The sequence below is a fragment of the Chenopodium album genome, chromosome 22 (genome assembly GCF_948465745.1).
Source record: "Chenopodium album chromosome 22, dcCheAlbu1.1, whole genome shotgun sequence".
Taxonomy (NCBI): Eukaryota; Viridiplantae; Streptophyta; class Magnoliopsida; order Caryophyllales; family Amaranthaceae; genus Chenopodium; species Chenopodium album.
In genome coordinates this window covers 33,477,211-33,621,389 of record NC_137855.1, presented here as the reverse complement: position 1 = coordinate 33,621,389, position 144,179 = coordinate 33,477,211, and the positions used below count along the sequence as shown (strand labels likewise).

At 34.6% G+C, this 144,179-nt stretch overlaps 5 protein-coding genes, 1 long non-coding RNA gene and 1 other non-coding gene across 9 annotated transcripts; 2 read left to right on the top strand and 5 right to left on the bottom strand.

Moving 5' to 3' along the window:
• Nucleotides 1-12,608: 12,608 nt before the first annotated feature.
• On the top strand, nucleotides 12,609-34,104 carry LOC145604946 (uncharacterized). 3 transcript variants are annotated; one of them, XM_081660941.1, is made up of 7 exons: nucleotides 12,609-14,752; nucleotides 15,497-15,871; nucleotides 17,713-17,906; nucleotides 18,921-19,898; nucleotides 21,200-21,225; nucleotides 21,704-21,807; nucleotides 33,458-34,104. In XM_081660941.1, exon 1 carries the CDS (start codon nucleotides 12,792-12,794, stop codon nucleotides 14,583-14,585), a length of 1,794 nt encoding a protein of 597 aa, XP_081517067.1. In that variant the 5' UTR covers nucleotides 12,609-12,791; the 3' UTR covers nucleotides 14,586-14,752; nucleotides 15,497-15,871; nucleotides 17,713-17,906; nucleotides 18,921-19,898; nucleotides 21,200-21,225; nucleotides 21,704-21,807; nucleotides 33,458-34,104. The 3 variants fall into 3 exon arrangements, with proteins under 3 accessions (XP_081517067.1, XP_081517066.1, XP_081517068.1); XM_081660940.1 differs by lacking the exon at nucleotides 33,458-34,104 and adding an exon at nucleotides 21,914-21,959; XM_081660942.1 differs by lacking the exons at nucleotides 18,921-19,898; nucleotides 33,458-34,104 and adding an exon at nucleotides 21,914-21,959.
• A 9,093-nt stretch (nucleotides 34,105-43,197) lies between these two features.
• On the bottom strand, nucleotides 43,198-48,300 carry LOC145606322 (uncharacterized). Its single transcript, XR_014105244.1, has 3 exons — nucleotides 48,001-48,300; nucleotides 43,656-43,824; nucleotides 43,198-43,539 (listed from the first exon to the last, which is right to left on the bottom strand). It is a non-coding gene; the product is annotated as an uncharacterized LOC145606322 (long non-coding RNA).
• Nucleotides 48,301-50,899: 2,599 nt separating this feature from the next.
• Nucleotides 50,900-62,629, bottom strand: LOC145604699 (F-box/FBD/LRR-repeat protein At1g13570-like). Its single transcript, XM_081660615.1, has 4 exons — nucleotides 62,479-62,629; nucleotides 55,672-56,523; nucleotides 54,140-54,295; nucleotides 50,900-51,422 (listed from the first exon to the last, which is right to left on the bottom strand). Exons 1-4 carry the CDS (start codon nucleotides 62,512-62,514, stop codon nucleotides 51,051-51,053), a joined length of 1,416 nt encoding a protein of 471 aa, XP_081516741.1. The 5' UTR covers nucleotides 62,515-62,629; the 3' UTR covers nucleotides 50,900-51,050.
• Nucleotides 62,630-75,077: 12,448 nt separating this feature from the next.
• Nucleotides 75,078-75,184, top strand: LOC145606426 (small nucleolar RNA R71). Its single transcript, XR_014105305.1, has one exon. It is a non-coding gene; the product is annotated as a small nucleolar RNA R71 (small nucleolar RNA).
• An 18,529-nt stretch (nucleotides 75,185-93,713) lies between these two features.
• LOC145603807 (F-box/FBD/LRR-repeat protein At1g13570-like) lies at nucleotides 93,714-105,063 on the bottom strand. The gene is made up of 4 exons (XM_081659795.1): nucleotides 104,917-105,063; nucleotides 97,851-98,702; nucleotides 96,984-97,139; nucleotides 93,714-94,233 (listed from the first exon to the last, which is right to left on the bottom strand). Exons 1-4 carry the CDS (start codon nucleotides 104,950-104,952, stop codon nucleotides 93,862-93,864), a joined length of 1,416 nt encoding a protein of 471 aa, XP_081515921.1. The 5' UTR covers nucleotides 104,953-105,063; the 3' UTR covers nucleotides 93,714-93,861.
• A 1,877-nt stretch (nucleotides 105,064-106,940) lies between these two features.
• Nucleotides 106,941-116,181, bottom strand: LOC145605292 (uncharacterized). Its single transcript, XM_081661336.1, has 7 exons — nucleotides 115,709-116,181; nucleotides 112,771-112,998; nucleotides 112,398-112,471; nucleotides 111,979-112,138; nucleotides 111,752-111,871; nucleotides 111,553-111,661; nucleotides 106,941-107,367 (listed from the first exon to the last, which is right to left on the bottom strand). Exons 1-7 carry the CDS (start codon nucleotides 115,991-115,993, stop codon nucleotides 107,186-107,188), a joined length of 1,158 nt encoding a protein of 385 aa, XP_081517462.1. The 5' UTR covers nucleotides 115,994-116,181; the 3' UTR covers nucleotides 106,941-107,185.
• A 911-nt stretch (nucleotides 116,182-117,092) lies between these two features.
• On the bottom strand, nucleotides 117,093-130,854 carry LOC145604845 (uncharacterized). Its single transcript, XM_081660820.1, has 9 exons — nucleotides 130,579-130,854; nucleotides 129,307-129,392; nucleotides 129,174-129,219; nucleotides 128,910-129,066; nucleotides 122,407-122,482; nucleotides 122,230-122,281; nucleotides 119,819-119,962; nucleotides 119,617-119,736; nucleotides 117,093-118,567 (listed from the first exon to the last, which is right to left on the bottom strand). The coding sequence occupies exons 1-9, from the start codon at nucleotides 130,630-130,632 to the stop codon at nucleotides 117,398-117,400; spliced, it is 1,905 nt and encodes a 634-aa protein (XP_081516946.1). The 5' UTR covers nucleotides 130,633-130,854; the 3' UTR covers nucleotides 117,093-117,397.
• Between the last annotated feature and the right edge of the window lie 13,325 nt (nucleotides 130,855-144,179).

The window sequence follows — 144,179 nt, the reverse complement described above, 5'->3', positions numbered from 1 at the left end:
CAGATTTCAAGAAAAGATTTGTAGATTAATATGATCACGACATAAGATGCAATCATATTATCAAATCGATACACATTGACTTAAGGAATTTGAATATTGCGCCCTTGTCTCAGACAAGTGGGAGATTGAAGGAGTTATGTCTTCGATAAGTGAAATTACTAGATATATCAAAGATCACTATTATGGAGATAATAAGTTCGTTCTTTTGGGGCGTCATCCTCTGTTGCTAGACTATGAGAGATGATCTTTGGGCTAGTCAAATAGCCCAAAGCCCTTTAGAATGGATCCTATATTGGTCACACAACAAGGGTAATGGGTTAAGCAAGTTAGAGGCCCATTAATGGGCCTCATGAGCAATTAACTAATCATGAATTGGATTGGGCTAGCATAGTTAGATTGGAATTAGGTTTTGGGCTTTTGACATGGGCTCTTATTTAGAGATGAGATCTATAAATAAGATCCATGCCTAGGGTTTGTAGTAAGCAGTCATAATTCACACACAGTGAATTTTGACATCAAGGCAACCAATCCCAAAACCCTAATTCTCTCTCTAACTCACGACTCTCCCTCTCCCCTCACGTATGTACGGCCGCCGCCCATAGGTGGTGGTTCGTGGTGGTTATTGGTTAGTTTGTCGCTCTTCTCCGTAGAAGGTCAATTGAAGGGTTCAATTGCAACTAACCAGCATTAGTGGAGGTCTTAATCTGTGCCCGTGGACCAAGTAGAGGAATCACGCTTGAGGTTCTTTATCTCCCCTTTGTTCTTGCTCGATTGCACGTGGAATCACGCTTCAAAGGTATGATTATGTGTTCTTTATGTGTTATGCAAAGATCCTTGGATTAGGTACTGTATGAATATGATTCATGTTTATTTCCGCTGCGTAGTACCTACAATCCCCTAGATAAATCCAAATGATTTTCCTAAATAATACGGAGTATTAAGAAGAGCTACAATTCAATAATTATGGTTACTTTTTTTTTTTTTTTTTTTTATGAATTCTCAATCTACCCATATCATTAGTTCAATTGAATTATTATTATTATTTTTTTTTGGCAAAATCACTTTTTCAAATAGCAATTTCGACAAATAAACACTATTTCAAATAGCAATTTAAATAATCTCTATTTGAACTTTTGAAGTAGTTGTCTTATTAGAAGGAAACGATTTCCCACCTAATACAATAATAATAAAAAATGTCTTTCTTATTTTTTTCTCTTCTTTTCCTTAGCTTTTCTCAATATTGTCTTTCACATCGAAGTTCCCTTCCTCCGTTGCTAATTCACACCCAATTGTATTTTTTAGCTTCAACGATCAAGCTAGTACCTAAAGATTTTTGAAAATTGCAAGCAAATCCCTAGCTACAACCATTGAAGTTGCTCTTATTAGAGCATCTTCAATGTAAGCTAATCGTTAAATTAGCTTGCATGCCACATATGATTTTAAGCTAATCATCTTTGTAGCTATTTTGTGCCTCAATTAGCTACTAGCTTGCTAATTAAATAAGCTTGACTTTCTCAATTAACTTATAAATTTAATTATTTTAATACATTAATCTTTAAAAATTTTGGAAACTTTTTTCTCAAGGAAATTAGCTTGCCCAAGCTAATTGTATTTTTTAGCTTCAATGGTCAAGCTAGTAGCTAATGATTTTTGAAAATTGCAAGCAAGTACCTAGCTACAACCATTGTAGTCAGTGGCGGATTCAAGATTTCCGAGCCTGTGAGTCACCCTGAATTATTGATTCAACGCCATCGATGCCTGCTTCACTGCCCAAGAGCCTCCTTAACATAATAAAGTGATTCCTACCCAATGACGTTTTCCGATTCACCTAATGATAGGCCCGCCCACGGGTGACGGGGGAGACCCAGCCCTAAATTAAGTCCAAATTAATCAAATCTTCCACTCGATCAACCATCACATCTAAAATAAACACTAATTGGGGAAAATTATAAACCCTGCTCTAACTCCCTAATGGTACCTAAAATTCAATCAAAAATCACAATTAATTTCAACAATATAGCATGTAAAATCTCCTACCAATTCAGGTGGAAACCAAAATTCGATACAAACCTTAATTTTTTTTCCATCAATCAAGAAAAATTTCGACAACCACTTGTAATTTCCACTACCTAATTCAACAAATTAAAAGTGAAATTCATGGAATCTTAAGATATCATATAGAATGAAACCTAAAAAGTGATAAATTAATTTCAACAGAGCTTGGTGTGAGAAAAAAAGATTGAATTTTTTTGCATTGGTATGAAGTTAGGGTTAATGTGAAGTGAATAAATCTTCACTGGCTAGCCAATATAATTGAGCATGATAATAATTAATAAAAGAGCCAATAAAGTTGAGCATAAAATCGACAACAATCCCAACAATAGTACCCCCTCCGTCCCTTAATTACATTCCTGCTTTCTTTTTTTAGTGTTTCAAAATTACATCCCTACTTTCTCTTTTTGGTAAATTTTTTAACCAAATGTCCCCAATTAAATTATCCCTAATTTAGTTGTGATGTGACATTACTTTTATTTTTCTGTTTTGCAATTAATGGTTGCACAGAAACCATCACTCATATTTTTTCACTCATAACATTCGGAATCCAAGTGCAACACTATAATTAAATATGATTGGTCCTTTTATTTTTCATAAACAAATGTGATTGGTCCTTTTTCTTTGCAAAGGATTGATAACATGTGCTTCATTTAATATCATTCGATCTTTGTTTTATTCAATGACAACAATAAAATATCTTGTAATTCCCATTGTACTTTCTAATTATGGGTTTTAAGGTTCTCCAAATTCCTTAATTCCCGTGTAAATTTAGAAATAGGAATGTAATCAAGGGACGGAGGGAGTAGTATTCTGGTTGGATATATGTTTGGAGCATAAAGAGAAAATGGAGAGAAAATTAGCCAACAACCTCAACAAGCAAATGAGACCACAACCTACGAAAAACACTACATCTAAGCTGCTACTACTAATAATCAACTTAGTAGAGAGAAGGGAGGAGAGAAAATCAGAAAAAAAGAAAAGGAGGAGAGAGAAAAGAGAATCAGAAAAGGAGGGGAGAGAAAAGAGAAAAGGTAGAGAGAGAAAAGAGAATCAGAGGAGAGTTAGTGAGTGTTTTCCTTCCTTTTTAATTTTTTTTTTCTATACTGGTGAGTCATGTGACTCAAGCTGACCCAATATAGGTCCGCCACTGATTGAAATTGCTCTTAGAAGCCAAAAATATCAATTTGGACACAAAATAGAGGCACCATTTGAGCTCAAAATACACAATTTAAATTACAAACCTGTGTCACAAATGTGGGCTAGATTGATAGCAATGTTGTGTAATAAGAGCCAACAATTGTAACTAAAGATTTACTTACAAATCAGAAAATTTCCTAGCTATTAGCGGATGGCAATCTTAAATGGATATCCAACAACCCGATCCACCCGATATATTTAAATGGATGAAAGCCCGCTTTAAATGGATGAAAGGCGGGTGATGGATGAAACGGGTGACGGATCGGGTCGGATTCGGGTCGAGCTCCACTTCATCCGTCACCCGATCCGTCATCCACCCGTTCAATATATATGCTACACTCATATAAAAAGGCCCATTTCTTTGAAAAAAGGCCCATTTCCTATAAACCCTAACCATTATACGCCTCCTTTCCCATCTCTTCTAAATTGATTCACACACTCACACTCTCACAACACACTAGTCAGAGTAGTCACTACTCACTATTCACTGGCTTCACTCTTCACCGACGACTATTCCTCACCCACTACCACACCAACGAGTAGGGGTGTTCAAAAAAACCCGACCCGATTGTCCCGACCCGATTTCCCGATGACCCGGTAAATACCCGACGGGAAATTTGGGGAAAAAATCTGTTTTCCCGGGACGGGTACCCGACCCGGGAAAATTGCTTATTATCCGGGTCGGGACATGGGCCGCAATTTTTAATTCGCGGGGAACCGATTACCCATATCTTAAAAAAAAACCCTCCCTCAAATAAGCCCAGCCCATTTATACTTTAGACATTCAGAAATCAAAACACTCTAGTTAGGGTTTTCACTCTCAATTCTCAAACGCATCTCTCTTCTCTTCTTGCCTCTCTCTTCTCGCATCTCTCTCATTCCCTACCTCCTCTCTCTCTCTCTCTTCTTCCCTTTGACAAAATATGAACAATCATCATAATTCAAGCGAAGATTTGTAATTCAGCAGAGCACCATATGCGTAATTCATCAGAATTCAAGTGTTGAATGGACATGCATAATTGTCGACGAGAACATCTTGAGTAGCTCTGCTGTAATTCATTACCCTCATAAGAAAAAGAATAACTCATTACCCTCATGAACTTAAGCATCGAACTGTAATTCAGCGTCGTCGTCGGATTCTATTTCTAATTCCTTTTCTCCTCTTTATTTTCCAATTTCATTAAATTTTGTCAATCCCTTTTATTTGTTTATTTTTCGCATCAAAGATTCAATCTTTAAACTATTAATTCCATGGATATTTTTTCTACATTTTTCCCAGAAATTGTAAATTTAATTTTATATTCTGCATTGTGATTTTGTTATTTTTAATGATGATATGCTTGACTGCTTGTGAATTGGGAAATCAATGGTTATAATTTGTGTTATCTAACAAAAAAAATTAAATTACAGCAAGTATAAATACCTAAAATTAATACTTGTACAAGTATAATATTATTTTTTTTTTAAAAAAATGAAATCCGGGTATCCCATGAATTCACAAGTACCCGAAACTCCGGGTACTCGAGTTTTTGGGTACCCGAAAAGTACCCGAAAACCCGGGTACCCGGATTTGAACACCCCTACCAACGAGCGGCCGCTACTCCTCATCGAGTACAGACTATCTCAACGGCTCTTCTATAAGTTTTTTTTTTCCAATCATTTCAGTAGATTTAGTAATGGGTCACACAGTTTGATTTTGTACTACTCGTATCTTAATATATATAGATATTTATTTTGATCTTTGAAAAAGTTGATGTATTAGTTCTAAGATTTACTTTTGAAATTGATTCTAAATAGGTGATTTGATATTGATTTATTTGTTTTTAAAAATACACGATTTTTTAAGAATTATGCAAACCTAGCTAGATTCATTGAAGTTGTATAGTTGGGGTCTGAATGTCTGGTTATGATTTTAATGAGTTGGGGTTTGATTATGATTTAATTGTTTGGATCTGATTATGTATTGAGCCATTGGGGTTTGATTATATATAGATGTAAGCAAGGTTAAACTTTTTACTTTAATTAACTAAGGAAATCATGGATAAATTTAATGTATTAGTTAATTAGTATGTAATTATTACTAGTAATATAAAAAATTAATGACAATAATTTGTTGTATTTGTAAATCAAGAATTTATAACAATCACCCGTTTAGCATCCGATCCATCCGTTTCACCCGCAGATGATGGATGGATCGGATTCGGGTGATGGGTTCTGCAGGTGGCGGGTGGATCGGGTGGAGCGGATGAGGTGAACGGATGGATGCGGGTGAAGCTCCATCCGACCCGAATCCGATCCGTTGCCATTCCTATTGATTATTGGAGTTAAGAAAAAATTAAATTAGCTAGGTTAACCTAGCTAATATGCTTGAGTAAAAACTTGTCAAAAAATGGGTTGATATATAAATAACATTAAATTTAAAAAGCTAATTATGAGCATTTTCAGTGATAAGATATAAGGGAAATAATTAAATAACAAATTGGAACAACTTATCACATTATCAGATCGATCGAGGTGACGTGAGGACAACGAGTTATGACCCTAGGGTTAACACCTCAATCGTCGGTAAAGGTGCACTCCAATGGACGAAGTGAAAAGATTGAGAATCGTCTTTGTTGGTTGAGATCTCGGAATACTTTTAGACAAGATACTAGAAGAGAGAAATAAGTAATTTGGTATTTTAGAAATAAGTAGAAGTTTTTTTTTTTACCACTTGAAAGGAAGAGCTTGGTTTTTATAATCATTAAAGAGAACGTTGAAATTAATTGGAAATAAAGAGTTTTGTAACAGAAGACTAATTTGACAATAAACTCTTAAGTTTCTTTCCTTTTTTTTTTTTTGAAAGATAAACTCTTAAGTTTCTAATAATGTGTATTGTACTATGATTTTATTGTATCAGTTTCTGTAATTAAATAGTGATTTTATATATTTATTTATTTATTTATATAATAATGTATATTGTACTATGATTCTTTTAATGTCGAAACTTTTAATACTGTAATTATATTTAATAAAGATTTCTTTATCTGCAAATAACTAAAAAACCCGAACATTTGCTCGAGGATTATTAGTAAAATAGGACTTTAACACATAATTTATATATATATATATATATATATATATATATATATATATATATATATATATATAGCGGTGGATCCAGGATTCCAGACTAGGGGTAGCACTAAACACTAGAAGAAAAAAAAAAAACAACAACAACAACAACAATATACACCTACTAACTTGAAACTCAAACTAAATTTAAATTGGTAATAACACGTCAAGTTATTAGAGTTTGGTTTGTTATATTTATGTTAATATTGTATATTTGGCAAGTCTATCTTGTTAGGAGTTTTAGGCAAGTTAGGTATTCTATTGTATTGAGTATATATTTGTGATTAATAGAATATAGAAGGCTAAGCCGTTTTCTCCACAATATTCTTGAGTTTATCATGGTATCAGGCCTCTCTAATTGTGTTGTGTTGCGTTGAGGTGCAATGCTCGTGTGTGGTGTCTTCGGTTTGTGGTGGTGCATTCCTACGAGTGTGCTGCGTTGTGTGGTATTATTGCTACTGCACTATTGTGGTAATATTATCTTATTTTTTTTCCCTTAAGGTTGGCATTATTTCTTGAGGTTGGTGTTTGCTTTTTGGTTTATTTAAGGAAACAAAAAGCTACTGTTTTTTTTGGTTTATTGATTTAAGGGGAAGTTCTAGCTACTACGTGGCTTGCCTCTTATTATTTTGGTGTTTGTTGTCATCATATTAGTTTGTGGAGTTTGGTGGTATTTGTGCTTCCACCCGTATCATTTTGTCTTGTGGTTCAATAGCTCGTGGTTTGGTTTGTTGATTGAGCTAGTTTGGTGGTTTATTTTTTTTTATTATTTATTTTGGTGCGTGTGGTTGGTTGGTGCTTGGTTTGGTGTATTTTTTTTGATTGGCCTAGTGTTCTCTTACAATGGGGGCTCAATCTAACCGTATATTTGAGCGTCTTACTGACGCAGATCGTAGGAGTGTTCCTACTATCACTGATGAGCAATGGATAGAACTTTTATCTGTCGTTCAGTGCTCGAGTTCTTCGTCTATTCGCACCTATAATTCTGTCGATTGGCTCATTGATACTGGAGCTTCAAATCACATGTCTGGTAATATTGATTTATTTACAGATTTATCTGATATTTCGTCTCCTGTTGGTTTGCCTAATGGGAAGAGCACTACTGCTACAAAAGAAGGGAGAGTTATTCTGTCTGATAATTTAACTCTTCATCATGTTCTTTATGTTCCTGCTCTTAAATGCAACTTGTTGTCTGTGTCTCAGTTGTTAGAAAAACAATATTATTCTGTTATGTTCACTGACAAGCTATGCATTATTCAGGACCGCAGTTTGAGGAACCTGATTGGAGCGGGGGAGCAGTGTGATGGGGTCTATATTTTTCGTCCGGTTCGTGCTAGGTCTTCTCAGGAAAACAAAGTGGTGATTTCAGATGCGAGTTTGTTATGGCACAAACGTCTTGGTCATCCATCGATGCAAGTGGTTAGTTCCCTTCCGGGAGTTTCTCGTAGTACTCATGCTCATAGTAGTTCCTCTGGTTGTTCGTTTGATTGTGATATTTGTTTTATGGGGAAACAACCCCGCAACTCTTTTCCTTTGAGTACGACTAGAGCATCTGGCATATTTGATTTGATTCATTGTGATATTTGGGGTCCAAATAAGATTTTGTCTAGTTGTGATGCTCGGTATTTTCTTACCATTGTTGATGATTTTTCGCGTTCTACCTGGGTGTTCTTAATGAGTGGTAAATTTGAAGCTTCTCAGTTGGTTCGTGAGTTTTGTGCTATGGCTAAGACTCAATTTGGCCGTAAGGTCAAGGTGGTTCATAGTGATAATGGTCAGGAGTTTCTCAGTTTGGGTTCTTTCTTTGCTAAGAAAGGCATTTTGCATCAAACATCTTGTGTAGACACAGCTCAACAGAATGGTAGAGTTGAGCGTAAACATCGTCACATTTTAAATGTGGCACGAGCTCTTCGATTTCAGGCAAAGTTGCCTAAATATTTTTGGGGTGAGTGTGTTATGACTGCTGTTCATTTGATTAACAGGACTCCGACTCTAGTTCTTCGTGGGAAAACCCCTCATGAGTGTTTGTTTGGTCAAGTGCCGTCTTATGATAGTATTCGGGTTTTTGGTTGCCTTGCTTATGCTGGGAATCGTCCTCGAGTTAAGGATAAGTTTGATTCTCGAAGTCGGAGGTGTATTTTTGTTGGTTATCCTCACGGAAAGAAGCATTGGCGTCTTTATGATTTGGAGATGAATGAATTTTTTGTAAGTCGGGATGTGCAATTTTTTGAAGATCAATTTCCTTATCTTGCATCACTTCCGGATGACCGAAGAATGCAATGGGAAAAATATTTTTCAAACCCACCCGTGTGGGACGAAGATGATGGTGTTCCGGGGGGGGGGGTCACAAGCTGTCCAAGACTCGCAAACACCCCCCGAAACAGATGAGGTCACAACCCACCCGCAGCAGCAACTGCCAGGCCGCAAGCAGGCTGTGGAGCAGCCTGTGGTGCTGCTGCCAGGTCGCGAGACAGAGCAGACCGCAGCCCACCCGCGGCAGCAGCTGCCAGGCCACAGGCAGGCCGCGGAAGGCCCTGTCCAGCAGCGTGTGCAGGCTGCTGCTGGCAGCAGTGCACCATTGGCCACGAAGCAGCAGGGTGCTGCCCAGGCGGTGGTGGTCCCGGTGGGCTCCGGGCAGCCCGCCGGCGGTGGTTCGAGCTCCGGTGATAATTCTAGTGATGTTGCTTGCGATATTTCTCCTTCCGGTAATGGTAATGTGCGATCTTCGACTGTTGTTGAGCGAGAATTAGATGGTGAAATTTTGAGGGGGAGTTCGTCGGATAATTTGGGTCGTGGTCATCGTGAAAAACGTACTCCTTCGTGGCATCGGAATTATGTTACTCATACTATCATTTCTGAAAATATAGACCCATCTACATCAATTGTCGTCCCTCCTCAATCACATTCCTTAGGTAAACCTTTCCCTATAGCTTGTCATGTTGAATATAATCGTTTTTCTAACAGACATAGATGTTTTCTGGCGACGATCACTAAGGGAAAGGAACCGTCTTCATTCAAAGAGGCGGTTAAAGACGTCGGTTGGCGTAAGGCTATGCAAGATGAGATTGATGCTCTAGAACGCAATGGCACATGGACCATTGTGGATCTTCCTCCAGGCAAGAGGGCCATTGGTTGTGGTTGGGTGTACAAAATCAAGTACACCGACAAGTCAAAGGTGGAACGTCTCAAGGCTCGTTTGGTTGTTCGTGGCAACCGTCAGGTTGAAGGTGTTGATTATAATGAGACGTTCGCTCCGGTTGCAAAGATGACTACGGTACGTGTTTTGTTATCTGTTGCAGTTTCTTTTAATTGGGAGTTGCATCAGATGGATGTTCATAATGCCTTTCTTCATGGTGATTTGGAGGAAGAAGTATATATGCAATTACCTCCAGGGTACGGTACTTCGACACCTGGCAAAGTTTGCAGGTTGGACAAATCCTTATACGGCTTGAAACAAGCCCCAAGACAGTGGTTTGCAAAACTGTCCAGTGCTCTACGAGGTTCTGGGTTTAAAAACTCATATGCTGATTACTCTCTATTTAGCTATGTACAGGGCAATGTCTATTTGCATGTTCTTGTTTATGTCGATGACTTGATAATTGCAGGCAACTCTCATGATGCCATAGTTCGTTTTAAAGCCTATTTGAGCAAATGCTTCTATATGAAGGATTTGGGTTTGCTTAAGTATTTCTTGGGCATTGAGGTTGCTCGGAGTCCAGCGGGCATCTTTCTCTCACAACGAAAGTATGCTCTTGATATTTTGACCGAGGCAGGAATGTTGGGTGGTAAACCCATTGATACTCCGATGGAGCAGAATCATCGTCTTGCACATGCCTCCGGTGAGCCGTTTGCTCATCCGGAACAGTATCGTCGTTTGGTTTACTTGTCGGTCACTCGACCGGAGTTGAGTTATTCAGTGCATGTTTTGGCACAGTTTTTGAGTGTTCCACAGATTTCTCATTTGGATGCGGCCATTCGTGTCTTGCGCTATCTTAAGGGTAGCCCGGGACAAGGTATTTTATTGCGACCTACGACAGATTTACGCTTGACGGCGTTTTGTGATAGTGATTGGGCGGCATGCCCGTTGAGTCGCCGTTCATTGTCAGGTTATTTTGTTTTCTTAGGTCGTTCCCCTGTTTCTTGGAAGACTAAGAAACAGCCCACTGTAGCCACATCCTCATCTGAAGCCGGATACAGGTCTATGTCTCTCACTTCTCGTGAGTTGAAATGGTTGAAAATGTTGTTGTTTATTCTTGGTGTTAAGCATTCAAAGCCTATGCAGTTGTTTTGTGATAATCAGTCGCCTTTGCATATAGCCAAGAATCCGGTATTTCATGAGCGTACAAAGCATATCGAGGTAGATTGTCATTTTGTTCGTGATGAGTTGATAAACGGTAATATTTCTACCTCATATGTTTCGACAGGTCATCAGTTGGCAGATATTCTCACCAAGGCTCTTGGACGTCAACAGTTTGGTTTTCTTTTGCGCAAGTTGGGCATTCGTGATTTACATGTTCCAACTTGAGGGGGAGTATTAGAGTTTGGTTTGTTATATTTATGTTATATTGTATATTTGGCAAGTCTATCTTGTTAGGAGTTTTATGCAAGTTAGGTATTCTATTGTATTGAGTATATATTTGTGATTAATAGAATACAGAAGGCTAAGCCGTTTTCTCCACAATATTCTTGAGTTTATCAGTTAAATTTTTGCGTAATGTATTGTCATTTTTTTATAAAACTTTATCATCAAATATTAAACATCTTTAGATTTTGCAATGAGCCGTAATAAATTATGTCAATCATACTAGTTATCGAAATACTTCTATTGTTGCCAATTTTTATGGAAGTTACTTTTGTTTGATGTTTGAACATAAAGTCAAAAAAGTGAAAAGTATGTAATTTGGTGAAGAATCAATTTTTGATGAAGTCATTTTTATCTATTCTATTTGAATATTAATGTCAAGAAACAGAAAATTAATTTGGGGAAAAAAATAATAATAATTGATATTTTTCAGAAAAAAGTAATAATAATTGATATTTTTCAGAAAAAAGTAATAATAACGAAACAAAGACTTAAAAATGAACTTTCCTCAAAAAAAGAAAAAAAAAAGAACTAAAACGAACTAAAAATTCCTCAAAAAAAGGAAAAAAAAAAAAGAAATGAACTAAAAAGAAAGTGTTCTTGTGGAGATTCGAACCGCTGACCCCTCAAGCCTAAGAGAAAATTTTATACACCTGCTTTTTACCGCTGAAGCACCGTTGGTTCTTAAATACTATGCATTGTTTAGGGTATATATTTTATTTTAAAGGAGGCTTTTTTGTAAACAGATTTTTTTTTTTTTTTTTAATTTTTCTGGGGGTAGCACGTGTCCCCCCAGGTCACAACGTAGATCCGCCAGTGTATATATATATATATATATATATATATGTATGTATTTTTTTTTGAAAAGGTAAGAAAAAATTAATATTAGGAAGCTTCACAAGGAAAAAAAAAAGGATGATATTGTATTTTTCTGTATTAAAATTTTCCCCTCACAAATCACCCTAATACCCAAATATTAAAATGACCACTACTCTCTCTATCCCTATTTTTTTGCCCCATTTGACTGTGCATCATTCTCCAAGACGCGTATTAAAACGTCTATATCTTTATTTTTAAACACGTAAAAAAATAAAAACGTGATATTAATAAAATAAAAATGAGACGAATCTAACAAAATCACTCATATTAATTATCTTTTATAAATTAACGGTAATTTATGGTCAAAAGTTCTTAAGATTTGACCCTAGAAATGGCGATGGAGCACAAATAAAGGGACAAAGGGAGTACAATAACGTTATAATGCTACTCAAGACCTCAACCAAATATAGAGGTGGTCATTGGGCGGCCCGGGCCAGGTTTGGGTCGGGCCGAAGCTAAAAAATTATGCCTACATCTCGGGGCGGGATTTTTGTGTCCAAACCCGCCCAAAATGGTCGGGCCATGCGGGTTTTTCAGGCCAATTTCAGACCGGGCTTAAATAATCAACTAAATATGCGTAAAAGCGTATTCCCAAACCCGCCCAATAAAATTAGTTTTTCGGGCTGGACCCGATCAATTTCGGGTCGGAAAAAGCTACCCAAAACCAGCCTAAAACTGAGTCGGGTCGGGCTGGGTCTGCGTTAACCTTGATCACCTCCAGTCCAAATACTTCGTATTCAACGTCGAACCACTTATCACTCTATCAGCCTTCACGCCAAAATCCAAAACAGAAAAAACACTTGCACACCAACTGTTCGACAAAAAGCCTAACAGAAGAAAAAACAGAGCAAGCTTCATAAATTTTCAATACCTCTATTTCATCGAACCAATTTCTTCTCCTTGCATTCAATTAAAAGCAGAGGAACTTTTTTTCAATTGGATACACAGCAATTGTAAGTCTATCATGCCCAATTTAACTTCTTTTGTTTTCGGTCGAGCCATTTCAGAAATCCAGTCTAGTAGGGAAACTAAATCCATTAAAATTCTATGTACAATTGTATTAAAGGGTAATTGGAACCAATTTTTAAAACCCCAAATTGGTTCAAATTTGAGTTCAGTAAAAGTTGAGAAAATATTATCACATCTTTCATTAGATTATTATGATTCATGGGTATTTTATGAATGGGTTGAAAAGATTCCTGGGTATAAACATTCCCTTGAATTTACTTGGTCTATGATTCATTTGCTGACAAAACACAACCACTTTAGAATTGCACAGAATTTGCTTCAAAAAGTTGCTCTTAAGAATTATTTATCATCCCCCACTGTTCTGAATGCCCTTGTGGGTGCCCATCATGACCCGGCTTCGAATTCGCAAATTTTGAGTTGGTTAGTGATATATTATGTTGATTCTAAGAGGACCCAGGATGCTATTCAAGTGTTTGAGTACATGAAAATTAATAGAATTAAACCTCATTTACATGCTTGTTCTGTACTTTTGAGCTCTCTAGTGAAGGTGGGATTGACTGCTACCATGTGGAAAATGTACAATATAATGTTGAAACTTGGGATTGATCCTAATATTCATGTGTATAATGTGTTGCTTCATGGTTGTTGCAAGTCTAAGGATGTGGAAAAGGCGGAACAGTTGTTGAATGAGTTGGAATTGAAGTGTATATTGCCTGATCTTTTCACCTATAATACACTGATTTCTTTGTATGTGAAGAATGGTAAACACTATGAAGCTTTGTCTGTTCAATACAAGATGGAAAATGCTGGTGTGGCACCCGATATTGTGACTTATAATTGCCTATTATTTGGATTTTGTCGGGAAGGTAGGATGAGGGAGGCTTTGAGGCTTTTTAATGATATCAAGGGTGCAAAACCTAACCTTGTGACATATACCACTTTGGTTGATGGATATTGTCGGGCAAATGACCTAGAGGAAGCATTGAGATTGTGCCAAGTTATGGAGGCTAAAGGTGTCTATCCATCGGTTGTTACTTACAATTCGATTCTACGTAAACTTTGTGAACAAGGGAAGTTAAGGGATGCAAATAAGCTTTTGAATGAGATGAGCAAGAAGAAGGTAGAGCCTGATAATGTTACTTGCAATACATTGATAAATGCTTATTGCAAGATAGGAGATCTGGAATCTGCCCTAAAGGTCAGAAACAAGATGTTAGAGGGTGGGTTGAAGGTTGACCAATATACCTTTAAGGCACTTATACATGGTTTCTGCAACGCTAAAGAGATAGATAAAGCAAAAGAGCTGCTTTTTGATATGCTTGATGCGGGTTATTCTCCAAGTTTTTGCACTTATTCGTGGATTGTAGATGTTTACTGTCACCTGGATAATGAAAAGGCAATAGCAATACTGCCAAATGAGCTTGCAAAGAGAGGTCTATTTGTTGATATCTCAGTGTATCGAGCTCTTATTAGAAGTCTGTGTAAAAAAGACAGAACTGAATGGGCTAAAATAATTTTTGATTGCATGGAAGAGAAAGGAATCAAGGGAGACAGTCTTGTATACACTAGCTTGGCATTTGCCTACTTTAAAGAAGGGAAGAGAAGGGAGACCTCAGAGTTATTAGATGAGATGTACAAGAGTAGGTTAAGTGTAACATTGAGAATATATAAATGTTTTAGTGCTTCAAAAGCAAGCGAGAGCAACTTATTAGACGTCTTTTGGAATCACTTGTTGGAAAGAAAGCTTATCTCAAAGAATGTTTACAAGCACATGCAAGACCTGAATTGACCTCCCATTGAGCTAAGTGACTTTTGTATCCTGGCATTTCAATGCAGCATGTCGAAATTGGACAGGGATACGGATACCCTTTTCTGGAAAAGAATGACGGGATATAAGTAATTTTGCTCTGTGTTCATTCAAGCTTTCTAGCTCAACTACCTTCTTTACTGGTGTAGGTAATATAAATTATTGTACTACCTAAATTAGTACAGTTATTAGTCTTACGAAATTATATGAAGTTATGAAGATCTCTTTTATTTATAGAAAATTATTCAAAGTCTAGAGTGAATCTTATAGTGCAGTACCCCGACCACCGCCAAAACGGTCCTGTCCTTGTGTCTTTGTGAGCTTTGCTGTTTTATCTATATCAAACCTAGACGAAGAACAGTTTATTTTATTTCATTTTTAATATTTTATAATAGTCATTTTCTGGGATCTCTACGAACAGTTGGTATGCTAAAAGCTTTTTACTTTGTTTTAAAGCTTACATTCATATAATTTGTCATGGAGTATTTTATGCGCGGTATGGAATTGTTGTTGTGTCATACTCAATTACTCATCTAGCGTCATGGCTAAATTTACGATAAAATCACGAGTCAATATGTGCTACTCGTATTGGTTTTTAGGTAAAATCACGTGTCGGTAGCGTAGTATGTCGATAGTATAAATGACTATGTTAGTATATCTGTCTTAAATGTATATTTCTGTTGAAGCTTATGTACAAATTTGCATGTTCTATTTCGTTTAAGAATTGTTAATTTTTTGTGTCAAAAATGGAATTGTTACCCCTTGTTAGCTTCAATGGCAGCAAGGAGTTGCTGTATTGTTTCCTAGGCTGTTATTTGCTCAAGTTTTATTCTTCAATTGTGGATAGTACTTTCTGTTTTTGGAGTATGTAACTGTAATTCTTTCCTTATCAGGTATTGTGTTGATCAGTGGTTTCTTCTAGGTGACCAAAGCACCAAACTATGTAATAACTTGTGGAGGAAAGCCAATAAACTTTCAAATGGGAATCAAGATAGTAACAGATGATTCAGAAATTAACTCTTACAAGTCTTTTATCTATCAAGGTGTAAAATAGTGTCTTCATGACTGTGTTTACCTATATGGTCAAGGTGCGAAAGATACAGATATAGCTAAACTTGTAAAGATGTGGGAGTAAAAAACAGGAGCAAGAGAAAGAAAGTTATATGGTTTTTCTGCCCAATAGATGTATGCAATTTCTTAAGGAGTACAAGCCATTATAGTATGACCTATTTGTGGCTTCTGGTGAGGGCCATGGAGCTTCCAACATGGTAATTTATCCTACCTTCTTGCTCACTTATTTAATAATTTCCCATGTCTGGCAAGATAACAAATTGTATTTTGGGGAATCACTGTGAATGCTTCACTTATGGTATTAAGGCTTTGATTGATTGACTGTGAATACTTCACTTATCAAATTTATGCACTTTATGTGTCCAATGAATATATATTGGTTGAACAAAATTAGGTAGTTTTGTTCTAACTACTCCAATTTGCTATGCGCGTCTATTTAACATTTCCTTTGTTTTTGTTATTCGTAAGTGAAAATTGTCTTTCCTTTGGAAGAGTTTCTGTATATGTTGTAGTAAGGGCACATATCCAAATGCCCAAATGAATCAGTAGGCACTATAGCCATATTGTACTCAGAACTTTTATGGTTGGATGAAGCTATCAATTGCTGTAAGAAAATGATGTATATCATTAATCAACCTTGTATAGCTGTCCAATCTATGAACTTGGTGAATCAAAGTTTATCGAGACTTTGTTAAGAGCAATGTTTACATTCCCTTTTGGCAAGTCAGGTGTAATTTTGTCTAATACTAGGACGCTCCCTGCAAGAACAGTCTGTGAATGTGGATAGGGTTACATGGTCGAAATGTTTTAAAAGAAGTTAAGAAAATTATCTTAGTTTTCTCCCCTTTTTGTTTATTAAGCTATTGTTGGGAAATGTAATGTTGCATGTACTGCAAAGGATAGAAGGAACACTCTTCTATCTAAATCTGATTTGGCAAAGAATAACTACTATGTTTCCTATATCCTTGATGTTGGAGATCTGAGGATATCAAATAAGTTTCCTGATATCATTGACAAGATAAAAGGTTAGTTGTGAACTGTATGATTTTTATATGTCTTAGTTTGATTACTTGTACTTTAGAGAAATCTTGGTAAAACGTATAGAATTTCTACTTGGCTTCAGCTCTTAAAGTTAGTTGTAGGAGGCCTCCTTTTTTTTTTTTTTTTTTTTTTTTTTTTCTCTTCTCCCTCTCATGGTATATTGACATTGAAGTGAATTTTTTTGATAAAGACCGACTTAGGTTTATTGCAAACAATGCAATAATGGCATCAATGGGAAGTCAAACTTGTTATGGTTGGTTTGTTTAAAATGTGAGTTTTCTTACCTAGGAGGGCAACAATTTTTTGCTGTGTTTGCTTGAGTGCAAGAATATATGAATTAGAGCAGTATGGATTATTACTAGAAGAGCGCTTCTTGCTAATTTATTGCAAGACAATAAATAGCTACCTTCAAAAAAGTGAAATTTCAATGCTCTTATACAAGATTTTACCAAGAAAAAACTATAGTTGGTCTTGCACTCTTGCCTTTGACATTTGTAATATTCCTTCTATTTGAAGTGTTAGGATTTTATGTTGGTTCTTTATATTCTGCTGTCCACAAATCATATTATATATGCTTGTAATGTTAACAACTGTAATCTTTTTCTATTTCGTATTTTAATGAGCAGGCAGTTGGTTATCTTCATTATTGCTTTGCAATGTGTTCGTTATATTCTGTATTTCTGTTATTAATTCATCTTTTGAATTATCTGAATTTATATGTCTATCTTTCTACTATTTCACAACACAACAAACCACACCACATGTACAATTTTTTTTTTCCTTTTTACCTGCTTTACTTTCTAATGACGGTTATAGACAGTTATGTTCTCTCTGGTTATATATAAGCAGGCATTTTATATCTTACCATTGAATTAGCAAACATTTTCTTAAGTCCATGTGTATGCCTAGCTTCTTCTATTGTTCGTTTTGAACAGTTCTGCCCTTGCATCCTTTATCTGATGCTGCAATATTAATATTATCTTGGATGTTGACTAAGATATGGGAAGACGTCCATGTTGTGACGAAGAAGGTGTTAAGAAAGGACCCTGGACTCGTGAAGAAGATCAAAAACTCCATTCGTTATGGTGCTGCGAGAGAGGGAGATTCGAGGTTTGGGGCTCTTGTTTTTTCATCAATTCATCTCGTGCCGCCATCGACATTTCTACTGTGGATGCCACCGCCGCCGTCAAGGTTCTCTTCTTCTTCTTGATTGTTTGTTCATATTGATGATTTCTGGTGATATATTTGATCTATTTGATTTTGGATTACTGAGTGTTTTTGGAAACCCTAGAATTCAACTAAATATAAATTCAAGAAAAATATGACAAAAGTTAAAAATTGGAGAAGTACCCAACATTTTATTAGCACACACAATTTTGGAAATCTTAGACAATAATGTACATAGGTAATTGCTACTTATTGTAAATTTTTTGTTTATTTAGTGAGAAATTCGAAATCAATTAATTCTGATTCATTTAGCTATACTGGGGTAATTTTTAGCTATAAGATTTCTGCTAATGTGAAATATACCAAGGATTAGAAAATGCTAATGGGAATAACCTTCAGCATCAAAATGTTTGGCTGAAGTACAATTACTTGAAAGAACAATTTACATCAACAAGAAAACAAAAGCAACTCCAGAGTATTATACTTTTGGTCACCTATTTTAGTCAGAAAACTACACCAGAACAGCTGCATGCTTTAAAGAATCTATATGAACTCAAATTCAGCATAATGTCTACAGGATTACAAAACATAGCATCGCAGTCTCTCAAAATTAAATAGGAGGTCAAACGATGGACCATTTTTGGCACCTGTGCATTAGCTCTTTGGTTTCCCGAAAGTTACATACAAATACGACAATTTCAGACAAACTTTATTTATTTATTTATTTATTATTATTATTATTATTATTTTATTTTTTTTTTTTTTAATTTTATTATTATTTTTTTATTATTATTATTATTTTCTATAAAGTTTTTACTACCCATGTTTAGGAGACAAAATAAGATGAGCCAAATACAGCCTTAATGATAAGAGATATGATTGTCTATCGGTCTTGTACAATTTTTAGAGGTTAATATTTTGTCATATGAACTTGTAATGTGTCAACTAAAGTCGGAAAGAGATAGTAGTTTGATAATGTAGTGGTCGTGTTTATATGGACAATGTCGAGTTTAATGTGGCATAGTATGTGATTGATAGGCATCAACGATCATTGGTGAAAATGGAAAAGCATGCTAGGAGCAAAAAAAGCCTTATGCCGAAGTTAGGTGAGGATGAAAATGACGAGAGTAGAAATAGGCCATAAGATGATTTTATGATTAATCTCTCTTGTTTTGGTGAGTGTATAATAAAGGGGTGCACGAGAGAGGAGAGAAAGGTGCAATGTGAAGGAAGAAATGAGACAGGGCTGAGCTGAAGCTCATTAGTCATTTTGCCAGCAGTCTTGAGAGTTATTGATAGAGAAGATGAGGGTGAATTGAAGGTGGAAGCTTGAGCAACCTGTTTATGTATGGTATTGCTAAATATTCTCTCTGTTTTTATTAAATTTTTGTAATAAGAGTGAATTTTTCCTTGAGCTACAACAATGGAATATACTTATTTAATATGCTGTTAGTTCAAGTTTAGATGAAGAAATGATATTATCGAGTTACTGAGGGAATATTAACCACTACCTTTTTCTTCTCAAAAGCAAAAAGCATAAAATATTTTCTCATTTCTCGAAATTCATATATGTATATTATAAAGCATGTTTGGAAGATTTTTTTTTTTTTTTTTTTTTCCCATTCAATAGGGTATCTGGATTTGAGTAAAATGATTTCTGAAGCACAATGCATATATCCTATGAACAGATTCAAGTCATTCAACACTATATCACTTAAAGAGAATTAATTGGAGAGTCTATTTATTTATTGAGGGAGCCAGGAAGATTTGACAAGGTTTAGTGATAAAAAAAGTTGAATTTTTGTAAAAATTTCCTCACATCATAATCCTTTGTTGCTACTGAACGCTCTCATGGAAAATCTAGACACTCCGGGGATGTTATGCATATGATTGATACAATTAAACATTTATTGACTGGGATAAGCAATCCTTAATTTTTCTGAATTTGTAGACTGTATGCTGGTGTTTCTGATGCTCTAAGATTTACAAGCTCAAGATATATTCATCACAAAACAGGTAGTTCCTATCCCTGTCAATATATAAACATAAGAGAAAAGGTTAGATGAATCTTTGAAGTACCTCTCAGACCACTAAAATCAATATAATCATATGCGTGGCTTGCCGGTTATTCACAGGTTGCTTGTGTTCATGTTTAACTTTGGCCTGATCTCATTTTGCTGATTTCTTTTGCAATACTACTGTTGTAGCTTTTTTTTTTTTTTTTTTTTTTTTTTTTGAAGAATACTACTGTTGTAGCTGGATGTTGCCATAAACTTGGGAAATTGTGGTGGTCCTGTCTTTAGTGCCAAAGGCAGTTGTGTAAGCATTGCATTTCAATCAATGAAACTGAAAGTATTGGTTATGTTATAAACTTTGCAAGCTTATAAAAAGGAGAGAGAAAGAGATAAAGAGATTACTTTTAAGAGACCATATCAAGAGTGTACTTGGGATATGGAATACAAAACACTTCAAAAGAGTTACTAAAGAAGGTCAATGGGGGGTTTGGGAAAATCATTCAAACCGTAAAATAGAGTTATAGGGAGGGAGGAAGAGGGAACAAGAAGGTTGGGAGGAGGGGGGGGGGGGGGGGAAGAAGGATAAATGAGACAAGGAAAAGGGACAAATAGTAAGGAGCCTTCAGATTTGATGTATTTTTTGACGGGTAATTTGAATGCGTGGAGACCGAATGACATTAATGAGGCTACCAAGATGCCTGAGAAGAGGAAAGAAGAAACTGAGATTAGGTTGTTGCTGCTAGGTTGTTTCAGAAGATGTCTAAGCAGGCAGGAGAGAAGGGAAAGGAGGTGGTGGTTTGATGTAAAGTAGTTTGGTTTCTAATACTAGTGTTAAGAAGGTTGGTTATAGGGGAAAATATGGGATTCTAAAAGGAATTCTAGCTTTTCTGAGAGAGTGGGAGATCTTAAAGGATTTCTAACTTTCTAAGGGTCACATACCATTTTAATTCTTTCAATAAGACTCTAAACTAATCTGTATATTCAATTGTCAGTTTATGTGCATCAATAACTAACATCCTTTTCATTTTCAATTTTAGAGCAGTGGTATATCTTTCTTTTACATTAAGTGTGATTAGAAATATTGTGAGATTTGTATATTTCATCACCAAAAGTTAGTTATTATATATATATATATATATATATATATATATATATATATATATATATATATATATATATATATATATATATATATTGTAATTTCTTTTTATTGGTTAATACAAGTATATAAATTGTTGCTTTCTTCATTTGATTGTTGTATTCTTCATTTGATTGTTCATTGTTGTATTCTTCATTTGACAGGTTTTGGGGATTTCTAATGATGAAAGGTACTGTGGATTATGAATAAATGATTGATAGATTATAGTTGAGAAAATTCTTTAGTTAATTAATTGTACATAGTTGTTCATAGATTTTGTCAAAGATGTCATTGTTTGAGCAGCTTCTTGTATACATTAACGATATTACATTCCTTTTGTGGATTCGAGTTTATATTATTGTGCTATGTATGCTTACATTTGTTTTACTTTATGGGTTGTGGTGTCATGGTGCAGGCTTAGTGCATTATTGGGTCAATCAGGACTCACCTTTGCAGTCACACCTTAGTAATATGAGCTTTTTAAAGCAAATTTAGAGCTCTTTAAAGCAGTTTCTCTTATAGGAATTCGTGAATGTTTGGGTTTGGTTGCACCATTTAGTGTATGAATCATTGTATTTTGGTGCTTGCGCATTATGCTCCTAGGTGCATTATGTTTGACTTTAGTTTTGGTCCGATTATTGAATTGGAGTTCCTTTACTTTTGTGTAGGTTGATACATCTGGTGGTTAAATATCTCTCTTAGTATGACTTTCAGAATGATCCTCTTTCAGAAGTGAAAACTACTTGTGGGTCTCTTTTGTATGAAATTTCAGGTATGATACAAGCTAATTGCACTTCAGCTCTTCAAGGTTAGGATGTTATTTTTATCTTGTTTTCATCAGTCAGTAACTATGTTTTTTTGCCTACTATTTTATATAGATAATATAGGATGAAATGGGCAAGCCTGAAACAACTAGGGATATGATATCTGTTGTTTCAATGAATACTACAAGAAGGGGGGGTTGAATTGTAGTATGAGAGTTTAGCCAAACTTTTTGCGGAATTAAAATTAAGTTAGCTAAAGGAACTGAGAGATTAACTGAAGGAACTAAAGAATGCAAGAGAGATTTTACGTGGAAAACTCCTTGGCCCTAACAAGGAGAAAAACCACGACCACTTGGGATTTTGGGAAAAGAATCTTCACTATAATAGGGCAAATGATCCTATTACAAGCTAAAGACTCAAACTCAAGTTCCTCTACGAACTTGAGACCCTGATGAACAAGTCACCCAACTTGTTACTCTTCTCTTCTCTTTCTCTCTTCTCACTTCTCTGTTCTCTCTTCTCTTTCTCTTCTCTTTCTCTCTTCTCTTTCTCATACACAAATGTTCACTCGAACTTCCCCATTCCCCAATTACAACTCGAAAGAAAAACAAACTCTAGTATAAGAACATTTAGAACACTTTTATGAACTTGTATGGAATTGGACTCTTAACTCGATTAAAAGCTTGAAAACTTATGTGAGCAAGGACGAGTTTTTTCCAACAGAAATTATGAACTATTTATAGAGCAATAAACGCTTTGGAAAACTTCATTGTGCAGCAAACCCATTACGCCACTACTCATGCCCACTAAGAAGATCATGTCCCTTAATTTAAGGAACCATAAACTCCTCAATTTTGCAGAACCACGACTTGAAGAAGAACGTGGGAGAGTAGGCCGCAAGTTTTGGAAAACATGGAAGATTTTATTTTGTTAAAAATATTTTCCGAAAATCAGAAAAAGAAAAGAAAATAAAATCATATTTTCCGAAAATCAGAAAAGGATAAAATCTTTTTGTTTGAAAAGATAATCGTTAGAGAATAACAACTTTCCTAAAAATTAGCTAGCACAATGTTATCTTTTTAGACCAATTCCACACAGTAAATTCGAATGTAACTAACTCTCTTATACTTACATAAATCCTAAAATATGTAAAATATTTAGTCTTCATGTTTCTCTGATGAAGCTTCTACTCCGAGGCTTCTGTTCCTTGGAAGGAACTTCTCTTCTCTGGTGATGCTTCTTCTCTGAAGCTTCTGTTCCCCTTCTGTTCCCCTGAGGGAACCTTCTCTTCTCAAGTCTTCATTTCTGAAGCGCCAGTTCCTGTGAGGGAACTCTTCTTTTTGGATAACTTTGTTTCTGGCTTTCCTGTTCCTCATGGTATCTTTGCTCGACACTTAATTCTCCTAGTCTTTGCACTGATCACATACTCAAACAATCAAGCCTTTATTAGTATGTAAGTAAGTAAGGTTGTGTCATCATCAAAATCATTAAGTCCAACAATATTCCCCCTTTTTGATGATGACAAACAATCCAAACTTACTTACAAGGAAACAAAGATAATCCATCCTAAACTAAAGAAGGAAAATGCAAAAATATAATGCAATGCAAAAAGGGAACTACTTAATAAACATAAAGACAGAAAACAAAAAGAAGAAAAATTGCAAAAATGGAAAAACTTGTATTTACATATACCTGCCTGTAGAGATGTAGGCTTGCTGAGAAGACTTCGAACAGAGACCATAGAATGATTAAGTTTCCTTGGATAGTTTGCATCTTTTCCCCCTTTTGGCATTATCAAAAACCAACATACAAGCATAGTATACCATAACGCAGCACCATCAAGTGGTCTAGTGTTAAGACAAGAAGCATGCATATATAGAGAAAACATTCACAAAGCATATAGGCAAAAGCATTATAGACATTCATCATCCAAAACCGATTTAAAACATCGGCCAAATGTACCAAATTTGCAAGTTCAACAAAAGAAATTAAAGTGCCCAAAATATTACAGACCAAATTTAAAAAATTGTTTCCCAAAAACAAATAAACAGAAGTTTCATCAACATAAAAAGGCTGCAAGGAAAGAGAGGTTAGGAAGCAGTGCTCTGGTCATCACTAACAGCAAGATCCTCAAGCTTCTTGCTGATTTGAGACACGATGTCCTTCACTGTGGACTGTCTCCCCTGTTCTGAGCTTTTGACCAGTTTCTTCAGATCAGCATCAAGAGTGAGCACACTCTTCTCCAGTTCCTCCATCTTCACCGTTGACTGCTCTTGTTCCTTCAGCACCCTCTGGAGCATCTCCTTTAACTCCTTCACATCCTCGCTGGGAACCTTAGGTGGGGAACTAAATGCTGCAAAACCTGAAGTAGATGCATACTTGCCCAAAGTAGGAGAGGTGGTAACTTTCTGCAGTTCCTCCTGTACCCCAGTTATATCTATGCAGATAGGTGCTGGGGCCTCCTTTTTCTTCATCAACCTCAAACTCTTCCTTTTCTTCCTTCCCCCTGTCTCAATAACCTCTTCCACCTGCCTTTCCTCTTCCTCCTCTTGTTCCTGCAACTCCTGAACAACATTCCCTATGGCCTCTCCTGCCTGATCTTCTCCTACTTCCCCCTCAACTGAACCACCTACTTCTTTTGGCCTCCTTTCTTCCTGCACAACGTCAAAACACCCATCTACAACTTTCATCTTATGGTTTTCAAGGAAAATGGGTTGTATGTATTCGGTGTTTTTGAGGGGCAGGGGTTCTTTGTCAGCAAAGGAAATGCCAAACCTTTCAAACACATAAGTAAGTAGGTTACCATATCCAACCTTCCTGCCTTTAGGAACACAATGAGATAGGTGTTGGATCATGATAGAGGGAAAGTTAATTTGGATCTTTTTGGCTAGGCAGTAGATTAGGACAGAATCAAGCTTGTTGGCACTGTCTCTTTTGAGAGCGAGGGATTATGTCATTGAACACAAATTTTAGCAGGATTTTGTTAAGAGGGGTTAGGACATTGTGGTTTATGTAGGTTTCCTCCGGGTCACCTCCTAAATATTCCACTATTTCATCAATATTAGCATCAGGAATCGGGTTCCTTATCACATTATTTTTGAAATAAATATCATACCCAGTATTAGGCACATCAAACAATTCAGCCAGATACATAGCATCAAACTCAATAGCCTTCCCATACACATAGCAGTGAATAGTACCCTTAGAGTACTTAAAGCTTTTGCAAAAATCTTTCATAGCATCAACATACAAACTTCGATTAAAACACTCACCCAACAGATTCACCCAATTTTGAGCTTCAAGCAAATCCAACAATTCATAAAGCTTAACAGATTTACACCAAGGTAAATTAAGTGCCAAACCTGTCACAAAGTGATCGCTGATTTTCTCCTGTTTCTTCATAGAAGCAGGCTTGTCTCGATAGTCGACACCCATCTCCGAAACGCTTTCTTCCTCTTCTTGCATGTCCTCGATTTTTCTTTTTCGGGAAGAATTGGACTCAGTAGGAGATTCCTTCTTTTGAGGCTCAGGATTTCGAGTTTCGGGGATGATTTCCATGGTGATTTCTGGAATAGGGTTTGTGATTTCTTCGGCTTCAGTTTGGGTTTTTGGTGAGACAGACATTGGTGAGAAATTTTGATCGGAGTGATGAGAGAGAAGGTAATTTTTGAGTGGTGTAAATTTTGGTGAGGCTGACATGTTTTTATGGTGGAGGTAACTTGAGGGAGTGAATAAGTGAGGTGTCGTTTGGGAGGTGAGGTGAATTTAGTTGATTTGACACTCCTATTTAATGCTTAGGGAAACATAAACCGTGTTTCAAGAGAGTAATGGATGTGGGCAACTTTTGAACAAAAGATGATGATGAATTTTGATATATTCATCCGAATTTAGTGTTTAGATAAAAAAAAAATTGGAATTTTGAAGATCAGATAAACACAACAATTTTATCTTTTGAATTCAAATAATGAAATCACTTGCAAATACAACTTGATACACGGAACAATTCAACAAGGCTCATGCAATCAATTTTGGACTTCTAATATCTATGGCTTTCAAATTTACATGCCCATTAGTAAATGTTACTCCTGCTCACAACTTGCCTTAACTATGTAATTAAACATATAACACTTGTGCACAGTATACAATAGTTTAAGCACGTCAGTTTGAGTTTTCATACCTGAGGGAACTTGATGCATTTTTCTTAGTATAACTTAATCATCCCAAGTTCCATTCTCATCTTCTCATGCCTTTCTCTATTTAAGGGCTTAGTTAATATATCTGCAATTTGATTGTCAGTTTGGCAGAAATCTAACTTAATTAAACCCTTTTCAACATTATCCTTAAGGAAATGATGCCTTATATGAATATGCTTGACTCTTGAATGATGAACTGGATCTTTAGATATGCAAATTGCACTAGTGTTATCACAATAGATAGTAATGCAATTAAATTTAATACCAAAGTCACGCAACTGTTGTTTAATCCAAAGGACTTGAGAGCAACAAGCAGCTGCTGCTACATACTCAGCCTTTGCAGTAGACAATGCAACAGTATTTTGTTTATTGGAACCCCAAGAAACTAGACAAGAGCCAAGGAACTGAACCATACCTGAGGTGCTTTTCCTGTTGACTAAGTCACCAGCATAGTCAGCATTAGTAAATCCTCTAAGCATAAAGTCATCACTTCTAGGATAGAACAGACACAGGTTATCTGTTCCTTTGAGGTATCTCAAAATTCTCTTAACAGCCGTCAGATGAGATTCCTTAGGGTTAGACTGAAATCTAGCACACAATCCAACACTAAAAGAGATGTCAGGCCCACTGGCTGTTAGATATAGCAATGAACCAATCATACCTCTATAAGTCGTTTGATCCACATTTGTTCCTTGTGGATCATCATCAAGTCTCGTTGCTGTTCCCATAGGTGTGTGATTTGTCTTGGCATTCTCCATGTCGTACTTCTTCAGAAGTTCCTTGATGTACTTCTGCTGGTGAATCATTATTGCTTCTGCTGTTTGCTTTATTTGGAGTCCAAGGAAGAAATTTAATTCACCCATCATGCTCATTTCAAATTCACCACCTATTAGCTCAGCAAAGTACTTGCACAAACCATTGTTAGTAGCACCAAATATAATATCATCAACATAAATCTGTACTACCAACAAATCAGTTCCTCTAGATTTAAGAAAAAGAGTTTTATCAACCTTTCCCCTTTTGAAATCATTTTTCAGGAGGAACTTTGAGAGCCTTTCATACCAGGCTCTTGGTGCTTGCTTAAGCCCATAAAGAGCTTTACCAAGCTTCAAGACATGATTTGGAAATTTAGGATTTTCGAAACCTGGAGGTTGTTCTACAAACACCTCCTCATTTAAGAAACCATTTAGAAAAGCACATTTCACATCCATTTGATAGAGTTTGAAACCCATAAAAGAAGCAAAAGCTACTATAATTCTAATAGCTTCTAATCTAGCTACTGGAGCAAAGGTTTCATCGAAATCAATACCTTCCTGTTGGTTATAGCCTTTCACAACCAACCTTGCCTTGTTTCTTACAATAGTACCATGCTCATCCAGCTTGTTCCTGAACACCCACTTGAGCCCAATGATCTTCTTTTCCTTGGGCTTTGGCTCAAGGTGCCAGACTTTGTTCCTTTCGAACTCATTTAGTTCCTCTTGCATGGCTACTATCCAGTCAGCATCTCCCAAGGCTTCTTGATGATTTCGAGGCTCTAGGATGGACATAAATGCTTGGAACGCACAGAAGTTCCTCATTTGCGATCTGGTTTGAGTTCCTTTCCCAATGTCACTGATTATGAGATCAGTAGGATGGGAACCTTGATACCTGAACGACTTGGGATGAAATTCCCTTGCTGGAACTCCAATTTGAGGAGCTTTTTGTTCTGTTCCCTCTGCTTGTTCCTCTTCAGCTTGTTCCTCATTCACCTGTTCATCTTGGTGAGGAACGTCTTCATTCTCTTGAGGTTCTTCTTCTGCTGCAGGATGCTTTTCTTTGGCTTGCTTTTGATCTTCTTCTTCATCTTTGTCTCTGATCAATCCTATTTCAAAATCATTATCTTCTTCCTGTTCCTGTACACTCACAAACTGGTTAACTTCATCAAATATTATGTGAATGCTTTCCTCAACACACATTGAGTTCTTATTGTAAACTCTATAAGCTTTGCTATCAGAGGCATATCCAAGAAATATAGCCTCTTCACTTCTTTCATCAAATTTGCCTAGATTTTTCTTACCATTATTATGTACAAAGCACTTACAACCAAAGGCCCTAAGATGAGATATGTTTGGTTTCCTTCCCCTGAAAAGTTCATAGGGAGTCTTGTTGATGATGCTTCTGATTGTTACTCTGTTAAGAATGTAACATGCTGTATTCATGGCTTCAGCCCAGAAGTTCCTTGGCGATCCACTTGCAATCAGCATGTTTCTAGGCATTTCCTCAAGGGTTCGCTTCTTCCTTTCCACAACCCCATTCTGTTGGGGAGTTCTTGGAGCTGAGAAGTTATGGTTCATGCCATTTTCCCTGCAAAACTCATCGAATCTTGAGTTCTCAAATTCAGTTCCGTGATCTGATCTGAGATGGACTAGTGAGTGACCACTGATTTTCTGTAATTTCTTAGCAAAAGCAACAAACTCGTCAAAAGTTTCATCTTTTCTTGCAAGAAAAATAACCCAAGTGAATCTGGAATAATCATCAACAATAACCAAAACATATTTCTTGCCACTCCTGCTTTGAATTCTCATGGGACCACACAAGTCCATATGGATTAGTTCCAAAGGCTTTGTAGTGCTTACCATTTTCTTCAATTTAAAAGATGAACGAACATGCTTGCCTTTCACACATGCATCACAAACTTTATTCTGTAGGAACTTGATAATAGGAAGTCCCACAACCAAGTTCCTTGACCTTAGTTTGTCCAGTAATGAAAAGCTAGCATGTCCAAAACATTTATGCCATAGCAGGGGATCATCTTCAACAACACTCAGACATGTAAGGTTGTTCCTTGGGATTAAGTTGAGGTCTACAGTATATGTATTCCCTCTTCTTGTTCCTTCTAGAACAACCTTTCCTGATTTGTTGTTGATGATGTTGCAAGAATCAGAAGTAAAACTTACAGAGTTTCCCTTATCACAAAATTGTGATATACTGAGCAGATTGTGCATTAAGCCCTCGACCAGAACATATTATCAATGGAATGAGATTTTGATCTTCCAATTTTTCCTTTTCCAATGATCTCGCCCTTCTTGTTATCCCCAAAGGTTACTGTTCTTCCAGGGTAGTCTTCTAGTGAGAGGAATTTTGATTTATCACCTGTCATATGCTTTGAACACCCGCTGTCGAGATACCACGAGTTGTTCCCCCTCACTAGAACCTGCAAGAAAACTAAGCATTAGAATCAGGAACCCAGGTTTCCTTGGGTTCCTTTGACGTGGATGCAATATCAGACCCACACTTGTTTTACATTCTTTTTATTAGCTTCTTCTCTATTCCAACATTGACCATAGAGATGTCCAGTCTTACCACAAAAGGTACACATCTTCATGCTAGGAAGCTCAACACATTTCTTTTGTTTACCTTTTCTCTTGGTCATATAACCAAGTCCTTCTGTTCTTTTTCCTTGAGCTTCAGCAATCCATTTGGGTATAACTTTTGGGTCAATACTCCTATCCTTTCTAGCATTCAGTTCATTTTCAAGTTGATCTTTTTTATTCCTTAAAGTCGGAAGTTCATTTTTCAGATTTTCAAAATCAACATTGAATTTAAGCAACTGATCACTCGAGGAACTGCTAGAACTGATATCAGAATTCATGAGCTTATACTGAGTTAATTCAACATTCAGAAGAATACTTTCATTCTTGATTCTATCAGCTATCTCTTTTATGTGTTTATACTTAATATTCAGCTCTTGCAATTTGCTTTGGGACTTGGCATAAGCTGTTTCCAACCAAGTGCCATGTTCCTTGCAAACCTTAAGAGCCTTCTCACACTTATTCAGTTTCACACAAGTTTCTTTAAAGAATTCTTCTTCTTCTAGACACAAATCTATTAAGACATCTTTAGAGAGAGTTTTAAGCTGTTTAGGATCAAGAAATACCTCTTTGTGGAGTTCCTCAAGGTAAGCTTTTTCATCATCTGATTTGGCCATCAGACACAAATTGGCTGTCTCCTCTTCTGGTTGGTCATCCTCATCTTCTTCACTGTCAGAATCACCCCAAGCTGCTATCATGACTTTTCTCATGTCCGACTTTTGAAAGTTTGCTTTGCTGAATTTTTCCTTTCCTTGCTCCTTGCCCTTTCCTTTTCCTTTATCATTTTCCCAGAGGGGACAATCCCTGATAAAGTGATCTGGGGATCCACACTTGTGGCAGCTGTAGTCTTGGCATTGGAGTTCTTTTTCCCGAAGTTCCTTGAGGTGCGGCCTTTCTTGAATATCCTTTTGAACCTTCGAACGATCATGGCAGCTTCATCCTCATCCACTTCAGAGTCTTCCTCCTCTTCTGCTTTCAGAGCCAACCCCTTGTTCCTCATGGTTTCAGTGTTGACTCCAAGGTGTAGCTTATGGGTCATGAGAGAGCCAGCAAGTTGCTCTATGTTGAACTTGGTGAAGTCCTTAGTTTCCTGTAGGGCTGTCACCTTAGCTCTCCATCTCTCGTCCTGTGGAAGACTTCTGAGAACCTTCCTAACCTGCTCATCTGTAGGAATCTGTCTACCAAGGGAAACCAGCTCATTTATGATGTTAGTAAAACGAGTTAGCATCTCCTGGATAGTTTCCTTAGGTTGCATCTCAAATATCTCATACTTAGACATAAGTAGATCAATTTTTGAGCGTTTAACCTCATTAGTTCCTTCATGAGTAATCTGCAGCAAATCCCAGATTTCCTTAGCGTTCTTGCACCCCATAACACGATTGTGCTCATGAGGTCCAAGCCCGCAATGGAGCAATTTCACAGCCATAGCATTGATTTCCATCTTGTCAAAATCCTCTTTCTCATATTCAGACATGGGCTTAGGGATTACCTCATTTTGAGCGTTTGTCTTGGTGACTTCGAAATCACCAACTTCAATGACCCTCCATACTTGGTAGATCTCCGCCTTGATAAAGATCTCCATACGGTTCTTCCAGTAGGTATAGAACTTCCCGTTGAACATAGGAGGTCTTTGAGTTGAGTATCCTTCCTCGAGCTTTTCGTGAGTATTCATTTTCTCCAAGACCTTTCTTCTTCAGGGTTTCCTGATTCTCTTAGAAGTTAGGCCCTGATACCAATTGTTGTTTCAATGAATACTACAAGAAGGGGGGGTTGAATTGTAGTATGAGAGTTTAGCCAAACTTTTTGCGGAATTAAAATTAAGTTAGCTAAAGGAACTGAGAGATTAACTGAAGGAACTAAAGAATGCAAGAGAGATTTTACGTGGAAAACTCCTTGGCCCTAACAAGGAAAAAAACCACGACCACTTGGGATTTTGGGAAAAGAATCTTCACTATAATAGGGCAAATGATCCTATTACAAGCTAAAGACTCAAACTCAAGTTCCTCTACGAACTTGAGACCCTGATGAACAAGTCACCCAACTTGTTACTCTTCTCTTCTCTTTCTCTCTTCTCACTTCTCTGTTCTCTCTTCTCTTTCTCTTCTCTTTCTCTCTTCTCTTTCTCATACACAAATGTTCACTCGAACTTCCCCATTCCCCAATTACAACTCGAAAGAAAAACAAACTCTAGTATAAGAACATTTAGAACACTTTTATGAACTTGTATGGAATTGGACTCTTAACTCGATTAAAAGCTTGAAAACTTATGTGAGCAAGGACGAGTTTTTTCCAACAGAAATTATGAACTATTTATAGAGCAATAAACGCTTTGGAAAACTTCATTGTGCAGCAAACCCATTACGCCACTACTCATGCCCACTAAGAAGATCATGTCCCTTAATTTAAGGAACCATAAACTCCTCAATTTTGCAGAACCACGACTTGAAGAAGAACGTGGGAGAGTAGGCCGCAAGTTTTGGAAAACATGGAAGATTTTATTTTGTTAAAAATATTTTCCGAAAATCAGAAAAAGAAAAGAAAATAAAATCATATTTTCCGAAAATCAGAAAAGGATAAAATCTTTTTGTTTGAAAAGATAATCGTTAGAGAATAACAACTTTCCTAAAAATTAGCTAGCACAATGTTATCTTTTTAGACCAATTCCACACAGTAAATTCGAATGTAACTAACTCTCTTATACTTACATAAATCCTAAAATATGTAAAATATTTAGTCTTCATGTTTCTTTGATGAAGCTTCTACTCCGAGGCTTCTGTTCCTTGGAAGGAACTTCTCTTCTCTGGTGATGCTTCTTCTCTGAAGCTTCTGTTCCCCTTCTGTTCCCTGAGGGAACCTTCTCTTCTCAAGTCTTCATTTCTGAAGCGCCAGTTCCTGTGAGGGAACTCTTCTTTTTGGATAACTTTGTTTCTGGCTTTCCTGTTCCTCATGGTATCTTTGCTCGACACTTAATTCTCCTAGTCTTTGCACTGATCACATACTCAAACAATCAAGCCTTTATTAGTATGTAAGTAAGTAAGGTTGTGTCATCATCAAAATCATTAAGTCCAACAATATCACTTGAGCTTAAACAAGAATGCATAGAAGTATACACGAGAAAAGTTGATGTAGCTAACCACTCTGAGCTCAACTACAACTGGCTATATATTGATGATTCAAAGGTAGAACTTGTAGCCATTTATTCTGCAATTGGAGAACTACCATTACATATCACATATGGTAAAGTTGCTATAATTAATTTGAGAACTTGGTAGGATTAGTAACCTTCACTCCTTTTTAGAATGCTTGATCAGGTGTCTAATTTTTTAATGCTTTGTGTGATTCCGCGGTTGCTATTTCAATAATTCTTGCCAAAATTCTGTTTGAAGAAGCTGGAAGCCTGGTAGTGTTTCAGAAGTCCTTAAAGAAATTTTGTATGTCATTTATGAGATAGATTAAATAATTTTTCTTGTTGAGGTTATGGAATACTTCTGTTCATACACCCATGTTTTTTTTTTTTTTTTTTTTTTTTTTTTTTTTTTTTTTTTTTGATAGAACAACTTATGATTGTGAGCTAGTGGAGGATACTGAACTTTTTAATTGCCAAGCGGTTCATCTTGAATTCTTGACTGCAGGCTCATATTGAAAATTCTTATCTTTATGATTACCCTATAGTAATATGCCACTGAATCTTGCATATACGGGCAGAGAAATATGTTGGTACCATGCAGTTCAGCAGTTGATATTCAGAAAAAATTGAAGCTTAGGCTATGCTACAATTGGGGGTAATGAATTAAGGGAGTAATAAAAGTCAAACTAGAAAAAACATAAGTTATTAGAGGTGATGATATAGGAGATAAAGTTTTTACAAATGAAATATGGTAGTTGTAACTTGACACTTCGAGGAAATAAGAGATGGATGAATTAATACCCTTATAATGAAGGTAATATCGTAATAGTACCCTTTTGTTTACATCCACACCATCACTAGATAATCCTTGTACAATTACTCCATCAATATTTCATCCTTCTTTATATTCACTTTCATTTTTATCCCCTAACTTGTACGTTACCCTCAATCCAAGCACGTCTTTAATTGTTAGTCATCTCTCATCTAGTCATTTGAAGGACTGAAGCATTTAGGACTCCCCTGTAGCTGAATGGTGCAAAGGACATTCCCCGTCAAGCATAGCGCCTGTGTATTGTGTCTTTGGATTTTAAGTGAGGAGTTCTGGAAGAAGCAGGGAATATGCAGTAATTTTTTTATTTTATTTTTTTTTATTTTATTTTTTATTTTATTTATTTTATTTATTTTTTTTTGAAAAAAGAGAATATGTAGTATTTGTGTGCTAATATTAGGTTCTACGATAATGCTAAAGCTTGTTTTCTAATATTAAGATATCAAATAAAGGTGACTTCAACTTAGATTACTCTATTTTTTTCCCCCTCTATTCGTGCTATGAAGTATGAACTTTACTTGAGAATTTAGATATTGATTTAAATCACCACTTGATTAGTGCTTCCAGCTAATTTGTTGCTGGAACACGTATTCGACATCCCATTGTTTCTTTTTTTTTTAGGACAAATACTCCTTTTGTTTTAAATATTTGCTCCATTTTTCTTTTGAGGCCGTTTAAAAATACTTGCTTCATTTCCTTTTTTCGGAAAGGTTTAATAATATAATACTTAATTCATTTTTCACAACTAGTGGGACTTAATTTTATCACTTTTAGATTCTTTTTCCTCCAAATTACGTTCCACTAACCCCACTACCTCTGAAAATAGTATAGTGCACCCGGGTGCACCATGCGCATGGTGCACCCGGAAAGAACATTAGGCTTATTTTAAAGAACATGAGGGAAAAAAAAAAGAAAAAAGAACATACGAGCGTTTGAAAAAGAGCATGCTAGTATTTGAAAAAGAACATGCATAATAGTGTTCAACACAAGAACATGTTTGTGTTTGACAAAGAACATTGCCTCCGAAAAGAACATTAGGCATATTTTAAAGAACATGGAATAAAAAGAACATGTTAGCGTTTGAAAAAGAACAAGCCAGTGTTTGAAAAAGAACATGCTAGTATTTGAAAAAGAACATGCATATAATAGTGTTCAACAAAAGAACATGTTTGTGTTTGACAAAGAACATGACCTCCGAAAAGAACATTAGGCATATTTTAAAGAACATGGAATGAAAAGAACATGTTATTGTTTGAAAAAGAACAAGCTAGTGTTTGAAAAATTAACCTTGCTTGGTTATCTTCTAGTTGGCTTCAATTCATTACTATTCTTCTTTCTCCTCTAATTGTTCTTTTTTGAACAACTTGTACTTTATAGCTTTAATTAATTTTTTTTTTTTAAAAAAAAACCCCAAATTCACAAAATTAAACACTTTGACTTTTAAATTATATTGACGAAAAACAATTTGCATGTACAAAATTTATACTTACATTTTACTTGAGTCCACCATTTGTTTAAGTTTGAAGGTTGAATTGTTGAAATAAGTTCAATTTTTTTCTTGGGTTTCACTTTGAAGATGAACAATTTTGCTATTTTGAATTTTTTTTTGAAAAATAGAAAAAGATAGAGAGAAAAGTTATGGAGAGAGAAAATGAGTACTTTGGAAATGATTTTTACCCAAATTCATTGAAATTCTTAAATGAAAACGATGGTGTAAAGGAGAGTAAAAATTGGCAGCAAGAAGGAGAGTGATAGGAAGGGAAAGAGGAGTGAGAAATTGCAGGAGAATAGAGTGATGGATTTGCAGTTGCAAGAAAATAAAAACATGTTCATTTTTTACCCATGTTCTTTTAAATATACTAAATGTTCTTTTGGGTGCACCATGCGCATGGTGCACCCGGGTGCACCAACCACAAATTACACTACCTCTACATTTTATTATTTTCCCTAATTTCTCCTAAAACTCTGCGCATGGAGAATTGAAACAAGTATTTTAAAATAGAGAAAATATGTTACTTCATTTTTTTTTCGATTTTTTTTAAAATTTTTTTTTTCTAATTTTATATGTAGAGAATTAAGAAGAAATGCACTTTTAAATCGAAATCTCACACAAGTCAACATAGCTTAATTTGGAGAGTAAGATTCCTACCCAAAAGTGCGTCAAATGAGGATAGATCTTACAACCTCAGTTATTACTTATTGGGACTTGATTTGACAATTTAAATTGTTAGAGTCTAGTAGACTTGAGAATCTCCAATCAAAAGTACCTTAAGTATTTTACAACTTTAACAATACAATTGTTGTTGGGAGGACTTTATGTTCAATCTCCCAATTGAACGTAAAGTCCTCCCAACAAGACAACAACAATTGTTTATACTAGTATTTGTATCAGACTATCAACTGTATGAAAGTTGAATTTCTTTTTCCCTTTTTTTTTAAAAAAATTGTACTCTCTCTATTTTTTTTTTTTTTTTAAGTATCTCATTGGGGGTTTTGGCACAATTTACTAAATATACCTTGATTAATGTTTGTGAATTATACATTAAAAGAAAAGTCTTATGGGTATTTGTTAGAATTGTTTTAATGTATAGATAATTAATATTTAATTGTTATAATTTATAGTTTATGATAAATAAAGATATTATTAGTTAAAATTTAGCATCGATATGTGTGACATGTCACTATGTGGCACTTAAAAAAAACGGAGGAAGTACATAGCTCAAACCTCAACCCTTTTAAATTACGAATACACCTCTACAGTTTGCACGATGATACTTGTTTAATAAGTCAAGTCAATGGGAGCCATCATTACATGGAAAGAGCTTACAACGAATTGAAGGCATGAACGTGCAATAACAATAATCTATTTGGAGCCTAGGCTAATGCATGTAGTTTGCTGATATAGTATATATATTGGACGAAGTTTACATTGAATCCATCATTACAACACTAATCACAAATCACTACCTAAGTCTTTTTCTTGTAATATTGTACGTGGTTGTGTCAAATAATACACATGGAAAGGGCTTCGATTATGTACTTCATGGTCCTCCTTATTGGAATTATGTTGCTTCAATCTTCAGGTATATAATTCTTATTTACTTTAACTGCAGCGAATAAAAGCGCTAAACTGATAGTATTTCAATCACCAAAAATAAAGTGTAATCAGAGGGCAATAATGTAGATGAAATTCAATCACATATCTTAAGTACAGTTTTTGAAATTTTAACCGGCAAATGCAATTGACATCTTAAAATCATAAAATTATGTGTAGTTTATAATACGACTGATCAATTTTGTTAATCGATGGCTATAGGTGTGACATGTGCAAGGACTACACTCCAAGGGCCAGTGAGAATGCTATTGGACTTGCCCATGATGAGAGCCTCTAACTCCGTTGAAGCTTCTGAGGATCCTTAAGATTCTTCAATTGTGTAAAATTGTTTACCTTCCAAATATGGTCTTTGACCCGATTTGGAGGAAGTTCAGATTATTAACATGATTTCCTTGTTTGATTTTGAATTTTACAGGACCTATTGATCCAACATATTATATCATTTTATTTCGTATTTGCAATTGGTGTTATTGTTAATTTATTATACTCTATACTGGTCTTAAATAAATCTATATCAATCAATCAATAACTATATACTAAAAGACACACCAGTAATGACATGTGTCATCTCCTAATGTGTCCTTAGTTTTATTTTTATTTATGTTTTTTGAAAATAAAAAATCTATTTAAAAAACAAATCCTTTACATAACTCATATATAACGTGATAATTACTTACAAAGTATAATAGAAGATTTGATGTATCTTTTCAAAAATAACATATTGATAACTATAAAATTAAGCAAAAAAAAAAATTTAAAAATATTCTTAACATTATTTGTGACATATGGTCTTATGGAGTATTTTTTTCTAAGTGTGATTTTTTTTTTTTTCTGCTATTTTTGTTGTTCCATTCAATTGATATGATTATAGTATATGAAAGAAAAAAATATAATAGTATAGTGTTAATTTAAAAGTTAGTTATTGAAAATTACCGTGCGTGGCACGAGACCTTGACTAGTACTTGTATTATGATTCACTGTAGTTCTCTAAAAATTCACTTGTTTGTCATCAATATTTATTCCTTTTTTTTTGGGATACAAATCAATTTTTATTCACTTATACGGTAACTACGGATTGTTACGCGTGCAATGCACGTAGGTGGCTAGCCCTTTAAGGAAAGTTACTACTAATGGTCTTTATGCCTTATGCATATTTGTGTGGTATTTTATTATAGGAAATTTTAGAAAATAATACCAGGAAAACCAAATTTTGATTATAACACCACAAAATTTAAAAGTTTTATTATAACACCACAAAAAAACCAAAAAATTGAATTTCACCACCTCTTACTAACAGTCTAACACCATTCAAAAAACTATTAGTAGGCCCCACATAGTATACGTGTCAAGTATATATTGGATTAAAAAAAACAAAAAAAATGAAAAACCCTAAAATCTTAACCCAACCATCGATCACCTGAACGACCACCACCCTAACTTGAACGACCACCTGAACGAGCACCACCCTAACCCTTAAACGCCTTACCTAGCTTAGCCCAGCCTTGATTCAATTCGATTTTTGAAAACGGATTAGGGTTCAGGTAAGGGCGGTTTTTGGGTAATGTGGCTTGGGATTTTATCTACATCTTTGGGTAGGGGAGAGGATTTCGGCGACGACAATGGCGGTGATGTAGATGAGGTAACTGGTGGTGGCGTGATGTAGGAGTTCGGCGACGTGGGGTGGTTATCAAGTTGGATGTTTGGTGGTAGGAGTTTAGCGGCGTGAGTGGTTTTTGGGGAGGGGGAAGGCAAAATCCGGCACCGTGGGGTGGTTTCACCAGTTTTGGTGGGGAAGATGGGTGCCGGCGGCCTAGATTATGGTGTTGGCGGCTGAGGCAAGGTGGTGCCGGTGATGGGGCCAGCTGGGTTAAGGTATTTTTTCTTTTCTTTTTTTTTTTAATTTTATCTGTTTTTTAATTCAATTTTTTAAACCTATAGGCTATTGACACGTGTCAAATTATGGGCCCCACTAACGGATTCCATCCAAGAATCCGTTAAGTGGTGGTGAAATCAAATTTGCGAGTTTTTTTTTTTTTTTTTTTTTTTTTTTTTTTTTTTTGAGGTGTTGTAATAAAACTTTTATTTTGTGGTGTTACTATCAAAATTTGGGTTTTTTTTTCTTTTTTTTTTTTTGTTTTTCTGGTGTTATTTTCTTAAATTTCCTTTATTATATTTAGGAAATTTTGACTTTTACCACCTCCAAAAAACGACTTATTTGCATTTACCACCTACATAAAAAAAAGTTTTATTTTACCACCATCAAAATTTCCAAAAATTGGATTTTACCACCCATGAATCCGTTAGTAGGGCCCACCCTTTTGACGTTTTCTCTTCATCTTCACCAATCTTCCATGTCAACCAACCGAGAACGGAATCAACTTACCCAGGAAGGTCGGAATTCGTGTGGGGAAATTAAAAGGTGGGGTCGGAATTTGGTGTGGGCTTGGGAGGTGGTGAAAATTAGGTGATGGCTAGGGTTTTAGGAGTGCAAAATTTATTGGTGGCTATGGTTTTAAGAATGGTCGGAATTAGGAGGGGGCTTTATAGGTGGTCGAAATTTGGTGGCTAGGGTTTTGAGGTCGGAAATTGGAGGAAAGGTGGTTGAAATTCGGTGGTGGTGGCTGGAGCGTGGTGCGGTGGCTGCGTTGTGGCGAATTGGTGGTTGGTGGCTGCTGGCGAATTGGTATTGGGCTGGTAGCGGTCTGGCGGTGGGGTTGATAGCCAGTGCGACGACGGGGCTAGTAGCAGGTCCGGCGATCGATGGGCTGGTAGCTGGCGTGGCGGTGGCAACCACCGTTGGTTGATGGCTAGTTTTTTTAAAAAAATTTTAATTTTTTATTCTTATTATTTTTTTAAAAAAAATTACCCAATTATATGGTGACACGTGTACATGGTAGGCCCCACTAACGGATTTATGGACGGAATCCGTTAGTTGGAGGTGATTGGTGGTAAAAGCCAACTTTTATATTTTTATGTGGTGGTTAGTAAAACTTTTTTTTTTTATGTTGATGGTAAAAGCAAATAAGTCGGTTTTTGGAGGTGGTGAAAGTCAAATTTTCTTATATGTATTTGCATAGTAATTTTTAAGTACTTATTGATGAAATAGGTTGAATAAATTAAACAAGTCATCATATAATTATACACTTTGTAAAAAGTGGAGATTGTAAAAAATGCTTTAAATATTGAAATAAACACAAATAATTAATCAATTTTGGTAATTCAAGACACAATTTTACGGTTTTGAATTCAAAGGGGTATATATATGAACATTTTTATGGATATAAATGTCCATGCACTATTTATAAGAGTTTTCTTATAACTTTTATAAGGTAGGGATCAAGATCAATATAATGATACTTCAATATGTATTAAAGTGCATTATTTTTTACTCTTGTACTATTCACATACTAATTTTGAATTGATTTTATGCTATTATACAAGGAATATTTTGTGTTTACTCAAAATTTAGCAATTAAATTTGTATCATAACAATTGAACACTTTCTTTTTATCGATGGTAAAATTATTGCAATCAATTTGTCAATTTACCTAGTCTAACATCTTTTTTAATTGCGGCGTATCAAAGTGATGCGTTGTAAGTAAATATAAATGGATGAAGTGTATTTCATTAATTAATGTAACCTGACATCTACAATTGACGATAATGAAAACAGATTTAACAAAATCAAACAAAAATTAACCGGGGAAGTGCTAAGAATCCAAAGAATTCAGCATATTCTCGTTTCGTTGTCTCTAACTACTTTTTTGAGTGGATCTGTTGACACTTAATCCTTAATCTTGTGAGGAACAAAATTCTTGAGATGATTTTGTAACCCTCGAATCCAAGCAATAATCAATCATAGCTATGTAAAACTGAAAACCCTATCAAATGTAAATAAAATCTTGTCTTTCGAACGAGTTTGAAAAACCTTGTCTTTCAAAAAAGATTGAAATAATATTGCCTTTCGTAGGAGATAACCCTTTATTGTCAGGAAGACATTATTGTTGAATTTCTCCTCCTATAGTTTGAATATTTTAAAATAGTTCCTTAAATTGTGACCAGTTGTAAGATTCTAAACAAAAACTTAAGTAGAATAGTGGTGAAATCATGAAAATGTGTACAGTACATTGATCCAATCTATAGTACTACCAACTAGTTTATCACTAATATAAAATTTGGCCAAAGAGACCATATCAAAATGGCCAAAGAGATGTTCTTCCAAAAAAAAAAAATGGCCAAAGAGACTACCTTAGGGTGGTTTCTAGCTCATAGGTTTCTTTGGCCTAAGAGACCACTTCATCAAAAGTGGTCTCTTGTTTTAGAAACTAAGACCACTCATTTAAGATAGGTGCTCCCAAATCCCAATTTTTGAAAATCTGAGATCACCTATTTGAAATAGATGGTCTCTTTCTTCTTCTTCTTCTTTTTTATTTTTTTTATTTTTATTTTTTTAATTTCAATAAAACAAAAATACAATTTATTAATACGAAAATTATACACGTAGTTTATACAAAATCCAATTAGTCTAAGGTGCACCTTTGTGCACCTTAGATAGGTACAACAACGTAAAAAAAAATCAGCACTACGCTCTACTAAATGAACATGTAGTAAAAACATATGAACATGAAAAAAAAATGAACATTTAATAATAAAAAATGAACACGTAAAAAAAATGAACATTTAATACTTATAATGCATATGATTCATAATAATATTATTTTTATTACTTCAAATTTTTATATTCATAAATAAATGCATTATTTTCATAAAATTTTTTTATATGTTCATATATAATTTCAAATATTCATAATGTAAATATGAAGTGTTGTTCATGAAATATTAATTAAATATGTTTATGCATATGTTGTCTTTTTTAAATATTTATGTTCATATTTTTCTTACGTATATGTTCACCTTTTAAATGCTTATATTCACTTTAAGAAAACCAATGTTTACGTTCATATTTTGAAATGTTATGTTTACTTTCTGAAATGCATAAGTTCATATTTTTTATGCCTATATTCACTTTCTGAAAAGTTAATGTTCACATTTAAGAGAACCTATGCATATGTTCATATTTTGCATGATTATGTTCACTGATAACAAAAATGCAGAAAATCAGATAAAATTCAATTCATTAGAATTAAGAAAATTCTCCGTTAACATTTAGTTGTAACTTTGGAATATTTTATGTCTCTCAAATTAAATAATACCCCAATTCAAAGTTGCAACTAAATGTTGACGGATGTAGTATAACTTAATCAATCGAAGTTAATCACAAAGTCACCACATAAGAAATCGAAAATCACACATTTTTATGCCTATGTTCACTTTCTGAAAAGCTAATATTCATATTTTTTATGCCTATGTTCACTTTCTGAAAAGCTAATATTCATATTTTTTATGCCTATGTTCACTTTCTGAAAAGCTAATGTTCATATTATGTTGTTGTTACACCTATTTCTAGGTGCATGAGTGTGCACCTAAGAATAAATCCCAAAAACTCATTAATACAAAGTATTGAGTACAATCAATATTCTATCAAAATTTACACAAAACTCATACTCCGTACTTAAAAGAAAACTCATTAACGCTATAACCAAGGCCTTCTAATATCTTGTGCAGCAACCTCACGCCAACCAAATAATTCAACAAGCAAATTAATCTTTACTTTTTATCCTGAAAAATTTTCAAAGAGATTAAACGTTAGCACACAATTATTTAAAAAAATATACATACAATCTTGAAACTAAAATTACACTAACCCATAACTAAAATCAAAATTGAACGCCTCATTGTATATGATGCTCGGTTCGATTTTAAGAACAATTGAATTTGAAATTAATCTTAGTTCTCGAAATATATGTAAGCTAGCTCTCCATCTTCTACAACTCCTCTGTTGATCCCACATAAATCAAGTCCTAGCCTGATAATTCTTGCTTATTTTACTGTATTGTATGACTACAAACATAGCTTTCAACAGAATCAAATAGTCCTCAGATTTCTTATACGCTGTGTAGTGCATGTTTGAACTACTGTCCGTTCCTAAGTTCAGTATGTAAGGTGTTTTCTCTTCTTGAATTGTCCCTTTGCACAGCAATCTGTTTCTCTCATTTTCCCTTTCATGCTTTTACAATCTTATCCAACTTACATAAAAACATTACATTATATAGCTTTAATTAATACGACTGAAGTGAAATTCAAGTGTTTTTCCCCAAGGTGTCATGTGAGACGCATGTTCAAGTATGGTGAGGGGGTTTCCCTCTCAGTGTCTCTCCTAGTGATTCCATCCACAACCAAAGAGAAGTTTATAAGCAGCCACAACAGATATACTTCCTCCGTGTTATTAATATTGCAACAATGGATTTTTTGCACTATTCATCACTCTTGTTTGACCATATAATATAGATTTATACGTTAAGCAAAATATAGTCATGTGGGATCTTAATGGATTCGTCTCATAAAATACTTTCACAATATCAAACTTTTTTATAATTTTTACTCTTACACAATTATAGATATTTAGCATATAAAATGTGCTTTGGGATGCGTAATTTTCTCCTTGTTTCAATAATAATAGAACAGAAGAAGTATCAAACATAAAAGCAAGCATTGAAGACAAATCATAATAAGTATAAAAACTGCATTCAGCTACTGATTAACTCATCCATAAGAGACAGACCAACCCAGTAAATCGGAAACCATCACAAGTATCTTGCTCAGTTTGCAAAAAGAAATTTCAGTATCTTGCTTGGTAACAAACTGTACTACATACCTAACCTCTGACAGAAAACTACCTTTACTATTCTAGCAAATGCCTTCTCTGATCTCACTAGTTAGACACACCAACGCAAGTATTATTTACATTTGGTTCAGAATGTACAAAGTTCACTTGGATGTGTACTTTTTCATAGAACTTATAGACATCAAGGTCCGCAGTGTAAAAAATAAAGGAACACTACAAAGCTATAGAAATGACCATGAGCAATCAGTCAAATTCAAGCACTACTTTTCCAGGAACAATCCTTTTATCTTTGGCCTTATGGGCTTCTCTCACTTGTACTATTGGGAGTGTGTTTTCTACAGGCTGTTGGATCTCTTGTAAACCTTCAGAATCAACTAAACCCTGAAAAAAAAAAAAAAAAAAAAAACATATTATTAGAAACCATATACTAATTCAGTAGCTTGCTGCCAGTTGAGTCCTGACTTCAAACTGACAAGACCCTAATGTTTGACACTAACCTTAATCCTCCATAGGATGAGCTGATTTCCCCTTGGCTGTATGATAGCCATGTGTAACATGCTCTGATATCTTACCCTTCCCTTTCCCAGTCTCAGCAGCAAATTCAGTGGAACCTTGTCCAACCTTTTCCACAGTCTCAGCAGAAGATTCAGTGGAACCTTGTCCAACCTTTTCCAGCAACAAAGACAAGTATTATATCAGGATCATATTCCATAAGTTACACTGAATACTTCTTTCCATGAAACAGAACAGTCGTAAAATAAAGGCAACAAATATTTCAGAAGTTCCAGTGTCTGGATGTCGTAATTAAAAGGTTACTGATTATATATTTTCTCTTGAAAAGTATCCATATTCCATTATCTCATGTAAAAGATTATGCAGCCAAAAATGTTATCGATAATTGACCAATTCATTTCGTAATTTAAGTTACACTTGAGTATCATCCATAATGCAACTAACATTCCTGAAAGATTGACCCTGTGGAATAGACTAACTTATCTTGGAAATAGACAGGCCTTCTAAATTCCATTGTTACAATGACCAGTGAAAAGATCAGAAACAGAATCAACAGTGTGCAACTTGGATAACATAAGATCAACATTTAATTTATCCTCATAATAACCATCACTTTATAAGTTTATTAAAGAGTAACAGTAGGTGTGTTACTCTATAACACAACAACATGAAACCACAAATGAGTCTCAGACACCAGAAACAATCGCATGGTCTTGGACCATTGCATTCCTTCCCTGCAATAGGTAACAATATCTATTGAGTGACTACTACTTATGGCGAGGGGGAGAAAGCAACGGTTCAGAACCAAGTTTAGTCAGTGTAGACACATATTGCATGAATCTTTGCATGAATCTTAGGAATGAGCATCCTTTTTCCCTTTACTATGCCACCATTAAATCATTAATCCCATTTCATCACAGCAACAATCATAGTGTTACCAGGATACAGTGTCCATTGTGTTGTAAAATTATGATGTCATCTCTAAATACATGTAAATCAAATGGCATGAAGTTCAATTACACCAGAAATATTCATAGCCACCACACAGACTCACAGAGTAAAGTCAGAAGACCACACAGACTCACAGAGTAAAGTCAGAAGACCACACAGACTCACAGAGTAAAGTCAGAAGTTTTACGCATTCAAATGTAAACTCTCATAGCAGTATCATGTTCAGATTGCACAACTACAAGCAACACCTATGATTTCAAGCCACCCTTGAATAAGCTATATAAGGCGCGCCTTCCCTCTCAATAGGTTACAATTTATCTTTTAAGTGACTACTACTTATGGGCGTTATGGCGAGGGGATAAAACAATGGTTCAGAACCAAGTTTAGTCAGTGTAGACACACATTGCATGAATCTAAGCAAGGAATGAGCATCCATTTTCCCCTTTTATTATGCCACCATTAATCCCTTTTCATCACAGCAACAATCATAGTGTTACCAGGATACGGTGGCCATTGTGTTACAAAATTATATTGTCATCTCTAAATTACGTGTACTGCATGAAAATTGAATGGCATGAAGTTCAATACCTAGGTCAATTGATTAAGACCTCCAATAATAGGTATACAAACGGAAGAAATCAAACAAATACGAAAAATCAAGCCAACTACGGAAAATCAAATAAACTACAGAACATCAAATCAACTACATAAAATCAAAACAACTCTAGAAAATCAAATCACCACGGAACATCAAATCAACTATAGAAAATCAAAACAACTCTAGAAAATCAAAACAACCAAGAAAATCAAGAAAAGAGAAGAAATCAAACCTTGATATTAACCTAGGTTCGATTGTTACAAAATTATATTGAAATCTCTAAATTACGAGTACTACATGTAAATTGAATGTCATGAAGTTCAATAACCTAGGTCAATTAATTAAGACCTCCAAAAATAGGTATACAAACGGAAGAAATTAAACAAATACGGAAAATCACGGAAAATCAAAACAATTCTAGAAAAATAAAGAAAAGAGAAGAAATCCAGCAACCTAATGGGCAAGAGTTGAATGCCCTTGAAAGCAAACTTAAGAGCAATAAACTTCTTCTTGATTTGAGATATCTTGACCTCACTTGCATCCTCTGGATAATAAAGTGTGTTTCCCACCCATTTCCCACTGGATTTCAATTCCCTTGCAACCACAACACAATAAGAATCGGATACAATGATAGGACCATCAAACTCTTCTTCCTTTTCACTCAGAATGTCCCAAATAACTTTCATCTTCTGTCTATGTCCATTATACAGACAGATTTCCGAATCTCCTTCCTTTGATTTGATAACCATCTTCACAGCAAACGGATCCTTCTTCTCTTCCTTCTCGTTTTCCCTGATTTCCTTTTTCAATTACGTATACTGCTTGAACAATTCCATTTGTTTGCGAAGATCCGCCATTGATGAAGGTGGTGGTGGTTGTGGTTGTTTTTGGGGGTTGAATTTGGGAGAGAAAGGTCGGTGAAAAAACTGAAAAGGGTGAAGAGAGAGAAAGGCACAAGTTAAAAAAAGTTTTTTCTAGAAAGAGGGATGCCGAGCATTTAATTATTATTTATTTGTTTTATTTTGGACAACGGTTTAAGTGCCATTGATGCGGATTGCGGAAGACAGGTTAAAACTGTAAAGGCTAGATGTGTCAAAACCGATCCGAATAGAACAAAATCGTGAACTATAACCAATCTGATTTGATATTAGAAACGCAACATCCACACCCGATATGTAACCTAACTAAACTCAATTTGAATCTGAATTTGACCCGATTGGAACTTAACTCAACTTGAACTCAACCCGAATCTGATTTGACCAGAATTGAACTCAAATCGAACCGGTTTGACCCAACCTGAACTCAATCCGAACATACGCATTACGAGTATTAAAAATATGAACATATGCATTGTAGAAAATGAACATATGCATTGGTTCTTTTTTTAAAATGCGTATAAACATAATTAAGCATTTCAGAAGGTGAGCATATACACAAAAAATATGAACATATGGATTTAGAAAGTGAACATATGCATTTTAGAAAGTTTACATAAGCATTTCAGAAAGTTTACAAAAGGATTCAAAATATGAACATAAGCATTTAAGAAAGTGAACAGCATAAAAAATATGAACATATGCATTTCAGAAAGTGAACATAAGGTATCAGTTTGATTTCACTAATTTTTTTTACAGTTCCAATAAAAAATTTCGAACAACAGCGTATCGAACAATGTTTAAACAAATTAGGTCATAATCATATAAATTCAAACAAAATTAAGTGAAATTTACATAATATTGCCTTTTTGGGGGAGAATTCGTTTGATTGTTCATCTCATATAAAATATCCATGGTTGTTTCTGAAGAGAGAGAGTGAATTGTGTTTGATTGTTAGAGAGAGAAAATCAAAGAGAGAAATAATAAATTTCAGAAGTTTAAGTTTAAGAGTGACTTTTTATACAAAAAGTTGTATTTAAAAAATAATAGATGTTGAAAGTGACGGTCAAGTGGGCTTCATTTTTAAAATATGCTCAATTTTTGGGTGGGCTCATTTTGGTTTGGGACTTTTTTTAATGGGTCGCGTTTAAAATTAGGCTTGTGGGTTGGTGTTGTATCTAAAATAGCTACACAAGAGAGCATCTTAGACCAATTAGGGTTTGGGCAAACATAAAAATGCATTTTTAGTTAAAAATCCGAAGTCGGGTCGGAAAAAGTCCGAAAAGCCCATTTTGGCCCAAAAAACTAGTTGTTATTACCTACACCCCCCCTTTTTTTTACACAACTACACCCTCCTTTCCATGTACAATAAGTCAATAACTACTACTTCCTCCGTATTTTAATAAGTGTTACAGACTAACATTTACCAAATCCGGCCATGTTTTAGTAAGTGTTACACTTTTTATTTTGGCAAAAGCCTACATTAAAATATTATATCTCTCTCCTCTCATGGTTAGGGGTGAAAGTTCGGTTTTCGGTTTAGTTTTTTGCCCAAACCGAACCCGAACCACCATATTTCAGTTTCTTAATTTTGCAAACCACACCGCACCACTTTAACTTTGAAACCGAACCAAACCAAACCTCTTAAAATTCGGTTTTCTGAAAAAAAAAAAAAAAACCAAACCGCACCGAATTTGACTATCGAGCATCATAAACTCAAATTTTGCAAAAAATTCGAACCAAATAAACCGAACCAAACCAAACCATACAAACATAATAAAACCATAAGATTTTTACAAAAAAAATGAAATTCACCAAAACAAGTACGAATTTTACCAGAAATCATATCATACAAATGGATTTATTAAAAATTCAAAAAAAAAAAATAAAAACAAGAAAACAAACCTTTTAATCCAAAAATGGCCTTGAATTTCATCTCGAATTTGTTTAAAACGGCCAAATTCGACCATGAGAACTCTAGATCTAGAGTTTTCATGGTCGAATTTGACCACTAAAACCTTTATTTTTTCCAAATTTTGCGAATTATGTTACGAAAACCCCAATTCGCAACTCGCAACTATCAATCGCGAGGGAGATCGTGACTGATGAGGAAGGTCATGACTAGTGACTAGTGAGGGAGGCAGGGAGAATCTAGGGAGGTGGTGACTGGTGATTTGGTGAGGGAGGCATGGAGAATCTCAAATCTTAACAACTAAACTCAGAAGAAAATAAGAAATGAAAGAGGAAAGGGAAAAGAGGCGTAAGAAAAATAGGGTTTAGTTTATATATGAAGGGGAAATGGGCTGGGGTACTTGGGCTTGTATAATTCGGTTTCAAAATTTGGTGTTCGGTTTTTTGAAGGCACAAACTGAATCCAAACCGAAATATTTCGGTTTTGGATTTTTGAAACCGATCCAAACCGAAAACCGAAAAAACTAAACCGAATTGTTAATTTGGTTTGGTTTGGTTCGGTTTTCGGTTTTAAACTGTATTACTTTCACCCCTACTCATGGTCCCCACCCAAATCCATTATTACTTTTTTTACTCCCTCCGGTTTTTTTATATGCATCACTTTGACAATTGCACTATTCACATACCATGTTTGACTTAATTTTTTCACCTCTAAAAAATGAATAAATGTTATTATATTATATATCATTAGATTTGTCATAATGTCTAGTTTCATAATATAATTTTGTTACAATTTTTACTAATACACAATTAAAGATATTTATGGTCAAAGTAGCGTCTCGGCAAATGTGCCGATCAGACTGATGCATATAAAAAAAACAGAGTGAGTATTATATATTGGAAAATTTGATGGGAATAATCCCACCTTTGAGATTCTTTTTAATAATTCCACCTTTGATATCAATCCGCTGAAAGATTTTAGAATATAGGAAAAACTTTTGAACATAAGCAGAAAAAACTTTAGAACATACGAAAAAGTTTAGAACATAAGAAAGGGTTCTTATATAAGAAGGGGTTCTTACCAGATCCCTCCCCTATAAGGAGAGGGATCTAGTGAGAATAGGTTCATATGTGAGATTTCATACTTATATGAGAACTGATTTATAATTTAGAACACGTGAGTAAAAATTTAGAACATGCGACTCAAATTTACATTTAGAACATATAACTAATAATTTAGAACATATGACTAATAATTTTGAACATGTGTGTGAGTAATAATTTAGAACATGTGTGTGAGTAATAATTTAGAACATCTAATTCAAAAATTAGATGATGTGAGTAAAAATTTAAAAAATTTGCTTTATGAAATTTAGAACATCTGATTAAAATTTAGAACATCTGATTTAAAATTTAGAACACCTGGTATAAAATATAGAAAATGGGAATAAAAATATTGAACATATAAGTAAAAATATAGAACATGCGAGTAAAATTGGAACATATGCTTTCGAATTTAGAACATATAACTAAAAATCTTAGAACACACGCACGTTTAAAAATTTAGAATATACTCCATCCGTTTTTAAATACTTGCTTCACTTCTATTTTTTGTACTATTCATTTATCCTACTTTGACAAATGTTTGTGATTTATACATAAGAAAAAATAGTCTTGTGGGGTACTTGTTGGAATCATCTCAATAAATAGATTATTAATTTTCAATTGTTAGAATTTATACTTATTGATAATTAAAGATATTAGTGATCAAATATTAGCATTGACATGCGTGTCCAAGAGAAATGGAGCAAGTATTTAAAAACGGAGGGAGTATAACTGTATAAGTTAAAATTTCGAAATAAGTCATTCGAAATTTGTAACATCTAACTTAACTAATTTATAGTTTAGAACATGTGAGTACTAATTTTGAACATCTGATTAAATTTAGAACACCTGGGGAAAAGTTTAGATCATCAGATTTAATTTATGTAATAGCAGTAGCAAGTATCTGACTGCAACTTTTGTAAACAAGTTTCTGGCTCGTTAGGCCTTTAATATATTTCTTAATTATGTGTTAAAAAATGGACTGTAGCAGCCACCGGGACTGGCAGCGGGAGAAAAAAAAAATATTTATTGGGACTGGCAATGCTCCTGGTGGAAGAAAGAATGTTTTTGTGGATGCTCCATGGTAGTTAGGTGTTGCTGCTGCTCTCTCTACTAGAACAATGCTAGTGCTTCTACTTTGTTGACTGTTTTCTGCTCATATTGTTGTGTTATGTTATCAGTTTTTCTTTTTCTTTTTTTTTCCCTCTATATTTGGATGATAAGTGTAAATTACAAGCTATTAGTGAAAATATCTAGTTTTTATATGTATGTATGAATTATGTCTTTTAATCAATTTGTTTGAAAAAACGATTCAAAACTAAGATTCAAAACTGGTGCCTTTAAGGTCATTTTGAACTAGTGCCTAATTGTTTTTTTCTACTTGTACTAATGTTATTATCCACAGCTCCGTAATATTTATTTGGGCAAACAAGCCAATCAACCATTGTAATATTTGTGGCAACAATGCTTATTAGCCACGGTAGATTGGCAAACAAGCCAATTAGCCATTGTACTATTTGTGACAACAATGCTTATTAGCCACGGTAGATTTTGTGGCAAATAATTTGATAGCTACGTTAATATTTATGGCAAGTGTATTTTTTTGCCACTAAAATTTGCTATGACATCCATTTTCCCATGGCAAATTTCTATCACGGGAGTAAATTTTAAAATTCTCGTGGCTAAATTACATAGCCACAGGAACTTTAAACTTGTGCCATGATTTTACACGTGGCACGAAGGTCAATTTGTTATAGTAATATTATATAAAACGTAAATCAATCAATAATTAAGCAATAACTTTATACTAAATAAACACCGAGAGTGACACATGTTATTTTTTGGTGCTGTTTTTTTCCCTCCAAATCATTCCTCCCTACAGACATGATACAATTTCCTCATCCTCAGCCACATATAAAACTTGGTGTTACAATATGATTCTAGTTGTCCGCAATAACATACTTGTCAACTTTCGATGCAGCAAAACTTTCGAGCTTTGTTGCACGACTTCTACAGACATGATACAACCCCTCATACTCAGAAATTAAAGGGTGACATATAAAAGTATGAAGTTGGACGGCCATATCAAGAATAGTTAGTACCAAATTCACATCATCATCCCCTCCCATGAATCCAACAAGTTCGAACACCCTCAGACTTGGTAATGTCTTGGCCTTGTATTCTATATACTCCTCCGCCCAACTATGTTCATAAAAATAAGTATTGCCCTCTTCCCGTCTCATTGGCAACAAGGTCTGCAATCCCTGCAAAATTCTAGCCTCCTCTGGTACATAAGATTTAGTCCAATCAACCTACCACCATAAACATAAAATCCATAAACAATGAGGTATGGTTAACAATTTAACACTATACATCCATGTACAAATTTAGCATTACTAGCATAACGAACAAGGCTATGGTAGGTAAGAAATTTGGTTTCGAAAGATAAGATGAAATGAATAAATACAACAATCTATCTATAAGTCTATAACAAGTAATAAGATGGATGAAACCTGCGATGTATGGTTTGTTTGTATTTTTTAAAACAAATATTTTTTATATTTATGTGATATAATTTGTTATTTTATTTGTTGTAGTATATCATTTTATATTTTTATTTTAAAATAAACCGTAAATATTCTATCATTTTAAATTTCGATAAACATCTCATAAAAAAATATTTTATATTCAATTAATTTAAACTTTTAAATTTTATTCGCTAATTTTAGTTATGTGACATTTGAATTATTAAATTTTTAAAATATTACAAATCTCTTACCTTATTTAATTGGTTATAATAAAAATTAAAATCATAAATGATAAATGGCATGTATTTAAAACGGAAGGAGTAGTAAATATGTATTGACTATTAATAATATTGGTGAAAATGTTCAAGTAAAAAAATTATTATTTTTCCTTAGAAATTTAAAGTGAGCCAAAAATAAATTTTTTTAAAAAATGCTATAAGCTCGTTCGAAAACCTGAACCCATAAACTTCTATCTAAATTTGATTGAAAATAGAATTCTAAATTAAGTTTTAAATCCTACTAAATCTAAATCTATCCAACATGGCGTGACCCTTTGAAAAAATTGAAACGCCAAGTGTTATTATCTCGTGATCTAACTAAAAGTTTATTATTTGTATTTTATTGATAATAAAAAACTAAACTAACAATTTTATACTAAAAAATGTCATCAATGAATTCGGGTGAGATGTGAGCCGTAGGATGTAGCGTGATTAAAGGCTTGAATCGGTTCTTAATTCCTATTATTCACCTTGGTTCTCACATGATCTCATTTCTATATACACTTCCATAATATACTACCTCTGTTTCTTATTATGTGCACCAAAGGGGTATTATTTGTGAGACATAAAATATTCTTTTGTTGCACATAATTATAAACGGAGGTTGTATATATACTTCCTCTGTTTTTTAATCAATGCAACACACACTTTTTCACGATATTTAAGAAATGTGGAGTTCACATGATATAATATAGTTTAAAATGTGACGAGTGGTTGTTAAGTGTGTAATTTAATGAGGCATGTGCTTTAAATAAAGAAAATAGTAAAACTTTTCCCTAAAATAATTTGCCATTTAGAATGTGTTGCAAATATTATGACAATTCAATTTTATGGAAGTGTTGCAAGAATTAAAAAACAGAAAAAGTATTAAATTGTAATAAGTTTTGATAAATGAAAAAGGAACAAGTAAAAAAAATAAATAATACAACTGTAAAAAAAAAAAAAAGTTCCACTTTTATTTGGTAAGGATCCACCAATATTTTATTATTTCTCTTTTACAACCAATCTCACATACACAATTTTTATTTATTTATTTTTATAATGAATTAACAATTAAATATATCTCTAATAACTGTACATTATCTATAACTATTACTAAAGTAAAAACCGCTGGCATCATCTTTGTACACGTGTCTTTTTTATCATTGAAAATTTTACCTCTAAAATTGCTTATGACATCATATTTTTTATTTTCTTACTAATTTTTTAATCTTTTCAAAATTATTTTCTCTTTTTATGAAAATCTATATTCAAAATTTATAAACATGAATATCCATTAACTAAAACTAAAACAAAACATGTTGTCATCATTAAGGGACATGTCAATTTCATATTAATAATTTTCCCGCCTAAACTATTTTTGACATCATCATTTTTTTTTCCACCTATATTCCAAAACTAAAAAAAAAAACATGGCTTCTTCCAAAATTAATTTATAAGATTATGTTTTTTTTTTATTCAAATATAAAATTGACAACTATTTAAACAAATAATAGGTACTTAATCCATGCAACGCACGAAACTAAACTAGTATTTTATTATAATATTCTCCTTTTGGTCCTAGACCCGATCGACTTAATTTTGAGCTGGTTTTGGGCACATTTTGGACCAAGCTCGACCGGTTTTTTTGTGGGTTTAAGAATGCGTCTTTATCCATTTTTTTTTTCACGGCCTTGCCCTTTTATGACTCAAAAAGCTCACACGGCCTGCCTATTTTGGACAGGTTAGGGCACAAAAAGATCTTGCCTAAAGCTTGGCTAGACCCAGTCCAAAAAATGGGCTGATTTTTTTGCCTCGGCCAGCCGAACACATTCCAGCCCGCCCAATGATCACCTTTAATCCAAACACTATAATTTTCCTTAAACTTAAGGCATGTTCACATTTACTTAATTTCAATTTAGTTCAGTTTAGTTGAATTCAGCTCCAATCAGTTCAGCTTAGTTCAACTCTAATCAGTTCAGTTCAGTTCAGCTTTTGATTTTCCTCTCACATAAAATATTCATTTCAGCTCAATTCAGTTCAGTTCAGTTCAGCTCCAATCAGTTCAGTTCAGTTCAGTTTAGCTCAGTAAATGTGAACAGGCCCTTAGTGACATTGCTAGTGTTGCAATTATTATGAAACCAAGGAAATATGAACCGTTATCATATTAAAGTTGTGTTTTACACGAGACTTAAATTAGTAATAATCAAAACAAAAATAAATTCATAGGATAAAATTATTTACCTCCATCTTAAATTCACACAACATTGGGCTTGCCCCTAATAATCTTGCTATACTAGGTGGGTCAACAACCGTATCATCACAATATATCAACTCCAGAAATTTTAGGTTGCTGAAGTGCGGAAGACCTTTTGCAGGAATGTTACATATAACATCTGTCTGCTAACATCAAGTATATACCGTTAAGGTTTAGAAGCTAAAACAAAATTTTTAAAAAATTCATTAAAAAAAAAAGAAACGAAAAGAAAAAGACCACATTTAAAAATCACTATTTGATTTTAACCATCTTAAATTTTTTTTTGCATTTAATTAAATTTAAAAGGAAAAAAAAAAACTATAAGTAGTTTCTACCACAACATAATGATTTTCGCTCCTGAGTGAAGCCTAACATTAAGGTATTAGAGGCCATTTTTTCCAAAGAATCCAAATTGAGCCCGAAATTACCAAAAAAGTGACAGAATTGTCCCATTTTACTTGCTAAAAATGTCTCGATACATATCATTATTTTTTTTAGTTGAAAATTACTTGCTTTAAGTTTTATCTTACATAAATATTAAAAACTCAAGCTCGAAATAGAAAAAATTAAATAAATAAAAATAAAAATGTCTTTTTTTTTTTACACAAAAACCATTATGTGATAGTAAAAGTTACTTCATCCATTCTTTCATAGGGTAAAAATACAAAATTATCCATGTGATAAAAACATGAATTAAATAATCAAATGTTAAAAATAAGGGTATATTGGGTATTTACAGAGTGAACACCAATATTTTGTTTCCTATAATGAACATGATGTAATATTTGTAAAATTTCCTTAAATGAAGTATATAATTTTTTTTTTTTTTTTGTGGTTAAAAAATTAAGATGATTATTTTCAAATAGTGCTTAGTTAAAGGTGATTATTTTCAAATTTTATAATAATAATAATAAAAATATTATTTTGACAATGCCAAGTTTTGGGTACTTGAGGTGTGCCAAAATGTTAGGTACCTCCAATCTAAAACTGAAAACTTACAATGGCTTGCATTTTGTTGAAAATAACTATAACCGTCATCAAATCTTTTTTTTTTTTCTCAAAAAAAAAAATAAAAAAATAAAAATAAAAAAAAAAAATTCCCAAAAAAAAAATAAAAAAAATAGGGTCATTATTACACTACGAGTAACACTTTGGAAAACAAAGGATGTATTAAGTTGTGAACTTAACAGCGTTAATGTGGAGGTACTAAATTAAATCTAACACCCAAATTGGTATTATTTGAAATTCAAATATATTGTTATATACACTCGAGTGCATCTTACACCCATAAATATTTATTCGCATTTTGATGATTGTTTTCATTTAATCATCAAATGAAAAAATAAAACTAACCTTGGGTTAGATAGATGTACGGTACATCCGAGTGTATATAACAAATTCTATGAAACCTAAGTACCCAAAATGACATTTTGTTTCATCAAACCATTGGTACCCAAAACAACAATTTAAAAAAAAAAAAAAAAAGAAAAGAAAAAACAAAAAAAAAAAACCTACGTACCTCTGGTAAGTGATCCATCTCAAAGAGATCTATCATGATTTCAAGGGTAAATTTGGAAAGTTGATTAGCAAAACCTGCAATTTGCTGACATATTGGAACTGTGGCACCACAACATCCTCCTGCTAAACTTAATTCAACAAGTGATGAGGGAATACTTTTGAACTCAATAGTCGGCTGACCAAAATAATCCAAATAACTAAGATTCACAGCATCAATTATAAGTTCTTCTAATGAACTACCATAGCGTATTGACAATTGTTTCAAGTTGAAAGATGTAACCTTCAACCTCACAAGTGTATCAGAGCTATGCACAAAAAGTCGTTCCAAAAGAGGGCATTCTAACAGCACAAGTTCAAGGAACTCTCCACTAACGTTAACTTCAGTCAAATGCAAAGAAGTAAGAAAACTGATGCCACTTTCAAGCAACGAGGGCTTAAGAGTGTAATAGCACTCTGTAGAGTGATAAAATGGCAACTCCAGCTCCAGGTTCTTAACTTGTTTTGACAAAGCAAATTTAACCCATCTGTCAATATCATGTACCTGGCTTTCATGAAAACCAAATCGAACTCTAAACTTATTAATAGACTGGCCACTGTGCAACCTTATTACCTGATTAACCCAATTAAGATATCTAGTTGTATGTATTGGCTGTGGATATTTATAACAGCCCCTACATTCTGGAATTATTTTATAATGGTCAAAGTCGAGATCAGTCCAGTTAGTCCACAAATACCTCCACCTTTTTGAGAGGACACTGGTTATTGCTGCCTCTTTCATCTCTAGTTGAAACAGAATGATCAGCAATATATCATCTGGCAAATCACTTATTCGATCCTTACTTTCCATATCCTCCTATAAATGATTAAATGTTTACAAAACAGAATGGTCATCAGGAAAGGTGTATTCAACTCAAAACTAACAAGAATACGACAAGATCACAATTATTAAATGTTTTAAATGTTCAACCAATCTATAAATATATAGGAATAGGGGAGAGGAAATAACATTGAGTATTAGTTATTCAGCGCTTATTTTCCTCCCTTGAAGGACCTATAATTTCCAAAACAAGTATTAAACACCCAAGTCTTTTTTTTTTAAAATGTATTTACATTGTTTTAGACACAATTCCATTGTATTTTTTTTTCTCCATCTATTAGGAAGTTACATTTTTGAAATTTCTCATATGAGCAAGGTCAGACCCATAGCACAGGTTCCCAAAATAGGAAGGGCCTCCAATACAAAAAAGCTTTCATTATAATAGGAAATTTTGTCTAACAATATCATTTACATAACCACTTTTGAAAACAACTACCATTTATTTTTATTTTTTTTTTTAAATAAAAATTACCTCAAAATGACCCGATAGTGAACTTAAAAACGTATTGACAATTGTTTCAAGCAAAGAGTGGAAGAGTGGGACCATAAAAGGGTTAAATGAGGGAGAGGGAGAGGGAGAGGGAGAGGGAGACCGAAACCGAAAATGACTTGGTTGAAAAAAGCCAAGAAGGATATGAAGTATATGGATTTGCATGAGAATGAAGTATTGGATTGTAATAGATAGAGGAGGAAGATTTATGTCGATGACTACACGGAATAATTTGGTTCATGTTCCAACTCCACTTATTAGATTAAGACTTTGATTGATTGATACCTCAAACTCACAAAAAGTTTAAGAGGCCATATCAAATTTAGTGTTTTTTTTTTTTTTTTTTTTTTTTTTTTTTTTTTTTTTTTGGCAAGAATCAACTTTTTGAAGACTTTATTTTATAAATTTCTTTTCAAAAAAACCAAATTAAATGATAATATTGTTCTACATCAACTCTGAATAAGATAATACACTTCAATTGCCCAAATCCCTTAATTTTATAAAGCCCAAAATTCATTTTTTTGAACTATATATAAACCCTTATTTTAGGATTAATTGAGAAAATAAATCAACTACAATGCGAAAATATAGACAATTTACCTACAATTATATTCGACTATCCAAATTCTATTATTTTTTTACCACAATTGATTGAAATTTTGTAAAGTAGACCTTTTCCGAAAGTAAGTAGTGCTATTCAAAATTTAAGTGACTTTAGGGTTGTTTTTTAAAGGAAAATTTAATTCTAATAATCCCACTTTTGGCCGATTCGCTATTAATAATCCCACCTTTATAAGGGATTCTCTTCTATTGGTCCCTAACGTGTTGGTAATCTATTTAGATAAGTTAAGATGCCACGTGTAATTGTATAACTGATTTAAAAAACCTGGAAAAAAAACACACCAGCCATCCCCACCGTGAAACCCTAAGCCTCAACCTAGCCCCACCAAAAACCGGCCGGCTGCCACCCTAAACCCCCTAAAACGGCCAATCGAAACCCCCCATTATCGAAAACCACCCCGCCGACCAAAAGCCATCCTCGAAATCACCCCCCAAACCCACATCTCAACCCCAAAACCACCATACCCACCACCTTGAAAACCGCCAAAAACACCCTATCGGGCTATCACCATCGAAAACCAACCAATTTCAAGCTTAACCATCTCTTTTGATTTTGAAGGTTTTTCTCTCTCTCTTTTTTTTTTTTTTTTTTTAATCCATTGAAATCAAGGCGTGGGAAAAGGGGTTTTAACCAGGGGTTTCGAGTCAGATTTCTGAGTCAATTTCAGGTTATGCCTAGAAACTAGCAAAAATAGTGAAAAACTTAATATTATAACGAAATATGAAATTTGAGTCAAATCAGGTCAAATTCGGGTTGCTTGTGTTCAGATCAGGTCGGGTTCGGGTTTCTCTCAGTAACTTTGGGTAGGATTAGGAATTGCCGGGCCTAGTTTCAGCGGTGGAATAGAGATTCCGACTGTGGGAATGGGGGTTCTAGCGGTGAGGATGGGGGAGGAGGGAATGCCCGAGATGGGTGGTCGTTGGGGGTTCGTTGGGTTTTTTTAAAAAAAATCTTTTTTTTTAAAAATATTTTTTACCAAATTTTTTTAATTTTTTTACCAATTAATTAACACATCTCTCAAATTATAAAAAAACAAAAAGTTTACCCGTTGTATAGATTACCGATCATAAGGGACCAATGAAAGAAAATCCCTACAAATGTAGGATTATTAAATAATAATTTAAAGGTAGGATTATTAACAGTGAATCAGGGATTGTTATAATCAATTTTTCCTTTTTTAAAATAAAAAAAAATATAGTACTCACTCCGTGTTTTTTTAACTGTTACACTTACTGAATCCGGCCGTGTTTTAATAAGTGTTACCTTTTCTATTTTGGCAAAAAGCTACATTAAACTATTATATCTTTCTTCTCTCATGGTCCCCACCCAAACTCACAACTACTTTTTTTTTTATTATATCTTTACTCTCAAAAAACATTACTTTTTAATAAACTATTAATCCCATCTTTTCATTACAATTTTTTAATCCTCTAACTACTCCACTTACCTCTTATTTTATTTAAGTCAATTAAATTGCCTAAACTATGTGCCGGTTAAACTGTAACACTTAAAAAAACACAGAGGGAGCAGTAGTTATTCCTAAAAGTAGTCATTTAAATGGTAATTGTTGTTAATTTTTTTTTATTTAATACAAATATATTTAATGCTAAATATCGAAAAAAAAATAATTCTACAAGTTGGTAGCACTCAGAGCAACAATACAATTAGAAGGGAATGGTCAGTGATCAAATCTTAAATTTGAAAAATTTACTAATTTCTTTTTGACATAATAAATGAAATCATCTAACCAAATAAATTGGTTTAACATATAAAAATAATTATTATATTTTATTTTAATCAAATTCATAGACTTAATAATAATTTTAAAAAAAAAAATCAGATTAAGGCCCTTTTTTATTGGGAGGAATAGAAAAGAAAGGGAAATTATGGTTCCCTATGTTTAGTTTTAAAAATTAAAGGAATTTGATTGAAAAGGATGGAAAATGGAAGGAAAAACTCCCTTTATAAAATCTTCCCTTTTCTTTAAAAGAAAATAAATCTATTAAGCTTAAATTTAGTTTTCCCTTCCCTTTCTTTCCTTTACTAATAATATCAAACCAAACATTAGATGATATTGTTTCTTTTATTTCCCTTCTCCTCCTTTCTTTTTCCTTTCCTTCATTTCCCTTTCATTCCTTTACTAATATTGAAACAAATAAAGGCTTGTTTAGCAAATTGTTGTTGGTGGTTCAATGGCGATTAGCTGGTTCACTTGGCTTGTATGATCTGGAATTAAATTGGCTATTTATAAAAGCGTTTGGTAAATTTAATTGTTACATATTAATTAGATAATTTGTGGGCCATAAGCCAACAAAAAAAAAGCTACTCATAACATGTTTTTTATTTTGGCTTAAAACCCAGCTTTTTCATTGAAAAGCCAATTACCAAACACTTTTTTTTTGGTTGTTTGACCACATAGATTCGGTTTGGTGGTAGCGTTTGAGGTAACGGTAAGCGTTTTGACCAGTCAAAACACTACTAGAAAAAATTTGAGAGTGTTTGGTAAGATAGCGATTCTAGTAGCAGTTAGTGATAGATGTAGCATTTAGGTAGCTTTTCTCAAACGTTAAAATGGTAGCGTTTAGAAGTAGCGGGTAGCGTTTGGCAAAAATTTATTACTTTTTAATAATATTTAGGAATAATTATCAAAAATAATACAAACTTTCACCCGTCCGCTAAAAACAAGTCGGACTTTCAGTTTTTTCTAAATAATACAAACTTTGTAAGGTATCCACTTTAAATAAGTTATGATCGATTAGTGACTTGATTAATAGTTACATAAGTCACTTGTCAATATTTCATTGGTTTGACAAACAAATTTGTTTTTTTTTTTTAGGGAATTAATTTGATTTTTTTTATTTAATGTTTATACTTTTTAAAAAATTTAAACTTTATTATTAAAAAAAAAAAATCAACACCAGCCACCCCCCTTTCGTCTTCCTGCTCATCCCCTTCCCAACAGCTCCTGACCCTCCGGTGATCCTCTACATGGGTCTCAACGTCCTCTCTTGCGCCGGCGACCGTATTTCCGACATCCCCATCTCTCCCCTCCCTTTCCCGACTCCTAACCACCACAAAAACATAGCCACGAATCCTCTTCCCATAGTCCCGCCCTATGAAAACCCCGAAATTTAAGTAGTGGAATTAAATCAACCATCACTACTACCAACCATATCACGAAAAACCCAAAGCAAATCGATACAAAAACAATTCTTAACCAACACAAAAATCATAGTATTCCACAAAATCGTATCTCTTTTAGACATTTTATCAAACACCTTATATGCATACCCAATCCTAGAAATTTTAAGATACAATCCAACAACAGCAGACCCAACAAACAAATCAGCGCCAAACCCGTCAATGATCGAGTGAGCATGAAGCAACATACCAACCCTTTGATCCCCAAGTGACCAAAAAGCCAAAACTGCAAAACCGTGGGTAAAATTATTAGGCCTTAGATTCAAGTTTGACGCATCTGGGTATAAACAGAAACATAAGAAGATGGCAAATAATTGAGGGGAAACCCACGAATGAGGACATTTAAGGGGTTGGAGTTGAACAAACAAGAAGATTAGCATTGTAATAACGTAGGAATTGAAAGCGTTGAGAATGATTTGAGCATGGATTTGTTTGAGTTTTATGAGTATTGTTGATTTTGAGATGAGGTTGAGGAAGGGGGAGGGTTGGGGAATAGGGATGCCGAAATTAATGTCAGCCGCCGCCGAGGAAGGGGTTGGATAGGGAGTGGTGGCTGGCTGTGGGAAGAGGAGTGATTTTTATTTTTTAATTGTTAAGTTTAAGTGTTAATTATGAGTTAATTAAATTGTTTAATGAATTAGCCAAAAAAAAAAAAGTTTACCGGTCATTTAGGTTGTAGGTAAAATATCTTATTTAAAACGGATAGCCTTCAAAGTTTGTATTGTTTAAAAAAATTGAAAGTTCGACTTATTTTTAACGGACGGGTAAAAGTTTGTACTTCGTATTATTTTTGACAAATTTTCCTAATATTTATATGAATTTTGATATATTTCAATATTGCAACCGCTACTTTTGTCAAACACTCATACTATCAACCGTTACTTTGACACCTAACCTCTACCCACTACAAATACCATAACAGCTACCCGCTACTCGACCATTAAAAACTACCCGCTACCGCTACTTTTACCAAACAGGACCATAAAAAGACCAAAAACCAAAAGCCAAAAGCTAACCAAAAAGCCACCAAAAGCCATTTACAAAACATAGCCAAAGCATAAGTAGCAAAATGTTAAAAACTATAAAGTTTAAATTCATATCAAGAATTTTGATCTCACAATTATCCGTCTAAATTTAATATGAGGACCGTAAATTGTTTAAGACGACCTACATATGAGGGCAAATGATGATAATAGATTAATCTGATCCCAGTAATCAGGACGGAAGTTCTAATCAATTGAGCAATCGATAAATTATCCTCTTGTTATAACCCAAGGTTTATGTTTGCTAATTAAATCACTAACTGCTCGCTAATCCGCTTACTGCTCACAAATCAAATAAAAAACTGACAAGTTTTAAAAAAAAAAATTTTATCAAAGGTACGCATTGGAAGCAATCTACAGAAGACATTCTAGATTTAATTTCATATTCAATTATCTCGAAAAATTCATAATTTTCGGGATATTTGATTCAATAATCTCATAATCTTGGTTATGATGTTTCATCAATCAAAGAATTTACGAACCCTAAACTTAAAGCATTGGTAATTAAATTAGGTTAGATCAAATATAAACCCTAGATTGTGAAATTAGTATGATGTTAACAACAACAAACTTACCTTAGAAGCTGCTTCAATGGAGGATACTAGATTCATCGGAGAACGTTTAGTGCGCTTTACTGGAGAACGTTGAGTAAAACGTTGAGTCCGTTTTTTTTTTTTGATTTGAGGAAAACGTTGAGTGTGCTTCAATGAAAAAACTGAGAGGGGGCGTTAAGCAGGAGGGACTTTGGGTGGGAATAGGATTTTATATCGCAAAAAATAATACCAGGGGCAGTTATTATGGTAGGAAATTATTTTGTTTTGAAAAAAAAAAAAAAAAAAAAAAAAGGAAATTCTCATTGGTAGCCTCGTATTTTTGCGTATTTTCATTGGTAGCCACTTTTTATATGAATTATCTTTGGTAGCCTCGAACTCTTAACGTTTTCACTGCCGTAACCATATTTGACATACACCGTTAAGTGGGTGTTAAAATTTCACTGAATTAATTATAATTTAATTAGCTTTTTTAAAAAAAAAAAATTAGAACATTCCTCCCACTCATTAGCCCAGCCACCTCCCTCACCTAGTCCCCTCTCCCCCTCTGTCGGCGCCACTGCTCCGACAGCCGCTGCCCTCCCCCACCCTCAGTCGTGTCCCCGTCCACCACAATTACCTGGCCTATACACCACGAATTAAGTTGTTTCCTCGTCTTTTGAAAATGAACGTTGATCACTTCTCCAAGTTGATTTCAATGCTTTTAGCGCCAAAGCTGGAGTCATTAAGGGCTCAAGTAATCAATTGGAAGGTGTTTGAATCCAATCTGACATCAGTTGATGATGAGGAAGCATCTTCTTCTTTGACTACTCTTTTACTTCATTAAAAGAGTTGGATGTTTCTACAATTGAAGATAGACCTATGACAGGCTAAAGTCGTATCACCTAATCAAAAGTATTACCTAAATCCTCTAACTAAAGTAGATAGGGAAATAGGGTCGAATCCACAGGGAAACTGGTCTTTCTACTTCTAATTAATTAATATAACCTAAATTATTAAAGTAACCAATCAATTTGTTGTTTGTAATGTGAAATTATACTACGAAGATTAAGTTTAGGGAGAAAGTCGATAATAAGAAGGCCTAGGGTCATAGGTTCACCAATAATTAATATTCCGGGATAAAACATAACAATCAACAGTTAACATCGTACAAATAACATGATTAACAGGCTCTCGCAATTTATTAACCAACATAGATCTAATAGGCTCTCGCAATTTACTAGATCTAAGTTCCTATTGAAAATAGCCTTTAATATCAAATTAACATCTGCTCGATTCATCAATTCAATATTGCTAAACATTCACAATCAAATTACATCTGCTCGATTCATAATCTAATTGCAAAGAATTAAAACAATTCAATAAGAAATTACCATGCAATATCAATAATCAACAATAACAAATTATCCCTTCATATTAATTATGGATCCCCATAAACCCTAGAATTAAACTACTCAGACATAATTAAAACTAAACAAAACATAATAATTAAACAAGTCATGGAGAAATTGAATGAATAAAATACTGAGATTAATTAAGAGAGAAATCGTACCAAGAAGGCGGAATTACAATGGAGTTTAAGGAACAAGAGAGAAAATAAGTCTAGAGAGAGAAAGTCAAAGTAGTGAGAGAAGGAATTAAAAACTAGAGTAAGAGAAGTGAAAAGAAGGTATCTAATCTTGCCTCATAAAATCACATTAATACTAAGCAAGCTTATTCGCTAAACAAAACTGATCGGAAATAAACAACTCCTAAGCACTACTCGCGCCCGGTCGGGCAGTGGCTCGCCCGACCGGGCCCATCCATTTTCTACTCAGGTGTCTTCTCGCGCCCGGCCGGGCGCGTGCTCCGGGCGCTGGCTTCCTCGTGTGTTGCTTCGCCCCGCCCGGCCGGGCGCGCCTTCGGGCGACCCTCTAGTGGTCTGGGAGAGGCTTTTTAGCCTCGGGCTTCTACCTTTGGGCCTCCGAACTTGGCCCAAGTGCCATCAAACTGAGCCCTTAGTCACCGATTGATACCTTCGATCGGTCTTGGGCTATCGAACGTGGTCGCGGTCTCCCAACACTTGTAGATGCTCCTCGAAAACCCGGGAAAATGCTCCAAGTACGCAAATTCCTACAAAACTCAAGCAAAACTACCAAAGCACTGGAAAACACAAATTAGTAATAAAAGTGGCTCGAAAGAGCCATAAACACTACTAATTACGACCAAGGGACGGGGGTAAAAATATATATAAAATGAACACATCAAACTCCCCCAAGCCAAACCTTTGCTTGTCCCTAAGCAAAGAGCTCCTCAATGAACAATAAAACATGCCTCACCCCAATATAAAAATCAAGCACAAACGATTCAAAGCAAATCAAGTGAGCATGCTTCAAAATCAACCAATCTTATTCATCTAATCACCCTTCCTCCCCAACAATTGTCAAGTAGAGAAAACCACAAGAGCATATAGAATTCAAGACTAGTGCTCACACACTCAACTCTCATTTATGTGGCGAGTAAAAGATGTACTCGATCGCTCTCCACCCCAACCCCTTTAATGTGAACAATGCCCTCCCAAACTCACAACACTCGTGTGTTTAAAAAGACATACACTCAACCTAATAATCGACTCGGAATATGTCAAGTCATAACTTGCATTGATAAACAACACTTTCACATTTACACAACTCTATGCACAAGGTCAAAAGGTCTTTAAAGCTTGTAATGTAAGGCCAGGGTGAAAGGGTAGGATAAATTTGGGAATATGTGAGAGAAAAGCCTTGCTAAAAGGGAGCCATATCCTAATAAACCCATGACCAAATATAATGATCATACACATCTCCAACAAAACTAACTCCAACACAAATCCACCAATTATACTCCAATCATAAAACCAACCCAATACTTACAAAATTTCACTCATAAAAATATGATAATATAAACTAGAGTGAATAAACAAACTCTAAACTCAAACTCAAATATTTACAATGAAACTCAATTTTTTTTTCTTTCTTTTCTTTTGATAAACCTTCACTTAGATAATTTGAACATGAAACATTTTTTTTTTTCTTTTTGCTCTTTTTTTTTTCCTTTTTTTCTTTTTTTTTCCTCTAGAAGTTCACTTTTCTTTTTTTTATTTTTTTATTTTCTCACTTTTTTTTTCTTTGAACTTCTCTTTTTTTTTTTTTTTTCTTTTCCATCACACTTTTTTTTTCTCAAATATATACACAATACAACTCATCAAAAAAAAAATATGATCAAGAACAAATAACTTCTCAAACCCACCCAAATTGTGCAAATAATGTGCACACTACAAACTCCCTCACCTCACTCACTAATAGCTCCCCCAAGCCAAGCTTGGGACTAGTAACCAATGGGGCAAACATGGCTTGTAATGTGGCTAAAAACAATAAAAGGGCACAAGCAACAACATGGGTAGCAAGAAGGGAACAAATGTACCTAAATAAATCTGAAGGCTACCTAAAAGAACAATTGCCTTCGTCCTCCACATGTGCATAATAGTGAGTTACGAAACATTACTCATCGTTGCAAATCAATACTCAAATTCATTGACATACCAGGAACTAATCACACATTCCTAACCAAATCAACTAGTCAAGCACTATATTCACATGTAGTTGGGCAAAATTGACGCAAGTTTAGGAATCCAAGTAATTAAACTTCAAATCATTATCAACAAATCCACAATGCTCAAAATCAAATACCAGGAATCAAAACAATTTTTCCTCAAGTATGGGGCACATGAAAACATGATTTACAGTTCATTGGTTCGTATTTTTTTATTTTTTGATTTTTCAATTTTTTTTGTATTGTTCAAATAAGGAAAGCAATAAACTAATCTAAAAAGCAATAAATCTAAACTAACAAAACACACAAAAAATAAACAAAAATAAAGAAAAAGGAAGAAGAAATATATACCAAATCCAAAAATCTCCCCCAAGCCAAGATCAGACAATGTCCTCATTGGCTCGAGACTAGCCCAGCTGGCTACTCATCCTCATCCTGGTCCATCCGTGTGGACCCACCTGCTCCACCACTGGAACCTGCACCAAAGGAGCTACCACCAAAATAGTTAGCATGAAAACTCCCCCCGCCGGTCCCCCAAAAGGTATGTCCTGGCCGTACCCATGGAACGAAGAATAGTCCGTGTAAATACCATGGGCAGTGGGATCCCTATCGTATCCCTGAGGTGGAGGCTGGAACCAGTCTGGGTAAACAGCATCGTCGGGAATGTTGCCCCGACGAGCATAATCATCATAAATGGGGTAGAGTCCCCTACCCTGGTTCCTCTCTAGGTAGCCTAGCCTATGGTCGATAGAACCAAGCATCTGTCTCATCTCGGTCTGGTTTTGTTCTATACGACCTATGGCCTGGCCTATACTCTGCAAATCCCAAACTGGGTCAAAGTCACCGTGAGGGACGGAATAGGACTGTCGGGGTGGTGAGGGTGGCTGTGGAATAGGCTCAACTACTGGCTGTGGCTGGGCCTGGGCCTGGGCCTGCTGTGGATCCTGTCCCATAGCATGGGCAACTAACAGGGCAAGTGTAAGACTCTTGCCCTGGGGGAAAGGCGGTCAGGTCGGGGTTGGGCAAAGGAAAAATGGGTAAGGGTTGTTCAGTCCTTGTCCTAATGCACCAATGGGTGACCTGGCTCCCGTCTACCCTCAACCACCCAAGCTCCTCAAGGTACCTAGAGGTAATGTAGGTGTCGGGTCCCATGTTAGTCATGCGGTGGGGTCCACTCTCTACAAAGTCGGCCTTCTTGATGGCTATCCTAGTGATAATGCCACCAAGCTATGGGGGTAGTGGCCTGGTTGCTGGCCGTAGCGTGCCTACCTAGGTGATGGATAATATACCTAGCTATGTTCAATTTCCCGAACCCAAACATATAATGGCCAATTACAGCTAATTCATTGGTCTGACAGTTATGGGGTTTGTTCCTACCTAGGAAACAGACACCGGCAAATCTTTGCCACATTTTAGGGACGGGGTGGTGAATCGGCCTAGCACTAGCATGTTGTGCAGAAACATGTGGAATACCAGTTAAAGCAAAATAAACATCATCCATTTTAAACTCAGCATTCCATTGCCTATCCAAATCAGGTTCCAATTCAAACAATTTACAAAATTCCACAAAAGAAAGAGTGATGTTTCTAGTATTAAGCCTAAAAATTAACTTCGGACCACTTTTATGACTTTGAATAACTAGATAAGATAAGAATTCACAAGTTAATTCACGGTATGTCGAATAATGCATATCTACAAATTTACGCATACCAATATCATTTAAAAATCTCCTAACAAAACCATAAATTCCTAAGGCTTCTAAAGTAGGACGGTGTAACCACCGTGAGGGAATTACCTCGCGTCCGTATAGCACCTCGAGCTTCTCCCGTTGCTCCGGCGTCGTGATCTTGATCGTCGGCCATTGGGGAAGTTGGAGTGCCGGGTCGTATTGCTGTTGGGACGAGCTTGAGCTACCCCTGAGCAGGTTTCTGGCCCTCTTTGCCGCCATTAGGAGTGGTGGTCGAAAATTTAATTTGTGGAAAGTGAATTTTTTTTTGAATAGGAGTGTAGAGGATGAAGAGAGGGTAAGAAATATGTAAGAATTTCTGAATTTGGATGAGAAATGGAGGAGAAATCTTAGAGAGAAGTTAGAGAAGTTAAGTTTTTTAGAAAGAGAAAAATGGCGAAATGGTGAGAAAAGAAAGAAGGAAGAAGAAGAAAAGGGAAGAAGAAAGAAGAAGCCGTGGAAAAAATAGAGCCGCGCCCGGTCGGGCGCGTGATTGCCCGGTCGGGCGCGTGATTGCCCGGTCGGGCGATCTGAATACGAAGCAAGACCTCTTTCTCGCGCCCGGTCGGGCGCCTACACCGCCCGATCGGGCGATCTTCTACTTCCAGGATTCTTCTCTCGCGCCCGATCGGGCGCCTCACCGCCCGGTCGGGCGATTTTCTTCAATTTCGAGATCCTTTTCTCGCACCCGGTCGGGCCAATTAAATGTCCGTATACGTCAACTCTCACGCCCGGTCGGGCGATGCTCCGCCCGGCCGAGCTCGACAGCAAAGTTGGACGACTGCTTTCTTCAAAATTTTGGCTAACTCTTTTCCTCTAATCTGTACCAAAAACTCATAAAATTCATTAAATTCCCTCATCTATCCTCTCATAATAATAAAAAAAAGGAAGAAAAACAAAAATAAAAGCAAGTAAAATACGGGTTGCATCCCGCAAAGCGCTGGTTTATCTAGGTCCCGCACGACCTTCTTACCATCTTTGAGCTCATTTTGGGAGTGGAGTTAGGAGAGTCTCCTCCACATCTCTAATGGTAGCACCTTCATGATACACTTTCAACCTTTGGCCATTTACCTTGAACTCTTCACCCTTGTCATTCACTAACTCCACCGAACCAAACTTGTTCACCTTTGTGACAGTGAAGGGACCGGACCACCTAGATTTCAACTTTCCTGGAAAAATCTTTAATCTAGAGTTAAAGAAAAGAACCTTATCACCCGGTGCAAACTCTTTTGGTAGGATCCTCTTGTCATGCCACTTCTTGGTCTTCTCCTTGTAGATCCTTGCACTATCATATGTTGACAATCTAAACTCATCCAATTCATTGAGTTGGAGAAGTCTCTTCTTACCCGCGGCCTTAGAATCCATATTAAGCTCCTTGATTGCCCAAAAAGCTTTGTACTCCAACTCTACGGGAAGATTGACAGGCTAAAGTCGTATCACCTAATCAAAAGTAATTACCTAAGTCCTCTAACTAAAGTAGATAGGGAAGTAGGGTCGAATCCACAGGGAAACTAGTCTTTCTATTCCTAATTAATTAATAGCAATCTAAATTATTAGTAACAATTTGTTGTGATTTAAAGATTATACTACAAAGAATATAAGTAGGGAGAATAAAATAAGAGGAATCAATGAATTAAAGACCTAGGGCATAGGTTCACCAATAAATAATATTCCAGGGTAAAACATAATAACCAATCATTAATGCATCAATTAACCAGATAATAAAGGGCTTTCGCTACGTATTACAATCACAGAATTAATCTACCGGTATTAAATCTCATCTCTCGAATCTCGACTTAACCATTTATAGATTAACCTGCCTACTGAAACTAGACCTAAACATCAATTCTCATCTCTCAAATCTCGAATCAATATTGTCAAACTCATGCATAAAAGATCAGGCCTAATCTAGTCACAGAGCATTAAATCAATCAATAGGAAATTAATATAGCATTGATAATTAACAACAATAAATTACCCCTTCATATTATTTATGGATCCCCATAAACCCTAGAAAAAGAACTACTCACACATAATTAAATCTAAACTAATCAAAGCAATAAAATAAAACATGATAGAAGGAATAAAATAAATAACTGAGATTAAGAGAAAAGAAATCGTTACCAAAGTAATCAGAATAAAGAGTTGAGTAAAGAACAAAGTATAAAGTGTAGAGAGAGAAAATAAGCTTAAGTAAAGAGAGAAAGTCTAAGAGAAAGAATTACAATAGTAAAGGGAGAATAAGGAAGTGTAAAAGAATACTAAACTTGCTTAACGAAAACAAATTTATAATAAGCAAGAATCCTAAACTAAAACAAACTAAACGATGCTTAAAAGATCTATCAGAGACACGCGCCCGACCGGGCGAAGGGCTGCTGCGATATAAGTCTTCTTTGCCCGATCGGGCGCGCCGTCGGGCGGACCATCGGGCGAACCACCGGGCGGACCATCGGGCGGACCACCGGGCGGACCATCGGGCGGACCACCGGGCAGACCATCGGGCGGACACCCTTGGGCCGCTTGGACTCCTCGTTTAGGCTCGTAACTTGGCCCAAACCAAATATCCTCTTTGGGGCTTTAATCATTCGGTCCAAATGCCTCGTCTTCACACAAGTCGAGCCCTTATTCACCGGTTTGATTACTCTAACCGATCTTGGGCTACAAAAGATGTACGTACTCTTCCAATGCTCGTAGTTGCTCCATAAAATCCCAGGAAAATGCTCCAAAGGTGCAATTCCCTACAAAACTCAACCAAAACTACGAAAACACTAGAAAACACATATTAGTAATAAAAGTGGCTCTAAAGAGCCAAAAACACTACTAATAATGACCAAGGGACGGGGGTAAAATACTACATAAACTAGACATATCAAACTCCCCCAAGCCAAACCTTTGCTTGTCCCTAAGCAAAGAGCTCATCAATGAACATATAAAACATGCCTCACCCCAATAATCAAATCAAGCACAGACGATTCAAGGCAAATCTAATGAGAATGCTTCAATATCAATCAATCTCATTCATCCAATCACTCTTCCTCCCCAACAATTGTCAAATAGAGCAAACCACACGAGCATATAGAATTCAAGACTAGTGCTCACACACTCAACTCTCATTTATGTGGCGAGTAAAAGATGTACTCGATCGCTCTCCAACCACCCTTTTATGTGAACAATGCCCTCCCAAACTCACACACTCGTGTGTTTAAAAAGATAAGCACTCAACCTAATAGTCGACTCGGAATATGTCAATTCATAATTTGCATTGATAAACAACACTTCCACATCTACACAACTCTATGCACAAGGTCAGAAGGTCTTTAAAGCTTGTAATGTAAGGCTAGGGTAAAGGGTAGGAAATATTTGGGAACATGTGAGAGAAAAGCCATGCTTAAAGGGAGCCAAATCCTAATAAAACCAATGATCAAAATAAATAATGATCAACATCTCCAACATAACTAACTCCAACAAGAATCCACCAAATACTACTCCAAACAACATAAACAATCCCAACACTTACAATTTCACTCATAAAAATATGACAATGTAGAACTTGAGTGAATAAACAAACTTTGAACTCATTCTTTTTTTCAAACTTGATACTTTTTTTCTTTGAATTGTTTTTTTCTTTTTATTCCACATTGGAAATTTCAACTTTGAAACACAAATTCTTATTTTTTCCAATCATAAAAATCAAAGAACAAATTACTCTTCTTATACCTCCACATTGTGCAAATAATGTGCACACTACAACTCCCTCACCTCACTAACTATAGCGCCCCCAAGCCAAGCTTGGGACTAGTAACCAATGGGGATAAAAAGGCTTGTAATGTGGCTAAATAAACAATAAAAGGGCACAAGCAACAACATGGGTAGCAAGAAGGGAACAAATGTATCTAATATCGTCTGAAGGCTACCTAAAAGAATGAACGCCTTCGTCCTCCTCATGTGCATAATAGGTGAGTCATGAAATACTACTCATAGTTGCAAACCAATACTCAAATTCATTGACATACCAGGAACTAAACACACATTCCTAACCAAATCAACTAGTCAAACACTATATTCACAAGTAGTTGGACAAAATTGACGCATGTTTAGGCATCCAAGCAATTAAACTTCAAATCATGATCAACAAGTCCACAATGCTTATCATCAATAACCAAGAATCAAAACAAATTTTCTCAAGTATGGGGGCATAGAGAAGCATGATTTACAATTCATTGGAACGTATTTTTGGATTTTTTTAATTTTTTAATTTTTTTTGTATTTTTCTTATAGGAAAACAATAAAACTACACTAGGAAAGCAGTAAAACTACACTAAGCATACCAATAAAGAGAGAGAAGTGAAAGATATACCATATAAACACGAGAACCTCCCCCCAAGCTAAATCAGACAATATCCTCATTGTCTTTTAGGGGAAGCAAGTATTCAAGGTGACTACTCTTCATCATCACCACATCAATGTCACCAAAGCCTCAGGATTGCAATGCATCTCTTTGGAACAAAATTGGGCAAGAAAGAAACAAAGTGTTAGTGGAAAAAAGATAAAAATTGAGTCAGGTGCACTAATATGATCATAACTTTTGATATATAGATGATAATGCAGTGATTCCAATTGCATTGGAAAGTAGACTTAAAGATCTTTCCAACAATAGGTCACACGCCCAAATCCGATAAGAAACGCAAAAGTTATGGCCTGTCAAAGTTGAGCCGTTTTGCTGATCCTCTCTCGCGCCCGGTCGGGCGCCAAACCGCCCAGTAGGGTGCCACACCGCCCGGTAGGGCGGTATAAACCCTTTAAATTCTCTTCGTTCTCGAGCCCGGTTGGGAGCCATACCGCCCGGTCGGGCGGTCGAAATGTCCGTACTCGTCAACTCTCGCGCCCGGTCGGGCAAAAATTGTCAATTTTTCACCCTTGCTCTCGCGCTCGGTCGGGCGGTCCTTCGCCCGATTGGGCCCGAGGCAATGTTTGGTACGAGAGACTCCTTCTCTTTTTTCCAAATTTGACTAACTCTTTTCCTTCTAACCTGTACAACTCAATAAACTCATTAAACTCTCTCCTCTCACAAGAAATAGAAAGAAGACTAAAAAAAACAAGAAAAATACGGGTTGCCTCCCGCAAAGCGCTGGTTTATTTAGGTCCCGCACGACCCTCTTACCACATGTCGGGAAGTTAAGCCCCTTGGCCTATCGCCTGGTCGGGTGGTTCTTCACCCGGTTGAGCGATTTTTAAACCACGACTCGGCTTCCTAACACGCCCTGTAAGGCGCCAATTCACCCTATTGGGTGGATCCTCATTGGCTTGAACTGGTGGGTCTTTACTTTTGTTCGATTGAGAACCCTTTTTGACCATTGGTTGCCTCGATTTATCACTTTGTTGAGCTATTACAACACGATCTGGTGGAACTCTCACTATAGGCTCAGTTTCCGCAACTTGTGTACTTATTTCCACCTTCTCATCTTCAAAACCAAGACCTTCACAGTATAAGGCTCTCTCTATTGTGTCCACTTCCTCTATCCATCGGTTAGTTGTACCTGTAGAAGATGCAACACACGATACCGCCTCCAAGGGATCTTTAACAAAAGCCTGGGGCTTATTAGAACAATTACCAACCACATCAACTTTATAACACTTCTCCTCTAGCATGGGGCTTTTAGGGGTATTATTCAAATTAAAAACAATTTTATCATCCCCTACTGATAGTGTCAATTTACCACATTTTACATCAATAATTGCTCCTGCAGTATTAAGGAAGGGTCTACCCAAAATGATTGGGGTTTGCAAATCCTCAGACATATCAAGAACAACAAAATCCACAGGTATATAAAATTTACCTACTCTAACAGGGACGTCTTCTAATATGCCTATGGGGTATTTAGAAGAACGATCGGCCATTTGCAGAGTAATATTAGTAGACTTTAATTTACCCATTTTTAGCTTTAAACACACAGATAATGGCATGACACTAACACTAGCGCCCAAATCACACAATGCATTATCAATCATTAAATTGCCAATATGACAAGGGATAGAAAAACTACCGGGATCTTTTAGTTTGGGTGGAGATTTATTTTGTAGTACGGCACTACATTCAGCAGTGAAAGCGACAGTCTCTACCTCACTAATAGACCTTTTCCTAGTCAATATTTCTTTCATGAATTTTGCATATGTAGGTATTTGCGTGATTAATTCTGTAAAGGGAACTGTTACCTGCAAATCCTTCACCATGTCAAGGAACTTACCAAACTGCTTATCCATGGTGGTTTTCAAATGTCGATTTGGGAATGGTAGTTTGATAATTGGTTGTTGCACATCATTATTCCTGTCTTGAGTTACAACCTTCCCTGGAGTTTTACCCTGCAATGTAACATCAGAAATATTAGTACTACCCTTTAGCCCTGCAGGGCTAGGATTAATATCCCTTGGTATAAAGGAATCAGGATTAGCAATTTCTGTTGAAACAGGTTCATCTTCTTTGGGCATAGGAGGCCCATCATAGTGTGAACCACTCCTGAGGGTAATTGCAAACGCCTGATCTGTGGGTTGTACTGGTTGCGATGGTAGGGCTCCTTGTGGGCGAACCTGAAGAGCAGCGGCTAACTGTGCAATTTGAGTATCTATGACTTTATTGTGGGCTACAATCGAGTCAATTTGTGAGTCTCTACTCTCCATATGCTTTTGCATACTAGTTAACATCGCTCTAATTTCTGATAAAGCTGGGTCAGAAGGTGGTGGAGGAGTTTGTGGTTGGTTTTTCTGGCCAGCATTGGGATGGTAATATTTCTGCTGAGGTGGTGGTGCTGGTTGTTGTGGTTGTTGTGGAGGTGGAGGTGTGGGATTTTTCACATTAGTACTCTTGTAGGAAAGATAAGGATGGTTCCGATACCCGGGATTATAGGTGTTGGAGTATGGATTATTTTGCTTGATGGACTGAAAAGCGTTAACCTGCTCCATGGAACTCCTACACTCATGTTCCCAATGACCTACAATTCCACAATTTTCACAGAAAGCATCATTAGCATTATTATCAATTGCAGAAACATTAGCTATTTTAGAATTAGCAGTAGTAAGGTTATCCAATTTCTGACAAATAGAGGTTAATTGAGATTGCATAAAGGATACGGAATCGACGTGGTGTTTTCCCTTGTTTGAAAAACCTCTAGGATTCCCATATTGGGAATTATGGATCGCCATATCTTCAATAACCTGACCTGCATCATCAACATTGAGGTTCATAAACCTCCCATTAGTTGCAGAATCCAAGATTGCTCTAGAAGAATTTCCGATCCCATTGTAGAAAGCTTGTATCAACTGCCATTGTGCTAAGTTATGATGAGGGCACTCTCTCTGCAGGTCTTTGAATCTTTCCCAAGCTTCATATAGTGACTCATCTGGCTCTTGGGCGAAATTTTGAATTGCGCTTCTCAATAGAGCTGTTTTCTCTGCAGGGTAATACTTGTTATAAAAATTCAAAACAAGAGTCTCCCAATTAGTAATGCCAAGTGCAGTTCTATTTAAACCATTAAACCACAGTTTAGCTTTTCCACATAAAGAGAAAGGAAAGAGAATCTCCCTTATTTGGTCTTGCGTGACCCCAGCTTGCCTTATAGTGTTACAATATTGACAGTAGTCGGCAATGTGTAGATTTGGGTCTTCACCCTTAGCTCCACTAAATTGCCTCCTTTCTATCATCGTGATGAACTGGGGCTTGATCTCGAATTGAACTCCCTCGAGATCTGGCGTAAGAGAAAGGTGGGGAAAATGCGCCAAAGATGGCTGAGAATAGTCGCTGAGCTTTTTAGATGGATTTTCTCCCATCTCTAATTCTGATTCTGAAGAAGTGTCTGGATCACTAGAATCAGATGAAGGGTCTCTAGGAATTTCACCACCAGAACTCGCCAGTATTTGCTTGTATAAATTCTTTTGCCTATGGAAAGAGCGCTCGATCTCATGATCGAATGGAATGTAGCCTGATCTGGAACACCTGGGCATAAACAAAGAACTAGACAACAGATATGAGAATTTTCCCAAAGAACTTATGTTCTCCTGGACGAAGGAAAATAATCTAGACTACAAAAACAATTAGAAAAAAAAAATATAACCGTTTCCCCGGCAACGGCGCCAAATTTTGACAGGCTAAAGTCGTATCACCTAATCAAAAGTAATTACCTAAGTCCTCTAACTAAAGTAGATAGGGAAGTAGGGTCGAATCCACAGGGAAACTAGTCTTTCTATTCCTAATTAATTAATAGCAATCTAAATTATTAGTAACAATTTGTTGTGATTTAAAGATTATACTACAAAGAATATAAGCAGGGAGAATAAAATAAGAGGAATCAATGAATTAAAGACCTAGGGCATAGGTTCACCAATAAATAATATTCCAGGGTAAAACATAATAACCAATCATTAATGCATCAATTAACCAGATAATAAAGGGTTTTCGCTACGTATTACAATCACAGAATTAATCTACCGGTATTAAATCTCATCTCTCGAATCTCGACTTAACCATTTATAAATTAACCTGCCTATTGAAACTAGACCTAAACATCAATTCTCATCTCTCAAATCTCGAATCAATATTGTCAAACTCATGCATAAAAGATCAGGCCTAATCTAGTCACAGAGCATTAAATCAATCAATAGGAAATTAATATAGCATTGATAATTAACAACAATAAATTACCCCTTCATATTATTTATGGATCCCCATAAACCCTAGAAAAAGAACTACTCACACATAATTAAATCTAAACTAATCAAAGCAATAAAATAAAACATGATAGAAGGAATAAAATAAATAACTGAGATTAAGAGAAAAGAAATCGTTACCAAAGTAATCAGAATAAAGAGTTGAGTAAAGAACAAAGTATAAAGTGTAGAGAGAGAAAATAAGCTTAAGTAAAGAGAGAAAGTCTAAGAGAAAGAATTACAATAGTAAAGGGAGAATAAGGAAGTGTAAAAGAATACTAAACTTGCTTAACGAAAACAAATTTATAATAAGCAAGAATCCTAAACTAAAACAAACTAAACGATGCTTAAAAGATCTATCAGAGACACGCGCCCGACCGGGCGAAGGGCTGCTGCGATATAAGTCTTCTTTGCCCGATCGGGCGCGCCGTCGGGCGGACCATCGGGCGAACCACCGGGCGGACCATCGGGCGGACCACCGGGCGGACCATCGGGCGGACCACCGGGCAGACCATCGGGCGGACACCCTTGGGCCGCTTGGACTCCTCGTTTAGGCTCGTAACTTGGCCCAAACCAAATATCCTCTTTGGGGCTTTAATCATTCGGTCCAAATGCCTCGTCTTCACACAAGTCGAGCCCTTATTCACCGGTTTGATTACTCTAACCGATCTTGGGCTACAAAAGATGTACGTACTCTTCCAATGCTCGTAGTTGCTCCATAAAATCCCAGGAAAATGCTCCAAAGGTGCAATTCCCTACAAAACTCAACCAAAACTACGAAAACACTAGAAAACACATATTAGTAATAAAAGTGGCTCTAAAGAGCCAAAAACACTACTAATAATGACCAAGGGATGGGGGTAAAATACTACATAAACTAGACATATCAAAGATGACATGCCTTACCATAAACTAGTCTATAAGGTGAAGTACCAATCGGTGTCTTAAATGCTGTTCGGTATGCCCAAAGTGTGTCATCAAGCTTCATACTCTAATCCTTCCTAGACTTGGCTACTACCTTCTCTAAAATCGCCTTGATTTCCCTATTAGAGACCTCAACTTGACCACTAGTTTGGGGATGGTAACTATGCCCGGTTCTATGATACACACCATACTTCCTAAGTAAGTTGTCCAATTGTCTCTCATGGAAGTGGGTACCCCCATCACTAATAATAGCTCGTGGAACACCAAACCTGGGAAATATGATCTTCTTGAATAACTTGATGACTACCTTAGAATCATTTGTTGGTGAGGCTATGGCTTCTACCCACTTGGACACATAGTCTACGGCTACAAGTATGTAACAATTCCCATTGGAAGATGGGAACGGCCCCATATAATCGATACCCCAAACATCAAATATTTCAACTTCTAGAATCCCAGTTTGGGGCATCTCATGCCTCCGCGAAATGTTGCCAGTCCTCTGGCAAGGGTCACAAGCCTGCACAAAAGTGTTAGCATCTTTAAACATGGTAGGCCAAAAGAAGCCTGACTCGTTAATCTTAGCCACCGTTTTAGTGGGGCCATGATGTCCACCATAGGGTGAAGTGTGGCAACTTGTAAGAACGCCGTGAACCTCCCATTCGGGAACACACCTGCGAAATAATCCATCTGCACACTCACGAAACAAAAAAGGATCATCCCAAAAATAATGTTTAACATCAGAAAGGAATTTCTTTTTCTGTTGGTAGGACAAGTCAGGAGGTAAAGTACCACCCACTAAATAATTAGCAAAATCCACAAACCAAGGGTGATGCTCTACTACTGCATACAAGTTGTCATCAGGGAACGAATCATCTATAGGAAGAGAATCCTTACCCTCATCATACCTGATACGTGACAAGTGGTCTGCCACTACGTTCTCTGCTCCCTTTTTATCTCTTATCTCGATATTGAAATCTTGGAGAAAAAGAACCCACCGGAGTAGCCTTGGCTTGGATTCCGCCTTAGCTATTAGATATTTCAAAGCTGCATGGTCAGTAAAAACAATGACTTTAGAACCAACAAGATATGATCTAAATTTTTCTAAAGCATATATAACAGCAAGAAACTCCTTTTTCGTGGTGGCATAGTTGACTTGGGCCTCATCTAAAGTTTTTCTTGCATAATAAATAGCATGCAAAACTTTATCCTTCCTTTGTCCAAGCACGGCTCCTAGAACAAAGTCACTTGCATCACACATAATCTCGAATGGAAGGTTCCAATCGGGTGCACATATGATGGGTGCCGATATCAAAGCCTGCTTAATCCTGTCAAAAGCCTCAAGACACTCGTCAGTAAAAACAAAAGGGGCATCCTTAAGCAAAAGCTGAGTCAGTGGTTTAGCAATTTTAAAAAATCTTTAATAAAACGGCGATAAAATCCCCATGACCCAAGAAACTCCTAACTCCCTTAACATTAACTGGGGGAGGTAATTGCTCAATCACTGAAATCTTAGCTTTGTCTACCTGTATGCCCTTATCAGATACAATGTGACCAAGGACTACTCCCTCTGTCACCATAAAGTGACACTTCTCCCAATTTAAAACCAAATTGCATTCTTCACATCTTTTCATGATTTTAGCAAGGTTAGTTAAGCATGCATCAAATGAAGAACTATAGACACTAAAATCATCCATAAAGACTTCCATAATAGACTTTATGAAATCAGAAAATATGCTCATCATGCAACGTTGAAAAGTAGCAGGTGCATTACATAAACCAAAAGGCATTCTACGATATGCAAAAGTGCCATAAGGGCATGTAAATGTAGTCTTTTCCTGATCTTCAGGGTGGATCGGAATTTGGAAAAATCCCGAATACCCATCCAAATAGCAAAAGAACTTGTGATTAGCTAACCTCTCAAGCATTTGATCAATAAAGGGGAGAGGGAAATGGTCCTTTTTAGTGGCGACATTTAATCTACGATAATCAATGCACATACGCCACCCTGTAACAGTTCTAGTGGGAATTAATCTGTTTTTATCATTTTTAACAACAGTCATCCCACCCTTCTTAGGAACCACCTGTACAGGACTTACCCATTTGGAGTCAGAAATAGGATATATAATACCTGCATCAAGTAATTTCATAACCTCTTTCTTAACTACCTCTTGCATATTAGGATTCAACCTCCTCTGGGGTTGAATACAGGGTTTGTAGTTGTCCTCTAAGTGTATCCTGTGCATACAAAAATCAGGGCTTATACCCTTGAGATCATCAATACTGTACCCTATTGCCCTTTTGTGGCCTGGGTTCTTAGAACCTCTAGAAGTTGGGAAGTTTGTGGGTCATCCAGTGCAGTACTAATGATCACAGGGTACAATTTCTGCTCATCAAGGAAAACATATTTTAAATGAGAAGGGAGAGGTTTTAGTTCAGGTTTCTTCACCTCTGCAGGTTTTGATTCCTGAACCAAATTTACTACCTTCATACAATTGTTAGCATCGAATTCCTCGGTGGCAAGAGCTCTTTTTATGTCATCCACCTCCTTACTCCATATGCTCATGTCACCTGCAGACAAATTTCCACAAAGAATTTCCTCCAAGGGGTCCCTTGCAAGAACCTGTGGTAAGCTCTCCTCACAAATATCATCCATTACATCAAGCACATCAATTAGATAACAGTTTTCTTCAAGCATAGGACCTTTTAAAACTTTCCCTAAGTTAAAAGTGATATTATTATCGCCAACAGAAAGGGTTAGTTTACCATTTTTGACATCAATAATGGCTCCTGCAGTATGGAGAAAAGGTCTACCTAATATAATGGGAATTTGCGTGTCCTCAGCCATGTCTAAAACAAAAAAATCAACAAGGATAAAAAATTTACCAACTCTAACAGGTACATCCTCTAAAATACCTAAGGGGTATTTAACAGAACGATCTGCCATTTGCAAAGTTATATTAGTAACTTTTAAATCACCCATATTTAATTTAGCACATACAGACGATGGCATCACACTAACAGAAGCACCTAGATCACATAATGCTTTATCAATGAAAACATTTCCAATATGACAAGGGATAGAAAAACTACCGGGATCCTTTAATTTAGGAGGGGATTTATTTTGTAAAAGTGCACTACATTCCTCAGTGAATGCTACAGTTTCTACTTCATTAAAGGCCCTTTTCCTAGTCAAAATATCTTTCATGAATTTAGCATATGCAGGAACCTGAGTAATAAGTTCTGTGAAAGGAACTGTTACCTGCAAATTTTTTACTACCTCCAAAAACTTACCAAACTGCTTATCCAACTTAGTCTTCAAGTGACGGTTGGGGAAAGGTAGCTTGATAACTGGTGGTGCTTCCCTACTCTTCTCCTGGGGTGCATCCTTCCCTAAGGTTGTACCCTGCAATGAATCATCAGAAATATTAGTATCAATAATTTTACCCTAGAGCCCTGCAGGGGCATTTGGTACAACGGAATCAGGATTAGAAATATTAATTAAATCAGGTTCATCCTCTTTGGGCATTGGGGGCCCATCGTAGTGTGAACCACTCCTTAGGGTAATTGCATTAGCATGTTCCGTAGGTTGAATTCCCTGCGCCGGTAAAGCTCCCTGCTGGCGAGATTGAAGGGTACAGGACAATTGGGCAATTTGGGTGTCCATGACTTTATTATGGGCTATAATAGAGTCAATTTGTTGGTCTCTACTCTCCATATGTTTTTGCATACTGGTCAGCATTGCCCTAATTTCTGATAAAGCAAGGTCAGAAGATGTAGTAGGGGCTTGTGATGGGGGTTTCTGGTTAGCATAAGGGTGGTAATATTTTTGCTGTGGAGGGGGTGCTTGTTGTGGTTATTGTGTAGGTGGAGGATTTTGAACATTAGTGCTACGGTAAGATAGGTAAGGATGGTTCCGGTAGCCAGGATTGTAGGAATTGGAGTATGGGTTATTTTGCTTGTAAGTTTGAAAAGCATTAACTTGCTCCATCGAACTCCTGCAATCTTGTTCATAATGACCTACACTTCCACAATTTTCACAGAAAGCATCATTAGCATTTGATCGTGAGATTAAATAGTGTCGTTGGTCTACTAACCCTAATCAAATTAATTATTTATAACCTAAACTACCCTAATACGAGTATAGGGGTAAGTAAAGGGTCGAACCCAAAAGGACTAAGTGTATCAATCTATGCTAATTAGACTACTAGGAAAGCTTGTGAGATAGAGAGAGGTTCAACTAAACACTACTAAGAGCAAATAACTAAAACTAGGGAAAGTGGAATCCAATTACATCAATGCATTCAACAATATCATACAATTAGATGAAAATGACCTCGATTAGGAACGATTAACACATTTAACTCACTCTCGCACAATTAAGCATGTTAATTATCCTACTAAACTAATTCACTCTCGTGCAACTAGCCTAGCAAAGGTATGGAGGAATTTAGGGCTCTCAACCAACTCACTCTCGCGCAATTGATTGAAAATACAATTAAGAACATAGAATCAATTAGCTAGAAAGATTCTAATCCATAAAAGCATCATCCATACACAATAATCAAGAAACAATTTCATACTAATCACAATCAATCATTAAATTAATTAACATAACCTTCATCCATTTCCCTAGAACAAAATCTAAACTTACATGATGAACAAAAACAAGGAAAACAAGGTAAAATAATAATAAAAGCAAGAATCAAATAACTAAACTAATTAATCTACTCAAATCAATAAATAAATAAGTAAAAACAATAATAAATGAAAGCAATAAATGTGAGAGAAATTTAGGAAGACTCATTGAATTTATGAGAGGAAAAATCCACAAATTGCTTCTTCAAAATCCCAAAAACTCCATGAAAAATCCAAGCTTTCTCTCTCTAAACTACTCCTAAACTAGAGAGAGAAACTCCTAATCTAACCCTAAGAGAGAGAAAAATAAAAGAACTAAAACTACTCTAAACTAATCTAGGGTAAAATTAAAATGTTGAGAGTTATTGCTGTTGGGTGGTGATTTTGGTGGTGTGGAAAGCAGTGGAGCAGGGGAGCAGTAAAATAGAGGGAGCAGGGGAAGTGAACAGGGTGGTTTGCGTGGTGTTGGGCTGGTGTGGTGGAGGTTAATATGTAGGGTGGTGTATGATAAGTTGGCAGCAGCTTTAGAACAAATTTGTGCCTCGAATCCCGGACTTTGAACTTGAACACGACTTTAAAACCCGAAACACCAAACTCGACCTACAACAAAACGAGGGCATTATCAAAAGACAAAATAAAATAAAATAAAATAAAATAAAATAAAATAAACTTAAAAATAAAATCAAAAGAAATTAAATAAAATAAAGTAAAACAAATATGAAAATAAAATAAAATGAGAAAATAAAAGAACTAGGAACTTATTAAAAAAAACAAGAACTAAAAACTTAAAATAAAAACAAAGAAAATAAGATAATTTAAATAAATTAAGAAAATAAGCTAAAAACTACTAAAATACTCGAAATAAGGATAAAAGACGAGAATAAGTAAATAAAAGAAATAAAGGACAAATAGGGTTAAATTATTGGAAAATAAGCCGAGAAACGACTCGATAAACACCCTAAAAGTGACATAAAAGTCACTTATCAAACTCCCCCAAGCTAAACTTTTGCTCGTCCTTGAGCAAATTAACATGAAACACGGGAGAAGGAGAATGATTTATTCAAGCAAAGCTAGAACACTAAAGGAGACAAGAATGTACACTAACTCACTTTCGTAGGAATCACGATCACTTTTAGCAACTAATGACAAGCCCTTTAAACCCCTAGATCGCCCTAGAGGACGAGTGTGCTCTCGTGAGGGTGTCCTAAGAGTTTAACCCACAATTCTAAATAAAAACCAAGGCAAGGCAATAAAAAGAAAAGAAAAAGGAACATAAAAAAGAGAAAGAAAACACAAATTCATATTTGGACAAGAGATAGGAACAAGCACCAATGAATGCAAACCTTTCTAAATAGACAAATGTATGCACGTTCCTAGATGTCAATGGTTGATTGAAACATAACATATGCTAAGCATAGAGAACTAATGAGGACTCAATCCACCCTAGCCCCAACCAATCGGGACGCGTTCTCTCCACTAGCTTCAAATCAACCCTTAAGCTAGCTTCTCATGATTCCACGAAGGAACCGGAAAAAGATAAAGAAATGAAAAACTTTGAGAAGGTTATCCCGACATCTCAACTATGCATACTCTCTCCATAGGTTTGAAATCTATCTCCCTCCACCGTTCCTTGACCTAACCCCACTAAAGTCTAAGGGTCTTTTATTGGGTTGAAACGTAAGGCTAAGGGTTAAGGCGGGGTAAAAATTTGAAAATTTTGGTGATATTTCCTAAGTGAAGCAAAAGAGTGGCCTACTCTCAAAAACAAACTCAAGAAGTCACAAAATATCAAACAAAAATACCAATAATGCCATCTCCCCCAAGCTTACTCAATACTAACACACAATATATACAAAAAAATGAAGGAACGCTCCCCCCCAAGCTTGAACGAAGCATTGTCCTCAATGCTTAAACTAGGGTAGAAAACGAAACCAAACTAAAATATATGTGTGCTTATTTTTTTTTTTTTAGTGTCCTTGCCTTTTTTAAATCATGGACGACTTTTTCTTGAAACTTCATTTGATTTTCTTAAATTGCATCTTTCATCTCAAACTTTTTTGCATATTCTTTTCAAGCTCAACTTTCAAGACCTTACTTCAACCAATTCACAAAGTTTTCTTGCTCATGATCAACACTCTCAAAACTCAAACCTCACATGCCAATTCTTCACTAACTAAAAGGGTTGGTAAACATAGGCCATTAGGTTTGTAATGCGGTTTAAACAAGAGCGGGAAACATTAGGCTCAAATTGGTTAATAAGTAGGTTGATGCAAAATAGAAAACCAAATTTGTAACAAAATAAAAAGAAGATAAAGAAAAATGAGAAAATGTGCCCTTTTCCTCCCTTAGAGTGGCTCGGTCACGATCTTGGGAGCTAGAGGTCAAAACAAGGATTAAGACATGCATAGTCAAGGATCCTAAATTGCCGCTCAACAAGGTGATGAAGGCTAGAACAAATGAAGCTCACAAGGGATTATAACCAAACAAATACCCACCAAGGGTTTCAAATCCACTATAGAGAGCAACTCCATCTTACCACATTCCCGTGAACTAAGGCTTCATGGACCCCTAAAAGTTCTTAAACCGACTACCTTAGCATATAGTATCCTAGAGTCAACCAAAGACACTCTCAAACCGTGCATACATTTACCACTTAGGAAGAAAAACATTCAAGAATGAAATTCCAAAACAAAATGTCCAAAATAAGAACAAACAAAACACATTTTGCCTAAATTACCTTGAAAGTAAACAAAAATCTTTTTGGACTTTTCAAAATATAAGAAAAGACATGGAAATGCATATACTCAAGTGCTTGGCATAAATGAATCAACATCCCACCAAACATGATAGAATACCCTCCCCCCAAGCTTGAATGAGACAATATACTCAAACATAAACCAAATAATCCATGGGAGGGGAAAAGAAAGAAATCAACCCAACAAACCAACACATGTCCAACGAGTCACCAACCATTAGAGAAAGAGCGAAGAAAGATGTTACCGGATATTGGTGGGTGTAAATACCCGCAAATGAACCAATTTAACCTTTCAAAGCCGATTTCCTTTTGAATTGAATCTCGATTTCCATATGCTAGCAAAAATAGGCATTAAACTTTTTGTTTCTTGATCCAAACCAATGCATAAGTGTATATCAAGTCATGTACCTAGCAAAAGGCACACAAACATTTCCATGAGAGAAAATCTAATCTAAAAAGAAAAGAAAATGAAAGCAATAAAAACCTCGGGTTACTTCCCGAGAAAGGCTTGTTTAACGTCCAAGCGAGACCGCTCTAGTAAATAATATTGCAACGAACGCAAGAGCTTATCAAATGCACTACTACACATCTCGTATGATAACAAGTAGGCAAATGACGGGAGGAGGACGTGCAACAAGATTATTGCACGTAAGTGAGGAGGGAGATGCCAAAAGAAAGAAGAAAAATCAAAAGAAAAATCAAGAAAATGAGAAGAAAAAGAAGAAGAAAAATAAGGCAAACTCTCCTCAAAATATTTTTGGGTGGCATAATCACCCATTTCCTCAATAATTGGAGGATGAGAAGGAAGAGTCTCATCAAAGAAGAGAGGGTCCTCAATAGGCTCTTTGACAAAAGAAGGGAGGAACATGGGATAGTAGGGGATGTGGTCAAATTTCCTTGAGAAAGGGACATGAGGAAGGGGAGGAGAAACAATGGTCTCACAAAGCCTCACATCACCAATGAGGGCATGAAAATCAATCATAGAATCCTCAAAAGAACACTCATGACTCACATCTCCCTCAAACAAAAACTCTCCAATAGAAACAACCTCATCCTCCTCTCTATCACAACGATGAACAACAAATCCCTCAAGAAACTCAAAGCCTAGAGTCTCTAAACCATGCATGAAAGGATATAGGTTTCTCTCAAACTCATCCCTCTCCCATGAAGCATTGCCAATGAACTCTCTCAAAAGGCTATAATGCTTGGTTACACCTTCAACGAACATACTAGCCATAACCTCAAAAGAATCCAAAGACTCATGGATAGAAGGGTCACAAACATGCAAGCTAGACTCATCAAGATGGGGAAGGGGGTTGGAATCCTCAAAATCGACATTTTCTTCATTCTCAACTCTTCCACCACCACTCAAGGGACTCCCAATCTCTCTTGATTGCTCAAACTCATCATCATCATCCTCATGAACTCCCTCATTCAAAATGGAAGATGGCTCACTCACATCCTCACCATGGGAAGCTCTCAAAGGGGGTGAATAAGGGGAAGGATGGCATTCAAGCTCAAATGGGGAATGAAAAGGATCAAAATCCTCAAAAATCCTCTCATCACGAGAAAATCTCTCCTCACCTTCACACCCTTGACCCACATCATCCTCAAAACCACTCTCACACTCCAAGTGAGGTACCTCACATCCATTTACATCAACAATAGCACTCATCACTTGGGCAAGCCTCACTTCTCTCAATTTTTGTTCTTCTTAAAGCTCTTGGAGTTGTTGGGTGAGATATTGCATTTGAGAAAGAATTTGGGGAGTAATGTTATCGGGTTGAGGTTCATGATCAAAATCAAATTGCATATTATCAAAATTAGCACAAGCCTCATCACAATGAGCATAAGAGGGGAGGGGGTCAACGTGCATGCTTGGATCATCACAAGGCAAATTAGAAGCATCAAGAGAATTCATGCAAAAACTAGAAGAATCTTGACATTGAGAATCAAAAAAAGAAACATGACTTTCTCTATCATAAGAATCTCTAGCAAGCCAAGTGAAGAAATTCCAAGCATCATGCATAGACAAATGACGGAATATACCATTGTGCATATTCTCAACCATACCCCTAGTATACTCATTCGTGCCCCAATAAGCTATTCCACAAGCATCACTAAGAGAACATCCATGGAAACTAAGAAAACCATCTAATCTATCAAAGTAAGCGTAAAAGGGTTCATCATCAAATTGAGGAAAGGATAAACATGCCATTTTTATACAAAAAACAAAGAAAAGCAAACAAAAATCAAATAATATACAAGAATCTAGCTAATCTAATCAACACAAACTAATGAACGCCTTAGTCCCCGGCAACGGCGCCAAAATTTGATCGTGAGATTAAATAGTGTCGTTGGTCAACTAACCCTAATCAAATTAATTATTTATAACCTAAACTACCCTAATATGAGTATAGGGGTAAGTAAAGGGTCGAACCCAAAAGGACTAAGTGTATCAATTTATGCTAATTAGAATACTAGGAAAGCTTGTGAGATAGAGAGAGGTTCAACTAAACACTACTAAGAGCAAATAACTAAAACTAGGGAAAGTGGAATCCAATTACATCAATGCATTCAACAATATCATACAATTAGATGAAAATGACCTCGATTAGGAACGATTAACACATTTAACTCACTCTCGCACAATTAAGCATGTTAATTATCCTACTAAACTAATTCACTCTCGTGCAACTAGCCTAGCAAAGGTATGGAGGAATTTAGGGCTCTCAACCAACTCACTCTCGCGCAATTGATTGAAAATACAATTAAGAACATAGAATCAATTAGTTAGAAAGATTCTAATCCATAAAAGCATCATCCATACACAATAATCAAGAAACAATTTCATACTAATCACAATCAATCATTAAATTAATTAACATAACCTTCATCCATTTCCCTAGAACAAAATCTAAACTAACATGATGAACAAAAACAAGGAAAACAAGGTAAAATAATAATAAAAGCAAGAATCAAATAACTAAACTAATTAATCTGCTCAAATCAACAAATAAATAAGTAAAAACAATAATAAATGAAAGCAATAAATGTGAGAGAAATTTAGGAAGACTCATTGAATTTATGAGAGGAAAAATCCACAAATTGCTTCTTCAAAATCCCAAAAACTCCATGAAAAATCTAAGCTTACTCACTCTAAACTACTCCTAAACTAGAGAGAGAAACTCCTAATCTAACCCTAAGAGAGAGAAAAATAAAAGAACTAAAACTACTCTAAACTAATCTAGGGTAAAATTAAAATGTTGAGAGTTATTGCTGTTGGGTGGTGATTTTGGTGGTGTGGAAAGCAGTGGAGCAAGGGAGCAGTAAAATAGAGGGAGCAGGGGAAGTGAACAGGGTGGTTTGCGTGGTGTTGGGCTAGTGTGGTGGAGGTTAATATGTAGGGTGGTGTATGATAAGTTGGCAGCAGCTTTAGAACAAATTTGTGCCTCGAATCCCGGACTTTGAACTCGAACACGACTTTAAAACCCGAAACACCAAACTCGACCTACAACAAAACGAGGGCATTATCAAAAGACAAAATAAAATAAAATAACAATAAAATAAAATAAAATAAACTTAAAAATAAAATCAAAAGAAATTAAATAAAATAAAGTAAAACAAATATGAAAATAAAATAAAATAAGAAAATAAAAGAACTAGGAACTTATTAAAAAAAACAAGAACTAAAAACTTAAAATAAAAACAAAGAAAATAAGATAATTTAAATAAATTAAGAAAATAAGCTAAAAACTACTAAAATACTCGAAATAAGGATAAAAGACGAGAATAAGTAAATAAAAGAAATAAAGGACAAATAGGGTTAAATTATTGGAAAATAAGCCGAGAAACGACTCGATAAACACCCTAAAAGTGACATAAAAGTCACTTATCAGCATTATTAGAAACAGCAGAAACATTAGCAATAGAATTAGGATTGTTAGTAGTAAGGCTATCTAATTTCTGGCAAATAGAAGTAAGCTGAGCTTGCATAAGGGTTACTGAATCAACATGATGCTTGCCCTTATTAGCATAACCTCTAGTATTCCCGTATTGGGAATTATGGATCGCCATATCTTCAATAACCTGACCTGCATCATCAACATTTAAATTCATGAATCTACCGCTAGCTGCGGAGTCTAAAATTGTCCTAGATGCATTTCCTAATCCATTGTAAAAAGCTTGAATTAGCTGCCACTTTGCCAAGTTGTGGTGGGGACACTCCCTCTGCAGATCCTTGAATCTTTCCCAAGCCTCATATAATGCTTCATCTGGTTCCTGGGCAAAATTCTGAATGGCACTCCTCAATAAAGCTGTTTTCTCTGCAGGGTAATATTTATTATAAAAATTTAAAGCAAGAGTCTCCCAGTTAGTAATACCAAGTGCAGCTCTATTCAAACCATTAAACCACAATTTAGCTTTTCCACATAAAGAAAAGGGAAAAAGAATCTCCCTGATTTGATCCTGCGTTACCCCATTCTGCCTAATAGTGTTGCAATATTGACAGAAATCTGCAATGTGAAGATTAGGATCTTCACCCTTAGCTCCACTGAACTGCTTTCTTTCTATCATCGTTATGAACTGGGGCTTGATCTCGAACTGGACTCCCTCGAGATCAGGTGTAGGAGAAAGATGTGGAAAATCCGTCAGGGATGGCTGCGAATAATCGCTAAGCTTGCGAGGTGGAGGTGGTGGTGGTGTACCCATCTCTAGTTCTGAATCAGAAGAGTGCTCCGAATCACTAGAATTAGGTAATGGGTTTCTAGGAATATCGTTACTCCCAGAACCTGCAAGGATCTGCCTATAAAAATTCTTCTGTCTATGAAACGAGCACTCGATCTCAGGATCGAATGGAATGTAACCTGATCTGGAACACCTGGGCATAAACAAAGAACTAAAAGACAGATATTAGAACTACCTCAAAGAACTAATGTCCTTTGAGGCAAAAGAAAAATAATCTAGACTACAAAAACAATTAGAAATAAAAATAAAAACCGTTTCCCCGGCAACGGCGCCAAATTTTGACAGGCTAAAGTCGTATCACCTAATAAAAAGTATTACCTAAATCCTCTAACTAAAGTAGATAGGGAAATAGGGTCGAATCCACAGGGAAACTGGTCTTTCTACTTCTAATTAATTAATATAACCTAAATTATTAAAGTAACCAATCAATTTGTTGTTTGTAATGTGAAATTATACTACGAAGATTAAGTTTAGGGAGAAAGTCGATAATAAGAAGGCCTAGGGTCATAGGTTCACCAATAATTAATATTCCGGGATAAAACATAACAATCAACAGTTAACATTGCACAAATAACATGATTAACAGGCTCTCACAATTTATTAACCAACATAGATCTAACAGGCTCTCGCAATTTACTAGATCTAAGTTCCTATTGAAAATAGCCTTTAATATCAAATTAACATCTGCTCGATTCATCAATTCAATATTGCTAAACATTCACAATCAAATTACATCTGCTCGATTCATAATCTAGTTGCAAAGAATTAAAACAATTCAATAAGAAATTACCATGCAATATCAATAATCAACAATAACAAATTATCCCTTCATATTAATTATGGATCCCCATAAACCCTAGAATTAAACTACTCAGACATAATTAAAACTAAACAAAACATAATAATTAAACAAGTCATGAAGAAATTGAATGAATAAAATACTGAGATTAATTAAGAGAGAAATCGTACCAAGAAGGCGGAACTACAATGGAGTTTAAGGAACAAGAGAGAAAATAAGTCTAGAGAGAGAAAGTCAAAGTAGTGAGAGAAGGAATTAAAAACTAGAGTAAGGGAAGTGAAAAGAAGGTATCTAATCTTGCCTCATAAAATCACATTAATACTAAGCAAGCTTATTTGCTAAACAAAACTGATCGGAAATAAACAACTCCTAAGCACTACTCGCGCCCGGTCGGGCAGTGGCTCGCCCGACCGGGCCCGTCCTTTTTCTTCTCAGGTGTCTTCTCGCGCCCGGCCGGGCTCGTGCTCCGGGCGCGGGCTTCCTCGTGTGTTGCTTCGCCCCGCCCGGCCGGGCGCGCCTTCGGGCGACCCTCTAGTGGTCTGGGCGAGGCTTTTTAGCCTCGGGCTTCTACCTTTGGGCCTCCGAACTTGGTCCAAGTGCCATCACACTGAACCCTTAGTCACCGATTGATACCTCCGATCGGTCTTGGGCTATCGAACGTGGTCGCGGTCTCCCAACACTTGTAGATGCTCCTCGAAAACCCGGGAAAATGCTCCAAGTACGCAAATTCCTACAAAACTCAAGCAAAACTACCAAAGCACTGGAAAACACAAATTAGTAATAAAAGTGGCTCGAAAGAGCCATAAACACTACTAATTACGACCAAGGGACGGCGTAAAAATATATATAAAATGAACACATCAACCTACTTCTCTGTCAATCGGTAGTAGGTTCTCTAATATACAAAGTATACAAATAGGTCGTTGCAAAGAATTGACAAGTTTGATGATAGAGTCGTTAAATCCCATTAGGCATCTCCAAATTTATAAGTGCAAAAGCTTGAAAAGATCCAAACCTTGGTTGTTTGCTGGCTGGTGTTGCGGGGTTCGTCGATTTGGTGCGCGAGGGAGCAGGGGCTTGAGTGTTCGGGAATTAGGGCTGGGGGTGTCGGCAATTGGGGTCGGGGTGTCGGGAAGTGGGCGCCAGTGGAAAGGGAAGCTTGGGCACAGGCGCCGTCGCCATCGGTGGAGGTGGAGATGGGAGAAGGTGGTTGGGCGGTTAGGGGAAGTGTTTCAGGGATTTTTGTGATAACCCGAAAGGGAGGTATAGATTCCCACGGGAGACAGATCTAGAACGCTACACTAGTACGGCCCGAACACCTGCAAAACAACGGAACTCCGGTTTACCGGAGATCCGCCTCCGACGATCAAGTTAGTGACCGGAAAACGAAATTTTAGAGAGAGAAAGTAGAGAGAAGTGAGAGCATATTTTGGGCATTGTGCCTTTAGGAATTGAGTGTTGTTTTTCCATTATGAAATGATGGGGTATTTATAGGGAAGTGGGAGATCATGCTCCTAAGGTTTCATAACCTAGGAAGATTGGCTGCCCTATACATGGTTGACACGTATATTAGGGTTTCCTTCATGTTAGGCATGTTTCCTTAATGGGCTTTGAGCTCTTCTTTTTCTAATATCTCTCTTTAGGCCACATGTCATGCTCTTATTGGCCTTTATTAGCTGAGCAGGATGCCACGTGTCGGCTTATAATTGGGCCACTTGTTAGCCTCTAATTTGTTTATAAAAGGGGGTAAAAATACCCCGAAACAGGAAGGGTTGTTATTTTTTTTTAAGATTAATTAAATTATGATATAACTAACCTTAGTTAAGTATTGTTTAATTGTTATAAAACTAACCTCGGTTAAATTTAACAGTCAACTAACGGTTTTAGCTCAATAAGTCTATGGAAGTAAATTTTTAAGAGTTGGCGGCTACCAAAGATAATTCATATAAACAGTGGCTACCAATGAAAATACGCAAAAGTACGAGGCTACCAATGAGAATTTTAGTAGTAGCCAATCTATCTATCTATAACTATATACTAAAGGCGAAACTAAAAGTGACATGTGTCATCTTTTGGTTAAAAATTTTCCCGCCAAAAGTTTTTTTTTCTTTTGCTTTTTTGTTTTTGTCAAAAAAAAAAAAAAACCTTCTTAGGGAATATTTAATATACATAATATAATATTTTCATTTTTTTTAATGGAATATTTTCATTCCTTTCTCACAACAATAATATACTTTTTCCTTCCAAAATGATTATTATGTTTCTTCCTTATACATTATAATAAAATATTAATTATTTCATTATTTGATATGTTAAGTATCTTTAATTATTTTATATATTTATAATTTTGGCTTCCTATCTTTTATCTAATAATTACATACTACATAGAGAAAAGTAAAAGGTGTACTACATATATGAAAACATGTAACATTATGATGCAACCAATGTTTTATTTTACTCCCTCCGTTCCCTTATGTTTTTTATGTTTTGGAATTAAATTATGTGTGGTTATAATTAAGAAATTGTGTAAAGTAGAGGTATGATGAAATAATTCAATGATTAAAAATACAAGAGGAGAGAGAAAGTAATAATGAGTATTGGAAAAGTACAATAACACATGCAAAAGTAAGGATTTTTTACTATTAAAACTTCAAAACAAGGATTACTTTGTCCAAATTTTATGACTAAAAAGAAAAGATACTAAATGTAAAGAATGAAAGAAACACCTAATTGAAAATGTAAAAAAAAATGGGAACGGATGGAGTATTAAGTATACAATACCATTTTTTTTTAATTTAAAGTAAATTACTAAATTTGTCAAATTTATACATTTATTTCTGATCTTTAAATAAAATTTAAAAATATGCTCCGCATGTAGGTAATTTTAAACATATTATTATAACTTTTTAAGTATTTAAAGTTATTTGTATCAGTAGTCCACGGGTTTTATGTTACACCACATGCCCAAATTATACTATGACTTTTTAAATTTAGAACATGCGACATGGCATTATCCACAGCTCCGTAATATTTATTTGGGCAAACAAGCCAATCAACCATTGTAATATTTGTGGCAACAATGCTTATTAGCCACGGTAGATTGGCAAACAAGCCAATTAGCCATTGTAATATTTGTGACAACAATGCTTATTAGCCACGGTAGATTTTGTGGCAAATAATTTGATAGCTACGTTAATATTTATGGCAAGTGTATTTTTTTGCCACTAAAATTTGCTATGACATCCATTTTCACATGGCAAATTTCTATCACGGGAGTAAATTTCAAAATTCTCGTGGCTAAATTACATAGCCACATGAACTTTTAACTTGTGCCACGATTTTACACTTGGCACGAAGGTCAATTTGTTATGGTAATATTATATAAAACGTAAATCAATCAATAATTAAGCAATAACTTTATACTAAATAAACACCGAGAGTGACGCATGTTATTTTTTGGTGCTGTTTTTTTCTCTCCAAATCATTCCTCCCTACAGACATGATACAATTTCCTCATCCTCAGCCACATATAAAACTTGGTGTTACAATATGATTCTAGTTGTTCGCAATAACATACTTGTCAACTTTCGATGCAACAAAACTTTCGAGCTTTGTTGCACGACTTCTACAGACATGATACAACCCCTCATACTCAGAAATTAAAGGGTGACATATAAAAGTATGAAGTTGGACGGCCATATCAAGAATAGTTAGTACCAAATTCACATCATCATCCCCTCCCATGAATCCAATAAGTTCGAACACCCTCAGACTTGGTAATGTCTTGGCCTTGTATTCTATATACTCCTCCGCCCAACTATGTTCATAAAAATAAGTATTGCCCTCTTCCCGTCTCATTGGCAACAAGGTCTGCAATCCCTGCAAAATTCTAGCCTCCTCTGGTACATAAGATTTAGTCCAATCAACCTACCACCATAAACATAAAATCCATAAACAATGAGGTATGGTTAACAATTTAACAACTATACATCCATGTACAAATTTAGCATTACTAGCATAGCGAACAAGGCTATGGTAGGTAAGAAAATTGGTTTCGAAAGATAAGGTGAAATGAATAAATACAACAATCTATCTATAAGTCTATAACAAGTAATAAGATGGATGAAACCTGCGATGTACGGTTTGTTTGTATTTTTTAAAACAAATATTTTTTATATTTATGTGATATAATTTGTTATTTTATTTGTTGTAGTGTATCATTTTATATTTTTATTTTAAAATAAACCGTAAATATTCTATCATTTTAAATTTCGATAAACATCTCATAAAAAAATATTTTATATTCAATTAATTTAAACTTTTAAATTTTATTCGCTAATTTTAGTTATGTGACATTAGAATTATTAAATTTTTAAAATATTACAAATCTCTTACCTTATTTAATTGGTTATAATAAAAATTAAAATCATAAATGAAAAATGGCAGGTATTTAAAACGGAAGGAGTAGTAAATATGTATTGACTATTAATAATATTGGTGAAAATGTTCAACTAAAAAAATTATTATTTTTCCTTAGAAATTTAAAGTGAGCCAAAAATAAATTTTTTAAAAAATGCTATAAGCTCGTTCGAAAACCTGAACCCATAACTTCTATCTAAATTTGATTGAAAATAGAATTCTAAATTAAGTTTTAAATCCTACTAAATCTAAATCTATCCAACATGGCGTGACCCTTTGAAAAAATAGAAACGCCAAGTGTTATTATCTCGTGATCTAACTAAAAGTTTATTATTTGTATTTTATTGATAATAAAAAACTAAACTTAACAATTTTATACTAAAAAATGTCATCAATGAATTCGAGTGAGATGTGAGCCGTAGGATGTAGCGTGATTAAAGGCTTGAATTGGTTCTTAATTCCTATTATTCACCTTGGTTCTCACATGATCTCATTTCTATATACACTTCCATAATATACTACCTCTGTTTCTTATTATGTGCACCAAAGGGGTATTATTTGTGAGACATAAAATATTCTTTTGTTGCACATAATAAGAAACGGAGGTTGTATATATACTTCCTCTGTTTTTTAATCAATGCAACACACACTTTTTCACAATATTTAAGAAATGTGGAGTTCACATGATATAATATAGTTTAAAATGTGATGAGTGGTTGTTAAGTGTGTAATTTAATGAGGCATGTACTTTAAATAAAGAAAATAGTAAAACTTTTCCCTAAAATAATTTGCCATTTATAATGTGTTACAAATATTATGACAATTCCATTTTATGGAAGTGTTGCAAGAATTAAAAAACAGAAAAAGTATTAAATTGTAATAAGTTTCGATAAATGAAAAAGGAACAAGTAAAAAAAATAAATAATACAACTGTAAAAAGAAAAAAAAAAGTTAAGCAATATAAAATATAGAGAAAGTATATTATTAATAAGTTTCATAATAATTGTAACACTTTTATTTGGTAAGGATCCACCAATATTTTATTATTTCTCTTTTACAACCAATCTCACATACACAATTTTTTTTTTTTTTTTTTATAATGAATTAACAATTAAATATATCTCTAATAACTGTACATTATCTATAACTATTACTAAAGTAAAAACCGCTGACATCATCTTTGTACACGTGTCTTTCTTATCATTGAAAATTTTACCTCTAAAATTGCTTATGACATCATATTTTTTATTTTCTTACTAATTTTTTAATCTTTTCAAAATTATTTTATCTTTTTATGAAAATCTATATTCAAAATTTATAAACATGAATATCCATTAACTAAAACTAAAACAAAACATGTTGTCATCATTAAGGGACATGTCAATTTCATATTAATAATTTTCCCGCCTAAACTATTTTTGACATCATCATTTTTTTTTCCACCTATATTCCAAAACTAAAAAAAAAAAAAACAAAAAAACATGGCTTCTTCCAAAATTAATTTATAAGATTATGTTTTTTTTTTTTCAAATATAAAATTGACAACTATTTAAACAAATAATAGGTACTTAATCCATGCAACACACGAAACTAAACTAGTATTTTATTATAATATTCTCCTTTTGGTCCTAGACCCGATCGACTTAATTTTGAGCTGGTTTTGGGCACATTTTGGACCAAGCTCGACCGGTTTTTTTGTGGGTTTAAGAATGCGTCTTTATCCATTTTTTTTTTCACGGCCTTGCCCTTTTATAACTCAAAAAGCTCACACGGCCTGCCTATTTTGGACAGGTTAGGGCACAAAAAGATCTTGCCTAAAGCTTGGCTAGACCCAGTCCAAAAAATGGGCTGATTTTTTTGCCTCGGCCAGCCGAACACATTCCAGCCCGCCCAATGATCACCTTTAATCAAAACACTATAATTTTCCTTAAACTTAGGGCATGTTCACATTTACTTAATTTCAGTTCAGTTCAGTTTAGTTGAATTCAGCTCCAATCAGTTCAGCTTAGTTCGGCTCTAATCAATTCAGTTCAATTCAGCTCTTGATTTCCCTCTCACATATAAAATATTCAGTTCAATTCAGTTCGGTTCGGTTCGGTTCGGTAAATGTGAACAGGCCCTTATTGACATTGCTAGTGTTGCAATTATTATGAAACCAAGGAAATATGAACCTTTATCACATTAAAGTTGTGTTTTACACAGGACTTAAATTAGTAATAATCAAAACAAAAATAAATTCATAGGATAAAATTATTTACCTCCATCTTAAATTCACACAACATTGGGCTTGCCCCTAATAATCTTGCTATACTAGGTGGGTCAACAACCGTATCATCACAATATATCAACTCCAGAAATTTTAGGTTGCTGAAGTGCGGAAGTCCTTTTGCAGGAATGTTACATATAACATCTGTCTGCTAACATCAAGTATATACCGTTAAGGTTTAGAAGCTAAAACTAAACTTTCAAAAATTCATTAAAAAAAAAAAAGAAAAGAAAAGAAAAAGACCACATTTAAAAATCACTATTTGATTTTAACCATCTTAAATTTTTTTTTGCATTTAATTAAATTTAAAAAAGAAAAAAAAAATAACTATAAGTAGTTTCTACCACAACATAATGATTTTCGCTCCTGATTAACACTTTTTTTATTACACTACGAGTAACACTTTGGAAAACAAAAAAGACTTTGGAAAACACTTTGGAAAAGATGTAATTCCAAAAAAAATAAAAAAATTAGGGTCATTACTACACTACGAGTAACACTTTGGAAAACAAAGGATGTATTAAGTTGTGAACTTAACAGCGTTAATGTGGAGGTACTACATTAAATTTAACACCCAAATTGGTATTATTTGAAATTCAAATAGATTGTTATATACACTCGGGTGCATCTTGCACACATAAATATTTATTCGCATTTGATGATTGTTTTTCATTTAATCATCAAATGAAAAAATAAAACTAACCTTGGGTTAGATGGATGTACGGTACATCCGGGTGTATATAACAAATTCTATGAAACTTGAGTACTCAAAATGACATTTTGTTTCATCAAACCATTGGTACCCAAAACAACAATTTAAAAAAATAAAAAACAAAAAACAAAAAAAAAACCTACGTACCTCTGGTAAGTGATCCATCTCAAAGAGATCTATCATGATTTCAAGGGTAAATTTGGAAAGTTGATTAGCAAAACCTGCAATTTGCTGACATATTGGAACTGTGGCACCACAACATCCTCCTGCTAAACTTAATTCAACAAGTGATGAGGGAATACTTTTGAACTCAATAGTCGGCTGACCAAAATAATCCAAATAACTAAGATTCACAGCATCAATTATAAGTTCTAATGAACTACCATAGCGTATTGACAATTGTTTCAAGTTGAAAGATGTAACCTTCAACCTCACAAGTGTATCAGAGCTCTGCACAAAAAGTCGTTCCAAAAGAGGGCATTCTAACAACACAAGTTCAAGCAACTCTCCACTAACGTTAACTTCAGTCAAATGCAAAGAAGTAAGAAAACTGATGCCACTTTCAAGCAACGAGGGCTTAAGAGTGTAATAGCGCTCTGTTGTAGAGTGATAAAATGGCAACTCCAGCTCCAGGTTCTTAACTTGTTTTGACAAAGCAAATTTAACCCATCTGTCAATATCATGTACCTGGCTTTCATGAAAACCCAATCGAACTCTAAACTTATTAATAGACTGGCCACTGTGCAACCTTATTACCTGATTAACCCAATTAAGATATCTAGTTGTATGTATTGGCTGTGGATATTTATAACAGCCCCTACATTCTGGAATTATTTTATAATGGTCAAAGTCGAGATCAGTCCAGTTAGTCCACAAATACCTCCACCTTTTTGAGAGGACACTGGTTATTGCTGCCTCTTTCATCTCTAGTTGAAACAGAATGATCAGCAATATATCATCTGGCAAATCACTTATTCGATCCTTACTTTCCAAATCATCCTATAAATGATTAAATGTTTACAAAACAGAATGGTCAGCAGGAAAGGTGTATTCAACTCAAAACTAACAAGAATACGACAAGATCACAATTATTAAATGTTTCAAATGTTCAACCAATCTATAAATATATAGGAATAGGGGAGAGGCAATTACATTGAATATTAGTTATTCAGCGCTTATTTTTCTCCCTTGAAGGACCTATAATTTCCAATACAAGTATTAAACACCCAAGTCTTTTTTTAAAAAAATGTCTTTACATTGTTTTAGACAAAATTCCATTGTTTTTTTTTTTCCCCTCCATATCTTAGGAAGTTACATTTTTGAAATTTCTCATATGAGCAAGGTCAGACCCATAGCATAGGTTCCCAAAATAGGAAGGGCCTCCAATAATAAAAAAAAAAAAAAAAAGAAGCTTTCATTATAATAGGAAATTTTGTCTAACAATATCATTTACATAAACAATTTTGAAAACAACTACCATTTAATTTTATTTTTGTTTAAATAAAAATTACCTCAAAATGACCCGATAGTGAACTTAAAAACGTATTGAAAATTTTTTCAAGCAAAGAGTGGGAGAGTGGGACCATGAAAGGGTTAAATGAGGGAGACCAAAAATGACTTGGTTGGAAGGAGCTAAGAAGGATATGAAGTATATGGATTTGGATTAGAATGAAGTATTGGATCGTAATAGATAGGGGAGGAAGATTTATGTCGATGACTACACGAAATAATTTAGTTTATATTAGCCAACTCCACTTATAAGATTAAGACTTTGGTTGATTGATACCTCAAACTCACAAAAAGTTTAAGTAGCCATATCACATTTAGTTTTTTTTTTTTTTTTTTGGCAAGAATCAACTTTTTGAAGACTTACTTTATAAATTTCTTTTCAAAAAAAACAAATTAAATGATAATATTGTTCTACATCAACTCTTAATAGGATAATACACTTCAATTGCCCAAATCCTTTAATTTTATAAAGCCCAAAATTCATTTTTTTGAACTATATATAAACCCTTATTTTAGGATTAATTGAGAAAATAAATCAGCTACAATGCGAAAATATAGACAATTTATCTACAATTATATTCGACTATCCAAAATCTATTATTTTTTACCACAATTGATTGAAATTTTGTAAAGTAGACTTTTTCAACCGACAATAAGTAGTGCTATTCAAAATTTTTGTGACTTTAGAGTTATTTTTTAAAGGAAAATTTGATTCTAATAATCCCACTTTTGGCCGGTTCGCGGTTAATAATCCCACCTTTATAAGGGATTCTCTTCCATTGGTCCCTAACATGTTGGTAACCAATTTAGATAAGTTAAGATGCCACGTGTAATTGTATAATTGATTTTAAAAACCTAAAAAAACCCACCAGCCACCCCCACCGTGAAACCGTAAGCCTCAACCTAGCCCCACCAACAACCGGCCGACTGCCACCCTAAACCCCCTAAAACGGCCAGTCGAAACCCCCATTATCGAAAACCACCTCGCCGACCAAAAGCCATCCTCGAAATCACCCCCCACACCCACATCTCAACCCCGAAACCACCATACCCACCACCTTGAAAACCGCCAAAAACACCCTATCACCATCGAAAACCGCCGACAAGTTCCTCTAACCGCAGAATAGCTTTGTAACTCCTACCCAATTTCAAGCTTAACCATCTCTTTTGATCTTGAAGGTTTTTCTCTTTTTTTTTTTTTTTACTTTTTTTTTTAATCCACTGAAATCAAGGCGTGGGGGTGGGATAAGGAGTTTTAGCCAGGGGTGGCAATTCGGGTAAGCATTTCGGGTTCGGGTTGGATTTCGAGTCAATTTCAGGTTATGCTTAGAAACTATCAAAAATAGTGAAAAACTTAATATTATAACGAAATATGAAATTTGGGTCAAATCGAGTCAAATTCGGGTTGTTTGTGTTCGGTTCGGGTTTCTCTCAGTAACTTCGGGTAAGGTTAGGAATTGCCAACCCTAGTTTCAGCGGTGGAATAGAGATTCCGGAGGTGGGAATAGGGGTTCTTGCGGTGGGGATGGGGGAGGAGGGAATGCCTGGGATGGGGTGGTCATGGGTTTTTAAAAAAAATCTTTTTTTTTTTAATATTTATTATTTTTTTATACCAATTAATTAATGACACGTCTCTCAAATTATAAAAAATAAAAAGTTTACCAAATGTACAGGTTACCGATCATAAGAGACCAATGAAAGAAAATCCCTACAAATGTGGGATTATTAAATAATAGTTTAAAGGTAGGATTATTAACAGTGAATCAGGGATTGTTATAATCAATTTTTCCTTTTTTTAAATAAAAAAAAGATATAGTACTCACTCCGTGTTTTTTTAAGTGTTACACTTACTAAATCCGGTCGTGTTTTAATAAGTGTTACACTTCCTATTTTAGCAAAAAAGCTACGTTAAACTATTATCTCTCTCTTCTCCCATGGTCTCCACCCAAACTCACTACTACTTTTTTTATTATATCTTTACTCTCAAAAACATTACTTTTCAATAAACTATTAATCCTATCTTTTCTTTACAATTTTTTAATCCTCTAACTACCCCACTTACCTCTTATTTTATTTAAGTCAATTAAATTGCCTAAACTATGTGCCGGTTAAACTGTAACATTTTAAAAAACACAGAGGGAGCAGTAGTTATTCCCAAAAGTAGTCATTTAAATGGTAATTGTTGTTAATTTTTTTTTATATATAATACAAATATATTTAAAGCTAAATATCGAAAAAAAAAAATTTAATTCTACAAGTTGGTAGCACTCAAAGCAACAATACAATCAGAAAGGAATGGTCAGTGATCAAATCTTAAATTTGCCTTTTTTAAAAAAAAAAAAAAAATTTGCTAATTTCTTTTTGACATAATAAATGAAATCATCTAAGTATCTAACCAAATAAATTGGTTTTAACATATAAAAATAATTATTATATTTTATTTTAATCAAATTCATAGATTTAATAATAAGTAAAAAAAAAAAAAAAAAAAAAAAAAAAAAAAAAAAAAAAAAATCAGATTAAGGCCCTTTTTGATTGGGAGGAAAAGAAAAGAAAGGGAAATTATGGTTCCCTATGTTTAGTTTTAAAAATTAAAGGAATTTGACAAAAAATGATGGAAAATGGAAGGAAAAACTCCCTTTATAAAATCTTCCCTTTTCTTTAAAAAGAAAATAAATCTATTAAGCTTAAATTTAGTTTTCCCTTCCCTTTCTTTCCTTTACTAAAAATATCAAACCAAACATTAGATGATATTGTTTCTTTTATTTCCCTTCTCCTCCTTTCTTTTTCCTTTCCTTCACTTCCCTTTCTTTCCTTTACTAATATTGAAACAAATAAAGGCTCATTTGCAAATTGTTGTTGGTGATTCAATGGCGGTTAGCTGGTTCACTTGGCTTGTATGATCTAGAATTAAATTGGTTATTTATAAAAGTGTTTGGTAAATTTAATTGTTACATGTTAATTAGATAATTTGTGGGCCATAAGCCAACAAAAAAAAAGCTACTCATAACATGTTTTTTATTTTGGCTTAAAACCCAGCTTTTTCGCTAATTGAAAAGCCAATTACCAAACACTTTTTTTTTGTTGTTTGACCACATAGGTTCGATTTGGTGGTAGCGTTTGAGGTAACAGTTAGCATTTTGACCAGTCAAACACTACTAGAAAAAATTTGAGAGTGTTTTGGTAAGATAGCGATTCTAGTAGCGGTTAGTGATAGATGTAGCATTTAGGTAACTTTTCTCAAACGTTAAAATGGTAGCGTTTAGAAGTAGCGGGTAGCGTTTGGCATAAATTTATTACTTTTTAAATAATATTTAAGAAAAATTGTCAAAAATAATACAAACTTTCACCCGTTCGCTAAAAACAAGTCGAACTTTCAATTTTTCTAAATAATACAAACTCTGTAAGGGATCTGCTTTAAATAAGTTATGACCGGTTAGTGACTTGATTGATAGGTACATAAGACACTTGTCAATGTTTCATTAATTTGACAAATTAATTTGATTTTTTTTATTTAATGTTTTTACTTTTAAAAAATTTAAACTTTATTATTATTATTAAAAAAAAAAAAAAAAAAAAACCTCACCACTAGCCACCCCCCGTTCGTCTCCCTGCTCATCCCCTTCCCAACAGCAACCTCCGATGATCCTCTACAGGGGTTTCAACATCCTCTCTTGCGCTGACGACCGTATTTCCAGCATCCCCATCTCTCCCCCTCCCTTTCCCGACTCCTAACCACCACAAAAACATAGCCACGAATCCTCCTCCCGTAGTCCCGCCCTATGAAAACCTCGAAATTTAAGTAGTGGAATTAAATCAACCATCACTACTACCAACCATATCACGAAAAACCCAAAGCAAATCGATATAACAACAATTCTTAACCAACACAGAAATCATAGTATTCCACAAAATCGTATCTCTTTTAGACATTTTATCAAACACCTTATATGCATACCCAATCCTAGAAATTTTAAGATACAATCCAACAACAGCAGACCCAACAAACAAATCAGCGCCAAACCCGTCAATGATCGAGTGAGCATGAAGCAACATACCAACCCTTTGATCCCCAAGTGACCAAAAAGCCAAAACTGCAAAACCGTGGGTAAAATTATTAGGCCTTAGATTCAAGTTTGACGCAACTGGGTATAAACAGAAACATAAGAAGATGGCAAATAATTGAGGGGAAACCCACGAATGAGGACATTTAAGGGGTTGGAGTTGAACAAACAAGAAGATTAGCATTGTAATAACGTAGGAATTGAAAGCGTTGAGAATGATTTGAGCATGGATTTGTTTGAGTTTTATGAGTGTTGTTGATTTTGAGATGAGGTTGAGGAAGGGGGAGGGTTGGGGAATAGGGATGCCGAAATTAATGAGGAAGGGGTTAGATAGGGAGTGGTGGCTGGCTGTGGGAAGAGGAGTGATTTTTATTTTTTAATTGTTAAGTTTAAGTGTTAATTATGAGTTAATTAAATTGTTTAATGAATTAGCCAAAAAAAAAGTTTACCGGTCATTTAGGTTGTAGGTAAAATATCTTATTTAAAACGGATACCTTTCAAAGTTTGTATTGTTTAAAAAAATTGAAAGTTCAACTTGTTTTAAGCGGACGGGTAAAAGTTTGTACTTCCTCTGTTCTATTAATATTACAACAATGGACTTTTTGCACTATTCATCACTCTTGTTTGACCATATAATATGATTTATACGTTAAGCAAAATATAGTCATGTTGGATCTTGTTGGATTCGTCTCATAAAATAGTTTACAATATCAACATTTTATAATTTTTACTCTTTCACAATTATAAATATTTAGTATATAAAATGTGTTTTGGAATGCGTAATTTCCTGCTTGTTGCAATATTAATAGAACGGAGGAAGTATTATTTTTGACAAATTTTCCTAATATTTATATGAATTTTGATATATTTCAATATTGCAACCGCTATTTTTGCCAAACACTCATACTATCAACCGTTACTTTGACGGCTAACCTCTACCCACTACAAATACCTTAACAGCTACCCGCTACTCGACCATTAAAAACTACCCGCTACCGCTACTTTTACCAAACAGGACCATAAAAAGACCAAAAGCTAACCAAAAAGCCACCAAAAGCCATTTACAAAACATGGCCAAAGCATAAGTAGCAAAATGTTGAAAACTATAAAGTTTAAATTCATATCAAGAATTTTGATCTCACAATTATCCGTCTAAATTTAATATGAGGTCAGTTGCATAGGACCGTAAATTGTTTAAGACGACCTACATATGAAGGCAAATGATGATAATAGATTAATCTGATCCCAGTAATCAGGAAGGAAGTTCTAATCAATTGAGCAATCGATATATAATCCTCTTGTTATAACCCAAGGTTTATGTTTGCTAATTAAATCACTAACTGCTCACTAATCCGCTTACTGCTCACAAATCAAATAAAAAACTAACAAGTTTAAACAAAAATTTATCAAAGGTACGCATTGGCCCAGGGAAAAGAGATTTAATTTCATATTCAATTATCTCGAAAAATACATAATTTTCGGGATATTTGATTCAATAATCTCATAATCTTGGTTATGATGTTTCATCAATCAAAGAATTTACGAACCCTAAACTTAGAGCATTGGTAATTAAGTTAGGTTAGATCAAATATAAACCCTAGATTGTGAAATTGATATGATGTTAACAACAACAAAATTACCTTAGAAGCTGCTTCAATGGAGGATACTAGATCCATCGGAGAACGTTGAGTGCGCTTTACTGGAGAACGTTGAGTCCGTTTTTTTTTTTGTTTTGTTTTTTTTTTTTTTTTTTTTTTTGGAGGAAAACGTTGAGTGTGCTTCAATGAAAAAACTGAGAGGGGGCGTTAAGCAGGAGGGACTTTGGGTGGGAATAGGATTTTATATCGCAAAAAATAATACCAGGGGCAGTTATTATGGTAGGAAATTATTTTGTTTCAAAAAAAAAAAAAGGTAGGAAGTCTAATCTAATCTCTTATTTAATTGGCTAATACTAAATTGTGAAAATTAGATCCTGCTCTCTAAAAACTCGGCCCCTTTATATGTATATATTAGATTTATAATTAATTGATGGGTCTTAAGAAAATTACAAAATTACACTTGGGGTAAGAAGGTAAAAAAACATTTTAAGGGGTGTAATAGTACATACACTATTCATAAGAACAATCTCCCACTTTTTATAAGGTAGGGAAATTAATTCTACTATTTATTTATTTATTTTAATGAAACTTTAATGCTGTCAAGGAGTCAAAAAAAATATATATAAAAAAAGAGGTATAAAATAGACAATTCATTAAGTTTTTTTTTATTTCCTTCTATTTTGGGAATAATTTAAAATATATCCTAAATTGTGAACAATTGTAATATTCTAAACAATTTTAGAGGCAGAATAATTCATTAAGTAGAATTCTACTAAGGAACTATTCTCTCTCTAAAAATCCTCTCTCTCTCTCTCTCCCCCATAAACCGCCGCCCCTCTTCTTCTTCTCTGGCTATGAGGCTCGCCGGCGGGCGTGTGGCTCACCGCCCACGCCACAGCGTCGGCGAGCCTCCGATCTACCCCTTTAGCTTGTTTATTTCTTTTTCCGTTATGGTTTTTCGTTTTTTTTAGCCTTTCATCTTGCGCCGCACCGCCTCTTCGTCCGCCGCCGTTGTTCTTCTCTGACTGTGAGGCCGGCCTGCCGTCGTCTCTTTGTACCGCCTCCCCGCCGCGCCTACGCCCCACCCCTTTGTCCGTTGCCGCGACGTGGTTTACGAGAACGGGGAGGGGGAGTTTCTTCCCTTTGAGTCCCTCGTGTAGGGCCATCTAAGTCCCTCGTGTAGGGTTGTCGTTGCAGCGGCTCAGGGGCGTGTGGGGTTCGGGCTTCTCAGGCGGGCCTCGGTGGTCCGTGCGTTTATTTCTGGCGGTTTGTGGGCTGGGTCGATGAATCCCAGAGCGTGGGTGGTGGGACTCGGTTTGGCGGCGGGGTAGGATGTTAGGGTTTCGTTTTTTGTTTTAGGTTTTAGTTTTCGTTCTGTTTTTCCTTTTAGAAGTTGTGTGCTTTTTAGTTTTATTATTTTTTCTGTTTGTGTGGTGTGTTGGAGTGATATGGGGCTTGCAGATCAGTGTACCGATCTTCTGGTGCAGGATTTAAGCCGGGTTTTTTTACTATGGGGTTTCGGTTTGATCTTTTGTTGGTTTGGGCTAAAGGGTTTTGCTTCCATGCCGATATCCGTGTTTGAATCGGAGTTGATCTTGTCTATGGTGAAGTGTACGACACCAATTTTGATTTTAGGTCGAGGAGTACGGGATTCTGAGCCAATGAAGGTTCTCGTCAGAAATTACATCATATTGTCAGACCCCCTTGCAAGAGGTTGCATAGGACAGCGTTATATAAGTCAAGGGTATTTAAGAAAGTCATTCTGCGCGTGCAATTGTAGTTTCGTTTATTTCGAACTTGTAATTGGTTCGGTTGTCTTTGTATTGTTCGATTATGATCTCTTATGTAAGTGCCGTATGGCTTTTTATTAATGAATATAATCTCCCCCCCTTCAAAAAAAAAAAAAGTAAAAAAAAGTAGAATTCTACTAATATTAAGATGAAAATGTCTTACATTGATCGAAGTTTGTTTGAGAACTCATACACAGATAACCTATTTTTCCTTTTGAGGGCTCATTCATAATCAACAGATCTATTAATTCCTTTATATTCAGTTTGCCAAAAGAATACAGACAGAAAACTACCGTTAGTATTTTGCAAAAGCCTTCTCTCACTGGTTTGACACACCAACACAAGTATTATTTACATTTGGTTCAGAATGTACAAAGTTCACTTGGATGTGTACTTTTTCATAGAACTTATAGAAATCAAGGTCCGCAGTGTAAATTTTCATTTGGTTCTTTTTGCTTACTCAAGACGGAAAAAAAAAAAAAAAAAGAACAGTACAAAGCTATAGAAATGACCATGAGCAATCAGTCAAATTCAAGCACTACTTTTCCAGGAACAATCCTTTTTTCTTTGGCCTCATGGGCTTCTCTCACTTGTACTATTGGGAATGTCTTTTCGACAGGCACATTCAGCTTCCCATGTTCAGCCAACCTGCGGATCTCTTGTAAACCTTCAGAATCAGCTCTCATGAATGTCCAAATATACTCTGAAAAAATGACAGATTATTAGAATTTGAGCACAAGTCATAAAGCCTTAAAATTACAAGTCATCTGCCAGTGACTTCAGACTGACAAGACCTAAGAATTTGAGCATAAGCATGAAGCCTTAAATTGTTCTATGTTACCGCCCCTCCCACTTTCGGCCTTACCCAGCTGATACTGGATATTCCATAATAATCATTATTTTAAAGATCTGAATACACAAAACAATATAGCGAAAAATGGCTCAAATGCGCCGAAGTTCAGAATACCCATGAAGCTATAACCATCAAATCTATAACTCATAGCACTGAGGAATCAAGGCTAGTAAAATGAAAGAAATTGAAGCTTAATACACCAGTTACACAAACTTAAAACAGTCAATCAACCAAGAAGCTTACAAAAAATTGATCAATCTATATACCTATACTAAAACAAAGTCTTTTTTGGAGGGAATTTTCCCTCCTAAACTCTACGTATCTTTCGTGTCTTTTTTTCTTTATTGATGTTTGTAGAATTTGCCTAGGAACTTTATTATTTAATTATTGAATATTATAATAAACTTTTGAGTTACATTTTCCTAAAGGCTTCTACATTTGAATTTCAATTACCATTAACTTTTAAAACCGATCATGGCTTGGGAATTATCTTGTAGGCGTATAAATACCTATGATGTTCACCCAGCTGCAATACCGGAAAAAACCCTCTCTTTAAGATTAGAAATAAATAAATACCTAAAAGCTAGAGCCACCACAGTCAGAAACTGGAGACAATTTGGCTAAAATCTCAGCTCATTATACAACGCTGAAATGTACACACTCCGACTCTTCACAAAGCAAATCTTCTAATGAAGGACATGAAAATCAATGACAAACATTGGCTGCCCTTTTGGGAAGCCAATTGGATCAAACATTTCCTCATCCATGTTACAAGGCCATATTCAAATCAAACAAACCCTTAAATGCCATATTCAAATCAAACAAACCCTTGAATGTCATATTCAAATCAAACAAAACCTTAACTGCCATATTCAAATCAAACAGACCCTTTACTCTTTTCATCATATATTGTGACAGAGATTCTCTTTTCACCTATGTTAAATAAATGCCTTTAGTTCTGTAACAGCTGCAAATTGCAAGACTGACAGGTCCCTAAAACCCATGCCTCAAACAAAAGTTTTATCCCTCTAGGTTTTCTGAACACTGTTGTGTTGACATAAACCCTCTAGATCATAGACAAATCCCGATATTCATCGAAAGTAACAAGAAAAGAAGCTCACATTTGTCGTATAACGAAAAGATAACTGAGATTCATCGCTAATGTCTCTTTGAAAGAATTTTACTAGTATAGCTCTGTCAATGATGGTAACACTTTGGACTTGGAGCATAGGGAACCATAGCTGTAAACAATTTTATAATTGCCATAAATGTCCGTGTTAGGCTTGAGGTGACGATATCGGTGCAAGTTTGGAACGGGTAAATTGACCGTTTAAAGGCGTATTGGATGGTTGGACCCACTCAATTGGACTGTCAGGGTGTATTAGGGTCCATGGTAAGCATCTCGACATTTTTTATTTTCGGGTCAAAATAAGTGGAAAATTGTCCAAAATATTGAAGGCTATAATACACGATTTCGGATTAATTTTTGTTATTTTTTCAAAAAATGAACTGAATGTGTTGGATGACTCCTGGGGTCATATAAGGAGGTTTGAAACCATAAGACACCGATAAAGATGTCCATAAAGTACCAAGAATGAGTTTTGACTCTATTTTGAAATTCATGATGTGGAGTGATGTCATATGTGTATAATGATGTCATATAAGTATATTGAAGTGATGTGACTTGACTACAATGATGTCATAAAAGTATATATAAAGTGATATGACTTGACTATGATGATGTCATATAATTGAAAGAATTATCTTGTCTGAGGATTCTATCACATCATCCAACCCCTCTATAGTCAAGGACTCAAGGACATGTTTTAAAGTCCTTGATATCCTTCCTTCTCCATCACTCATTCTAAGAAGATTTCTCATAAGGCATGCTTGGATTGAGGGAGATGTATTACTAGGGTAATAAAAGTCAAACAAAGCAAAATGAAAGTGAATATAGGGAAGGAGGAGATAGTGATGGTGTAATTATAAGAAAAATTATGTAGTGATGGTGTGGTATGAGGTGAAGAAAGAGGAATTAACACCCTCATTTTGGGGGAAATAGTTACACTAGGGGGAGGGTGAGTAACTATTACCCCCATTATGAAGATAATAATTCCTCCATCTCTCTCTTTTTTTTCATGGCACAACTATCTTTTTCATTTGTAAACACCTTGTCTCCTATAACAACGCCTCTATTTACTTATGTTTTTTGAAGTTTGACATTTATTACCCCCTTAATATATTACCCCCAATCCAAGCATGCCCTTAAGAGTAATTAACCATAAATTGTACCTATTATAGGTAATAGATTGGGGCTACTTCATAAGGCCAGGTTCAGATGGAGTAGCAAACCCCAGGCAGTTACTTAAATTAATCCATGATTTTGTAGCTCATATAAAGGACGACACAACCACAAGCAATAAGCAATATCAATATTGACAATTGACATATCCTCCAAATAACACAGAAAGATTGAGTAGAAGTATAAATAAAGACCTAAATTTTTGAATCATATCCAAAGGAAAATCTGAACTTGCAGTCTTGCATCAAAGTGGAAAAAGAAAAAGAATGGTCGTGCAATTCATCACAAACAGCACAAAATAATGCAACTTTGCCAGTCAGTTCCTTGATGTTATTGGAGCCAATAAAGTTGTGATGGTCAACTATCTCAACATACAAACATATGATCTAAGCACAATTACCATATGTTAAAGTCCATTTTGCATATTGACTAAGTCATAGGCACTTAAATGATACCATTCATACCCAAGTACTAGAAGATTTTAAATAAACAATTGGTGCAAATATCAAACAATCCCTAAAAAGAAGGGGGTGTAGAGAAGAGGTAAAAAGAATTTTAATTTTCTTGATTGGTTTGATCCCATGGTTCAAAAATATGGTTTTGGTCATGAGAAGAGTCTAGTTTCAAAATGATATGTTGCTCACAGATCGTATCATAGTTATCATGATGTGAATTTATTTACAATCTTCTAAGACTTTATAATAGATGTAAGCTATTAGAATAGTTAGAGTAGACTATATTAGAAGCTTTAAGCCGTTGGGGAACCTACAAATCTACAATCGTATTTTTAAGTAACTTTAAGTGATCAAGGGATGTAACATTCAATGCAAGGTGATTTGAAAATATAAAGTTTGATTTGAATAAAGGTTTTTGAAAAAAGGGTACTGAGGTGGATGGTTTCAATTCGGTCACTAAAAAATCCTATACACTTGGCCCCACCAAATCAATATGGATGTATTTTTCCACCAAGGTTGTACCCTATCAAAATGGCAATGGTTGTATTAGATATTTTAGGCACCGATACAAGGACTACAATAGAAAAACTAATATCAGGAACTTTACTTGTTACAATATCTTTGTTTCCTAATACACGTGCCTTTCATGCTGGCGCACAACTTTGACCATCAATAGCTTTAAATATTCATATAAATCATATATTAAAAAAATATACTTCTTCACCTATAGTTGTATTTTAAAGTTTGGAAAGTATACATTAACATTTGACATAATACTATAGCATCAGTTTTTTATATATAAGTAAGCATAAATAGTCAAAACTAATACTCTTTTTATCCCATGATTGACACAGTCAACCTTTGCATGCATGCCGATGCACTAGTTTGACCTTTTTTTTATATAAATAAATATTAATGAAAATTATAATAAAAGCTATAGAATGAAACTTTATATTAATACCTATTTAACAACATTTTTTACGAAAAAAATACTCCCTCCATTACATATTACTCGCAAAAAAAGAATATTTTATGTCTCACAAATAATACCCCTTTGTTGCGAGTAACATGTAACGGAGGGAGTATGTTTTTATTATGTTAGTAAAAAATGTCTCAGTTATTCTGCTATTCTGCTGGGACAGATGGAATACATAAATAGTGCAAAAGGCTAATATGATGTTTGTAACAAATAAACGGAGGAAATATAATTTTATAAAAAGCAAACTAGTACATGTGCAAGGGTGCAACTAAATTTCTTAGATAACACAGTAAACATACCTATTCCATGCGAATACCGATACATCATTTGTTTTTTCAGCAAAAGGGCTGAAGCCATAGGAAGACCAATAGCCAAACCATAGTGATCAGATAAGGATGCTGCTTCTCCCTACATCACAAGCAAGCAAGACTTTCACTCAACAAAACTAAAAGAGAATGAGGAAGTGTCTGTAAGTGCAAACGAGCTCTGAAACTTCACCTGCAAAGTCATGTAATATCCACCTTTCCTCAGAAGATTCACACCTAGTCTTTCAGTCTCAGGTATACCAATAGTATCCAAAACAGCATCAAAGTGCCCTTTAATTGCTAATTCACAATCCTGTAAGTGAAGACATCACATAATTGATATAAGGTGTTCAATTAAAATTCATAAATAAATAGAAGTTTAGCATGTGCCAGATAATAACTTTAAACCAGACTTCCTACCTCAGTGGTATAGTCAACCGCCTTCTCAGCACCAACAGCCAAAACGCGTTCAATACTCTCCCCACCAACAGTGGTCGTTACATGGCAACCAGCTGCAACTGATAGCTGGATTGCAGAATAACCAACTGCTCCTCCACCACCAATTATTAACACTCTTTGCCTGCAGAAATACTATGTATGAAAACTTATGCAGTGCAGGAGGCAGAAGGTCGCATCAAATTTAAGCAAAGCATCCCAACTAAAACAATAACATAAACAACAAATTCAAAGAACAGAGAGAAGAAAGTACATGAATGAAATCAAGGAGAAGAAAAAAAAAGTGCTGCAGTATTTTAGTATGTTGCAACTGATAACATATTATATCCATGACAAAAGAGACAACTTTCTTCACATATAATAAATAAAACTGGAGTACTTACCCTGAAGTAATTCTAGCAGTACTTTTAAGAGCACGCCATGCAGTAAGTGCAGCAAAGGGAATCGCACAAGCATCCTGTACAATATAGGAACTTTCACAACAATTTCCAATGAAGCTAACAAGGAAACAGGAAATGACATCCGGAAATCAATTTCCACAATAGATGCTTGACCTCATCAGATGCACAGGACAACCTATTCACCTCTATAGTGATTATCAAAAATATAGGAGCATGGAGGAGCTAGCAACAATGTTAAATCCTTCTTTTACCAAAAATGTGACAAGCAATCGGAAAGAATAAATAAAATTTTGTGAAGAAAGACCCAAAGCTTTACCACAATATTGACCCAAGACTTTAACTCTTTATGACTTACCACATGGCTCATGGCAGCTGGTTTTTTTGCAACTTCTTCGGCCGGAAAGATGGAATAGTCAGCATATGTACCCCTGAGAGCTGTTGGATGCAGTGCCCCAAAAACTTCTTCACCTACACTAACTGATCGAACTGAACTTCCAACTGCTGCAACTTCTCCACTAACATCACGACCTAGAATGAGGGGAAGTAGAGGCTCAAACACTGATCGACCGTAGCCTTCTCGCATCTAGAAGTATTAGCAACAATAACAACTCTAAATTAGGATCTTATGAACCATAAGGTTCCTCACATGCAAGGTCTAATAAGAATGACTAGACAATTAAAATTTTTGTTACAACACAAAAAAAAACATAGTAGTATAACTACTCTGTCTAACTTCATAGCAAACCCAACATAGGTACTTCACCTGACTAATTAGTCCAGATTTGCAATCATCAACTTTATCTCAAAGTTTGTTCACTTTCCTTTTTATCCATCCCAATTAACTGTCAATTTCTAATTAGCAACTGCCAACTATTTTATATCATCTCTCTCTTCTCACAGGTAAAAGTCAAGGTCCCACCCCCTCTCTACTTCATTTAAGTAAGTACCCAACTATTAATCATCACAGCTATCGTTTTATTAGAATAAAATAAAAAATGAAAACCAAACTACTATTTTAAAATTACGAGTCATGATAAGTGAGCACCTTAAATTGAGATGGAGAGAATAATATAGAACTTAATAATCAAGGCACAACAGGGATATTAAAAATCTTCTCCATTAAAGATTCTAGAAAAAATACATATTAAATTCTAAGTATGTTATAATCAACACCAGCGCACGATTAGACTGCCAAAAAAAACTGCATAGAGCCAAATATTTTTCTAAATCCCCTAAATCGGAAACTAGTCAACTATTACATTGATCTGATTCATTGGTGCTAGGTCATAGATAGACACTTAAGGGAATTGGCTAAATTATAAGTTTAACCTTAATAAAATTTTCTGTTTGTTAGAAACAACCTTACTTAACTTTCACGCGTTGTCCAGTAGATTTCCAATGTTGATGCACTCGTATAGGGCACGTGACTCCTATTTTTCCTAATTGCACCTCCATTTTACTCCTATTGAGACCGAGATTCCAAAGAGACTTATATGTTATATAGAGGAAAAAAGGGGTGCAATAAGGAAAGTTAGAGTCACACGCCCTACACAAGCGAGTCACCATCCAAAATTTGCCGATTACAGCCCGAAAGTTAGAGTAATGTTAGTTTGTAACTTTTTTATTTTTTTTTATTACTAAGGTCTAACTTTGCCAGAATAAAAAAATAAAAGGTTGTTGACAAAAAGTGTCTTTTAAAAGGTATGATGTGACAAATCTTTTGCTAATATGTAATCAAGGATATTTGCATTAGAAAGTATGCATTGACAAACATGCCTAAAAAAAAATATGTCATCTAATATGAAACGGAGGAAGTATAGTATAATAAAGAAACCACTTATGAAAGAAGATCTATCATGTTTTCCTAACATTAAGAAAGAAACATAGAGTTGGGACACTAGCAGACAGTCCTAAATAATCAAGGTGGTGTTCCAGATGACAGCAAAAAGGGTTAGAAATAGTATGACATCATCAGTTTATCAAAAGAGGTCGTGTTCTAAAGAAATTTATGTTTCACAACTTAAAATCACTAAGAGGGTGTTTGGTTCGGAAAATGGAAATGGAGTGGAAAGAAAACAAATAAGAGGGGAAAAGGAATCATTTAACTATTACCTTTTCATTTGTTTGGTTTAACCATGGAAAGAGCATTTGTTAAAAGGAGGGTAAGTGTATTTGCTGCCCCAAGTTTTTGAGAGGTAACACATGAGAGGTAACCATTACACTTAGGTAATGGTAATTGTTACCATGTCTTCTAACCAAACACACGGTAACGGTATCGGTTTAATCGAATCCGTTTCCAATCCAAAAAATACACTAACCAAACGCCCCCTAAATGTATTAAGACAACATGTATGATCCAGCTTCTTCACATATCCAAAATTTTCACAGGTTTATAGTAAATATGTTCAAATTCAAATTAGCCAAATCAAGTTAGAAGATATAGATGTTACAAATTAAGAAACAAAGGTGATAACTCGCCATCTCTTATTATCCACAATGAAAATGGATGTCCCTCAACTAACGTCTCAAAGACTTGGAGTCATTAGTGGATTATCTATTACGAAGTATTATTAATTCATTCCTCTCCATATACTCATTAGAAGTTCTCAACTATCTATGTACTCCCTCTATCCACATATAACCTTCCTCTATTACTTTTTAGGATGTCAACAAATAATCTTCCTATAACTAGGCACTTTAACATGTGTGTCCAAACTTAGCAAGAAGATCATTTGAAGACGGGGGAATATATTGTTATATTGTTATCTCAACTTTCGACATTTTGTGATCCCCCCCCCCCCCCCTCCCTCTCCCCATGCACGCCTAGTGAGATTTCATTTTGTTTCCCAAGGTCGAACTCATCCCCTGATTAGAAAACGATCATGCTAGATAGCAACAAACTAGAAATTCAATGAACCTTCCAAATGATTTCTTGTAATCATTCATGTAAGAGGAAAAATATCCAATCCTTCAACCACCCAACATGGCCAACATCATGAGCTACCACGAAAACGCACTTGTCTAATCTAGAATTCACATTCAATCCAACATCCCAACATAATCATCACCCTTACATAGTTACATGAATGATACATCAAGATTTAAATTACACACTAAATTTGCAAACACAATTTTGTTTCAAGTAAGGTGTAACATAAAAAAAATAACAAATTTCATCTATAGATTGCTCATTAACCAAGAAAATAACAATTTTGGCATTTCTTATAACAAAATAATTTTAAAAAAATCAATCAGATTGATTATATAAAAATTAAAGAAAGCGAGAGACGAACCCGAAGATCGAGGGGATTAACGGAGACGGCACGAGCACGAACAAGAACCTGATTAGGCTTAAGATCGGGAACATGAACATCATCACGAAGCTCAAGAACTTGAGGACCGCCAAAATGAGGCAAAAGCACTGCTCTACAGCTAGTCACAATACTCCTACTACTACCATTAATCCCTAACCCTAACCCTAAATTGTAATTACTCTTCAAAAATGATGATGAAAAGATGAAATTCTTGAAACTGGAATCAATCGATTTGAATACATGCAATGATTTAAGGATGCGCATTTTGGATTGAAATTGAAGGAAGATGAATGAATGATTGATTGATTGATTTGAACAGTGATTAACGCGACATTCGGAAAGAGGAGGGAGTTAATGGAGGTTTAAGGAGAAGGCGAAAATGGTGGGTTTTGGTTGTGAGAATGGAGACGTGTAAGGAGTATCGTCCGCATAGTGTACTCTCACAGTTTCACTGCTCACCTCTTGGTTTACTAATCACTTGTGTAGTTGCAATTTTAAACTCCAAAAACAAGTCTACTAATGATTGCGAGTTTGTGACATTTGTGAGCGTTTAAGGGTTGGTTACTTCAAAATAAGGTGTTTTAAGGGCGATTATTTACAATTTACCTTAAAAAAAATTTAATATGAGTGTATATTTTTCAAAAACTACCTTTTAAATCTTTGTTTTTGAAAAAATCACATTATTTTATTTTACTGTAAATAAATTAAAAAAAAAACCACCTAATGTAAATTTTTTGTTGTAATTCACCACCTACTTGTAGGAAAATGAGCTTTCACTATTAATTATTCAATCAAAAAAATAATCAATGATTAATTTAACTTGGTTCATTTTGTTTATTTTTCATTTTTCGTTTTTGTTTCTATTTTTTTGACAGAGAACTTCGTAATTAAAAACGAAATTACAACCTAAGAGAGCTAAGCAACACAGCGACACGCCTAAACAAACCCTCATATAGGCCTTGCTACTTACCATTAGAGGAAGAACGAAGAGAGCAATATACCGGATAAGTCTTGCAGGCTTGCAGCATACGAAGTGGATCGTACCACATCCATACTGTGGACCAAGAGATGCCAAACTAACAAAATTAGTCGAGATGGACAAAGAGTGCAACACATAATCGTTGAAGAGAATCGAAACTGAAAATGACACCAAAGGAATTCATGATGGAAGCTATTGTGAAACGGAAAATCCGGAATTTGAATGCACCCTATTGCTGAAGAACAAACCTTTGACACCATTCCACTCCTAAGGGTTGAAACTTGAAAACCATAGCTGCATCCGAGGAGTCTATGGATGGATAAATGCTAAAATACATGTTGAGTATGCAACACACAAATCACAATCTCTTTAGGCAGAAACATACTGCAAAACTATTCACTAATTAGTTGAATAGTCAATAAATGTATTTCTGTCCAATACATAATCAGATATTTGTAAACTTAATTTTGTTGAATGTTTAGCTTAGTAACAACTAATACAACTACAATCAAGCATTGCGATTGTTATAGAGTTAAATTCTATATGATATATGAAGTATTAAAATACACTACAACTGTCAAATACTGCAGCAGTCAAGAGAGCAGCTGAGCAGATGAAGCAAGAAATAATGATCTAAAAACAAGATAAAAAATTAGGAACTAATTTAACCTAAGCTACAATTCCATGTTTCATTCCTTTGTATCCTCAGCTGACACAGCCTGATTGCTACTCTCTGCCTTCGTTGAAAGACATGAAACAGTTGGACTATTATCAGTTGTTGCAGTGCTCACTGCCATAGCCTCTTCAGTCGATTCAATTACTCCAGGTTTTTCTAATCCAGGAATTGTTATTGATGGATTATTACTTGTTTCTTCTCGAGAGATGCTGCTTCCTGCAAACATAGAACTGTCCAGATTTTTGTCCAGATTTTGTCCCTCTTCCTTCTTGACTTCTACAATCTTGCTAGCAGCACCAGGATTGATAATGTTCTCAGCAGAAGCTTCAGTATCTGAAGTTCCTAAATTGCCACTCTTAGTCTTTTCCAATTCTGGAGCTGCAGCTGGAATAGAAAACAGCACTGGAGCTGGAGTAGGAACTAGAACTGGATTTGGGGGTGGAGCCGAGGCAGGATCTGGAACAGAAATTGGAATAGTAGTAGCACTCACAGATGGACTTGGAGCACAAGCCAGACTCGGAGACAGAGTTGAAGCACAAGTCAGACTCGGAGATGAATTTGGTGCAGAAACTGGAATGGAAGATGAAGCTACAGCTGGATCTGGAGAAAGGGTTGGAGCTGGGATTAAAGCCGCAGCCGGGGCCAGGGCTGGGGCTGGGGCTGGGGCTGGAGCTGGAGCCAAATCGGGAGCCGAGGCTGGAGCTGAAGCCGCAGCCAGAGTTGCAATTGAAGTTGAACTTAAAGCAGGAGTCCGCTCAGCCTCAGCAGAAACAGCAACAGAAGTTGAATCTAAAGCAGGAGCTGGAACTGAAGTTGATGCTAAAGCACTAGCCAAAGCTGGAGCTGGAGTTGAAACTGAATTTGAAGTAGGAGCTGCAATTGAAGCTAAAGCAGGACCGGTTGCTGGAGTTGGAGCAGGAGCTACAGTTGGAACTGGAGTTGCAGTTGTAGTTGGATGTGGACCACCAGCCCCTGCATTCATAATAGTTGGAGCAGATACTCCGACAAAAGCACTGGGATTATGACTAGTCACCCTCAATGAGCTGCTTGAAGTAGGGTCAACTGCAGCCTTTTTGGAGTCTGCAGAAACAGATGCTGATGCTGATTCATTGGCAGCATGAAGCACCTGCAACCTGTAATCAGTTTCTGGCCGACGACATACTTTTCTTAAGGGCACAATTTCCTAGAGGCAGAAACAAAAGAACAATAAGTGTTTTGTAAACCAGCAGTAAACAGGAATCTATGAGGCATAAATTCTTTGAGTATAAAAACTTTAAGAAGAATTAATAAATTAAATTAAAAAAACCCTTTTCATCCTCCTAACATTGAACGGTAAATTTAAAGCTGGATGTCCGGAGATTGTATGTACCAGGCACATATAACTTCCATTTGGGGGGATTGCAGTAATTCAGGAGACCCATGTATCAGGGGAGGGAGAGAGATGAAATATCTTGCCCATGTGACTACTAAAAACCTAATTTGAAACTTCATACAAAGAAATGTGTTATGACTATTAGAAAACTAATAGTGTGTTTGGATATAAAAAAGGAAAGGAAAACAAGGGGAGGGAGGGGAAGAGAGGGGAAGGGAAGGGGAGGGAAGAAAGATGAGTTTTCCTTCCAAATCTCTCCCTTGATGGAGAGATGAATTTCTTATACTACCTCCGTTTCTTATTATCTGCAACAAAGGGGTATTATTTGTAAGACATAAAATAAGCAGATAAAAAGAAACAAAGATAGTATTTTAATCCCTCCATTTCTCTCCCCTTCAATTCCCTTTCTTTCTCATTTGTTATCCAAATGAAAGATAATAGATCCCTTCATTTCCCTTCCTTTCTTTTCCCTCCTTTTCTTTCAATCCAAGCACATCGTAAGAGAAAGTAATCTTATTTTCCTTAACAAAACTTCAAACTCAAAGCATGGGAATATGGTCTTCTACTAAGTGTACCAAAATTTAAAGTATAGCCAGGATGTCAATTCAATGACAGGTAAGATAAATCATTCAGCTCCTATAGCACAAGATACACCATATGATTTCAGTGGGAATTACATAATCCGGTGCAAAAGGATAAATGCAAATATAAGATCTACAATTTGAGCCATTTCTTTGCACAAAATTAAGGACTAATAACAGCTTTCCACAGCTTCAAACACAGAGGTATTGTTTTTATCTCTTATGTTAAAAATCTTGTAGAATATCAAAGGTAGCAGAAACACAGAGGTGGAGAAATACCTCAGACTGATCATGATCGTAACGGACCAGAAACCTGCAGCGACAGCCTCTTACATCATGTCTCCTCCTTTGAGCATCAAGGACATGAGCATCAAAGTAAAGAGCCTGCTCTTTACCTTCCTGAATATATTTTTCAAGTACAAAAGCACAATGTCAGAATGTATTGCCCATTCTAAGTCATGATCAAATGATCAAGTCCTACCTGAAAGCAGAGGATGAGATCCCCAGGAAGAACTGCAACACACTCTGATGATTCACATGGAAGTGACCTCTGTCTAACATGTTTGCGAACATTAACCCACTCATCTTCTTCTGGCCCAAATCCAGAAAAACGGATCAGAACTTCCTGAAACCCATAATTCAGACATGGGTACGAGTGTCAGGTATGAGCACAAATTTAAGTGTTAGACATGCAAAGATCCAAATTTGGACAAGGATGCAGGGACACAGCATTAGTGAAACACATTCCTGATTCTACATTAGTTATGTCAATTCACATTACAAATACACATATTTTAGAATTACTGGTTTCCTAGTTCTGATTGAAATTCTTATCTCCAGCTCATATTTTAGAACATATTGGCTTATTTCCTTTCTGTTTGCCATCCTTCTATATTACAGTTTATCTCTACAAATATATTAATCAAGATCATTGAGTCTAGATGAAAACAAAGTGATGAGTGAAAATTTCATACCCGTCACAGTGTCGAGTGTTGACATGAAAATCCAAGTAAATAGAAGAGTGATAAAATAGACAAGAACAAAGATAATTCTAATTTTAGAATTATTCAGCACATATGTGATAAAGAGCTAAATATAGATCAACAGAAAGTTTGTCCTATATAGGATACCACAAATGAGCACAAGATGTAGATAGGTCAACACCCTAAACTAGCAACAACTCTGAATAACTAGGAGCCAAACTATCATGGTTTTATTTGAAAGCAGCGTAACCAAAGATCAATAGAAAACTAGACCTACGTCATCATGGATCCATGAGAGAATCAAGTACGACTCATTTAACTAAAATTATATTCTCTTGTAACAGAGAATCCAATTCTATTATATTATGCAAGCTATTAAGCTTCGAGAATATACTCAAATTTTTAAGGTAAATATTAAAATATATTGATGAATGTTGAAATGATTTAATTTAAATGTGTTGTAGATATTTCTCATATCTTACTTGATTCCAAATTGATTCAAAAAGTTTTCTCTTCTGTAGAGTTATAAATAAGTTAATAAATATATAAATGATTATCAAGATTATAAAACAAGCAGAGAAGAGGGGAAAAGAAATGCGCAAAGAGGTAACATTTTCCTAAAAAAATTTGTAGTTGAAGAAGCATTCAGATTCCGATAACTCTTCTTGCTCCCAGACAGATACAGATAATCCATACGGCAAACAAAAAAAAAGGTGGGTGGGTGGAAGAACAAAGTGAATAGGGTAAGAAAGAATGAGTGGAAATGTGCAAACACTGTGGACTAGGATAGTAAAGAGGATATGCCAAAGCAACATGTTAAGAACATTTTTGAAACATACCAAAATGACAAATGTTAAAATCATTGTGAAACTAAGGTAGTATATTCATGCTTGCCTTGTACAAACTCGGGCATATATTGTACAACTTGTACCTTATGAATGGCCTTAAAAGCTAAAACCCCACATATTTGTGGAGCAGTGATAAAACACCCGGCTATAGCGACATATTTATATTGGTAAGCGAATAACTGAATGGTCAATCATGATCAGATTGCGGTAATAAGTGTAATCTCTACCCACGACAACATAATAAGTAATCAAAAATAATATAGAAGTGTATTGACATAATATATAATTCTGATTACAGAGTTCTCAGTTCATTCACAAAAATGAAGTAATTTAATAATAAAGAAGTGAAACTTTTTCAAAAACTGAAAATATTTCAAGGCTAGCAACCACGACCAAATATGAGCCTTGGTAACTTTCAAGGTACAAACTTGCTTGCTGACACCGAGGAGGGTTACAGACAAGGTAGCAGGGGCTCTCTAACTTAGTCTTGATGGTAATGAAGGGGCTGAGGATTTGGTTAGATTCCTAGGCATTAATGAGTGATTTTTGAAGGTTTGGTAGGCAAAGAAGAGGTTGTACTGAGGTATGAGAGGATTGGAGAGAAGAGGTCGTAATTCTTGCCACAGGCTTTCTCTAGATCTCAACCACGAAAAAAAAATAATAAATAGATAAATAGGATCAATTTCTTCCAATCTATTGACATTTGAAAATGTTAGAAAAAAGAAACATAGATTCAAACTTGGAACCACCGTCATCATATTGGCCTCCAGAGTCCATACTCCATACCCCCCTCCCAGCATTGTTATCGCTGGCCAACACAGGAAGTTTTTGTGATGAAATAATGTGCAGGTGAAAGTTTGATAGAGATATAATGGCAATGGGTTTCATGGGAAGAAAAGTGAGCTAAAATGACACAGAAGGAATGCAGATCCTCAAAGCCTATTCATGAAGATAGAAACCATCACTAAGTCTTTTTCGTAACTCGGCAAGTCCAAAAAGGTTACATATACCTCCAAATATAATAGTAAATAATGAAAATGAGATGAATTCCGAACACTTACGGGATTACCAGTCTCAAGATATCTATGAGAATGAAATGCTTGGACATCATACCTAACAGATAGAGATATCAAGTATTAGTTTCAGAATAAATAATTAATGACTAATATAAAAATTATAAAGTTAGTAAAAGATTAAATATGTATTACTATCAATATTTAAATAGAAGATCTATTTACCATGCTCCATCCCTAGCAGATTTGGCTTCAAATTCCATTAAAGGATTTTCGGTTGTATTTTTTGCCACATTATGACCTGAAAAGACATAGTAGAACATTTATATCATTTTGCATTCTTATCAAAAAAACAAATGCAACTCCATAAACACGCCCGGATATATCACTCCTTGACAAACAAAAGGCAAAAAGTAAATAAACAAATACCATTCAGCAAACATGGAAAATATCTGTTCAGTATACAAGACATGACTATGCTATAAGTGATGCAGAGCACATTAGTTGAATGAGAGAAATCAAAAGGCTTGATGCATCCAACTACATATATAATTTGACTTTTAGTCTACAATCCACAGAATAATTTTCCTGAATCAAAACAGCACTCTAAATCTAACCTTGTTCACATTGCAGAATAGCAAAATTGCCTCTAAGAGCATCATGCTAGGTTCATATAAAGAGAAATAAGGAAGAGTGGAGGAAATACAAGTGAGGAATTCTCAGAATCTCAGCGCTGATTTGAGAAAAAAATAGAAGAGGAGATAAATCAATATGGAGGGGACACAAAACCCTACTTCACGATACAATTGTACAAAAAACTCAAAAGAGGGATATAGAGTGACGGAAAGCACTCCAGCCACTACTTCTCAACCTCGAATCTTACCGATTTTAGGTGATGAGTATTCCTTCAAAGGAACAGAACGCTTCATGTTGTCGGATCAGAGGGTAAACAAAGCCCTGAGATCTCCTTTCAAAAGAAGAGAGAAGAGAGGCTCAAAAAGAGAGTAAAAGATGAAAAATGTGACAAGGGGAAATTTAACAAAAAACGATAGTGAAATAAAGGCCGGAAAATCCAGATATAATTGGCCAGAATTAAATGCTGAAGATATCATTCCTCCAATCCTCTTCTTTCTCTCTAATAAAAAAAAAAAAAAAAAAAAAAAAAAAAAAATAAGGGGCAAATTTCCTCCTTTCCCTTGTTCTTTACCCCTTCACATTACCCCTGCTGCCCAAACAAGCCATTAGTAAATTATGCTGCAAAAGTTCAATGTAAAAATTCTTAAACTTCTGCTATTTGCTCAACTGAAGTATCAACAACAAACACTTCTGCTATTTATGCAACAATTGAGTTGACCAACAGGTTATATAGTGGTAGTATGCAAAATAGAGACACTATATATAAACTTGTCACAAAATAGGAATGCTAGAGAGTGCATTGTATACAGCGGAAAATCCCCATCATCATTACTTAAAATTCTCCCTATTGCTATATCTTAATTTTTTTAAGGCTAAATTTTATTTCATTCTGGAAATTTATTTTGAGTCTCATATGGTTAATTGGGCAAGGGTTAATGCAACATTAAATTAGACTGCCCAGTCTGGATTCAACTGTTGTTGTACCAGTATTTTGAAACATGCACAAAAAGAAATAAATAACAATAATCATCATAAAGCAGGAAACAATAATTCTCATCCATTTCTTCTTTCCATCAGATAACATCATTTATGATTACATCATTTATTCTTACCTGTGTCTCCTCCTCTTCCAAGAAAAACTAACCAATATGCTAAAACAGAATAAATTAGTCTACTAGATGCAGATATGCCACCAATAATCCTCTTTAATGTAGAACAAGTTCAAAAATTAATTAGAACTAGGTTGTCATAAAAAGTGAAGGCCAGTTAGGTTACAATGCACCTTGAGCAGTTTATGTGAACAAGCTGTAACAAGTTAGCCTTTAATATTATACAAGGTAGGCCAACTACTTATGTATGATACCTTATCAAGATCAGGAGGGTGGATCTTGATCTTGCACACGATTTGTACTTTTGATTGATGTCCTGTTTCCTTTGCGACTTAAATTATGCCTGGTAAAAGAAGAAAATCTTCCCAAACTACCAACACTCGTAGAAGATTCTAGCCAATCCCATTCTTCTAGAGGTATGTGCAATTGTGTTTGTAGATATCTTAATTTCTTTTTAGTAACATTAATATAGCCATGAGAAAAATTGTAAGTAAATCAATAATTTGTTCCTTTTGTTCTGATGGAGGTAGACAAAAAATTATGGTTCTAGGCCTTCCCGCCTGTTCCTTAATAACATTAGTCAGTAAAACAGCACCAATTTGGCTTTCTTTCAGCACTGTAAAGCTACAAATCTAGGCAGTCACTACAAAGATGCAAATATTAACGAAGAATCAGACTAGGTCATTACTTCATCAACAATCTTATGAGTAAAATTAATGCCCTGCTGTTAGCTTTCCACCCAATTTTGCATAGCAAGGTAATTCACACTTTGACTTTTGCACAATTCATATTGTTGCTTTGACCACAATACCTCCTCAGTTCTCTTTTAATCGCAACGTTCGACTTTTTCCACAATTTACACACTCCTTTAACCATCTTTTGTGATTTATTGTTAGAAATAACACAACCATGTCGGATCTTGCTTGATTTGCCTCGATTGCTTTTTATAATTTTAAATATAATAAAATAAAATAAAAAATATTAGCATAAAATGTGCATCGGCAAGCATGATATGCCTAATGTTGCAATTAAAAGAATGGAGATATTATATAAATGACAAAATCATTACGAGTATGTAAAATGTTGGATTTAGCTCAATGCATAGTTGGATTTAGCTCAGTGGATAATATCAACTTCGCAATCATTACCAATATATAAGCGAAGATATAACTGGACAATTTTGTACATTGGCAAACGTAAAAGTTAATGTGTTGAAAGTAATTTTAAAGCATGAAAAATCTGAACAATATTAATTATTAAAGTATAATTAATTTGAAAAAAAAAACAACGCAACTAATCGATTTATACAGGAATATCTAAATATATGTTCATATGGCTATGGATTTTTTTTTTCTTTCAATTTCTTAATTTACAATAAATGGGTGAACATTGGCCTTAAAAAATCATCATCACGAAGAAAATCAAACAAACTGAGAAGTGTTGGATATGCTAATATTCCAAGAGAGTAAAAACTTCTCATGACCTCAAGGAATCCACTTCATAATATTACTTCCATAATGTTCTTACATAAGAATAAATGCCAAACTCAAGTAAAAGAAATCTAGTAGTGTCTACATCCATAAAATCTTAGTACTCAACTACTCATAGAAAAAATTCCCTCTATTCTCCTCCATTTACATTTATACAATATGTTGTTCAACCTATTCTACTACAATCGTAGAACTGGGTTTTTCATAAACTTTGAAAAGGTCGACAAATTGGTTTTGGGAAAAAGTGACCTTAAATGGTCATTTTTATTCAGATAGAGTGAGAAAAAAATTTTGTAACGGTATTTTGTAAAAGTGCACTATTAAGAATGCTTTTAAATTCAAACCTATATAGCCTCCGTTTCTTTTTCATGTTCTTGTTTTGAATTACACACTTTTTTCAATGCCCATTTTTTACCATTGAGATCTCTAATATTAAAGCACATATAAACTTGATATTCTATAAAGCACTCATCGAGATAAATTAAATAAGACCTTGTATGTCATGTTTTTACAAATGAATTGGAAAGAATTTTGAGGATTTTCTCAAGTTGTGATTAGCTGCAAGATTAAGAACATATAAAAATAAATAAATAAATAAAAAACGAAAAGTGGAGTATAACTCTTGATCCTAAGGTCTTAAAGAAAAAAGGAGGCAACCAAAAAGAATGTAAGGAGTTACATTAGAACATATTTCAAATCAACTTAATTTGCATATGAACTTAAAGAGGCAAAAGGTTAAGTTTCAAATTGCCCAAAGTCCAAACTAAACAATTCTTTAACGGATTAAATCTTTAAAAATATGGAATTTTTGTTTGGGATTGGAATAGGGTATCTGGATCCAAAAAAAAGACATATAAATGTATCATTTTAAAAAATAATATACAATAGAGTACAAATATTAGGCCCAAACAGGTGAATGTAATAATGCATTTGAAGGTATGTGAGCAAAGTTATGAGTTTGATAAAGTTAATTTTTCATTAATGTGTACATAAATGTATGTGGCCCATCACAAAATATCAATATTCCCTCCATTCCAAGATAATAGTGTACATAGCCCATCACAAAATATTAATATTCCCTCTGTTCCTACATAAAAAAGTTGAATTGCTTTTTGCTCATGTTTGTAAGGAGATGAATAAAAATTAATACAATGGGGTATAGTTGATTAAAAGTGACAAATAAAAAACAAGATAGTGAAATTTGGTTTATTGGAAGGGGAAATACCTAATTCCTAACCTACAAATCAAGTGGCATTCTTGAAAATAAAATGAACTTTAAATGATAAAAAATAAATAAATAAATAAATTAATACTAATAAATGAAAAGGCAAAGTTAGTTGTTTATGCATTTGACGGTAGAGTTTTATGTTTCTAGAAAGTGAAGTATGGCTCATGCAAAATTTCAGTTTCTCTCCCAAACATGGAGAAAACTTCATGACTTTTTTTATTTTTTTTTTTTGGTAATTGATACCAATTGTATGTTGATTTTACAAAACAGAAGTCAGCTTGGTACTAAATCTAATATATATATATGTAAAAGGGAGTTTTTTCCCGAGTTTTTAGAGAGTCACGTAGGATTTAATTTTCTTAGAGCGCCACGTAGGATTATAAATTTTTGTTGTAGCCAATCAAATAAGAAATTATTAATTTCTTTTATAATTAAATAATTCAAATGTCACGAAAGCAAAATTGACGAATGAAATTTTTAAGTTTAAACTAATTAAATATTATATATTATCTTTTGATATTAGGAATTTTATCCAAATACATAACAAATTTTAGCACATTAATACAAAAAAAAAAAAAAAAAAAATTACTACGTATTTAAACAAATAAACCGCGCACGGGCTTCATCTAGTGTATGTCAATATTACACCAATCGTTTCATTTGGTACCATGTTGAAATCAATTTGGTACCTCCTTTCTTTGGATGATATTTGGGCAAATGGCTATTGAATCTTCTTGAATTTATAAGACTTCATTTTGAAGAGGAATGAACAAAGATCTGATCAAAGCGAAGAGGGTTGACAATGATGAAGCTTTACATTGAGGGGTGCAAATTTGTACAAGGGAGGAGTGAGAAAACAGTAACATGAGAGAAAAGAGAAAGCACATAATCAAATAGCCAAGAACCGAAATCAACTCAAAAAAGAAGAGTAAATTTAGATGAGGGCTTCAAAGAGGAAAATCCTTGCAAGAGGGCATGAAAGTACAAGAAGGAAGGAGAGAGAAAATGTGAAAATGAAAGTTTGGTTTTTGGGGTTTGAAAATGGAAGTTTGGGTTTTTGGGGTTTGAGAATGAAAAGTAACGTCAAACCATTACCGTCAAATGAAGGTCATTTGACAGCCATTAAGGGACATGTAGATAGTTAATATGCAATTACCGATTTGTCCCTTTCAAGGTTAAAAATTGAAGCCTTCTATATAAAATGAATAAAGTAATAAGAAAGTGGGATTTAGTTGACTAAAAGTGAAATAAGAAATAGCTAAGTGGAATGGGACTTTCTATAGACAAGTTTTTGGGTGAGATAGGACTTTTACTTAGGAGTGGAGGGAGTAATTTGGCTTGTATATAGCAAAATTAGTTATGATTTCAATTAGGCTTAGATCGGGACTCAATCAAAAAAAAAAAAAGGGGGGAATGTTTTCGGTTCAAATTTGGACTTAAACCAAGTCCAAATTGTTTAGTCTAATATAAAACCCTGATGAATCCAGTTTAAGAAAGAATAGGGTATTTAGCATTACAAGCCATTATCCCTAGCATGCTTTGTCAAATATGTAAAAATTAATTCCTTGATTTGGCATTCTCACTCTCAGTAACTTCTTTCAGTCATCAACATGAAATTCCGATTGAAATTACTCAAATAGGTGCAATTAAAGCTAGAATTTTAGTAATAAAATCTCAAGCTGTGTTGCATGTGTTGATTTGTCTTGCAACATAATTTCATTCATAAACCATATCATGCTCCATTCAATAGCCTAAGGTCTAATCATTAACCAACAATATCAGCACTACCACCAAAGACACACACAGGTTCGCGTGTTCATCCACCAATCTTAATCTCCTCTACAAATCTAAACCATACTTTTTTAAAGGAGAGGGGAATGATTATATTGAGGTGGTCCTTACAATGCATTGGCAAAAAAGTACACAAAAATGAAACTTGATATCCCTAGAGCAACAAACATATGATTCAATGAATACAAATCCAGGAAATTGTTTGAGCATATATCCAAGCTAATTTTATAAATCAGAACTAACGCTCGATTCAAAATCAGTCTAGGTCTAGAAGCCAAATCGGAAAAACCATTTGTATTAGAGGTCAAGAAATTAATAATTTAATATGCCAAGGAAGAAGCAGGATGAAAGGATACATGATATTCATGTTACTGTTACATAAATACACATGATATCCACAGTTAGATGTAGGGAAACGTCCTACAACTATAGATACTATGGGTATAGCATGCTTGGTGATCAAACTCATCCTACCTGACGGTGATGGTGCAATTGTCTGTTGAGGAACAGAGGGTACATTTCTCACTGGAGTAACTTCAGCCTGCGGATTAGGTGGCATATTCGGGTTCCCAGGTGCCTTGACCAATTTTGACCTCAGAGCATAACGCCTATTTTGGAACCAGTTCCAGACCTACAATATAAGCAATAGAAATTCAGTGGTCAAACATTACTTTAAAAGCCAAGAACATAGTGATAGTCATCTATTAATCAATTGATTTCTAAGATTTAATTCGATACCTGCTTCATTTGTACTGTGATTTTTCCAGATCGCTCTGATGAATTACTACACTCATGATAAATATCCCTTGATCAGATAAACCAAAATAGGAATTAACAGCTTACATTATTTGACAAAAAAAATATAACAAACCTGAATCTATCAGCAAGCGCCATAAGAACCTCTCTAGCTGGAACATGACCACCATGTTCTCGTAAAAGAGCTTCCATTTGTGCAACCTAAAAACAAACAAATCCAACCTTGAATTAAAAGAAATGCCAACAGTTGAAATACTATGCAAGCAACCAAACAAATTCTTGATGCATATAATACAATTTACACAGTTGTCCATAGAACTTCCACTAATAAGACAAGGTCAGTTTTCAGAAGAACGTATGCCTTGAACAAACCAACTCTAGAGATTGAAAAGGTGAATTATACACCTTTCACCAAATGCAATATTCTTCTATATTACTCCATAAATAATAGTCTAAACGGCTGAAACCTCCCCTCCTCCCCAACCCCACCCTCCGGAGCCCCATCTGTCAGTGAATGGGAGAAGACTTAGTAACCAATTGTCACAAATTAAAAATACAAAGGGCCAAAGGTCGGTACGGATACAAACCTTAAACATCCTCTACTTTTTATTTGACACATTTCTTTAGTCACACTAGCCAATTCACAAATTCAACCATTAATATCGTAATTACCGATAAGCCAAAATTATAAATTCTTAATATTTATAAATTATACATCGAAACAAATCTAACAAGACCTCACATGGCTTCATAACATAAATCAAAAAACACGATCAAATGAGAGTGTGAATAGTGTCAAAGTCAAAATGTATCAACCAAAAAGAAACGGAGGAAGTATATGCATAAAGCCAACAGCAGGAAATTGATTTTACAACCAAATTAAAAGCATAGCGTCCAAGTCAGCGGCCATTCCACATGAAACATACAAGAATTTAAATTTATCCGTATGCATCTCCTTTAGCAAGCAGAATTGTTTCAATCAAAGTATCAATTATGATACTCAAAGTATCCCGTTAACCGGAATGGCGATTCCCATCGAGAAAATGAACTACAAGTGTCACTCACAGCATAAACCGAGTCATCTTCTTCAATCAAAATGATTTATTTAGCCGCAATACAACATTCATATAAATACATCAAATTTTACATCAACCAAAAAAAAAAAAAAAACCAGATAATTAGAAAAACTATGATCAACTTCATAAATTCAAAAATGTACTTCAACAACACATTAAAATCCCAACAAAATAAAAACACCAACGTAATAAAATCCAAAATATAAATTAATTACTGAATTTGCATGTAACCCACATTGAATAATTCAAAAAAACATAACCCCAGAAATAAAATTGAATGAAAGACGGAAAAAGAGGAGAGAGAAAGTGACCTCAGCAGGGAAGAAGCGGAAAGACGGGGCGCCGTGAGTAGGAGGACGACCCATGAGTGATGAATTGCAGGAACCCTTCAATTGGTTTCGTAAATTGAAGGCTGAATTCGCTTTAAAAAGCGTCGGATTTTGAGAAATTCCGGGTGAATTGCTGTTGATTTGCCGTCTAATTGTCGATGTTCATCAACTCCGGCTAAACCTTCTCTTTGTTTTTTTTCCCTCTTCCTAGTACTGCTGATTTTCTTTCTTCGCTTCAAATAAAAAGAAAAAATAAATAAATCGCGAGTACGGTATTTTTTTTTTTTTCCAAAGAGTATATGAGGAATTTTTTTGACACAAGAAGTATGAGGAATTTGATGTGGCAAGGTGAAAAAAATTTTAAGACAAAATCGGGTTAATCTTGAAAAACTCAAATACAACTCCTTCGGTTTTAAAGATGGAAAAATTGAAATAAATAATAATACCTCGTATGTATTGAGATGAATTGAATAAATCAAACAAGACATCATACGATTATATACTTCTAGTCGGCTCATACATCTTATTGGGTTTGGGTCGAGTTTAGGTCAAGTCAATAACAGGTGGAGTTACATTCAGGTCGGGTTTAATTCGGGTTTTAACGAGTTAGGGTCATTCTCGGGTTCAAGTCGGATTCGGTTCAAGTCAATAATATTACGGGTTACAATCAAGTCAGGTTATGTTTAGGTTCGGGTCACAAATATTGGGTTAATTTAGGTCTTTGGTTGATTTCAGGTCGGGTCATATCGGATTCAGGTACAATATCCAGGTCGATTTGTTAATAGTTCATGTATTACCAATTTAATACTCCATCTATATTATTAGCTTTATGATTCAAATTACAATCCTTCTGAATTAACTAGCTTTATTGAGGGAAACATTTTAAAGCATTAATGTGCTAAACTAGATTGCTAGCTATATTAGATAAGAGTATAAGAGCTAAGATATACATGTATGTGGTGTGGGAAAGTTGATTTCAAGAATCAATGTGTAAGCAATGTTAAAGGTAGATTTGTCAATCTGAGTGTTTAGGTTGAGTTAGCTCGGTTCGGGTCAATTTGAGTTGATTGCATTACTATTCGGTTGGGCTACATCAGGTTTGAGTTGGGTTAAAACAGAACGAGTTGAATTTGACTCAGACTATTAGTAACAGGTCAAGTTCAGTTCGGGTCGGGTTGGTAATAGGTCGAATTGATTTCGGGTTTCAACGGGTCAATACGGGTCTCGAGTTCAGGTCAATAATTGAGGGGTTTATGTTCGGTTCGGGTCATCCGTCATCTCAGGTAAGGTCATGTTCGGGTTCGAGTCACGAATCCTAAGGCTATCTCAGGTTGATTTCAAGTCGAGTCATATCGGGTTAGGGTCACCAATTTCTTGGGTTCAAACTGGTCAGGTCATGATCGATTTTGGGTAAACTTTCAGGTCAGGTCAGGTTTTGACAGCTCTAGATACATTAATGTGAAAGTTGGTGAAATTTTATTGAGATCTAAGTCCAAAAGTAGCAATCAACCCTTACCCTCAACGCTTGACTCATAATTTACCTAGAACTCGAAATGAATCACAATTGTTTTACATTGATTTGAGGCTAATTTTAAGTTCCAATTAAATACATCCTATATAGGTATTTTCTACTCAAAACCAACCACACTAGAAAGTGGACAACAAGTTGTTTAATTGCTCATTAAACAAGCGAAAAATACATCCGACAGATACAATGAAACATTAAACGATTCTTCTCTTAAGAGAGAAATCTAAACTATGTTTATTATTCGACAAGTTGAACTCAAAGCATATGATATATTAGTACATTCCTAAGTACATAGAATTGACTATTAATGCTTGTGAGCTCTTGAAGCACAACAACAAGTGTCGATAGCAATGCATTTCCCAGTTGAATGAGATACTTTGCGCCGGCAGTCCGAAGCACATTGAGGAATTGAGCATCTTGTCATTTCTACCGTTCCAAAAGAACATAATTGACATTCTCCTGATTTAATCTCTTTTGTAAAGGGGAAAAAAACAACAAAAAAAAAAAAAAAAAAAAAAAATTAAACATTGTAGACATATTAGATTGATAAGCACCTTAATAATTCACTTCAACATTATAATTAATAATGACATATTAGTTAAACTAATATTAAGGAGTACTTTTAAAAAATCATTACTTTTAAAATTAACAATACATTTTATATACACCCGGGTTCACATGATGGTAGATGTATCAATGGTAGTTTTTTGCTCATTTGATTTATTTTTTTTCTTTGGCTCATTTTAAGATTTTAAAATGAGGAAAATAAATATTATATGAGCAGAAAAAGCCTTTGGATTGCACCTCGCACCCGGTGTGTACAATTTTTTTATTTATTTATCACTAGGTTAGTTCCCGTGCCATGCACGGTAATTTTCAGACTATTATTGGTGTAACACTATAATTATATATATCGTTAGAACTTGTAACATAATAATTCGTATTTAATTTCAAAAATTAAATTGTCCGAAAGTATTATAAACCACATGAAAAATTTAACTACGATATATTTATTTTCTTATTATTTCTAATATTTACTAAAATCAAACAAAGTATAAAGAGCTTATTAACAAAATGAGTTTTGTAAAAGTACTCCTTTGACTATGAGCGTTTTAAAATTCACAATAAAGTGATGCTCATACTATTTTTCTTTTTGGCAAGCAAATAATAATTTTATAAATATGTATATAGCTAGCCTTCCATCTACCATATCTATACATACAACATTTTTTTTCTTCTTTCATATAAAAATTGAAAATATAATTAAAAAAGGTCATATTATCATATAGATAATATCACAATAACCCGTCAAAAAAAAAATATCACAATAAGATTTACCATAGTAATAATTTGGGCATGTGGTGTATTATAAAACTCGTGGTGTATCGATACAAAAATATTACATAAAAAGTATAATTTTTAACCCATATAATTCCTATTCTAAATACTTAAAAAGTTATGATAATATGTTTAAAATGACCTACATACTTAGTATATTTTTTTTTTAATCTGAAGAAATAAATGTTTATATAAATCTGATAGATATAAATTTAATCTTTAATTAAAAAAATGTATTGTATGCTTAATAAAATAAAACATCGGTTGCATCATAATGTTACAGTATGTAGTTATTGGATAAAGATAGGAAACTAAAATTTTACATATAATTAAAGATACTTAACATATCAAATAATGAAATAATTAATATTTGAGTATAATATATAAGGAAGAAACATAATAATTATTTTGGAAGGAAAAAATATTTTATTTTTGTAAGAAAGGAATGAAAATATTATACTTTGTATTACGTATATTAAATCTTCTCTAAGAAGATTTTTTTGACAAAAAACCAAAAAGCAAAAAAATAAAAAAAAAACTTTTGGCGGGAAAATTTTTAACCAAAAGTTGACATGTGTCATCTTTGGTTTCGCCTTTAGTATATAGTTATAGATAGATAGATTATAGATTATATGATTGTAATTTGACAGTTTGGGTTTGAATAGTAGTTACTTAAAGGTCAATTTTATTACTTAATTATATTCAAATAATACTCCGTAGTTAATACTTAATAACAGGAAAAGCATCACACAAGTGACTATTTTTTTTAGAAACAAAAGTAATCCAAGCAAGAATATAATCCCTCAAATCAAATTAAGAATTGTTTGGCCTACTGTTCAAAACATTAAAAAGGAATCTTAAAAAGTACGTTGGCAAAACTAATTCATGTATTTGATATGGTATTACACATTTACACTTAATCAAACTTTTATTCTAATTCTAATCCGTAAAAATAAAAAATAAAAAGAAGAGAGTGAATTTAATAAAATATACTTCATATACAACTATACACTATAATCATACTTAGATAATGTTCTCTTTGCCTAATTATAAAAATGATACTCCATATTAGGTTCATATAGATCAAATTGAACTAAAAAATTAAAATTCAGACCAAATCTTCTTATTTGTGCTTTCTTATTACAAAAATTTTGTACTTGTTATTGAAATAATATAAATCAAGACAAATCTATAAAGTTTCACTTATTTATATTCTATTTATATGTTAACATGCAAATACGGTCAATGTTTGACCAAAATATACTATACCGGAAAAAAAAAAAGGAACATATCATACTTTTAAAGAATCAAACCTAAACTCATTATTTCATGTGAAGAAAACACAACCCAACCCTATAGACCGTGCATGTTGGTCTTGTTTCTTTGCCTATGCTAGAAAAAGTAAATTAAGTTCAAAATTAGCCAAGAAAAGGTCAATCAATATAAATTAGACTCAAAGTTTTTGAATAATGAACGCATTTGAAAGAGATATCCAAACATGATGTTCACTATTGTCACATTGCTAATTTAAATTACACTATCAACATAGAACTGATTAACAATAGTTGGAATGAGTAAGTAATTTAGCTAACATGTATAGTAAATCTTACCAAATGAGAAGACGAAGAGGAGAGACAAGAAGACTATCGTTGCTTTGGAGGAGGTCTTCATGTTGGGAAACATTAATACACTAATTGTATTAAACCTTGCTATGTTTCCTACTAATATATATATAGCTAATACAAAGATTATCATTTATAATGGCTCATGTTTAAGGAGTTGGTGGCAAATTAAGTAAAGATATAAACTCATATCATTGTATATTAATCTACTTTATGTGCTGTTAAAGAAAAATTTGGAGCATACAATTGTTATCACACTCTTTTTAGCTAATTATTCTTCACTAATTATTTAATTAAAGGCTTACATACAATTGACAATAATTGTCACATTTATGCGGCTAATCTCCATTGGAGCAAGAACACCGACCATCTTTTTATTATTTTAGCATAAGAATAGTACATAATCTTACACTATTAATGAATGGCTAATAAATATAATCTATGACCATATATTAATTTAACTATAAACTTATACGCATGCACTACTTAGCCGTTCTAAATGATCCGAATCTTTTGATAGATTATTAACTGCCCATACTTCTTAACAACAGACAATTGATCCTAACCTAAACATAGGTGTGGCTAGTGGTTTTACTTTTTTTCATCTTTTTTTTGGGCTAGAAAAAAATAATAAAAAGAAATCATCCTCTCAAGAGATTGCTAAACATATCCAATTATAATGTATGGAGTATCATCTATGCAAATAATTACATACTTACTCCTTTTTTTTTTAATATATAACATTTTATAAAATGAAAATGTCACAATACTTGCAACACACTATAAATGGAAAGTTATTTTAGGGAATAACCATACGATTCCCTTATTTAAAGCACATGACCCACTAAATTACACTACTAACAACCACTCATCCTACTACCTCTGTTACATATTAGTTGCAACTTTGGAATATTTTATCTCTCACAAATATTGCCCAAAGTTGCAACTAATATGTAACAGAGGTAGTATAAAGTGTATTATATCATATGAACCCCACATTTCTTAAATACAGTTAAAAAGTGTGTGTTGCAACTATTAAAAAACGGAGGAAGTAAAACCTTTGTATACACCAGATATATAATAATATTTGTGTATATCAAATATTTTTAGGGTATCTTTTAGGGCCTGTTTATATTTACTTAATTTCAGTTCAATTCAGCTCCAATCAGTTCAGTTTAGTTCAGTTCAGCTCCAATCAGTTCAGTTCAGCTCCTAATTTCCTTCTCTCATAAAATATTCATTTCAGCTCAATTCAGTTCAGTTCAGCTCTAATCAGTTCAGTTCAGCTCGGTTCAGTAAATGTGAACAGGCTCTTAATCAATTTGTTATAATTTTACCCTTTAATTGTTTAGGATAACTTTAAACATGATATAATTAATGTTAATAAGGGTCTGTTCACATTTACTTAATTTCAGTTCCGTTCAGCTCCAATCAGTTCAGTTCAGTTCAGTTCAGTTCAGCTCTTAATTTCCCTCTCTCATAAAATATTCATTTCACCTTAGTTCAGTTCAGTTCAGTTCAGTTCCAATCAATTCAGTTAAGTTCAGTTCAGCTCCAATCAGTTCAATTCAGTTCAGCTCATATTAGTAAATATAAAAAGGTCCTAAGAGTAATATAGTTGCTTTCATTCACTGAGAATTATTTTGTACTCCAAGAGTGACTTTATCATAAAACAAAAATAACTTATACTATTTATATTGGGGTAATTTTTGACCAATTTAGGCAACTTTACTCCAAGAGTGACTTTATCATAAAACAAAAATAACTTATACTATTTATATTAGGATAATTTTTGACCAATTTAGGCAACTTTATATAGCCGCCGTATTATTTATTATACACCGATTTATTTTAAAGTGTGTAATTACAAGCAACTATGTTGTACCATGTTTTTTTTTTTTTTTTGACAAAATGTTGTACCATGTTAGTATTGTGTAGAATTGCTATTTAGTTTACTAATAATAATTCTTTGTTTGATTGAAATCTAGGATTTTCGATCTACCAATTGTATATATGTAGTAATAACATATACTTCTTCTGTTATTCTTTACTTGACTCTCTTTAACTTTTAGTAATATATTCACCTCCCCTCCTTTGACTATCTTCTGTGAATTATATGTAAAGAAAAACATATACATGTGGGATCTTGTTAGAATCATATTAGTTAGCACTCGTACTATCATATACTTCCTCCGTTTCTTTTTAGTTGACACGTTTCTTTAGTCACGTTTGTCAATGCACTTATTCAATAATTAAAATCTTTACTTGTCGATAAGCAAAATTTTTGAAAAGTTGATATTTTGAAAGTATATAACGTTACGAATCTAACAAGATCCCACATGACTATATTTTTCATTACGTATAAAGCACAATATACGGTCAAAGGGAGGTGGATGAATAGTGCTAAAGTCAAAACGTGTCAACTAAAAAGAAACGGAGGTAGTAATATATATTTTTATAATTTTTACTTATGATAAATTAAAGTTACAGATATTGGTTAAAGTTCTACATTGGCAAACATGATAAATGAATAACAGGTTAAGTAAAAAATAACGGAAAAAGTAACAAAAGGTTTTGTGTGAGACCGGACTCACGTGAGACCGAGCTCAATAACAAAAGTCCAATAAAAAGGCGCGGGCTAACTAAATCCGATCGCGAGGCCCGTAACACCAAAAACATGACAATTAGTATTACATGCACCATGGTGCACCTAGTTCTAGGTACACCAGGCCCAATCTGCTGCCCAACCCAGTGATTTCATGTCCAATAGAAAGAAGCCTGCACCCAATAGAAGAAGCCCAACCATTTTTTTGTTTTAACCATTGAATTTTGATATTTTTTTTTACCTCTAAATTCTTTGAAAACCTAAATTAAAACTTTTAACAGCCATTTTTTTTTAAGAGATTCAACAACCATTTTTATTTTTTCCCTCTCCTCTTTTTTTTATTATTTTTTTTTATTTTACTTTTTTTTTTCTTTTGAAGATTATTTTTGCTTCCCTCATTGATAATTTTGATTCTCCCTTTTTTTACCTCTAAATTACTAAAAGCTCTAAAATTTTCTACAATGGGGAAAACTCTACTTTCTCTATCCACTATAAAGTTTCTTGTATTTTGTTAAAAAAAAAAAGGAGATTTGCTCCTTTTTTTTTTTTTTTTGTAGCTTTTTGATCAATTTTAGTGGATTGTGCAATAAAATTAGCAAATCTGATGTTAATCGTTCCATATCCATTACATTCATATTTTCCTGTCTGTTCATATACGTTGTCTTTTACGTCCATATATATGTGCTGTATGAAGTAATAATTTGTGTATAAACTTTATCAAGTACTTTGGTATGAAATAATAATTTATTTGGATGTTGTGTATTTCTTTCTTTTGTTGTTTAATACTTCGTATATAATTATAGACCAACTACTAAACACTTTCAAGAAACTTCTGAACATCAACCAGAAACTTATGATAAGACACTAGAAGCAACACAAAAGCCCCCATAAACTTCATATAAGCCCCTACAATTTTCTAATAAGCCACAAAAAACACTGAACCAAACTCAAAAACCTCTGAACCCCTAAAAAAACTTTCGAACCTCAATTACAAACCACTGAACACCCTACCAAAACACCCTGAACCCCCTACAAAAACTTTTGAACCCCAACAACAAACCACTTAACATTATAAAAATACTTCTAAACCCAACCACAAACCACTGAACACCCTACAAAAACCTTTGAACCCCCTACAAAAACTTCTGAACCCCAACCACGAACCACTAAACACCCTAAAAAAAACCTCTGAACCCCCAATAAAAACTTCTGAACCTCAACCACAAATCACTGAACACCCTACAAAAACCTCTGAACCCCCTATAAAAACTTTTGAACCCCAACTACAATCCACTAAACACCCTACAAATTTTTTTGAACCCCAACCACAAACCACTGAATACCCTACATAAACTTCTGAACCCCAACCACAAACCACTAAAAACCCTTCAAAAACTTCTTGACCTGAAGACACCGCTCATGAATGTTGCTCAGCCTTCAGACTTTCCTTATAAACAACTTCATACGTTCTAACTCAATAAACAAACATAGTTCATAATAATCATTACTGGAGTTCAAATATAAATCAACAAAGTTCAAATATTGGAAAAAAATGTTCATAATTACGTTTACAATTATTTTCTAAAAAGCATATATTACATACTCAAAGAATTATGTAAAACGGAAAGATTCATTAAAGTAACCTTAATGTTCATAAAAATGGAAACAGCGTTCATAATATGTACTAATAACAATTTTGATAATAAATACAATGGAAAGTGCGTTACTCAAATTATATGAACAAAACATGATATACACAAATTATATTCATAAAATACAGATTAAAGCATCAATTCAACAATTAAAAATTATAAATGATACTGAAAATCATCAAAAAAATTAGCAATTAAAACATAAAAATGTTTTTAAAATTCATAAATCGAAAACAAAATTAATTTTCATATTCAAAGAATCAAATGTTCAGATATATAGATTATAAAGTATTGAACACCAAATATTTTTTTAAAAATGATTACAAAATACATAGATCTAAAAAAAGTTCATAAGAAATTTATCACATGTTCAAAATTATAATTAAGATGTTCATAAATCCCAAAATATATGTCAGTAAAAATATATGTTTATAGGAAACATATCTTACGTTCATATTTTAAACATAAAACGTTCAAAAGACCAAAATATAACAAAAAACATCTGTTAATAATTGAATACACAAATATCACTAACAAAAAAAACATCAAAATAATATGAAATCTACAAATTTCGAAATTCAAACCTAGCCATAGTGATTTAGACAATGGAATCTTATTGAAAAATAACCATCTCCATCGTCTTAAACACCTTCTCCTCGTCAAATCCGCCATTTTAAACTTCACTTTTTTTGCAAAACTCCATTAACAAAACTTCAAATTGAAGGTTGAAAAAAACGAATTTTGAAATTAAAATATGGTGATCAACAATGGCGATGGAGGAATTAAATCAACAACAATAAATGAATTTAAGAAAAAGAAAAATAGAGGTGGGAGAAATTAGCTAGAAATTATGAATTGTAAGAGGAAGAGATGAAGGATCTCGATCTATAGTGATGAAAAATAGTGATGAAGAAATTAAATCAAAAACAAAATAATGAATGAATTTAAGAGAGAGGAAAAAATAGAGGAGAAAGAAGATAGAGGAAAGAGAAATCAGAAATTTAGAAAGTGTGAGGGAGGAGAAGAGAGGAGAGAGAAAATACCGAGAGATAATAATTTTGGTAGTATATGTGATGACAAATTGTAATACATGTGGCATCTTATTATTAGTGGTGCACACAGTTTAACATGCACCATGGTGCATATTAAAATTTGCGAAAACATGATAGTGGACTCACGTGAGTCCGTCTCACCCAAAACTTTACCAAAAAGTAATACTATGACTTGATATTTTATTAAATTAAAGTCTTGTGTTATGCTAATAATTTGAAGGAAATCATAATGCATATATACAAATTACAACTAAACTTTTTATATTACATGCAGTACATACATAATAGTATACAAGTATACTAACCAATCTTTTATCTTACTATGATATGCTATAATGCTAGCATATTACTAATACTATACAAAATAAAATTAATGTCATCGCTTTGGTGCTGGTTTATACTCACTTTTTAGCTCCATCATATATTTGATGCACATTTAAGTCATGAATGCTTCCAAGGGTAATCAAAGTTCTGGTGATGACACGCTAAAATTAAAGTCGCACAATATATTCCTTTCACTTGAGCAAATCCCCTTATTTAATACTCTAGTTTTATACAATTATACTTTTTTTTTGGTGAGGTTTTTTGTATACTTTATAAAGTTCCAACTTTTAAATTTCTACTAATAATGCTGTGAAACAATTGGGATAAAATTCGGATTATAAGTATTTAAAAGAATGTACTCCACAATTTTTGTTTATTCTTTTATACGAAGTAGTTCTTTGATTAAGCTCCTAGGCTAATTAAATATTAGAATCCTACTTTATTCTTGAAACTAAGTCAAATAAAGTGGAGCAAATTTCAAAGTAGATGTCACATTGAAATTATAATATGAAAATTTGTTTAAATAAGCAGCAAAATTCACAAAACATAAAATATATATAATATTAAATATTAATATATCATAAGATATATAATAAATAAATAAATAAAAAGATATATATTCGATTATATGTTTCAAGAACCTAATATTTCGACGTTGGAATAATATCTGTTATAGTATTAACTTAGCTCAAAGGATAATACAACCATACAAGCTAAGCCATGCAAGTTACGTACGTATGTAGAAGCTTCACCAATAGGAGAAAGAGAAGCTCAGCCTGGTGTAGTTCATAATCAGTACGTCAGAAGCTTGTTGATCAATTAGCTATGTTTGGCTCCTTAAGTTCAAGCAAGCTCTAATTAACCGTATTAGTCGCCTAGTCAGAACAGGGCCAGGCTAAGGGTCTGTTTGCAAACAGGCCCTTAGCACAGGGCCCTGAAATATTAAGGGCCCAATTTTGTAAAGAGCCCAAATCTTGATCAATTATGTATTACTTCATTCTTGGAAAAATTTACAATCTCGCTGAATTGGACATTTGGACATCCAAGAAACAAGGAACTGTATCAAAGAGTTCCTCAAAAGACAGAATATAGGACTATGGCACTGCACGAATCATTGCAATTTAAATGAGGTTTCTTGGCTAGTAAGGCTACTCAAAGATGAGCTGGAAGTGGATAATCTAGTTAAGCCTAATTAAAGATACAACAATTAGCTGTTCAAATAGCTAAAATTCATGTGTTCCATGAAAGAACAAAACACATACAAGTGGATTGTAACTTTACTAGCTAGAAATAAAGTATTGGGTTAAGCAGCTTAAGCTATCTTCCAACTGAACATCAACTTGATGATGTATCTAAATTCTAAAATGATAAAACACAATGACTTAATTAGCAAGCAAATTTGGAGTGTTACACTGGTATCACCATATTTTACATATTGTGGGTTGATGTGTCTCATGCATGCCAAGCGCCCATGATGCAGAGCATTGGATAGGCTAGGCTTGGTCCACAGACCAGAGCTATATATGTAGCATGCCTAAATTTCTAAATGGGTGGCTTAAGTATAACCCAAGTCCACATGCCATTGTATCATGTTATACTTGTGTGCAGTAAGTCTTATTTATTTTAATAATGAGTATTGTTTTGTCGTGTAGGGTCATGTCTTGTTGTCATGGTCCAACTCGCAGTTTAAATGTTGTATTATGTCTACTTGATTTTTATGTTATGTTTTTCATGTTAGGTCATGTTATGTCACGTGTCAACTCAACCTAGTGTCATCTCTACTTTTGAAATAGAGTAAAATTATCTCTAAGTCATAAAAAATTTTAATTTAAGAATCACGTAAATTTTGTTGGCAAAAGATAAAAATTTCTTCTCCTTAATAGGTGGTGTATCAAAAGCTTACAATACTTTCTTTCAAAAAAAAAAAAAAAAAAAAAAAAAAAACCCTTACAATACTTTTTTTTTTTTTTGGGTATTACTTTACAAATCTCAAGTAGCCCAAAAGCAAAAAAAAAAAAAGCCTCTTTAAGTTCATCATTATTCACTCACTTACTGCTCAAAGCATAAGACTCCCGATTAAAAATAAAAAAAAAGGCATGATAATTGGTAGATAAGTGACAACATAAACATAATAATAATAATAATAATAATAATAATAAAAGAAAAGTAATTAATTATGGAAATGAGCCCTTGCAACACAACAACAAGTGTCAATAGCAATACATCTGCCAGTTGAATGTGAAACTTTGTTTCTGCAGTCTGAAGAGCATTGAGGGATTGAGCATCTCTCCATTTCCACTGTTCCAAATGAACATAACTGGCACTCTCCTGATTTCAACCCTGTTTTTTGATGAGTAAAAAAAAACCACACTATTAGAATACATACATATATAGTAGTTACTATTTTATTGGTTTGATTTAAAAACATGATATATAGAGTGCATTATATTTACTTTATTTTCACTTTTAAACTTATCAGAACTTAATTTAATTAGATGTTGGACTCGATTATTCCTTGATAATCTTTATTTGAATTAACTTTTCTATAATTTTTAGATCTTATCAACCTTTATCTGTATCTCTTTTGCTGATCTAAAAGAGAACATAACATGACCTTATTGACTCAATTGATGTCCCAAATAGTTGCTTCTCGATGGTCAAATTAATTATGTAAACCTGGCCTTAAATAGCGTTAAACTGCTAAACAATTAAAAGATTTTTTCTAAGGTAGTGTGCCTATGGGCACACAATAACATCTAAGAGATTCCTTATAGTGATAACTTTTCCTTTAAGATTAATCATTCTCATACCCTTACTTTATAGTCTTCCATTTAATTTTGCTGGAAAAATTTATTTTTATAACTTAATATGTGTTACCTCATGAGTCTATGAGCTACACGTTAGATAAACAAAACGAAGTAAAAGCGATATATCACATCTATTTTACTTTAGAAAATATTTGCAAACAATATATATATACATAATAATAACATATGCTTATATGAAGAGGAAATTTTTTAGCTTTGTAGCATGTTAATACTACGTAAAAGAATTTGGGTTGAAAAAAGAAAAGCTATAAAATTATAAATAGCAATTAAAATGAAACTTACCAAATGAAAATAGGAAGATAGCTAGGAAGAGGAGTGTTGCTATAGAAGAGGTTTTCATTTTTGGAAACATAGATTCACTTGGTTTATATTTTTCCTCTTGTTTGAGCTATAAATAGCAATTGAAAAAGAACTATATACTAAAAATAACAAGTAGCTCATAATTACTCATGTAATGGCTGTACACTTGTGCATTAAGACTAATTAAACTATACAAAAGGAACTTTTGTGGATTTAAGACTATTGGATAGACCTACTTTGTGCGCTGTTAGTAGCATGATATGGTCTTCTAGAAATATCATAAACCTAATTTTTAATTTAATTATTTATTAATCAACAAAAGCTTCAATAAATC

Bases quoted from the DNA above. Each gene is read 5' to 3' on its own strand.
- LOC145604946 (XM_081660941.1), top strand. From the start codon at position 12,792: ATGCCCAATTTAACTTCTTTTGTTTTCGGTCGAGCCATTTCAGAAATC.
- LOC145604699 (XM_081660615.1), bottom strand. From the start codon at position 62,514: ATGAATCTAGTATCCTCCATTGAAGCAGCTTCTAAG. The intron at 56,524-62,478 runs GTAAGTTTGTTG...AATCATTTATAG, and splicing joins CCATTGAAGCAGCTTCTAAG to GAGGATATGGAAAGTAAGGA. The intron at 51,423-54,139 runs GTAAATAATTTT...TTATGGTGGTAG, and splicing joins TGTGTGAATTTAAGATGGAG to GTTGATTGGACTAAATCTTA.
- LOC145603807 (XM_081659795.1), bottom strand. From the start codon at position 104,952: ATGGATCTAGTATCCTCCATTGAAGCAGCTTCTAAG. The intron at 97,140-97,850 runs GTACGTAGGTTT...TGATGTTAGCAG, and splicing joins AGATGGATCACTTACCAGAG to ACAGATGTTATATGTAACAT. The intron at 94,234-96,983 runs GTAAATAATTTT...TTATGGTGGTAG, and splicing joins TGTGTGAATTTAAGATGGAG to GTTGATTGGACTAAATCTTA.
- LOC145605292 (XM_081661336.1), bottom strand. From the start codon at position 115,993: ATGCGCATCCTTAAATCATTGCATGTATTCAAATCGATTGATTCCAGT. The intron at 112,139-112,397 runs GTAAGTACTCCA...GTATTTCTGCAG, and splicing joins ACTGCTAGAATTACTTCAGG to GCAAAGAGTGTTAATAATTG. The intron at 107,368-111,552 runs GTATGTTTACTG...TCATTTTTTCAG, and splicing joins TCGGTATTCGCATGGAATAG to AGTATATTTGGACATTCATG.
- LOC145604845 (XM_081660820.1), bottom strand. From the start codon at position 130,632: ATGGGTCGTCCTCCTACTCACGGCGCCCCGTCTTTCCGCTTCTTCCCT. The intron at 122,483-128,909 runs GTAGGATGAGTT...ATGTCTTTTCAG, and splicing joins AATTGCACCATCACCGTCAG to GTCATAATGTGGCAAAAAAT. The intron at 122,282-122,406 runs GTAAATAGATCT...TCTATCTGTTAG, and splicing joins TCTGCTAGGGATGGAGCATG to GTATGATGTCCAAGCATTTC.